Here is a 105,284-nt window from a genome sequence, read left to right on the forward strand (position 1 = left end):
GAGCCTCATGGTGGGCAGCTTCGTCATGCTGCTCACCATCTGGCTCTTGCTCCTGCTACTGGAGCAGCTGCTGCTACTACCACACGAGAACAAGGATTGGCAGAGACACGAGAGGCTAACATTATGTTGGCCCCCTCTGGGCCTTTCGCAGCTGCGGAGACACGAGAGGCTAATATTATGTTGGCTGTCTCTGGGCTTTTGAGGAGGAGGAGGAGGGAGAGGGGGGAGAGAGGAGAGAGGGAGTAGAGTATAACTTATTCTCGTTCTTAGCGTGGCACCGCTCAGTCCGTGCATCACAGCTCTCCTCAGACTTCAAGGACGGATATTAGCATCTCTATCGCGAGGCGCTAATAGCCATCTTCGGAGACTAAGGAGAGCTGTAGTGCATGGGGCGAGTGGCCAAATCAATGACTCTCCACAAACGTATGCTCTCGTGCCAAGCTCGTAGCCGTTTGGTCTCTGCTGTGTTGGTCGTCCCGTTGCCAATTTGCGGGCTGGGCCGCTGGTTATCGGGTGCTGACTGAGGACAAGTACTCGTAAATCAGGGCGGAAAGTCAACCTGGCGTACTGGTTATTCTGTCAAGACCCCCTTTAGTATAGCGTTGTATTACAAACCACTCGACTGTTAGGGTCGTCTGTCTGTAAGGGAGCACGGGCTCCACAGGATGCTGGGGTTGGTAATTATGAAGATAGAACAAAGGGCAAGTGTGACGGCGTTTAGCAACACCCACTACCGCTGCACCACACCTTCCAAAAGGATGCCAGAATTACAAGCCGTCAGGCTGCAATTCTATAGTGGGTTATAGTATGGTCACGCACCCGTAGGGCCTCAGCGCCTACCGCCGTGCCGTGACAGCAAGCTCCTATCGCGCGGGTAATACAGTCAAATCGGAATGCCACTCAAAAGTATATGAGTGCAGTGAATGTGTATTGCTTGCTTGAAGAATCAAGCAAGAACTATCTAAGACCGTGGCTACGGTCATCGTATGTCTAATTCATGTAACCAATCAGAGTTCTCTCTTTGCGCTCCGTGGGCCCCGGGTGCTCTGCTCACAGAGCACGGGAGCCCCACAGAGCGCCCGCTCCGCACAGAACACTACCTGATTGGCTGCACCGAGCCCCTGTGGGGTCCGGCCCGCCCACTTGTGCTGCCCAATTAGCAATTGGCTTCCGGCGCCTCCTGCAGACTTGAGCCAGGATCGTAACACGTTGTGCTTGTGCACACATGAGTTTTCACCCCATCCTCTCCCGTCCACAGAAAATGACGATAATGACCCAAAACACTACAACTGTGAATAACCGTAGCATGGTCAATTGTGAAGCTATTTACAAATAAAACATGGAAAAATGTAGCTGATTAGTCGCTCAATCCATATATTGTATAGGCACCCTGGTTGCACGCCCTGATCTAGTCATTCTTGCAGGTGGAATCTCGTCATCTGCAGCGTCATCCTTGTCGTCTTCTTCATCCACCTCTTCTTCTTGCGGCTCTGCTTGAGCTGCATTTTGAGCCTCGCCACCCAGTAGCATGGTAGCCAAAGTCATGAACCGTTTATTCGGGTTTGGAATTTTCCTCCTTTTCTTTGGCTTCAAGCGTTCCAATTCGGCCTCTAGGGTTTCGATTCGTGCCTGCTTCAAAACCAACTCGGCTTGAAGCCCTTCAACTGCTCGGGCGGCCTTTCTGAACTTCATTCTTGTGCCTGGACTAACCCCCTTGCTCATATCCATTATCTGGCGGCCTGACACGGGGGTATCAGGGACTTCAGGGAGGGCCGGTAGAAAGCAGAGATATATATTGTTGTGGAAGCAGGTAGTCATGAACTCGTCCTTTGTAATAATGTGAGACTGCAGGCTCAAAGAAAGCGTAGGCTTCATATCTTACCGTTATATAGCTATTGTGGCCATCAAGAATAAGGAGGCGAGTCTCGCTGTCGTAGCCTAGTAAGGCGTTGATTTGCGGAATGGTATAGACCAAACTCAAGCATGCTAGAGAAGAACGAACCCGAGGACCTCCAGTTTCCGGGAACCCATAGCCGAGCGCCGTGGACGATTGAACATGCTCGGGCCCTTTGCCGCGGCCTTGCTACCCGAGAGCAGCGCTGGCGTAGGATCTGGTGCGGATCCCGTGCCATGGGCTTGTGTAGGGTTGATAGCGAGCCGGGTGTTGGCTTTGCGGTGGAGCTGCCAAGCCTATGGAACCAGGTAGCCTGATATCGCAGCCCTGGCCTACATGTGTATCCTAGAAGAAGGATGGCTGGCGTGGGTTAAAATAGGCCGCCGCCAACTGCGCGACGACGCCGTTTCTTCGCGTGAAGCCTCCCTAGTAGGAGGAGGCATTATGTTAGTGCATGGCGGCCGTTATAGGATCGCCGCCATGAAAGAGGTAGCATCGCCGCCACGGAAGAGTAGCATCGCCGCCATGGAAGAGGTGGCATCGCCGCGTTGCTGTTGGACTTGTATGCCGCGCCGTTCGCACGCCTCAAAGTGATGTTCAACGTCGTGTTCCGCTTCTTGTAACCAGACTTCCCCCAAAAGAAACAACCCACCAGCCACTCCAAACTCTGCTAGCCAGAGCCTCGCACACACAAATCCACCATGACAGACACCACTACGCACATGCGCATCGCCTTCGTGAGCGGCTGGCTGGCCGGGGCCTGCCGACGAACTCGTCCCGCCTCATGCTCGCATGTGTTTCTTCATCTCTATCTGAGAGCCATGTGTTCCAACCCGCTGACTGAGGTGTGTATATGCAGAGCTCCGGGCCAGCATCAGGCATGGCGATCCCAGACCTAGGCAGCGCAGCTTGCTGGTGCCGTTCGCCAAGGCCTCGGCGGCGCTGGGAAGCCAGGATTTCGACGTCGATAGGCAGTATGGGTGGGTCGGGTCGGCGACGGCGCGTTCGTCGTGCATGACGTCCCTGAGGACAGGTCGCTCGTGCAGTGTGTTGTCTCGGCTGTTGAACACGATCCGCCGCGGGACCGCAAAAGGCTGCTCACGCGCGAGTTCTTGATGCAAACTCTGAATGATAGGCTTGACGGCCCGATTGCTCGGGGTGTGGTTGATGTAGGCTGCTGTTTTCTTCTTTGTTGATTAGCCTGGGCTGCGCCTAGTGGCGTGGTGATGGCCCACCGTGAGCTGACATGTTTGATTACCTGTCTAGCTGGTCCTCGACTAGCCGAACCCGCAGGGTTATTGTTGTGGCTAATACCATCCTGGAATGAGAGAAGAAAAGAAGATGATTTCTTTAAGAAGCTAGGGTGCCTTACGAGGCCTAAATGATTATGGTAGGGCCGTGCACTAATCACGTAACAGTTATTCGCAGTGGGAGCAGAAGTCGACGCTGACGCACGCGAGGGGTCGCGTGTACATTGTCGGCGACGTGGCACACGCCACAACATGGTGGCAGGGCGCGGGCGCAGGGCAGGCGTTTGAGGGCGCGGCGATTCTGGGGGCGCTCTTTGGCCGCGTGGCGCGCCCTGGGGATATTGACGCGGCTTTCAAGGCGTTTGACGCGGCGAGGCGGCCGAGGTACCAGCGCGTCATTGACTCGAGCCGAGGGGCGGACAGGATATCTGTGGGCAGGAGAAGGACGTCGACTTGGACCCCGATAGGCTGAAGGCGGCGTTTGCCCCGCGCTGGGCCTTCATCTCCAGCCTCGACCTCGACGAGTACAAGCGGGAGGCTCTGGTTTGTGCATGTTGTTGGATGGAGATTCTCGTACAGTGCTAGGATACAAGTTCAGACTCGCAGGAGGCGGTAAGTTCACGTGACTCCCGCGGGCAGCTTGGGAAGAATGGATGTTGCATTTGTTTTCAAACTCGACTTGAATTCACTCTTGTTACCTAGTAGTGATGAGGGCACGGAGCTGGCATCGGGCATCTTTGTCTCTGCTACCGTTCCGACTTCCTCTCCCGCTCCTTCCTGCTGACCCGGCCGGTTTCGTTGAAGAAGGCAGGAGCAGCAGCACCCAAAGAAAAAGCGATGTTTGCACAAACAGCAGCCTCGAGGGTGACCCACATGCGGTGGATCCCCCAATTTTTGCAGTCGTGCACGGACCAACTTGGATGTACATAAAAGAAAATTTCCCGCCCGCCTTCTTCCTCTTCTTTTTCTTTTCTTCTTCATACTTACCTTGGCTGAGTGTAGGGAGCTCAAGAATCCTCTACACTGCAGTAGGAGACCTGCACTGCACTCCGCGGTTGTCTCTTACAGTCATTCGTCCTTCGGGGCAGTGCGGCCTCAATTTTTGATTCCCACCTCTTCTTCTGAAGACTCTTCTACTTCTTTTTCACTGTGATCGCCGCTTCAGTGGCGACATGGGGAAGAATCATCTTTCTCTTGCCTTCTGTCCTCTTACTCTGCTGCCTTGAATCTCCGTAGCTGCCTGCGTACGCCACGGGTTATGGCTGTCGCTGCCCTCGCACAGAACATGACTGTGACGGGTTTTCTGTTGGAATCACCAGGTACCGGTACTGAAAACAACAGGGCGTGCTGCACGCCGAAAGCTGGTGGTTCAAGTGATGGTCATTGTTGTCTATGTCTATCTAGAAGAAAGAGGTGGCCGTAGGCTACTTATATGGAATCTAGGACCCCTACGCCTCCACCGCCGCCTGTGTGGCTGATGAATGCGTTGCTACAGCCACCTCTATGTGGCTGGAATGCGCGTTGTTCCAACATTTTCATTCGGCCCAGCTCCACGCAGCGTGATCCGATACGCGGCTTCTGTATTGTAGTTATCGATTTCCTCATCGAGTGTGAACCTCTAGCAGCATCTCTCGCACTCCGTGGTCCAGCCGTCTGCTAGGCTATCCTTCCGTAATGTTGGTGTGCCTCTAGTGTGCGAAATCACTGCGCGTTGGCCGATTAAATCCTAATCCGGCCATTTTGTGCGCGGCTGCAGCGCAAATTGGGCTGCCAGAGAACGAGGGCACGGGCTGGTGGTGTCGGCCCAAAACCGCCCAGTAGAATCTAAGGATTTAGTGGGAGCGGCAGCTCGAGAATCAGACATGCTATTATCTACGAAGCGAACGTCTCTGCTTTTGAAGAATCGCGTTGACTATGCGGTACACCAGAGTGCCTCGTCTTCTGGCGAGCCCCGGGATCACAGTTCGCCACGAGCGCGGCCTGCTGGCGGCTGGCTCGACATGTCAATCTCTTCACTCATTTTACCTCCCGTGTCTTCCTCCGTTCTTTCCATGCGTCGGGCTCACTGAACTGGCAGCGTACCTTATTGCCAAACTGGCACGACTGGGTCTCTGAGGCCTTGTTTCCCCACCCACCAGAATTCTCCTCCCGAGCCACCAAACCCGTCAGTGTCCAGCCTCTCTTCTTCGGTCGCCCAAATCTGCGTCTCTCGCCCAAATCTGCGTCTCTCGCCTAAATCTGCGTCTCTCGCCCAAATCTGCGTCTCCCAGTTGGCTGGCTCGTCTCACATCCGGCCCATCGGTGCCCTCTGCTACTGCTAATTGCCACAATCACAAATCACAGACCGTGTCTACTCGTTCCCTTCGTTCTGCCCAACACTGACTACCCGTATCTGCAGACAGAAATGGCAGAAGCAGGCCGAAGAAGGTATTTAGCTAACAGTCGAGTCCGCCTTTCGGAATGCCACACTCGCGAGCCAACCTTCCGCTTCGCGAAACCACAGCGCAGACATTTCCCACACCCTCGACTGCCTCTCTATCTCGAAATTACTGCATGGCTGCGCGACATGCCAGGTAGGTACACCTCTACAGACTCCCTACATGAGACCAATCAACGGCACTGGTTATGCTAACCAGAAAGCCCTGGTGTGATTACAGATTTTCACAGCTCGCTCCTCTGCCAACACTTGATCTCGCGACCGACATCCTCCGCGCCCACCTACCCAAGTCTACAGTCTACATGAACACCAAAAACATCCTCAGCTCCGCGGAGATGGGACCCTAAGCCCATGAAACCTGTCTACTCTACACCACAGTTCACCGCCGGCCTCGCCCGGGACCACATGCAATCGAACCAATCTAATGACCCTTCCTAGATCCCTAAACACGCAAACGGGCCTCCTTTCCAGCCGCGCAAGACCACCTGGTTTCCAGTCGTCGGCGGCTCACTGACAACCAAACACAAACAGCCAAACACAAACAGCCTGGACTCCGCCATTGCCATGATGGGCACGAAGACCCGCGGCTCCCTCTGTCGTCAGCTGAGACTTGACTACGGTACCGCTCGAGGATATTTTAGGCCGCTCTAACAACATGCAGAGGTGTTTTGACCTAGCTGCTGCTGTATCACAAGAGAAACCATTTGGGAGGGGGGGTTGACACACCTCCCGGCCAGTGCTGCGTGTTCAAGTGTGTTGTTTTGCTGGTCTGGACGATGATCTGGCAGGCCAGAGCGAGAGTGCACGGCGGCAGAGACTCATCTCGTGTTCAACAGTTGACAGTAATAACTTGAGGGAGATCTGGCCTTGAGCTAATTACTCGGCCGAGATTGCACAGACTAACAGACGCACGGCATTCAGTTGCGACATGTGCCAGGCCAAATAAAGCTATGTTTCCATTGGATGAGACCAAAATACATCCTTCTATAATGGCTTCGCTCTCAGCCGTCGCAGAAGTACTCGCTATTGCCCAATTCAGGATCCCGCTTCTCCCGCAGCCTAATTCAAGAATCACAGCTCGGCCTCGTCCATGTTCCGCAAAAACAGCATGAGCCACTTGACAGTATTGACGTGGCTCGCGACGCTGATCTTTTCGTTGACGGTGTGGATGTTCTCGAGGCCGGTGCCCTCGTCCGCATCGTAGCCAGGCCCGAAGCGGAAGATGTGCCTCGTCAGGGCCCAGTAGTACCTCGTATCTGTGTTGCCGGTCATGATGCCTGGGGCGACAACGACGCCGTCACCCCCATACAGGGCGCGCACGGTGCCGGCGAGCACGGCATACGGCCGGCCGTCGGCGGGCGTGACGGGCGACGGGGGGACCTCGATACGCGAGGCCTCGAGCGTGATCGACGCCGGGCCCTCGCCGCCGTCGAAGGCGTGCAGCGTCAGGTTGTGCCTGTGCGCGATGCCGGTCGCGATCCCGGCTAGCCGGTTGTACACCAGGTCGCGCGTGTCGCCGATGTTGATGCGGTGGTTGACAGTGGCGCTGGCGCGCTCGGGCAGCGCATTGATCTTGACGCCGCCGCCGACCACGTCGACGGCCTGCGACGTCTGCATCAGGTACCGGATCTCGGGGCCCTGCTTGGCGGCTTCCAGGGCGAGGTAGTCAGGCTTGGCTTTGCAGGTGCTGCGCGAGGGCGACGACAGGCGCTTCGAGAGCAGCTTCTTGAGCTTGCTGGGGAAGTCGGGCGAGTGGGCGGCGCCGCACTGCAGCTGGGTGTAGTAGGGGTTCTCGTCCTCGAGGTGGGTGCGGTACTGCCCGTCTTCGAGGCGCACGATCAGCTCGCTGAGCACACCGATGCTCGTGTGCTGGGGCGGGATGGACGAGTGCCCGCCGGGCATGCGCACGGTTATCTTGACGTCTGTGTAGCCCTTTTCTGCCGTGCCGGGCTTGGCGAAGAGCACGCCCCATGCCCGCTCAAAGGTGGCGCCCTCGTCGACGATGACGGCGACGCTGTCATCCCCGTACCGCTTCTGGATGGCGGACGACAGCGAGGACGCGCCCTGCTGGCCGCCGCACTCCTCGTCAAAGCCAAAAGAAAGAAGAAGGGTGCGCTTGGGCTCGAAGCCGGCCTGCAGCAGCAGCTCGACGGCCTCCATGGTGGCGATCAGCTGGTTCTTGCAATCGCTGGACCCGCGGCCCCAGATATACCTGCCGTCGTAGGCGCCGGAAAAGGGCGGATGGGTCCACGAGCCAACCGTCTCGGCCGGCACGGGCACCGTGTCCTGGTGCGCCATCAGCAGGGTGGGCTTGAGGGAGCCGTCGCTGCCCTTCCACGTGTAGAGAAGGCCGTGCGTGTTGATCTTGTCGACGGCGAGCTTGGCGTGGATGAGGGGGAACGTGTCCTTGAGGTAGGCGTGGAAGTCGTAGAAGACTTCCCACCTTGCATCCTCGCCGACGGGGCCCAGGTCGTCGAACGACTCGGTTTTGACCTTGACGGCGCCCGACAGCCGCTCAATCGTTTCGTTCCTGAAGCCGTCCGACGAGAGGTACTCGTAGATGCGGTCCAACTCGGTGTTTTTGGTAGGGAATATGGCGTCGGGCTGTTTGCAGCCATCTTCGACGCGATATCTTGGCCTGCCAAGCGGCAGCCTCTGGAGTCCAATCGGGGCGCTATCTGGGAACAGCAGAGAAAGGGCGAAAGACAGAGCGAATATGCCGCCAACGTACTTGGCAGTCTTGGGCCAACCCCGCTGTCCTTGCGGGGGCGGGGTTGCAACTGGGAGGGCCTTTTCCATGATGCGCAGTAGCATCAGCCGTTGTTCTTCTTTTCTTTCTGTTCAAGAAAAAGGTTCAATGTCGGAAAACGGTGTGGTTTTCGGGAGAAGTCTTGACTCCCCTCTTTTTATCGGTTATCCCAACCCCCGACCAATCACCAACCCCAATCACCAACGGGCCGCGAGCGTGCCGACGCTGCAGATCCCCGCCACGCCTCCTGCCACTTTGGGCGAGCGTGTGGCACGTTAACGTCCTTTCCGCTTGCCACGCCCCCACTGTTTCGGATTAATCTCGCACTCAAGCTCAGCCCATCTGTCGTCATTGCGCCTAGCGATAACGACTGGCGGCTAGAGAGTTAAGACAGAGAATGAGATGCTACATCACGTCGTTTTTTTTTTTTTTTTTTTTTTTTTTTGCAAGATACCTATTCACTAGATTTCCAGATTGACATGGACTTACACGCCGGTAATAACTGAACTGTACGTTCTGCAACAAAATTGAATGCCGAAAAAATAATTGTTCAACAACTCCATCTTCTTGGCCAGCCTCACCACGTGACCGCTCAGCCAACGTGATTTCTTCCGAGTTGCAGTAGAATTTTGTCAACGTCATAGCAGAATTGCTTTGTAAATCGACACCATACCTATGAGAAAACCTCCAAGTCAAATATTCCCAAACCGCTTCAACCAAACATGCCTCGTATCCTCCAAGTATAAACGTTGAATCCAACCAAATTGCGCCTCATATGCTCGATGCCACCCCTTACCAGCAAAATCGGTTTAGGAGTGGTAGCGGCACTCTTCATGTCCGCACAAGCCGGGGATGGCTGTCTTCCATCTCTGTCTTCCAACTCTAATTTGTGCACACTTTGCTTGCTTTACATCACGTGATCATCATTCCACAGCATGTAAATCGCCTCCTAATTACGTAGCAAGTATGACTGACATCCTGTGCTATATCGCAGTCAGACCTGTGTTCGCTTTCAATATGTGCGTGGCGATGTATATAAGCCATTTCAAGTTTGTGATAAATCCAACAGTGAAAGTCCCTCCTTGAGCGGAGCCTCGTTGAGCAGACAAAACAAATATGTTCTGTTTAATGCGCCCCCCCTGGCCTCTCTTCTGTCCGCCTGCGCCTGCGCCTCCGCCGTTTTTGCCGCGGAGCAGAGCCCACATGATGAGCAGCTCGGCGCCGGCCCCAACCCATGGGGGAGGAGCATTGTAAGGAAAGAGCCCCGACCCACACACAAAACCAGATTGCACACACAACCGGCTGGCCAAGACCTCACTCCTTTGTCATGACCTCTCACCCGCCGGCCCAAGCACTCCGCCATATATATAAGCAGTGACCCTCGTCCCCTTCCTTTGCGAGGGCCAGGTTGAAGTCTCACACCAATACCAGTCATTGCTCGCACCACTCATTGCCCACATCGTGACCACCTTAATCAAGCGTACCTGCCCTCACTTACAAGCATGATGCCGAGCCACCCAAACAGGATGAAAAGCTCGGCACCGGCCCCAGCCCATGGGACAGAAGCATAGTGCCGAGCCCGCCATACATGATGAGCAGCTCATGCCGGGGAGGAGGCTGCTCTGCCTGCTCGCGTCGCAACCCGGAACCGATGGCTGGGTAAGTCGAAGCCTAAGCGCCAAGCCATCCTTTACTTGGCCTGACAGGGGACCGAGGAGAGTCAAAGCCGAATCCCTGCCGGCGCCCTTGCTCTCCGATTGGAAGCTAACCCTGGACCGTTTTTTCCCTTTTCTTTTTTCTTCTTTTTTTTATTTAATTTTTTTTTTACGTATTTTGTGCGATGGTCGAGGCCAACAAGGCATAATCCTCCACAGTAGCCCGAATTTAAAGTCGCATGGTACCGGTTCGTTTGCCAGGTGTCGTCCCAATTACACCTTACGGATCCGTTCGAGCTTCGTTCGAGCTTGTCAGACCCCCTGTAATGATAGCCCTGAAAACTGGCGGCGCTCAAACGTCCCACCCATTTCCCGCCCTCAGAGTAGAAAGATGCGCTGAGGGGTAGGCAGCCGAGGTCCGTGACGAAGTCTGGGGCGTGGGCTCGATTGAACAGCCTCTGGTGCAGATTATGGTGGTAGTGGCAAGTGTTTAAATGAGAAGTTGAAGGAGCGAAGTGGGGAAAGGTTCCATATGAACAGCAGTTAGATGTGGCTTGTCGATCCAATGCCATAGGCAAGTTCCGTTTCCAAGAGGCCCTGACAGCCGTTATGTGAAAGATTGGCTTGTTGGTTAGGCAGCTGGCGACTTTAATCTGACACCTTTTAAGACGTGGCGTTCCGGTTTTGGCACTGGGGATAGTGGCCGTGTTTCCCGGTCTTCTGTGACGCGAGGCTGTGAGTGAACGGCGCGCCAAGCATGAAGTAGTGAGACACTTACTCTCGGCCTCGGCCTCGGCATCCTCTTTCTTGATCTTCTTGGAAGGAGTCTTCTTCTTGGATATTGTCGCCGTCATCCGACAACTTTTTGAACTTGTAAAAGGAGAATGTGTCGGCTTCATCCGTCGTTGAACTCTTCCGTTTCGTCTTGCGATCGCCGGTAGGCTGCCATTTTTGAGCGGTCGATGGTCATGTGAATTATGATCGCCCTCTGGTCGTGCTTTTCATTTTTCTTTCCTGCTTGTTTGGTGTGTGCGTGGGTGTGGGCGGTCGTGTGTGGTGAGGTAACAACGCTTCACACATCCTGCGGTTAAACTCTTCGCCAAGAATATGAAGCTGAAGTTGCGTAGTGTCTGCCAGCACAGTGGTTGGACAGGGTGACGACGCGCATCATCCTCACGCGTGGAGGGGACGTGGCCTTTTGAGTGCACGCAATCGTAAGATGATAGTGCTCTTATGCTAGCAATAAATTAGATGCCCAACTAGCACTTGTTTAACAGGAAGAAAGGAATGAGGGTGAAAACAGATGGCCAAAATGTAAGTAAAAATTGTGCAGCTGTGTGTGACTGCGTGTGACTGTGTGTGACTGTGTGTGACTGTGTGTGACTGTGACTGTGTGTGACTGTGTGTGACGGAACAGCACAAGGTGCTTATGGTTTTGCTTTTTATTAGGGTTAAGTCTGCTACAGGCGACATCAGGCTTAGCAGGCAAACACAATAAGACGGCGGATTCGGAGCCTCTAAGCTCGGACTATGGTACCTGGCCCGATGTGCCTCGTCCTTGTTATTGTCTGGCTACACTGTCCTAGATCTGGAGCGTGACATCTCCCTAGTTCCTAAACATTAATATGATCGAATCCTGGGTCATTTACGATCCATAACTCGGTCCCTTATAGTTTCTGCTTGTATCATAAGTTCTTCAAGCTTGTAACACCCCGGCGCCACCCAGGACCCCAGCATTGTCCAAGTTATACGATGAGAATGAGCCCCACAAGTGTTCCTAAGGCACCTAATTAATAAAACCATGATGAAAACCTAAAAGACGGATCAGAAAAGATTAGCAAGACAATAGTATCAAATTGACGTAAAAGGCACAAAGGATGAAGACCTGGTAGGACGACACTCACCAATGGGCTGCGCATGACCGACATAGGGCCACCTTGAACCAAGATATTTGAGACTCGTATCATCCGCCACAGCCTGACGGTCGAAGATGCTTTCCACGTGGGGGCACCATTAATAACTACCACTGTCTCGGCTTGGAATTTCGTCGTATTTTGGGGTGCCTGAACCGCCTTGTGCACATTAATCCGGCAGTCCCTATGTATCCAGTCGGCTGGTCAGTACCTTTTTCTTTTTCCTTCTCCGACCGCCACGGTAGTTCCCATTCCTTTCTACATGCATTGTAATTCATCATAGTGTGCGCAATGTAATTAGCAGACGCATGACTGGCCCCATTCACTCTCACAAATGAGAAGACGAGGAGGGTAATAACTGCGACAGCAGCACTTTCAACGCCTTTCTTTTTGCGGCGGTGTTGGTCCCTGAAGACGGCGAATTACCCAGCGGTGTCCCTGAATCATCGCAGCGCTCACACGAAACCTACCCCATTGTGGTGCGCGCAGGAAATCACGTCAACACTCGGACGGCTGACGCACCGACTGGAACAACGGTGCTGGAACAATATTGGGTGGCGATAGTGGCGATAGTGGCGAAAGGTGGGCCAAAAAACCAATCGAGGGCAAAAAGAAATCCCCAGAGAAAGACAGACGTATTGTTTCGGACTCGCCAAACCTGGATTTGACCAGAATCTACTTTTCCTTAAAATCCCCTGCTCAGAGAATTCATCCATGGCTAGATCCTTCTCATGAGCGTCTATCGGGTCCTATTATTTCCCGACCGAAGCGGGAATCGACCTGGGCAAGATACTTCGTCGTGATGTACAATTTTTTGCAGCTGCGTCTAGTACCATTACACCATTTAGGCCCCCAGGAAACCGTCTGTCCTTCTCCGGGCAACCGGAGTTGTTGGAAAACGTGCCCGGAAAAGCTCCTAATAGGCCCTTTGCAACCGCATTTTCTGAGCACTGACCAAGACACGCGGTCACGCGGCGCCCTACCCCCCTTTCTATCCGAACAGACCCAGGCCCAGGACTTGGCTCTGGCGGCCGGAAAATCTTGGGCTCCAGGCCATGCCACGTAAGCAGTACTTGTCAACAAGCAGTAGCGCGATGACCAGCCTGCTTACGAGGAGATAAAGCCAGTAGCCTTGTCAAGGCGGTCAAGCGCGCTGGCTGCCTGGATAAGGCGATTGGTGTCGACGCGGAGAAGATGGCACTTGTCAACTGCCTTGCGGCTCGCATCGCGCGACACAGTCCCTATGGTTTGTCAAAAACGCGCCAGCAAATGGAAGGGTGATATTTCAAGATATAAAGATGGATATGTGCAGAAAGGGGAGAGTGTAGAGAGGGAGACAGAAAGAGGGAGTGATGGGGAAAGGTAGGGAGGTTGAGTAGCAAAGAGGTAGAGAGTCAGGTAGGGTGTGTGGAAGAGGAAAATAAATGGAGAGGAGGGGAGGTGGGGAATCGGTCGAGCTTTTGATGCGAGAAGAAAACAGGAGGACGAGTTTCACAAGTGCCCCGCTAGAAAGGTGCCGAAGGCATCTTCGGGCCCGCTCTTAATATTGCGTGTGGACTATGCTTGAACACGGTGACTTGTTCTCTTCAGCAAACAACACGTGCGTTCCGTCTGCCTTGAAGATTGTGGGCCCAGAAAAAGACCATGGCCTAGAAACCCTGTGCAGTTACAATGCTTCCCATTAGGAAGGTCATATTTCAGGCATCTATACTAACGAGGGAATCATCCGCCTCTGTTTTTGCCATCTCGCTTTGACACTTGGACGGGGCCTCTACAGCCACGTGGGGCCTTGGCAAAGCCCATTGTTTCGTAGGAACAATAACAATAGGAGCAGTGGCTCCACTACTACGGATGATAAGAACTAAAGCATGCATATAACATACAACACAAGCATCATTTGTCATCTCATGAGTTCCGTTTTATGTCCATACTTGACAGATGTCAAAAAGGGGGGTGTGTGTGTGTGTGTGTTATGGTTGTTGGTAGTCCTTGGGGGGAGAAGTCACGTGAGGAGCACGTGACAGTAATGAAGGCCTGCCTGTAGGATAGAAAGATCCATCTTGGGCTCAGGGGCGCACAGGCTCGCGGCCTTCCATGACTTTCAAGTCAGCTGCTAACGGCGACCTCTGCGAGATTCTACCGTGGAGTTGTTCATGGTCGACCGTTCTGTCGATCCCGAACTAGACTGCAAGGCGAGATACGTAAATGCAAAGAAAGGTTAAATTTTAGGCAGGATCCGACCCAGGGTTTCATTTTCCAGGCAAGAATGCGAACCCGCTGGCCGAAGGAGGCGTTTCCGGGAGAGGGGTGACGTTGGCCGAGATCCCACTTTTCCAGGGGCAAACCATCCCACCCAACGCAGCGGCGTCGGACTCGAAGGCTTGCTTGCTTGTGATCTACCCTCGACTTAAACGAAGCTCTTTGGAAGCCACCAATGCAATTTCTCAGCCCGCATCCAGCGCATCGGCTTGGGTGCCATAAAACTCGGGAGAAATCACGGAAAAACACGCCGCCCGTGCGTGACGAAGTAATACCCGAAGATTTGCAGGGTTACACAGGCTTACCTGCAAAGGCATTGTGCGCTGTGGTTGGCTCTCGTTCTCACCTGTGTTTTGCCAAAGTACCTCACCCCCTCTGCGCCGTTGCCAATGGGTTTCAGGGGCAAGTGACATGGGCCACGACCGACCGACCGTGTGGTTTGGCCAAGACAGGTTGATGACGACACCATGCTAGGATATATTTCCCTTCTACACATTGGATGGGTCGGCCGCTAAGAACTTTCAATCACAGGACACTCCGCGTTTAACCGGGGTGGAGGCGAGATTGAGATAGAAATAGAAAATCACTGGTCGGCCGACTTCTGGAGGCGTGGTTTCGGGTCAACTTGGAAGAAACCCATCCCTGCAAAAGCACAATTCAAGCCCACACCTCGTGGCACATAATAAGCAGACACCACCGTTAGTTCGGCAGGTACCTAGATAATTACCCAAATAAGCACTCCGAAGTTCAAGGTTAATTATGTGTGGGTGAACGCTGGTTGGGTATCATTGGATTGTGTGTGTGGCTGACGTGAGAGCCTCACCACTCAGCTCCACCATCTCTCATCAGGGTGTGCACCTGTTGGTAAGAACAGCACGGCCCAGTTTGGATGAAGATGGATTTGAGTTTCGAGAAGGATTTGAGAAGGCTTGGCCATAAAGTCGGCAGAAGAACTGTCCAATTTCCCATTTCGAGCATCTTCTCAGCCGAATAAGAGGCACGGCTGGTCTGCTAAGAGACAGTCGAGATGGCTGCCGTGGTCACCCGACTGAAATTTATCAGCTCGTCTCAAGCCCGCGTGGATCAAATCTCAAGAAGGTTTTGGGGTGACTCGTTGGTCGCTGATCTTTCTTGGTGGAACTGCAAGCTCTATCTTGAATGAAAAGAAAGAACAATGGCCGAACATATACCAACGTAGGGGTTGCTGCCGAGAACAACGGAAGGTGGCCCGTGGAAGGGTCCCCATTGGCAGACACAACAATCGTTGTTGCTGGACTGGGCGGTTCATAAACTGGCTCTTCTCAGGGGCTGGGTTCAATCCGCAGAAACAGGACAGGTCTCGGATCCTGCGGTTGGTAGACAGTCACAGGAGCCAGAGCCAGTCCAAGCTTGACAGGCAACATGCCAACTCACACAATGACGAGTTGAATAAATGAAAGGTATTGGTGCTGCGTCTTCGAATATTGTTTTTTTTCAGACGGGCTGAGCAACCTAGCGTTAAGATCGCGTAACTAGGTTACTAAGGTAGTTAGGCGAAGAAGAGGCTCAGGTGATAGCTTGAATCCTGCCATTCTGTGATCACCCAAAATCCGCATCTCGAGTCCTTCGCCCATTCTGTTTTAACCCTCCAAGTCCAAACGTTGATGGAGTGCATCGAGACTAGAGGTCGAGCCCAAATCGACTGGCTAGTAATATGGCGCAACTGTCAAACGCTGTGACACCAGGATTCAAACCCGCTCGAAAATAATACTAAGGCCTCTGAGATAGTCTACACAGCATTCGAGCAGTGTGACTCTAAGGCTGGGCTGAGGCTCGAAGGGGACAGGCTCGTGGCAAGCAGCGAGGCCGTCAGGAGAGAACCTTGCAAGTCCTGCGGCAATTGCACCAATCAGTCAGCCCATCGTCGTGGAGGATCGTGCCGCACCACTGCAGCCCTGCCAGAAAGAAAAGGCTTCTGAAACGGTGCAGCAAGTCGGCACATGGCCCCCCACCGCCAATCCACCCCTGGCAAGCGTTCGAGTGCGCGACTAGTTTTGTGGTCACTGCCCGCAGCGATCGCAGGCACCTGGGAATTGAGAGGGGCACCGCCCACTTCACCCCTGACCTCACCCACAACACCTTGTTAGACGTTGTGGGTGGGACGGAAATGGGATGACCGTGAACTTTAATTATCGACTCCAGCATTCGAGTAATCGCTCTGTGGTGGTGTTGTTGCATTGGACTTGAGAACGCAATATCGGCTGATTTATCGTGGTCGGGTTTTCCACCCGCCAAGTCGAGAAGAGATGCGTACTTCAATTGTTAGTGAACAGCGTCCACGAGATGCTGCATCCATGGGCATTCCTCGAGCTTCTAGAAGAACCGGCCTGGGAATCACACGATACTACGGCTCATCCAGGAGGGGCACTTGGTGTGTTGACCGTTGAACTTGTTCCCTGGGCGAGGTGCTAATAATATCGATGGATCGGCCGGCTCTGGTGAGCAAGGCAGGCAAACCGCTACGTGGGTTCGTTTGTAGGGGGGTGTGCGGTTGCTTCCAGCGCCTGCACTGCGCCCGCGTTCCCGTCACTGCTGTTGTGTGACGGTTAGATTCTGAAACAGGTCAATCCACCGAATAACTGATGACGGAAGACCCCAAATGGCCACAGCGAAGCCAGCAGTGTGTTGTGCCCTTCTAAGCAGCGTATTACACTACCTAACATGGAATCCGATTGTCGCATCTGGATTGCCTGGGGTGGCTCCGCCTGGCATGCCACCCACTGATGACGGAAATCCGAGGCATTGGGTTAGCTTGCTGGCCGAACCAAACGCGTTGGAGATTCCTCGGGCAGGCAAGTCAATGCCAATTGCTAGGCAATGTCTTAATCCTGTTGAAACCGGACTCGCCTAACAATTTTATGGAAATGAAAAGCGCAAGCGTGGGATGAGGACGAGTGGGCAGAATCACATTTGAGCGAGCGACCTCCTTCGGCAACAGCACGAGCTCTTAGATCGCTGTCGTTGGGCAATTGGACCCTGAGAGCCGTGGCGGCCTGGGTTCGGAAAGATATCCCCGCATCGGGAAAGAGGTCGGGCCATGCCCTGCCCCTCGCGCACCCTGCTGTGGTCAAGTGGATCTGAGGTAATCCCTGTCAGTAATGCCTGTCGTATCCATTCTTGTTGGTAGGTCGGCAGGCGGGTTCAGCGGATCCCAAAGGGGTTAGACCGAACCTTGTGGGCAGTCACTGACTGGGCCCTGTAGGTACCTACGTACATGTACCATCACGCTGGCTTGCACATTCCTGACCACGACAAAGAAATTTGGTTCAAAAGATGCAGCCATCCCCTCGACGCGACGAAAGAGATTCCTCAAATCTCGACGTCTCATCTTCCAAGACTATTATTTGGAATCACCGCGTACTGCCCAAACCTCGGCATTGCCTCGTGCCTGCAACAACACCACCTGTATTAAGAGCTACATTGGCCTCGGCACACTCTCCGTGCCTGCCCACCCATTCACTCCTCGTTGTCCACCACCTCTCAGTTCAGAACCACATTGCCCACCATGGGTTGCCTTTCGGCATTAAAGTTGTGGAGGAAGAGCCCAACAGCAGCAGATGTCAACCAGAGAGACGCTTCCCAGGCCCCCTCCTACCAGAACAGCATCGTCTCGGATAACAGCCGTGCCTCCGACTTCGAGAAGCCGCTCTTACCAGCCGTCGGGCGCGGTGCTGGCGCACCACCGACACGAGAGGCCATATTAAGCATCCGGCCGACAGCCCATCACAGCTACTCGGCATACTCGGGGCCAGCCAACCCCTCCAGACAGCAGCCCAACTGGTCACCATACCGAAGCGACAGGCCCGCCGCCTCCCCGAAATGGACCGAGTCGCTTGCGTCAACAAAGGCGTCCGAACCCACATGGGCCGAGCCTAAGACTGACGGCATTGACGAGTCGGACGAAAAGGCCCAACAACGGAGGGCAGACGAGGCACGGCGGAAAGCCGAGAGGGAGGAGCAAGAGCGACTGGACTTTTTCCAGATGATGTAACGACACACCATCGCGCAAACAAACCACAACGCACAACAATACGGACGAGAGCAAACTCGCACCACCACCGCCGCCACGGCATCACCACTTGTACATACACCGACCATTTGCGGACTTTTACACTAGGAAAGCGGGGAAAACTAGGGACACCAAGGGCGTTTTTTTATTTACTACTCATCTGTTTCAGGGTCGGGGCACACTGTAGGTTCGCAGTGCACACATTTACGGGGAGGGGGTTCCGGCGTTCAACTAACACGGCTATTTGGCCTGCTGCTGCTGCTGCTGCCCACGGGCAACACACAACATCACGGCCACGGCCAACAGCCAATGGGCGACTGCATTTGTTCTGTATTTTCTTAATGTCTGTACCTGTACATACATTCCTGACCTCTCTTTTCCTCTGTCAAACTCCAGCCCCCGTTTCTATTTTTGAAGCGGTGGCCAGGCAGATCGCAAAGCAGCGATCCAACAATTCACCATGCGGGAAGCAATAGCTTCCCGAAAATGCTCATGTTGATCCGTGCACTTGCTTGCATCATGACCTAGTGCCTTTCCTGCTGTGCTTTGCGGCCTTTTTTTTGGCTTTCGCGTAAGTAAATGTGCACACATGCACGCCGCTGCAGTACTTCGGGGGCTGGCTTGCCATCACCGACGCCACCACTCATCGTCATAGGTCGGCCAGCACGACCGCATCCCGTATCGACGAACGCCTCTTTTTATTTCGCTGATACGAGAAACTGTTCGATAGTATTGGCATTTTTGGGGGGTTTCTTTTACGTCCGTCTTCTAGCTGGAGAGATTCAGCTGCTGTGGAATTACGTAACGTTGGGAAACACGGGATTCTTCGCGCAAACTGCATCGATAACAATGGGACAGCACACACACGGCAGCCGTCGTCAGTCAGTCGAGTTCATGCACTGACCCGTCCCCGTTCGGCCAAAAACAACGCCCGCCGCGTGTGGTCCAGTGCCCTGGCCTCTGGGGCAGCGCTGCCGATCACGGGGCGGGCTCTCGCTCCGGGTATTTTTGCGCCTGTGCAACCTGCAACCCACTGGGCCGGTCGGTCGGCTAGCGCGCGGCCGCCCTCTCACGCAAACTCAACCGGGAAATCTTGGACACTGGAAGCCCGGGCAGCCCACCAGCATTTATTTGCCTTTACGCTTCCAGTGTTCACTACAGCAGCTCTACAGATAGGTAGTGCAGGAAGTCGGTGCAGAGAGCATCGACTACGATATACGCCTACGGATTTTCCACATCAGCTCGTTGGACGCTGTTTCATAGGCGGGGGGACGGCCGAGGCGCGAAACAGGTGCTATCCGCGGGTTGTGACTTCCCCAGCTTTCACTCCTTCAGGGGGGTTCTTTAGGGGTTCCACTATTCGCAAAAAGCCCTGGGCCTCAAACCTTGGTCCTTTTTTTCCCACTTCCCAGGCCGTCAAATGGGGCAGGGCAGCTGGGCTGTCGTTCAGTTCCAGGCAGCGGGGAAAAGATGTTTCCCCAGAATCCAGATCGACCCGCGGGACAAGTTGGACGCTTGCAATTTCGCTAGGGCTAGGTCCGGGCACCCCACATTCCAAACGGACCCCGGAGGTCGGAAATCACCAATACACGTCTGGGCCAATGGACGCGCGTCCTGCGTGTCATCCATTCCCCGCAAAGTGGAATTTCCATTTTCTGCCCGTCCACGAGGTCGCGTCATCTGATTCCGGTAAGATGACGGGGCGGTCTGTCTTCAGCTGTCGAGCCCGCGAGTCCCGACAAAAAGCCGGGTCTTCTGATCGGGGCCTTGCCCTAGTTCTCATCCGCGGCAAACCGAGCCTGGCGGCACAAAAAGAGCACTGCGCAAACTCAAGCCTCGATTTTAACACGTGCGCCGGCAGGCAGCGATGGGAAAACAACGCTGGCTGCGCTTCGGGCCTTGGGGGCGCTGTGGCTGACGTCAAAATCCTGGCGGCTGGCATCAGACTGTGTGCGCTTATCGATCGCCGGACTGTCGCATGCAGTTGGTGCGAGGGAAAGTGACGTTGACAACAACGAAGTCCAGTGCCTTATAATTGATAGAACTTGGATTTTCTACAAGAAGCTCGATTTTCCTATCTAAGCCCCTCTTCGTTTTTTTTTTCGCGCGCTAGGTTAACCTAGTTTTTTTAGTAGTTTTTTTTTAACGACTTGTGATGCTCATTTCGGGAGAACGGACGGCATATAGAACCGTTTTGGCCATCGGCTGTTCTCGCTAGGAGTACGGTTGCACTCGCTAGTCCGCAAGGTAGGACCGTCTTCGGCTGCGGGTTGTAAATTAATTAACAACTCCCGGAAATGGCCCGAACAATCTTGGGACGTGCCTTGACGCCAAGCTGGCACGTTGCAAGTTTTTTGGGCAAGTTCCTGAACTGGTTTATTACGGTTCAGACCGCCGTCTTAGGGCTCTTCGATTCCCTGTCCTTTTGCTACCTACCCTCTATGGAAGAGCAGCAACGACGGGGGCAGTGCATTCAAGTAAACAATAGTCTCTTCACTAGTTGAGTGTTGGAAGAGAAAAACATTATGGTTATTTAAGATAGAGAACTTGGATGAGAGTTGTCCTCAACACTCCATCACTCTTGCCCTCGTCACCGCATCTCCTTCATTGCCCCTTCTCGTTCTCTGACAAGAACCCCGGGTCTTTCTGCTTGATCGCGAGATCGAAGAAGACCGTTACTGCTGTACCGGAGCCCGCTGTTTCCCCATTCTCATTCTTGGTCTCGTGCGCCTGGTACACATCAGGAACCGTTTGACTTCTTTCTGGCCCAGGCCAAGGATGTCATGAGACTTCCACTCCGTGCCATCGGGAGTATCACCAACCCCAAGATACTTCCACGATTCCTGTACACAAGCCTGTGTCTCGTCGTACCCAGCAGTGCCTGGTACTTCCAAGCTGGCGAGTGGAAGAGAATACCTAGTCGGCTCAGCACGAAGTGCGTGCCATGGCGCGTTCAGTGGTATCCTTAGGCTATTAGCAACGGTGGTGGCCGCCCCGGATATACGTGCGTTAGTATCTCGGGTCCGTAATCACTCTTGACGTTGAATAAGTGGCATCTGGCAGAGACAAAGTTGAGATGTAAATGCCGGGGGGGGGGGGGGGTAGCCTCTGTTGTTGCTGTCTTTATGATGTCCCGATCTGGCGCCTCTGATGGTCAACTTACGCATGCTCGCCAGCTGAGCTGTCGTCCCTCCCATAGGTACCTGGTTGACGATTTGAAACGGGTGGTAGAATTGGCGACACCATGGACACGGGAGTTCTGGAAGATATATTCCGTTCCTCTCGAGGAACTGAGCAGCCTATAGTTATCGCGTTCTGACCCTCTACATTGCAGAATGCAGTATGATGGCATGGAATGTTAACCACGTTTGGGACAAACTAAAGTAGTCAAGATTTTGTAAATAATTATTAGAGAGATTCTGCTGTTCTGCCAAATTTGTGTTGGCTGTGGTGCACGTTTTGCATCTAGCTCCCGCTCTAAGAGGAAGCGAACCTGGCATAATTCACTAGAAGATGTGTGTCACTGTGCGTTCAAACAAGTTTATGATACTGTAGCAGTTGCGGCTACGACCATGTGCCAGCATCTGCGTGAGGGCGTGTGGCAAATTTGTAACAAAGTATTGGCCAATAGATATTAGACTCAACTTTGACAAAGAAATATAAATAAAGAGACCGTCGATAAAGATCTAAGTGACGTCGGCCGCAATCGAGTTATTGACGGATGTTTTGAATGGTGGAATTGCGCATTTCGAAGAGGCCAGTCTGTTCAAATCGATGCCTTGACACCTGTCTGGGTGGGATTTACAACACATTTATTTCACTTTGCTGCACATCGTGTACAGTCCGACAGGCAAACTGGGTGGGACATCTAGTCAACAACTGACGCGAGCAGGGTGCGGAAGTTGACTGTGTTGACGCTTGTTCCCTGGCACCACTGGCTTGCTGATGCGCAGGTGAGAAAACGAGGCGGTCAACAAGCGGCAAGACGTGTTCAGTCGGTGGGAGGCGTACAAAAACCGCCCAATGAAATACAAGGTCTGGGGCAGTGGCCAATTTCTGTCCCAGGAACCGAAGTGAGAAGCCGATCTCCGATAAGGAGCGCAATGTTTTGCAGCTCGAGAGTGCGGCGGTTTCTACGTGGTGGAGATATGAATGGAGTCTCGGCCAGAAACGCAGCGACTCCATCCCAACAATCGAGACCGGGGACCGACGTGGCAGGCGAATTGGGAAATCAGTTTACGAGAGCAAATGCCAATCAGTGCAGCGCTCAATCGAGGGGGAAACTCGGGCTCCGACGAAGCATGGCTGCCCTTATCAATTGACGAAGGCGAGAGTGCCAGTTGGCCAAGGCGGGGCTCCTACTGCGTAATTAGACAATTATTGGGCACTGCGCTCTGGTGACCAAATTCTTGGCTCGAGGCACGGCCCGGGACATGGTTGGGCGACGAGGCGGCTAAAGACGGTAAGACCCAGCTTCCCGGGGCTGTTTGCAAGCACCTTGCACGCATCGAGCGCGCTGTGAAGAATCAGTTGTTGACGGAGACTGCCAGGGCATCTCCAATGCACGCCAAGCCACGAATTCCTCGGGCCACCTTCCGGTGCGGCGCTCCCGCTGCTTGGTGTGTCGGCAAAGGCAAAGGTGTGACGGAGCAGAAAGTAGGGCTTTGGGTTTGAGCGACAGTCTTTGGGCAGCCAATGGTGGTTCCATGCAAAATGGAAGCCTTTTCCAGGCGGGGCCCAGGCGGGTCCCGCGTCTTAGTGGCCTGGAAATGCGGGGCAGGTGGACGAAAAGGGCGGAAGCGGGGCCAATCAACAGCAGGCGCGACCCTGCCGCAAGGGCGTTGGCGATCGATGCTGCCACGTCAAAAGGGTCACGACCACCTGATTTTTGAGGGAGCCCCAGCAACCACAGCCAGCGCGCCCAACCCGCCAGCTCCCCATTCACGCCAGCGCAGCTAGGATTGGCGAGACAGGGCGGAGTGCTGAGCTCCAGTGACGACGACAGCAACACGATGGAGCTCGAGCCCTTCAGGCCGTCGGGTGTCCAGACACCGTCGGTCTCGGTGCAGCGTTGCGGCAGTCGTGGTTGGCCTTGCTCTTCTGGCTGCTGCACAATTGCTCCTTGTCCTTTTCCCGATTCGCGAGTCTCGCCCTATCATGGCCCAGCAGACCCGCAGGGCCCTTGACGAACCCCCCTTCCCGCGCAGCCCAGCCTGGACACTTTGCTCTTTCGCCGGTTGGAGAATTCCCGTCCAGACTGCTCTTCGAGCCCAATCCACCCCAATCATTAGACAGACCATGGAGAGCCCGCTTGGTTGGCACCACGCAGTCTGGCTATGGCTTGCATCATGACTCAACGCCAACCGCCAACCACCTCGCGCCCCCGCCAGCCCTCGAATCGTCATCGGTTGCCTGCATTCTCCGGCAGCGACAGAGCCCGCTCTGTTCTCAGTATATAGCTGGAGAAGGACAGAACGCTCCTCGGCCACATCGTACCCACTGCCCTTGAAGCACCGAGATTGGACGCCAGTTCATCGTGCCCCAAAATCAACGCCATCAAACGCCAGTGGCCAGCGCCATCCCCCATTCTCACTCCTTCCTTCTGTCAAGTTGCTCCTCGACAGCTCGCCCAACCTGGCGACCCTCGAAGTAGAGACGCCTCAGGCCTACATCAACAAGCCGTCTACGGCTCCTCCCAACACGAATCCATCCATCGACCCAAGCACGCCAAGCATGGGGTCAATCGGGAGTGTGGACCCGTCGCAAGCGGTCGACGGCTTGGTCCGTGCCATGCGGGATCTCACTGCTGACACCAACTACAAGATCGTTGCCGACGTCTTCAGCGAGTTCCTGTTCCTGAAAGAGCACAACAACCGCCTTTCCAACTCCCACGTCGTCGTGCTCGAGGAGTACCGCAAGTTCAGGAATGAGCTTGAGTCCCACGAGGCCCTGCTGATCAAGGAGAAGGGGGAGCTCGAGCAAACGATTAAAGAGAAGGTCCAAGAGTCACACCAACTCAGCGCCATCAAGATAAAGTTGGAGGGCGATCTTGAGGACACGATAAAAAGCCTCGAGCTGGAGAAGAGCAATGCTGCCGACGCCGCCAAAGCTGCTGCAAAGGAGCTGGCCGACCTCCAAGCAGCAAAGGTTGTTGTGGAGGATGCGAAAAAGGACGCAGAGGATGCCGCCGCCGCCGCCGCCGCCGCTGCGGCGCAGGAGATCGCAGCTCTGACAGAAGCCAAGACCGGCCTGGAAGAGGTGAAGGCGAGCAACGAGGCCGAGATTGCATCGCTGCAGGGGAATGTTGCCGGGCTCGAGGGCGCCAAAGCCGCGCTGGAAGAGGTCAAGGTTAATAAAGAGGCCGAGATTGAGAAGCTGAAGGAGAACATCGCCACCTTGGAGGAGGAGAAGAAGAAGGTGGAGGAAGCACTCGAGGCAGCCAATCAAAAGATTGCCTCCTTGAACGACACGGTCGCCCACAAGGACACGGAAATAGAGAGTCTGCACGAGTCACTACGGGCCGTGGAGGAGCAGATCGGCTCCCTGCAGCAGACCGTTGACGACAAGAACGGCGAGATCGATGATCTTCATGGTCGACTCAAGGCCGAGACTGAGCGGGCCGAAAATGCCATTGCCCACGGCAACGATCTCCAGACAAAGCTGGAAGAGACGGACCACGATCTGCAGGCCATGACTGGGAGGTTTGAGGATCTCGAACAGTACCGGATCGAACTCGAGCAGGACAGCGAAGACAGCTAGTAAGTCGCTTGGTGAACCACCCAGCAGTCGAGGATTCCAACCCGTGTCCCAGAGACCCTGTCCTTTCGGATTACTAACCGCCCATGCGCGATCAGTGTTACGGTTCTTGACAAGATCTGGACTACGCTTGTGCACCTGGTTGAAAACACGTTCCGGCCAGACATCGACGAGTCAATCTTGGCGGACCAGTCCTGCTGGACAAACCTGCGCAACTCGCAATACCTCAAGCATGCAACACAGCTGCAGGTACCATTGCCGCCATCCAACTCGCCGGCCGCCAAGGGCATGCGCATCAGCGCGGTTCTAGCTGTGCTCTCGCGGGCGCTGCACAAACACGTGTTCCGGCCAGTCTACATCCTCGAAGACGACGACGAAGGTTTAGTCAAGTTCCTCCGCACCCTCGAGGACGAAGATCCATCACGCGAGGCCCACATGCGAGCAACGCTACTGTCTATGATGCCCGAGAGGCAGCTCGACCAAGGGGCGCGCCGCGTCAAGACAGTTGTACGGGAGGTGTCGTGGCTCGTACAGCACTTGCTCAGTGCCCTGCAGTTCGAGGCATTCTGCTCCGGACTCGAATCTGCCTGCCGGGTGGCCTGTGAGCAATGGCGTCGCATCCAGATAGCCAACATCAAGATCGAGCCATACTTTGGGCCTCCGTATGACGACTTCGACTGGCAGGTGCTCGAGCTGCCAGAGTTTGCCGAGGCGGCTGAGGGCGAAGATGCGATGACGGTGACCATAGATGACCATGACGACGGCGCTACCGTGACCGATGGCCCGCTGGAGACGGTAGAGGCTAGTGAGGTGCAGTCGGACGGTGCTGCAGGCGATGCCAACGCCATGTTCGACGTCTCGTCCCAGCAGAATCTCGACGCCTCGTCCCAGCAGAATCTCGACGCCTCGTCCCAGCAGAATCTCGAGCACGGCGTCGAAGACATGGAAGAGGAGGATGGCGACTGCGACATCGATCCGGATGAGATCCTCCTCGTTGTCTGGCCAAGCATGTGCTTGGTCGAGAACGGCGAGCTCATGTCCATCACGCAAGGCCTGGTTATCTCCAAAGAGCAGGCCCGCCCGGCTCTCGAAGAGGTGCGGTCCCGCTCACGCCAACCACCACGCCCCGGGTCTCGCCGCGCCCGCACTATGTCGATGCCGGGCCAGAGCCGCGGCAACAGCCCGCGTGGCAAGTCGGCGCATTTTTTAGCAATAGCCCAGACAGCATCCGAACCGGCGGGAGGGATTGCCGTGGATGGTGGAGCCGACGATGGGTGAAGATGCGAAGCTGCTTTGAGCTCCATGGCCATCACAGCGACGGCTCCAGCACTAAACCCGGAGGCAGTGAACGTGGAGTCAACTCTCGGGAGGTGAAGCTGAGCAGATGGACCTTGTAATAACGAATGGTTCTTTTTCTCCTTTTGCTTGGGTCTTGGCTATGAATGACGACATGACTTTCCTTTTCCTTTTCTATAATACTCCCTTCATCCGCTCTCTTTTTTTTCTAACTCATTACCAACAACCATGGGCGGGGTCGGTTTTATTTTATGGTTGCAGCATGACGCAAGGATGTACGTGAATGGATCTGTGGCGCATTGATCAAAAAGAAACCGCAACGCAAAATCAACAGTTTGTACAGGTTGTGTTCCGACTAGACCTCTATAGACCTGTCTTTTCATTTCCTTTGATTTCGCTTCTCGCTATGTCTCTTTTGCTGTTATAGCAGTCGAGGAAGAGGAAAGAACGACATGTACCAATGAAGCACGGGGTCAACGTTGGAATATCACAGCCCGGGCGGGGTTTGGGAAGGAGGTGATGGAGTGAGCAATTAATAGCAATAATGAATGAATCGTGGCACTGTCCTTCCATTTCCATGCACCCTCATTTGGGAGCTATTGCACGTAGATACGTGCGAACGAAATGCTGAGTTGGGCTTGGCATCTGCTTCTTTCCCGGCTACTGGAAACTTACGGAAACAGAGCCAGTCGGGGGACACCATCAAGATGTTTCAATGCCCCAAAACCGACAAACTCCGTCCGCTTCCAAACCGTCCAGCCCCCCTATTTTGACCACGTGATCCCTCGCCGCTTTTGCTCAGCCCTGATCAGCCCTGGCTCAGCTTCGGCTGATAGCTGCTCAACTAGCCCGGCGCAGTTTCCCAAACACGCAACGTCTTACCGGAGCCCCCAAAAACGGCCCTCGTATAATTAAGAGCAGGGGTCCAGAACTGGGACAGTGGGATGCAGGCAGCAGATCTGGTTGTGGGGTCGCCGCGTCTAATAATAGCCGAGGCACTGAGGAAAAAGTGGCGCGTAATTAATTAAATAAGCGCGGCGTGACGGACGGGCTCAGTCGCAACAGCAAGTCCCAGAAGTGTCACGTAGAATGGGGTGGTGCTCAGGGCATCGCTTGAGAGAGCTCCCTGCGGCTATGAAGCTGAGGTTTAGCCAAACTGCCGGTTACACTGCCTGGGCACCCAGAGGCTCATCAATGCAATTGATCACTTTTTGACGCTGCACTGTACTACTGGACCGACTTCGCTGTATTGATACATGCGACCTTCTGCAGGTGCCACATTCGATGATAGTGACCCCGGTAGTCGCATCAGAGCATGTAACGTAAGACCCAATGACTTTTCCAGCCAGAGATTCGATCTCTGGCATTCCGTGTTTAGGGCCTGATCTTCTCGCGAAAAATGAACCAGTTTTCGCCGTTTTTCGCGAAAAGGGGTGACTTTGCAACCCCTGTTGCAAGCGCTTACGCCAAGATGTACTGCATGGGGCCCTGGTTAGTCCAACTAGCCGTAAATAGAGTAGATTGCCAAGCCCAAGGAGACTCACCGCCTTCGTTGTTCAACGCTGGATGGTGTGTTCGTTGTCGTGGCCATTCTCTCCAGTCTGGCCAGTCCAGCTACTAGAATGAATAAAGTCGCCATGGGAGGCTTGTTGGTTAGAAGGTCATTCTATTTGGGAGCTAATCTCTACACAAAACAGATCACCAGCCAGCTTCACGACGTCCTCGCGCGCTCACTCGCATTCTTGTTACTTTTTACAGGCGTGGAACAGGGCCCTGTCGCCAATTTTGGCCATTTTTCGCGAAAAGAGGCCCCCGAAAAGCGAGATTTGAGTATTCGCCAAAACTCAAAAAAACGGCAGTATTCGGTCATCACGGCCCAGTTTTCTGGCTTATTGCAGTTAGCCACGGCTTGCATTAGCTCGGTACATTGGCTTCATGGGGGGTTCAGGGGTGGCGGGCGGCTTCCCATTTTTCAGGCGAAAAGTGCTGCCAAAAACGGGAAAGCGTCCCGGAAAGTACTGTCTTGGCATGGCTGGGGTGCTCGCTTTTGGCGAAAAGCCATGAAAAATGGCCATTTTTCGCGAGAAGATCAGGGCCTTATCCATGTTGGCGATGTTCGCCGGGATGATGCTCTTTTAAGGGCCGTAGAACTCTTCGTATGCCTCTCTCGTTGATCCGCGCGTTCGGGAACTCGCCAACAAGGTAGTCTTCTTGCTCGGGGGAGAGCCGTTGCCTCGGTATTTTGCTGTATTTGTGGGTTGTTGTGCCGCGAAGTCCATCCGACAGTGTGGATCGAGGAATAACCCTACCGAGCCGCCGCATCTTTCTAGGGGGCACACCTCAATGAGCTTCATCAATTGCAGACTGAATATTCTGCTCCCTAGCAGTCTCCATTTCAAATTGAGACAGTCTATTCGTACGGTAGGGTACAACAAGTGGCATGCGCGATGGGGCCCCGCCTACCCAAAATCCACTTTTCGCACTAGAAATTCCTGGGACGGTGCCAACGCAACCAACTTCAGATCAATTAGCTATAACTGACATGCTCAAGAATGCAATAAAAACCTGCCCTACCTAGGCATCCTCAAGATCGCTGCCTTATTGCACTTCAAAGGCTGCAGCCAAAGCCCCCGTAGTACGGCGGGTTATTGCACCGCGCGTGGAAGCCTTTGTAATGCCTCCTCGCGCCCTGCGCGTCGTGGGCGTCGAAGCCTGCGCACTAGCTGAAGCCTGAGTGCGTGATGCCCCTGAAGATGCCCGTGGTGTTGATGTCTTTGCAACACGACCGCCCCGGCTGCTAGGGCCTCCCTTTGTTGCCCGGGCTCCCTGCACCTTACCGCCGCGGCCGCCGCGAGCGGGCGGGGGGACTATGAGGCCATTCACAGTTCTTTGTACCGCGCAGGTGATAGAATCGTGGTGTTGCTGTGCTGTGCGATTGATAGTATTGTGGTGGTTGTAGTTAGACGGCTTTGGTGGATTTGGTGGATTTGGCGATGGCCTCTATTGCAGGTAAAAATTGGCCCGCGCGCAGGGTCCGGGCGTAGGGTGCCGAGCAGGCCATCTGAAGAAGCGTTCAATCTATTGAACTAGCTTTTTTACGAGTAAAAATCCGATTCTGGCTGGGCTGGTGGCTTGGCGCCTTGGCGAGCATGTTAGTTTTTATATCCTACCGTACAAGTAGACGCTTCCTGCCGTACGAATAGGCTGTCTCTTTGAAGTTAAGTTTATTCGGACCGAATATCACGAAGCTGTGGCAAGTAGAAATTGGTGGTGCGGTGTGGGACGCCGATCCGGTTGTGGGGTCCAAGCTTCTAGACTACCACTTCGCACCTCCGCCAATCATGCAAGTGCTGGGACAGGAGGGAAGCAGGTCGAGGAAGCAGCTTTATTGATCGTGCGATCCCCGATACAGACAAATATATCGTGCGGCGCACGCTTCGAAATCAGCATCGTGTACATAGTTAGGAGTACCGCATGAAGATTTTGGGTTTCTCATCTTGCTTTTTTTCGAGGACAAGGCGGAAGGCAAGCTGACTGGTGGCTTGCAATACTAAAGTGGCCCGCGTCGGGAACTCTGAACGTGTAATGATCTGCACGTTGCTTTGTAAGGGTGAGATTGTGCGATGAGTAACAAGCGACTGCACATGAATTTGACCCGATATCAATCTAAATTGCCTCTGTAACCCTCTCTGCAACCTACTGTGCCACACTCACGGACTGCAGGTCAGACATGAAATCTCGAATTCATCAGGTACATCGATCTCACTGCATACAACTCGCGCTTGTCTCCATCCTAGTGACCTGACTCAGGATCCAGGGCAGCGCCAGCCGCATAATTTCAGGTAGACCGGCCTCGTATTCGAAAGCAGTAGAAACTTGCGAGCAGCCGTGTGCAGGGATACTTTATTAAAACTGGTACGTGTGAATGATAAAGAGCATTGGACAACCGGCAACTTGTCCTGCAATTGAAAACTATTTAAACGGTCCCAGAGCTTTGCTAGAACGGAAAGTTTCAAGCTTCCGAACATAGACCTCGAGCTAAGCGTCATCCTACATCTCGTTCCGCTGCATCTACTTCGCGTCGCCGCATAATACTTCCCGCCTCCTAGTTCAACCCGGGAACTCGTTCAAAATGCGTTTTTCAGCTGCCATCATCGCCATGAGCACATTCTTGCCTGGCATTCTGGCCTTCAAGTGCGCATCGGGCTGGTATGGGGAATGCTACTACGACCACACCAATAGCGATGGTACCGCCACTCGTTGCGCCCTCAAGTGCACTTCTGGTCCCGTCAATGTTGAGTGTCACTGCCCCGACACATATCCTGGTCAGCCCTGGCCCTACACCGGGAAGCACGAGTGCATCACCATCGGTAAATACAACGGTCGCCACCATTGTTATGCTTGAAGTGTGGGGTTGTGTCGAAGGTTAGTGCATACCGAGATCCTCCCATGAAGAGATCTTCTGGACTGGATAAGCACGTCACTAATTTATATGCAGCAATTGTATCCGTACATATAGCTTAGTGTCGCAAGGACCGCTGTTTTCCCTCCCTTCTTTCGGAGAACCACAGATCTATTCAGCCATCCCTTACTTCGGCCACAACAATGCCGGCCTCCCTTACATTCGTTGGAATAGTTTCATTTTCTCCCTGGATTCGGACCTCCGTTGAGGCTGCCTTGGCCGAAATTCCAAGGCCAGATTCTCAGGTATAATAGAAGTAACAGACCCTCCGCCTTGGGTCCTGTTCTCCTCGGGCAATTCAGACAATTCAAACCCTCCTGTATCAATACCCTACTTCTTCTGTTGCCTTGTGAATGCACGTGACGCTTAGGTATAGGAAGGCGGGCGAACCATAACATAGTAGAGCTAGACAGACACACTGAGCAAATAATTTATTATTCTTGGTAATCACGAACATTGCTTGGCTCCTGAAGATTTCTTAATGCAATGCTCGCACCGGACCCACGGCGGTATGCCCCCAGTGCCCTCCTTAAGCCCCCCAAGAAACCACAACGGCCTCGCCAATTGCCCCACCCCCCTCATCCTCGATGCATCACCTTGTCCCGCCTCCCGTCTATAGCTAGTAGTTCTAGATTGATCAGCTATGTAAGGAGCACGGTAATTAACCGCAGGATTCGATCAACTCGGAACAGATTGTCAAGTGGTGGTCATCAATTACATCACCGTAAGTCATAGCTCTGTAGCAGAGCAAGGAGAGCAACAATGTGATTAGTCGTTGCTGACGTGCATTCAGTGCTCTGTGAGAGAGCCCACAGAGCACCTTCCTGATTGACCCGGGTTGTCTGGCCCTGTGATTGGCCCTGTGATTGGCGGGTGACCCGCTTCAGTGCAGAATGAAATCGTGACATATATTAATATTTAAAGAGGCAGTCTATTCGTACGGTAGTAAGCGTCTCTTGAACGGTAGGAAGCGTCTTTTGAACTGTAGGATGCAAAAATTGACATGCGCGCCAAGGCGCCAGGCCACCAGCCCAGCTAAACTCGATTTTTACGCGCAAAAAAGCCTAGTCCAATAGGCTGAACGCTTCTTTAGATGGCCTGCCCGGCACCCTGCGTCCGGGCCCTACGCCTGGGCTAAATTTTTACCTGCAATTGAGGCTATCGCCAAATCCACCAAATCCACCAAAGCCGTCTAACTACAACCACCACAATACTATCAATCGCACAACACAACAACAACACGATTTTATCGTCGCGTTCCCAGGGGCCCGTCAGTCAGACATACGGGACCCCGGGACAAGGACAAGCTACCGCGGGCCCGGGGTCGGGACACCGGGACCAAGGGACAACGTTCATTGGCCCACCTACATAGATATATACAATGACCGTAGCCACGGTCTTAGCTAGAGCTTGCTTGGTTCCCTAAGCAAGCAATACACATTCCTTGTACTCGTATACTTCGAGTAGCAATCCAGTTTGACTGTATTACCCGTGCGATAGGAGCTTGCCCTCTGTTCAGTCTTCATTACACCAATCCCAGCAATCCTTTCTGTGGTGCCCTTGCACTCTTACCGAAAGACGACCCAAACAGTCGAGTGGTTTGTAGTAATAAGATAGCTACCTCAGGAGGTAGCCATAGCTCCCAAGATTCTACTTTGCCCATCGCGTCCAAGCACCTGTGCCCAGGCAGCCATAGCTCCGAGACTTCTTTTTGCACATGCCATTCAGGTATCTGCCTAGGCAGCCTTTGTACGCCCCATTAGATCCGCAGCCAATTATCATGCCCCCGGAAAGACAGCTGCTTTGGCACCTGTTCTGATCTCCAAGGAAGGATTCATGCTCGTATTTACGAGTTTGTAACGGTGGACGAGCGATAGTCAGTATATAGTTACAGCAGGCTTCTATAACCGTACCATCCTTTCCCTGACCCTTTTCTATTGCGGACTTCCAAGTTACAGCTGCTGAAGCCAGGTTAGCCCAAGCGGCCGGCTGCGCCTTACCGTCGTTATACTCAACAGTTTATCTATTAGTAGCTAAGCTAAGTGATCGTTTGCTCCGGTGGGAGGGAAACGAAATGGAGTGGCTGGATGGCGGGGCACCAGTGTCCCGAAATTGGGCTTAGAAGAGCATCCTCACAACTCCACTGCCCTTTTCAGACCACGGCAAGTATACCCGGGGTAACCCAAAAAAATAGCCTCTCGCTCATCAGCCTAGCTCAGCTTAAAGCAGCAACTGCTCAGCTCTATAGGAGGAAATAGAAATCCTCTTTGTCAGTTTCAGGGTCATGCAACGGCTGTTCCATCGTGCTCACGAGCCACGGCCCACGGGTCCCTGCAATACATGGTTGATGGCAGCTGCTGGTTTCGGAAGTGGTACGACTTGTCAGCTCCCACTCCCGCTCTCAATCTAGTCCGCCGCACCACCAGCTTCTGGAGGATATGGTAAGACCACGGTGACCCCCTTGGTCACCTCGTCGAGACAGGCATGTACCGCCAGCCCCTATATGATGGGCATCAGGCCGCTCTTGCACAACTGAACACCCCCCCCCCTTGCCATGCCGCAGAGTTGTGTAGCAAAGGCCAGGTGGGGTAACAGGGAAGCATGTGGCAGACCTGGAACTTCTGGTGTCAAGGCGGAGAAGGGGACAGCGTTAGAGAAACGGCAGAACACCAAACAGACCCCGCCCCTCCTCGAGAGTAGGGGCGACAAGCAGGGCCACCGCGGGCCAGATCGCGGTGCCCGGAAAGGGGGAGTGGGGAAGCGGCAGCGCCAACTATACGAAACGTCTCGGTCCCAGTGGCAGCGGCAGTGATAGCCAAGATCCCAGCCAGGGCATGGGGCCAAAGTTAGGATTCAGACATGCTAAATTGGGATTAAGATGAATCTAGTTTGGATTTAGACGTGTCTAGCTGGGTTTATTCCAGACGTGCCCAGTTGGAGTTGGGTTTAGATGTGCCAAGTTGGGATCGAGTAAAGATGCAGCGACCTTATCCAATACACGGCATCGAATTTCTCAGATCGCGGTTTCATTTCCAGCAGCTGAGCTGGCCAGCCGCGCATTCTTCTCGTGCGCAGTATCGGCCAGCTCCCCATCCGCTCGTCACAGACGCCGTCCATGTGATGGCTGGAGCCACTTGACGCTTCGTTTCATAGCTCAGCCTCGCGGCCATGTCGGAGCTACGAGGCCATGGCCCTGGGGCATAAATATCTGGCATCTCCCTCTCTCTTTTGGCGTGCTCCAATTCTCTCAGCCGCAAAGACTTCTCGACAAGTCGGCAGCTACCGCACTTGGCCGACCAAGTACCGTAACTCACCACTCCGCTTCGCGCTTCGCGCAACCAACAGCACCAACCAGCACAACCTGCCGGTTTTTACCGGTAAAGACGCGATAATGTGCAGAAAAATCCACGAAATGAATAAGGATTGCGGCGAGGAAGTGAAAGTAACAGTCGAGAACTGCGAGCGGAACTGCTCTGAAAAGGAAGATGTATTCAACCTCATGGACACTCTGTGTCTAAAGAGGGATAGATGTCGATGGACTCGAATACAGGGCAAGCAATGGCAGTGTTGCCGCTGCGGCCATCTAAACTCGGAAGCACTTTCAGAGTCAATTGCGGATCGATTTGTGTGCTCGAACACAAACTGCAATTATGAATTTTACCCTAATGGCAAAAGTTTTAACCCTGATTCAAAGAAAGAGCAAAAGGGACGCATGAAGGTATACATGATAATATTCGGCCTCACCACTTCCCCTGCGAAGCGACATATTATGTGCGGCAGACTTTGCGTTGTTATTTCGGGTAAGTCCGAAGCTATCCATCTATTGATTATTGATGTGTGGGAATCTGACCAAGATAAAGATGATCCCAAAGACATCCGCCGAGCGAGATTTCGCGGTTATGGCGAGGTGTTTAGGGAGAAAAGGAAAGCCAAAAAGGCGGCATTGGCGGCGGGAATCCCGCTAGAGATTCCGGATGAGTTCGGGTTCGATAAACAAAGACAAGCTGATTCCGCTCAAGGGGGATACGGGCAAGGCCAACCAGGTCCGCCAGCGTATTCGCCAAATCTCGACAAACAACGATGGGATGCAGGCATGCCTCCTTATCCTGTTCATGCTCGGCCAGCTTCGTCGGCGCAGCCGGGTTATCCGGCCTCGCAATATAGAACCCAAGGCGACACCCTACAGGGGGGACAGCGTCGTCTTGCCCCTGCCCCTGCTCCTGCTCCTGCTCCTGCTCAGGGGAGTTACTCGGGATATGGATCAGCTGTATCGGCGCAAGATAATTACACCGTCCCGCAATACGGAACTCGAGGTGATGCCCCACGGTGGGGCCCTCTTGCTCCTGCTCCTGCTCCTGCTCAATGGGGTTACTCGCGAGGTCAACCAGGTCTACCGGCGGGTCAGCAATTTTCCGGCCCGGGACGAGGGGGGTGGGCAGGTGTGCCTCCACCTACTCATGCTCAAGCAGCTCAATCGGCGCAATATGGTCATCCCGCCCAGCAAGAAGGAACTCAAGGCAACACCCAACTGAGGGAACGGCGTCGTCGTGATCCTGCCCCTAGTACTGCTCCTGCACCTCGTACTGCTCCTGCACCTCGTACTGCTCCTGCCCCTCGTACTGCTCCTGCCCCTCGTACTGCTCCTGCTCAAACGCATTACCCGGAACATCAATTAGTTCCGCCGGCGCAGGAGTATGACGATTCGCAACAACCGGCCAGCGAGGCTGCAGGGGTTATTTCGGGGGCACCCTCGGATCAACGAAGCCAGCAGTCGTAAAAAAGAGAATCGTACGTCCAGAGAAGAGGATACTTGATATCATTGCTGCCAAACGTGCCGCTGCCAGCGGCAGTGGAGCGACGCAGCCCGAACCCGGCGCCTCTAGTGATAAGGGCGCCTCTGGTGATAAGGGCGCCTCTAGTGATAGGGGCGCCTCCGGTGACCCGTTACGAAAACACGCCAAAAGTAGCAGCCCCAGCGACCCCAGCGACCCCAGCAACCCCAGCAACCCCAGCGGCCCTGGATGCCAAGAGGGCAACCCGAGCAGCCGTCGCCCTCCCGACGCCAGTGGAAGTGGCAGCAGCGGAGCCGCCAACAACCCCCCTGAAGGAGGTGGCGGCAGTCGAGCCGCCAATAAGTCTCACAAAGGAAGCAACAAAAAGTCGAGAACATGAGCATAAGATTGCTTGTAACGCCGGCGGTTCTATTCACAGCCAAATTCCTTACCTCGTTAGAAGCCGGCCATCAAGGCATCGGCAACCTACGAGGTATACCACTCTTCCCTTATTCTAGCACACAGCGTTGCCCTTTTTCTTTTCTTTTTCGTTTTTCATTTTGGTCCCAATGGCAACGGATGCCTCAGACGGGAACCCTATCATTCTTCTTTCTCGCAGCACAGCACAGACGGTCTTTTTTTTTTTTTGAACACTCGAGACATCAACAGCCAGCGAGGTACTAGTTACACCGTTTCCCCCATCTCATAGCACACACAGCAATCACGGCTTTTTCCCCTTGATGACCTTCCCTACTCACATGACCTGGTTATGGAGTTATACGGTTATGGAGTTATACGGTGCCTGGTTGAAGTCGGATTTAGCCGTCAGATAGAGCCGACCGGGGCCACTAATTTGGTGTTGTGTATCTGACTGAGAGTGGGCTGCTACACTAATAACTACTCAGGAAACTGATCTTCTAACTATTCCCTCCTCCAAGCGGACAAAGTGAAACTTCCAGCCGTGTTGCTGAAGCGAAAGCCGAACAGTTGGGGGTTACCTTTTGTCCTGCCTTGCTCTCGCGTGGCGGTGTGATCCTTAGCAACGTAGACAGATGTTGTGAGTCGACATTACTGAGAGAACAGCGTTGTAAGTGAGGTGGAGAAAGACAGCCTATCTCCCCTACCTACGCCACCTTCCGGTCGGTAAAGCTTGCCGACGGTGGCTCCGTTCAACTCCCTGTAAGGTGAGTAATTACCTTAAACTTGTAATTTTGGCGCTAGAAACAAGGGACAGCACAAACTCAGTCAGGCAATCCGGAGAAGCAAAAGCCAGGAGAAAACCATGACTCGCGCTGGTTGTCTAAAATCAGGCCTATGCGGCGTCGGGGCCCTGTGGACACCGCCCCAAATAATAGGACACCTTCCAAAGGCATCGAGGCCTCACCAGCCGCCGTATTTTAGCCCTCGGATCTCCTCGCCATCGATTGCCCCACGCACGGATTTTGACGTACGGGTACACACCAAGATAGCAAACTACACGGCGGGCACCCAGAGCAAGCACACTATATACTCCCATGCTAAGGACTTCTTGTTTGCTATCTTTAGAGTCGCCGTTCCTCACTGCTGCTGTCCCGTCAGCTTCGTGGGAGAAAGACCTTCATTTTCGTCGACGCCTTGGAGTGCGGCTCATATAAACTGGTACGGGCCGAGGCCTTTTTCTGGCGTTCTCTCACGAACAAGGCGTATCACACCGGAATCGAGCTGAATGTCGTTTTATCCAGCCGGGATGTCCCCGTTGTCACGTTAGGCCAATGCCCCTATCTTTCTGTTGACCGAGCAAACACCGCCGACATCAAGAGGTATATAGATGCAAGGTTTCACCTGAGCATCACCAACGTGGAGCCACAGTGGCACGAGCTGCGAAGTGCCATATTTGTTAAGGCGAGTAGCGTGTTTCTCTGGGTAGTTCTGGTAGTTGATGAGTTGCTAGAAAAGCGGGATAAGGGAATACATGCGCCAGATCTCCGGCGGTTAGTCAACAGGCTGCCAAACGAACTCGGCGATCTCTTTCGACGGTTGCTGGGAACCGTGTCCTCGGTTAAGAGGAATCGAACGCTAAAGATTTTCCAATAGGCCATTCTGTCCCCCCGACCCGTTTGCCTGCACGAATGGCATCACATCTTAGCCTTAATCGAACAACCCGGGGCCGAACAATTGACGCCCCCATCCATTGGGCGCACCGAACAGGATGACGAGAGGCTTGTGAGATACATCAGAAACATGTAGAAGGGTCTGTTGGAGGTGACGACCAGCACCATTGAACACCGAACCAATTCGAGCGAGTCGTCAATATCTATGTGTGCTGGCGCCGGTTCCCTGAGCCTCGAACACGGTGAAACCCGGGCAGTCCAGGTCATCCACGAATAGGTCCGCCAGTTCTTTTTAATGGGTGTAGGATTCGGCCTCTTCAACCAAACACCCTATTTCCAAACCATCGGCCACCATCACATCTCGATAATGGACAATGGTCCCGGCGCGTTGCCAGACTCGTTATCAACCTCGGCCTCGATAATAAAGCCCCAATTGCTAGAGACTCATCTAGCGCTTCTCTCGTACTTACTTGACGAGTTCAGCAATCATGCTCGGTCGGCCAGAGAGGCGGGCGCTGATCTGAAGCCCGTCTTCACGCGGCTGGGAGAAGGAGAAACCGAGGAGCGTTGGGCCTTGCTCAGAGACGAAGTTCCCGTGAAAACAACTCTCGACTCGTGTCTTTCCCACGAAGGATTCCCCGAATATATCGATGACCAGTTATCTGACACCAAGACAATGTAATTACGACCTTTATTAGCAGCGACACTGGCCGGGAGAACTATAGCTCATTTGACAGCCACAAGAGCAGCCCTAAATTGAGTCGAAATCCCAGCACGAGCAGCGCGCAGAGTGCGAAGACCGTCGTTAGCATTAGAAGCAAGACAAGAGTCCGGAGCATCTGTTCCGCTGGCAACTACTCCCATGGGAGCGGACGCATCTCACCGTCTCTATCGCTTGACCGTTCTACTAGGAGGAAAAAGGAGGGCAAAGCTTTCGAGATCAAAATCCCGGCCATGGGGCTTAAGCAGTCGAACTTGGAGAGGTATCTCGAGATGGAGGCGCCGGGTTACTTCATTGAACTTGAGAAGTTAGTCATTGCCTACACGCAAGCGACTGCAGGACGCAAGCGACTGCAATCCACACATGTGTTAGGAGACCGGACCCCTGGTCAGGGCTGCACTAGCTGACTGGGCATCTGCTGATATCGTCTTCTTGACTATAGTTAAGACCCACATGACCAATTTTATCTCTATCGGGGCACGAAGAAACTTACCCCTTCTCCAATTCTGGGAGAGGATTGTCGAATGGCGCGATCAATGTGAATGGACACGCGGCTTCAGCACAGCCAGAGAATTTAAGGGTCAGCAATTTCCAGTCATCACCTTAATCGCAAATTACAACTACCAGACACCGAGGCCCAGCTCAATATCTCTTGAAAGCTAGCCACTTGTTACAACACCATTCTTCCAGTGTTTGGCGGTCTGGGGATGAAGAAGGCCTTGCGGGACCAAACAAGCGTCCAGCGCTTGTGCAGTGGATCGCACGACCTTCCCGATTTGTGCCCTGTCTCTCCCGGGTAAATGCCATATCGGCACTATTATAGCCCATCCGGTGAGCGCCGGCTTGGCGGACGTTGCGAGAGTCAACAATCTTACCACGGAGGACAATGATCCTAGATACTTGGCATGTCGCCGGCGCGGCGTCGAAAGCGATATAAAGTTTTCCGCGTCGATCTCGCACATCCAGCGCCCGGCCCAGGTATCTGGTACGAGGCAGCCGGCACAATCGATCCTGCAGGAGTCGCACCTGAGGCAGGCAGTGGTGCAGTGGCCTTAGTAAGACAATGTAACGGTGCCCGTGAGTCAATCTAGCTCGCTCCGCCTTTTGCTATTCGAATATCCCTGGAATCGGGGTGTCGAACCCCGCGACCACGAACTACCACAACCGCGCATCGAACTCGGCAGTCGAGGCTGGAAGCTCAAATTGCCAACCCAGCCCAGCCCAGCCCAGCCCAGCCCAGCCCAGCTCAAGAGCTTCTCTGCTTCTCTCGAGTCCTCGCCCCAGCACCCAACCCATCGAACAACCCTCGCAGCCCCAAGCACTGTCCTAATCCTTCCAAAATGCCCACCATGATCACCGACGGGCTCGCCACGGCGTTCCAGTCCAAGCGCCTCACCTTCCGCGCGCTGGAAGACAACGAGGCCGACAGAGACTTCCTCTTCACGCAGATCGAGAACGACCCCGTCAGCACGGCCCTTGCGAACCCGGCCATGGTCGTGCCGCGGTCGTCCAAGAGCGCCCAGGCGCTCGTGTCCGAGCTGGCCAAGTCGACCCTCGCAGTCATCGTGTGCCTGACGCCCGAAGCCGCTGCGCCTGTTCCTGCCGCTGTACCTGCCACTTCCCCTGCCCCTGCCGCTGTACCTGCCACCCCCCCTCCCCCTGTCGACACGGGCGAGCAGCAGCACGCACCAGAGCAGCGCGACGTCCCGCCGCAAGGCACGGCACTACCCTCCATGCCGGCGCCGCCCACGCCCCCTCCATCGACACCGACACCGACCTCGGCGCTGACGCCCATCGGGTTCATGTTCCTAGGGTGGGGCGGCACGCCGCCGGACCGCGCACAGCACCGGTGCACGGAGCTGGGGCTGCAGCTGGTGGCGGCGTTCCAGGGTCAGGGGTACGGGGCGGAGGCGGTGGACTGGGGCGTCGACTGGGCGTTTAGGTTTGGCGGACTGCACCGCGTCACCATCAAGACGGTCGGGTACAACGCGCGCGCGCAGCACCTGTACGCGCGGCTGGGCTTTGTCGAGGAGGGCCGCAGCCGCGAGGCGCATTGGCATGATCGGAAGTGGTATGATGTTGTGAGCTATGGGATGCTAGAGGGGGAGTGGGCGAAGCTCAGGGGCTTGGAGGAGTGAGGGTTGATGCTGTTTTCCTTGTTTTGCTGTTTGTGTTATTGTTTGTGTTATTGTTTGTGTTGTTTCTTGGCTTTGTTGTTGGCTTTGTTGTTGGCTTTGTTGTTGGCTTTGTTGTTGGCTTTGTTGTTGGCTTTGTTGTTGGCTTCACTTGTTCGCCCTCCCTCCGTCTGTTCATGGTGCTCTGCGTGGACTCGTGGAGCTCTGTGTCTCGTCCTTCAGGCCACACACGGTGGCCGGCGAGTAACCAGTGTTTACCAGTGCTTGGTTCCACTGTTCTATTGTCTAGCAGCGTGGAGCGCACAAAACACGACGCCGAGTCATGTCATCGTAGTATCGTACAGTGTATATCCTTGTCCAAGAGGCTCTACCTCTCAGCCTCAGCTGTTGAACTTTTGATGCCCACACCTAGAAGCAAGAAGGCTCCCTACTCCCTACACTGGACGTCACACCCCCTTGCTCTCCTCTGTCCGTCCATCGCAAGTCATTTTACAGTGACACCCTACACCAAGACTATGCACACCTTCAACCGACTGCCGCCAGCGCACCGAGTTGCCACTCCACCACTAGAAGGGAAGGCCGGGCTCGGGGGCGGGAGCAAGGCGACGGACCAAGTCCTTGCGCAACTCGGGGAAGATGACGCCGGTGGTGACCGAGGCCATGAAGATGCCGATCTCATCCATGAGCGAGGCGACAAGGAAGGCGAGGACAAAGCAGACAATAAGGATCACAACAAAGACCTCGAGCTTGTGGCTGCACGGAGAACATGCATCAGATCGCGGGGCCAAGACGAAGGTGCCAAGACGAAGGTGCCAAGGACGATGAGAAAAGGAAAGTAAAAGGGGCAGGAAGAGAGAAGAGTAGAGGAGAGAAAGGGGAAAGGGGAAAGGGGAGGGGAAAGGGGAGGGGAAAGGGGAAAGGGGAAAGGGGAAAGGGGAAAGGACAGGAGCAAATTAAAAATTTGCCTACCGAGCAATGTAGAGGTGGTCGACGTACAACAGACCAACGCCGTCAAAGAGCCAGGCGAATACGAGACTTGGCTCCGTGTCAGGGGCAGACAGAGTCTAGTCTTGCTAAGGAAGGCTTGGCATAATTACCAGACACGGGCAACGCCAGCCCAGCGAAAGTCGCCCTTGTGCTCGATGGACGTGATGCAGATGTAGGCAGCCACGCAGCCGACGAAGAAGGCGACAGTAGACACCTTGGCGGCGTTGGGCACCTGGGCGGCCGCGACGGAGGCCGCATTTAGGTTGCGAGCATTGGCTGCATTACGAGCATTGGCTGCATTCCGAGCATTGGGATCACCGTTCGGCGCCATGGACGTGGCGTATTGTGGCGGCCAGCCACTGTTTTGGGTGGTGGGTGGTGGGTGGTGGCGGAGTGGCGACCAGGTTTGTGGAAGTGGAAGTGGAACTTTTGCGCAAAAGCGGGAAAAGAGGGTGAGAAGGAGTGGAAGAGTTGGGGCGGGTTTCCACAGGATTTATGCTTTTTCCAAGGACACGCGTCGAGGCGGCTCCTAAGATGGAAGTGAAATTTGCTGACATGCACCCGCTTTAAGCGAGCGCCAAGCTGGGCCCAATTGGATGCCGGCAATTTTTCTGGAGCTGGAATTTGTGGTTGCTGCTCGACCAGCTCTCAAATGCCAGTTCCTAGAATGGGACTAGCGTCGTGTCACAATGCGAAGCGGAATTTTTCCGCGGATTTGGCCAAGATTGTGGACACTGCACGTGATTGCGGCAGGGATTTTCCTCTGGATTTGCCACTTTCGTCAGGCTATAATGAGTCAGCCGGAAAGACCGATGGAACTGTCCAGGTATCCATTTTCCCCGCTTGGGGAATTGCATGTAATTTCCACTTGCGTTCGGCCTAATGCTTCCCCCAAAAGCCCGCCCACGTAGGCAAGCAACGCGCATAACTTTTTGGGGCTGTGAAGAAGAGAGCCTCGTGTCCCGTGGGTAGCTGTCGCTTGTTTTCCTCAACTGCGAACTACACACTGACGACGCGCAAACGTGTTGTGACATTTGAGCCGGCCATGGCCGAAAGCGGCGCAGCTGAAGGCAGTCCGCCATCAGCACACAATGTCCATCCCGCCGAAACGGCAGTATCGGCCACGGCCACGGCCACGGCGACTGGTCTGCCCGAGAATCACCAGGACGCCGCCGACACGCCGTCAGACCCACCGAGCGAGGAAAATGGCGCCGTGGCATCTGAGGCCGCCGCAGAGTTCAACGACGATCAGGGCGACCAGGGCGAAGTCGAACCGGGTGAAGTTGAACCGGGCGAAGACGGCGATGGCGATGGCGACGGCGATGGCGACAGCGACGGCGACGGCGCTCGTGACACTTCCCGCTTTATCGCCCACGGAGACTCCAAGTCCGTCGCTCCCCGCATCAAGGATTCCCACTGGGAAGCGCACAAGGATAAGATCCTAAAACACTACGTCGCCGAGAACAATACTCTGGACGCTCTTATGGAGATTATGGACAGAGAATACAGCTTCAAACCCTCGTAAGTCCTCTGCCCCAAGCTGCCACCTGCGTACCCCACGTTCTTAGCAAGAACCAGAAAACGACAGTACGTGCATCGCATAGGGACCATCTGGGGAGTAAAGAAATATAAACAGCAAACATTTGACAAAAGCCCCAAGAAGAGAGGGCCCGGGACGACGGGAGACGCAAAGTCTCCCGACCTAGGCGCTGATCAACCTCGCCAGATCATCGCAAGTCATTCAAAGTGGCAGACTAGACCTCGGCCCGTAGATTCGGCTGATTGCGATGCTGCAGAGAGGGACCGGGAGGGAAGGCAGTCGTCGCACCAGGCAATATTGCCAGGACTGGCTCGTCTCAATCCTGTAAAGGTTCCTGATCCTACCCCGCGAGTTGAGTCCTACCTCAGCAATTTATGGCGGCCAGGAGAAAGACAACCCTTAGCCCAAGCCAAGTATGCTATAGAGGCCAAGTTGGCCGACAGCGGAATCTACACTCTGACGACCTTGCCCCGGCCACCCAAGAGATCAAGTGTCGAGTCACCGCCGTCATATCCTTCTACCCTCGACGCGGAAGATCTAATGGTAGACACGCCTCAGATTAACCCTAAGCGAGCTAAAAGGAGCGAGAAGAGCGAGAAGACGGACGAGACGATCGACTGGCCATGTCCATATCGGAAGCGGAACCCGCTTCGCTTCAACCTGAACGACCACCCGTCGTGTGCTCTGCATCCCTTTCAGGATATCAAGTACGTCTTTTCTTTTGTATCCAGACATCCTTGGAGAATATTTGCTAATATGCCAACTTGGAAGAACACATATCCGGGATTTCCACCAGCTTGGAGATAGACACCGCTGTCCACGGTGCAAAAAGGTCCTCCTGGACTCCCGGCAGTACGACGCGCACTTGCAGCTCCCAATCGAGCAGATGTGTGCCCTCTCATCCGAGACTCCGCCACGCGACTTTGAAGACGGCATCACCGTTGACCTGGATACCCTGCTAGCCCGGGTTTCGAGCTACGAACCCTGGGCCACGCAGCTCCGGGGCGGTCGTTCTGCGGGCGTGGTTCATCAGTGGGCATTACTTTGGGCTGCGCTCTTTCCAGAGGACATTCGCGTCCCGTCACTGCGTAGGTTCCTCTTCTTCAAGTCCACCAAAGCAAAAAAGCGTGCTCTTTCATCTACTCTAGGAGCGACTTCCGACTTCCACAGTTAGATCTACCACCAAAGCCAAACGGCAAAGCAAACCGTGGAAACCAAAACTAACTTATCGCATCACAGAATTCGAGCCCGTGGTCGAGCACTTCGCCCTCGAGCAGTTCGTCACCGACCGCATCCCCGAGTTTGCCGACTGGCTCAAGACACGCGTGAGCGCCAGCGGCCTCGACGAGCGCGAGCTGCGCATGCACATCCGCAACTACTTCTACAGCCTCTTTGACGAGTTCAAGCTCAAGTGCTTCGGCTCCGTGCGCAAAGACACCACCGCCGCCATGGCGTCTGTTGCCGCCGCCATCGCCCCGGAGCAGCGCGCCTTGCGGGGGGGCACGTACCCCGGATCCAGAGCGTCGCCGAGCCCCGGGCCCGCCCCTCAGTTCGGCCCAGTACCACAATACGCGAGCTTCGTCACGCTCACGCCGCAGCACTGGGAGCAGCAGCGCGAACAACGCCCCGGCCACGGAACGCCCCGGCCGCCAGACGCTGCTAAGATCGCATCGAGACAAAAGGATGGCGATTTCATTCACTACGAACAAGAGCGCGGAGACGGCCGCCTGCTGGCTGGGACGCCGGGCCCTGTGGGTGCGCCCGGTGCCGTCTCTGGGCGGGTTAATTGAGGGCCAAAGAGTCTAGTGATGCCGGGGTTTTCTAGAAGCACACGAGTTACGACGACACATTCTTCTCGCTTCGTTTTTTATGTATACTTTCGGTGACGCAGACCTTGAAGTTGGATTTTCAAGCGCAACTTTATTGCTGTGTTTCTGCTTTTTTGTATATTCTATTGGTATGAATGCAGCTGGGGATAGGGGTGGTATAAATTGATACATTGCGTACTGAATTAATTATGGGCGGATCTTGCTACTGACGCCCTTAATTATGCGCCCAACCCAGCTTGGTGAGCGTGCCATGGGGAAGATCCTTGTTTAATCCTGGAGCGCCACTTTATCTACACTACCTACCTCATTACTGCTTAATCTCCTGAGGATATAACCCTCACACACGACACCAATGCTCTTGTGTTTCCGCCTCAAGCCTTACAGGGTAGGTAGTCTTAACGTATGTCGTATGTAGATGATGCTTTAGGGCCCCAAAACCAGCCCTAGTACATCCTATTAGGTTCTACGTGCCTAGAACCCAGTCACGCCGCATACTGAAGAGCAACGTCATCTAAAATTCACGCCGTTGTGACAGGTCTCAAAAACGGTAAAACACGGCCGAGCGATCTGGTGGGCCGATAAGGCCTGGTGTGTTACACTGGACATGGGCAACAGCACTATGCGCCTCCCGAATGTTGCCCTCAGTAATTACCATAGGCAGGCATAGCCCTGAGCTGCCGCTGCTTTACCCTAAGTTGTGGTGAGCCAGGTGTGTGTACTGCACAGCCCCCGTGCCGCGTTTCTGGCCACCCCGGCTAAAGTTGCCATTTACCAAAATAAAAAAAAACTTCCTGTTTCCTGTGGACCTAGATCTGGGTGCACGCCACCGGACCACCATTACAGAGACTGTTCGTTGAAAATCCATTTACCTAACAAGTACAACGAGTTTCAAAAGGCTCTAGTATCGGTATAGTGAATGTTTATAAAAAGGCATTACTATTGTTTATAGGGTTATATTCGTATTTTAAGGTTGGCGAAATAACTGGTTTAAATAGGCTAATAGAGTTCCAATGAAGATCTATGCCGTCGTATGGTAGTTGAATCTAGAACACAGCCTCTTTACCGACACTTCCAGAGCAAATGACAATTTTGTCACGGCCGGCTTGGAATGAGGGCGGAACTCCTCTATTGGGCGCTATAGACGAAGATTCTAAACTAAAGGGAAAAGGGAAAAGAAGCTCAAAAGCCTCCCGTCGCGAGATTCTTCTAGGGCGTCTCAAGGTGGGGCTCTGGCTGGTCGGGTGGATCCACCCAACTGGCGTCTGATTAGCCAGAGCGTCTGGGAGGCCTGGAGGACCAGGCCCTCACACTACCCCCCTCCAAGCCGCGACTGCCGTGACGGTGGTCGTGGCTTTGAAGAGCGGATTTAAGCGTGCCTTCTAGTATACTTCTTCTTTTGCCTTGCCTTGTACCCTTTGTGCTCTGCCTTGTTATCCTCTTCGTGGTCCTCCGGATATTCGTCTTCTGCTGCTGCCTTTATCCAATCACGCAGCCTCACTGGAGGTCCTGCGGCTTCGGGGTATTCTCGATGAAAACTATCCAGCGCCATAGCTGCATTCTTGAGATTCTCTGCCTTATACCAAGTATCGTCGGGGTCGTGCCCCTTCCAGGCAACTTGGTATTGTAGGGTCTCTCGTTGGCCAAACAGTCGAGAGGCATTAATCCTCTCAACTTCCCACTCTGGCTCCCCGTTGATCTCCTCAGGTGGTTCCGGTAAGCTGGTCTGTTGGGGTAGGGGACTGTCATCAGCCTTACGTAGCCGATCTGCATGGAAGAGGTTCGTGCCTTTGACATAGGGCGGAGTATCCAGCACAAAGCTATGTCCTCGTTCCTCCACGATCTTCCATGGTCCTGCCCACTGTGAATCCAACTTGGTACTCGGGGCCTCTGTCCTCATACCCTTCTTGCTCACGTATACCAAGTCTCCAATGGTGAAGTCGACGGGACGTCGCTTCTTGTTCGCTTGGACGGCTTGGGCCGCTTGAGCTTCTAAGGCATTCTTCCTTGCCAGGTCTTGTACCTCTTTGGTCTGGGTGACGAGCTGTAATGCTTTCTTTTGCGGGTCGGTCGAGGTATTGAGGTCTAGGATATCAATAGAGAGGGGGTTCCGTGGGGTGGCTCCCAACGCGACTTTTAACGGGGCCATGCCGATGCTCGAATGCCAGGACACATTATGGGCGAAGTCGAGTGCCGGTAGGTACTCGCTCCAGGTGTCTTGGTACTTGGTGAGGTAAGGCCTCATTCGTTGGTCTAGATCCGCGTTGGTGATCTCCACGGCGCCTTGCGTCTGTGGGTGGCGAGAGCTGCCGTGACGGTGTTTGGTCCCGGTCAGCTTATTAATTGTTTCCAGAAATTCCGAGATAAACGGTCCTGCATTATCGCTAATCCAGACAGCCGGGATACCAAAGAAACGGTATACCTTGTGGAAGTAGCGCTCTGCCAGATCCGGTGCGGTATCGTTCTTGTGTCCAGGGAGCGTAGCCATTATCTTGCTGAACTTGCAAATAAAGGCCCAAACGTAGTCGTAGCCGTGACGATCCTTCGGCATATCTTTTCCGTCGACGACTACCTGGCTCCAGACTTCATTCGGCACCTCCAGAGGGTGTAAGAGGCCCGGGGTCTTGTCATGACGGGTCTTGTTCCTCTGGCAGCTTCGGCAGTTCTTGATGTACCTCTTGACATCCTGTCGGAGGGTACTCCACCAAAAGTCTTTCTTGAGGAACGCGATAGTCTTGTTTTGGCCTGGGTGTGCGAAGATAGGCGGCTCGTGGGCTTCTCGGATTAGGGCCGTCCGTAGATATACCGCTCCGTCGGACGTGACTTCCGGTACCACGAGACGACCGTTATCTACGCCCAGACTCTGCTTCTCGTTTTCCTCTTGGATCAGGTCTACCAGGTCAGCGCCGCGAGGCATATCCGGATTCACTACCGCTCGGGAGATAGGCGCTAGGACTGGTTGGATACGTTCCACTGGTATCAAAGGGAACGTACGATCTTCCTCCTCTCGTGCCTTAACCGTAGGTGAGTCGACGGTCTTACGTGATAGAGCGTCGGCAACCACGTTTTCTTGTCCCGGGCGGTACTGGAAGGTGATATCAAACTGGCCTAGGAAATCGGACCATCGGACCTGACGGGTTGACAGCAACCGCTTAGTAGACCAGTAGATCAAGGCTTTATGATCCGTGACCACGAAGAACTCCTGGCCGAGAAGAGAAGGTTCGTTATCCTTGAGACAGTTGACCACGGCGAGCAACTCTTGATCCTGGATCGGATACGCACGTTCGGCCGGAGTCATGTTCTTCGACGAGTAGCCCACGGGTCTCCAGACTCCGTCGGGCTGTTGTTGCATGATCACGCCTCCAGTGGCGTTGCGTGAAGAATCCGTTTCCACTCGCGTCGGGCGGCCGGGGACGAAGAAGGCGAGGACTGGGGCCTCGGTGGCCAGCTTCTTCAGTTTCTCAAAGGCCGCTTGTTGCTCGGGTCCCATTACAAATTCACTACCTTTCCTCAATAGCTTGGACAGGGGCTCGGCGGCATCGCTAGAGTGGTGGCAGAAGACTCGGACATAGTTGCACAAGCCCAAAAAGGACTTGACGGCGCGTATCGAACGTAGGTCCTCAAACTTCCAACTCTGGATGGCCTTGATCTTCTCTGGGTCGATACGTACGCCTTTCCCAGCTTCGAGAACTAACCCTAGGTAGTCAATGACTTCCACGTCAAAGCTAGACTTCTTGATGTCTCCCTGTAGACCAGCCTTATACAAACGATAGATGGCCTCCTCCACGTGTGCGAAGTGTGGCTCGTTCTCCTGAGTATAGATGAGAACGTCGTCGGCGTAGGCGCTGGCAAAGTTGTCTAGGAGCTCGTTCAGCTGAGCGTTGATGAAGGCTTGCCACCAAGCAGGGCCGACCTTGAGTCCAAAGGGTAGGACTTTCCACTGGAAGGTTCCTTGACGGGTCTTGAAGGCCGTCAAGAATCTTGAGTCGGGGTGGACTAGTAGACGATTAAAAGCTCGGATAATATCGATCTTGGTCAGGCGGCGGGCGTTACGGCAGTTGGAAAGCGTTCCTTGGATATCGGGTGCGAGGAACTGGCGTCCTTTCAGGAACTGGTTGACCCATCGGTAATCCACACAGAAACGTTTCTCCTCGGTACCCTTCTTTGGTACAAATAGCGTCGAAGCGGCTGTCTCCTCCATACAGGGTTCCACGAATCCAATCCGTAGAAGCTCGTCTACCGTCTCTTTTTCCAGAGGGAGAAGGTGACCGGGTGTATAGAACCTCTTGGGCTTCCCTTCCAAAGGTCGCTCCAAGTCTAGGGTCACGTCGAACCCTTCACGGCTCGGCGGCAGCTCGGTCGAAGCTTTCTTGGAGAAGAAGCCTTCGAGATGGGCGAGCTCCTTTGGGAGTTTATCGCGAACTCTCTTGACGTGTTCGGGATCTTCGCCGGCAGGGAAAGGAATTGGCTGTCCGTCGTGGGTCTGCCAGTTTAGACGAGACGCAACGACGTTCAAAGAAATAGGTGTATCCGGCATGTTCTGTCGAGCCCATCTAGGTTGCCGGGGGTCATTTTCCACATGCCTACAGAGAGCTGCAATATTGACCACGAGGGGCTTGTCCTGGTCTCTGGGGCTAGAAAGGGCGATGGGCGCTAAAACTGGGTTTATCGTTCTCAAAGGGCGCTGGATAATCTTGGTGACCCTCGCTTGCCTTTCGTCCTCAGCTATCAGGCGGTCGCGACGCACCGCGTCTGCCTGAGCCTGTATGTCGAGCAAACCAGTCTGGCATGGAATAGTAATGGTGGGCGAATACTTGGCGAGCGCTGGTAGATCTTGAGGCCAGATCATGGTTCGCGTGGCGGGGAAAAGGCCAACGCGATACTTAATGAACCATTCTTGTCCGATAATAACATCGTCGGCAGTGGGGATAATGAGGAACTTCTGTCGTGGAAATCTCCGTCCGTCGAGTTCCAGGGAGAGGCGGATCTGGTGGGTGGCTTTGGCGGCGAGCACCCCATTAAAGTCATTAAGGCAGATAGGCTTAGATAGTTGTTCTCGAATGGCGCCTAGTAGCTTCACGGCCTTATTGGCCATCTTCGGGGTCATTGACAAATAGATATCTGCTCCGGTATCACAAAGAGCTTTGGTTTTGAGGCTAATTCCTTCCAATTGGAGTTGAATAGGGAATAGGAAGGTTTTTGATCCAGACGATCTGCTCACTTTAGCTAGTCGTGGTATACGGACTGTCGTGGAGACTTCCGACAGTCCTAGCAGTTTTCCGATTCGTTAGACGACGAGGATGACTGCTCCGGGGAGGTAGGAGGATCCTGGTCGAGGTCTAGCATCATCTTGGCCATAGCCTTCCGCTCGGGGCAGTCACGGGCGAAGTGACCTTCCTTACGGCAGATGAAACAAGTATCGTCTTTCCCTCCATCCTTCTTAGCCTCGGGAACTTTGGTTGCAGCTGGCTGGGAAGTTGGCTTCTCAAACCGAGACTCCCTAACATGGGTCCGTTCGCTGTGAGTGGTTGGCGAACGTGTCCGGCGATCCCTCTTCTCTTGTTTGCGCTCTCTGTTCTCCTCCCAAGCGCGCTGGTGGGCTAGAGCAGCATCCGCGACGCTGCCAGCAAAAGCTTCGTAGGAGATTGTCGGGTTCTTTGAGTCTCCCAAGAGTCGGGTGTCAAGCCGGGCGGGAATATGCTCATAGAGTAGGGTCTTGCGCTCCGACTTGGCAATATTAGCCTTATCAGCCAAGCTATTGACTAATCCAATGTATGAATGGATAGTCACGTCCTTATTCGCCGGATCATACTTGAGCTTGGCTAGCTCGGCCCTGGCTTTCGTGGCCTGGTTGTCATCATGGTAGACAGTCGACAACGTAGCCACCATCTCGGCGACGTTGCGGAAGGGCATCTCCTGAGAGCTGTACCGACTCTCCAGCAGGTTGTTCGGGGATCCCTCCGTAAGAGAGTTCAGAACCGCCATGCGGCTACGTTCTGTCTTGAAAGTGGCATCGTCTTCTACAAACTTGTCGGCCACCTTGATGATCCACTTATCGAAGGTTCCGTCAACACCCTTGAAAACTCCAGGGTCGACACCGGCCTTGCGAGCCTTCCGGTCGAAGGTTTGGTTGGCGGCGTGCTGGTCCTGACCGTAGGGCTTGAAAGCGGGAAGGGCGGCGAAGCCAATGGGTGTGAAGCTGTCCCCACTGAAAGCGCTCTCAGCGGGGGTGACAGTTCGGGCCCGGCGATTGACGCCGTCGGCGGTGCGGGCGGCTGCCTCCGCCCTGAGTTCTGCCACTTGGGCAAGTAGAACTCGGTAATCCTCGGCGCTCGGGGCGCCATCGTCACCCGGTACGCTACGGGTTTCGTTTCCCGGCATGTTGTCTATCGGGGCGTCGACTTCTATACTGGTGACTGGCTCGATTGGCTCTGTGTCGCGTTGCTGTGGAGCGGGCTTAGCAAGCTCTGTGCTCGAGGGGGTTGCTATGACTTCTTCGTCGGACTCTTCGGTCTTCAAGTTCGCTTCCTCCTGGGTCCGTTCGCTTAGCTCTTTTGGCTAGGAGAGGCGTTCGGATTGGCGCATCGGTGGTCCGTAATCTTTCTTCTTGGGCATCGACGCTGTGGTGTTTGGGGGTTTCTGTGGCCTGGTTTATCGTCGTGCACAGCCGACGTAGTGGGTTGTTTGTGGGGTTTGACGTATTTATTGATCGCTAGCCAGCGATGAGAATTGAGAGTTTAGAATTGTGTCACGGCCGGCTTGGAATGAGGGCGGAACTCCTCTATTGGGCGCTATAGACGAAGATTCTAAACTAAAGGGAAAAGGGAAAAGAAGCTCAAAAGCCTCCCGTCGCGAGATTCTTCCAGGGCGTCTCAAGGTGGGGCTCTGGCTGGTCGGGTGGATCCACCCAACTGGCGTCTGATTAGCCAGAGCGTCTGGGAGGCCTGGAGGACCAGGCCCTCACAACCACGTCGACATATCCGTTTCTTAAGGCCGAAGAAAGCGGTATTATTCCGTACTTATTTGGAATCGTAATATCGGCTCCCTTCTCGAGAAGAAGCTTGACTACGTCGATATATCCTTCGCTCGAGGCCAAAATAAGTGGCGTCCATCCGTCATTATCTGGAACTATAATATCGGGTCCCTTCTCGAGAAGAAGCCTAACTACGTCGATATATCCTTTGTTCGAGGCCCAAATAAGTGGCGTTAATCCGGTATTGTCTGGAACTGTAATATCGGCTCCCTTCTCGAGAAGAAGCCTGACTATATCGATATGTCCGTTTCTTGAGGCCGAAGTAAGCGGTATTACTCCGTACTTATTTGGAATCGTAATATCGGCTCCCTTCTCGAGAAGAAGCTTGACTACGTCGATATGTCCTTCGCTCGAGGCCAAATTGAGTGGCGTCCATCCGTTATTGTCTGGAACTGTAATATCGGCTCCCTTCTCGAGAAGAAGCTTGACTACGTCGATATATCCGCCGCTCGAGGCCGAATTGAATGGCGTCCATCCGTTATTATTTGGAACTGTAATATTGGCTCCCTTCTAGAGAAGAAGCTTAACTACGTCGATATGTCCGCCGCTCGAGGCCGAATTGAGTGGCGTCCATCCGATATTGTCTGGAACTGTAATATCGGCTCCCTTCTCGAGAAGAAGCTTGACCACGTTAATATATCTGTAAGGAAACCACCCTCGTAACCACCATGGCCACCGCCACCAGGGCCACCCTCGCCACCATCGCCACTATCGCCACCGCTAACAGGGCCACGCACTATCGCCACTACCACCCTGGCCACGCAAGGATGACTCGTAACCCCTTTCACGTGTATATAGACCATGGCCTTCGCACACCTCTTTAGCTCAGGCCAGGTTGAAGTCTTACGCCAATACCAGTCATTGCTCGCCCTGCTTGTTGCTCCTATTGTGACCACCTTGATCATCTCTGAAGTTGATTAGAAGAAGCCGCGATGGAAATAGACGAAGGAAATGAAGCCTACCGATGCATCGATTGATTGAAGTTGTTGGCGATGATTTTGGTGGTGGTTTGGTTGAAAAGGAAAGGAAGGTTGTAGTGGAATACGAAGGTTGCAGCGTAATTAGGGTGGGTTGTGGTAAAAAGTGGTAAAATTACGCTGCGGCAGAATTTTGGATGTACCGATTTTTAGGGTTAGGGTCATGTGTGGAGGAATACAGTGGATTGGCACGATTTGACAGTAGCCGGAGACGCCCCCATTATTTATCATGTTAAGTGCTTTCTGAGTTGAGAGTGAAAAAGCCAGCGATCATCTTGTACCTGGTATTACGTTGCGTCTACCACGTCTACAGGTTTCGAGTCTTATTAACAAGATATCAGGTTTACAGCGTATTGCAGAAGCCAACCGAAACATGCCTGCCTATTTCCCCTCATGGGAGCGAGTGACTTTGATTTCGGCGGCAACGGCCCTTGGACGTTCCCAAGCAGCAGCAGCAGCAGCGGCAGTAGCAGCAGCAGCAAGTGGAGCCCTATCTGATAGCGCCGCAGCGCAATCTGGTCCGCCACAGGGGAACATGTCTGTCGCCATATTATATGACCAAAAAGGGTGGAGTCGTTGCCTTCTAATGCCAAGTCTCCAGACGCGTAGCTAGCATGTCCTCGGCCCTCCTCCCTTCCCACAATGGAAAGCCTGGCACTGTACCAGAACCTGCCAGCCCGGCTTTAGGGCAAAGAAGCCCTATGGCCGACGCCGATGTCTTTTCCTCGGGAATAAAAATCAAACCACCCCACCTCTGTGCATTCTCATCCTTCTCCCGAACCACATTTTCTCCAGCCTTAGGGCCCTCAGCTAGATGCTCATCGCTTCCTTCGCCCTCCTCTGCACACGGCACACTGCATACTGCATACTGCCTCATGAGTCACGCCTATCTCCTCCTTGATGCGGCCTCTGCCTATATCGCAAAATAATGGAAGCACATCAACGGCTAGTCGGCGACCGGTGGTGGTCTGCCGGTTTGCAATCTTCCTTCCTCTTCACGAGCCTTGCCTCAACACCGCCACCGCAGATTCTGCAGCTGGTAGTTCCCCTCGGCTTCTTCATTCTTCTTCGCTCGTTGCTTTTCAGAGCTATCGCCGCTACCCTCTCATCCCTAGCTGCTCGCAGCCCTCGGGCCTCGGCTCTATTCATCATCACCCAGACTTTCGCCTTCAACGCACCTTCAACCCTCGAGATTTAGGCTGTTCAATTTCGCTCCTGCTCTCGGACAACCTTCCGAGGCACTTGGCTTGATTGAGACCGCCTATAGCGGTTCACAATCTTCTGCTCTCTTTCCTGCCCGTGCTGAAGACCACACATCTGGGGTCCTCCGCCGGTCTGGCCCAAGCCCTAGGACTCTTCACTCGTTCTTTTCTTTCCTGGCCCATATACCGCACATAACGGAACAACATTCAAGAAACCAAATATTCAAGAGGGCAGATTCCACCCGCCACCAACCACCGCAGGGCATCATTTGAGCACACCAGTCTACAGGATCTTTCGCTTATTATCGCCAGACATGAACTCGTTCTCCTTCTTTCTTGTAATCCGCCCCACTCGCGCCTATCTCTTGTCGCGGACTCTCGGAAATCAATCCATCACCGGTCGGCACACTAAAGAAGAAGTACCCTCTGAGTCCAAGCAGCATCTTCTACTGCGCTGCCTCATCCTCCTAAGATTGACGACAACCAGCAGGTAGGTCTTTTAATCCTCTTTAACGACTCTCATCAACACTACCCCTTAGTCAAACACGGACCTCGGCCTCGTCGCCGCCTTAGCCTTGTCCCTTAGCCTTGTCTCTTAGCCTTGCCCAGACACTCAATGATCCGTTGCCTAGTTTAACACCTTAACTAACTGCTTTGCCTTTAGGCTTTGGAACGAACTCTGGAGCAGCCGCCGTCTTGCCAATTACGCGGGCCATGGGTTACTAGGTGAAGATGAACATTCGGATATGATCACCACGTCGAAAACCACAAGCAAGGTTTGTGCACCCCATCCCTTGACCACTCCCAATGACAGAAACGTTTGAAAGCAATCATTAAGCATGTAATAGTCAGCAGAGACTAGCAAGGCGCGTTCAGAGCGGCGACACTTAGCAACGCCAAAACAAGATCATGGCTACTCTATTGATTGGAAAGGCTAGGCGTTAACTGCAGCAACAAACAACTTCAAACATGGACGATGCGTATCCATTCAGCATTCGTCAGCCGGAACAAACCATGTGCTCCAAGCCAAGAAAAAAGCAAGAGCGGGCGAGGAACGCAACATCTCCTTCAACATTTGCATTCTCATGAACAAAGCAAAGAGGAGGGCACAAGAAACCAGAATTCACGGAGTCTCTAACTTCACCAGCCAAGATCGCATCTCGCTACAAATGCTCGCTACAAATGAACAGCAATGTCGAGACTTGCTCTTAGTACTGAGATACCACCATCCGCGGAACATCAGGAGGAGACGACGTCCCACCAATGCCATCAATAAACGCCGGACACACATCCGGTCTGGAATCTTGCTAATAGAGCCAGTGCGACTCTATCAAAACACCAGCAGGGAGACTCTGAGCCTGATATTGATTGGGACGAGTCCGCTGCGGCAGACCAGGAGGCTGCTGTCGAGGCCGAAAGCCAGCGCCGATGGGTGGGGGCGACCCTTTCGCGTTTTATGATCGAGGACCGGGCGCTCAGTCCTGGCTGCGGAGGCCTGGTCCCCGATGATCCCAAGTTTGGGCAGGGGCCTGGTGGAGTGGTCGGGATTGGTAACCCCGGTCCTTGATCATAAAGCGGGGAATGGGTCGGCCCTATCCTCCGGCGCCGGATTTCGGCCTTGACAGCAGCCTCCTGGTCTATCATAGTAGACTCGTCCCAATCAATATCAGGCTCGGAGTCTTCCTGTGGGTATTGTGACGGCGGCGACAGCGGTGACGATATGGAGAAGAAAAGGGGAGGGGCCCGGTGCCGGGGCCGTGGGGGGAGCATGCGATGGGATTGGGGAAGAAAGAAAGAAGGAAAGAAAAAGAAAACCTAAAAAGAAAAAAAAAGAGGAGAAAGAGGAAGGAAAAGAAAAGGAGTGGGGGAGCTACGGCGCGGTTGATGCGGGGGCACTATCCGGGCTGGCCTCTCCCTCCCACGCCCAATATCCCGGCGGTCTGATCCCCGATGATCCCAACTCTGGGTAGGGGCCCGGTGCCGGGGCCTTGGCAGCAGGCGGGGAGAGGCCAGCCCAAGTGGGGGCTATGGCGTGGACGGCCGGAGAGGACCTGCAAGATGGGCGTTTGCGTTTCCGCCCCAGCTCAAAGGTGAAGCTCCGGGCACTGCCGGCCCCCTAATTGTCCCGGGCACGCAAGCGCCCGGCAGTTGGGCGAGCGGCTGGCGGCGCGGGGCGAGAACCGCTGGAGACCGTGGCGCCAGATAAGAGCGCGGCCGACGCAGCGGTTGACGCGCACCGCGGCTGCCCGGAGGAGGGCTGAGGACCATTCCCGCCTGCTGGTGCTCTCTCTCGACGGCGGGGCGGGTCGTCGGCGAGAAGAGTTTCTCGAGCCCGGGGCTGTCGGCGCTACTGGAGAGAGAGAACCGGCGGGCGGTGATGGTCTTCAGCCTCCTCGAGGCTGCTGTGAGCGTCGACCGCTTTGTTGACTACGCTCTTTTCAGGCGTAACTATTTTCGGCGGTTCTTGTTCCGCGCTGTCCCGCTTGCTTAGCTTGTTGGGTGTGGCGGCCTAGGACGGCGGGGGCGACAGTGTCTGGGCTTCGCTTTGGTGGTGGCCTGGGGGAAGGTGGTGGTCAGGTAGCAAATTCAAGATTTGTGCCTGATTTAGTCTTGTGTGTGTGTGCGCGTGCTTGTTTTGATATGTCTCCGGTGAGTGCCTAATTTATCTTTACGAGGCACTTACCTTGCGGGCCTAATGATATCGAAGACCGATGGAATTTGTGTGCCAAAGGCTTTGTGCTTTCATGGTGTTATACGACAGGCATGATCTACGTACATAGTATGGCGTTCTTCTTGCTTGCCTTGTGTTTAGCAACATAGGACACCAAAGACTGTTTTTGGATAGAGCAAATTCTCTTTGACACCCAACACCGGAGATTTGTTTCTCAAAAGGTAGAAGAGAATACGGTCATGAAAATAAGCTTGTCAGAACTTGATATAAGTCAGGTGGTCTGCTTATGGAACACCCCTGGATTTGGAACAAGGTTTGTCATCAAGGACTTGCCGCTCGCCACCCAACTCACCTATTTCAATCGCTTGCAACTCGACCAATTCTGCTTCAATACTTATCTTCTTTTCTCCATTCAATTGAGAAATGAAAGATGAAGCGATATACTCAGTTGGATTTGCAGAATGCGCTGGCAGAGTATGCAGAAACCGGCTTACTCCGTAGCTATGCTGAAAATCACGGCATCCCCCCTACTACTCTCTTTAATCGGGTTCGTGGTTCCGAGCCAGCCTCCAAGGCCCAAATTCTTAATCAAAAGCTTTCTCCGGCTATGGAAGAACGCTTAACCGAATGGACTCTATTCCAAGGGTCGCTCGGTCACCCTCCAACCCACGCCCAAATTCGGAAACTAGCTAGAAGAATGCTCGAAGATAACGAGACCCTCGGAAAACGCTGGACTAGCCGGTTTTTGGCTAGAAATCCATCTATTTCTACAATTAGGCCTCGGAGAATCCATGCAAACCGTGCTGATCGAGCCTGTGAGGCCGTTATCCGGCCTTGGTTTGACTATTTGAAGCCTCCAGGCGTGGAGGCTATTCCAGCCAAGCATAGGTATAATATGGATGAAACTGGCATTGCTTCTGGCATTGGAGATAGCGGCCTGGTTGTTGGATCTAAGAAAAGAAAGAAATTCCAGAAAAAGAAGAAAGGAGACCGAATTTGGACCTCGATTATCGAATGTATTTCCGCTGACGGCCGGTATTTGAACCCAGTCGTCATTTTCAAAGGTGGAAGCCTTCAACAACAATGGTATCCACGCGATTTACAGCCATTTAAGGGCTGGAAGTGGAAACCCACTGAAAACGGCTGGTCTGACGATGATACTGCCGTCGCATGGCTCCGCAATATCTTTCTTCCAGAGACTCGGCTAGCTACCCCCTCGGAGAAGCGCCTCCTTATTTTAGATGGCCACGGTAGTCATACCACCGAAGAATTCATGTGGCTAGCCTTTTCTAATAACGTAAAATTGTTATTTCTACCAGCCCACACCTCCCACGTTCTCCAGCCTCTGAATTTATTGGTTTTCGGCCCTCTAAAAGCCCGGTACAGAGCCAAGCATAACGAGGTTGTTTCCGGCTTCGACGAAGGCACTGTTGCTGAAAAGAGGGCCTTCCTAGAATGCTACCGGCAAGCCAGGGTCTATGGAATGACTGAATCTAATATCAAAGCCGGCTGGAAAGCTACAGGCCTCTGGCCGGTCAGCCTCAGGAAGCCCCTAAGCAACGGCCTTGTTATTAAGAATTCTAACGGCGACGTTGGTCAACTGACCTCTACGGTTTCTATAGATTTTCAAGAGGTCCATAACCCCATTCTAAATAAGAATTCGGAGGGCCGGCCTATATGGTTTACCCCTAAAAAGCCGAAGGATTTCCGTATTCAGGGGCAGGTTTTTCTAGCCGGCCAGAAACGGACTGCCAACGACCGACTTTTCATACGCAAGGCCGCAAAAGCCTTCGATTACGTGGTTTTCCAACTAGCCAATACGGCGCATTAATTGGAGGCTGCAGAAAAAAGCCTAGAACGCACAAGAGGCCGAAAGAGAAGGAAGGTCCAAGTCGACCCTAATACGCAGTTCGCTGGAATTGAGGAGGTTCGTGCCTCACAGAGAGAGGCCGGCAGAGAGGACCTTAATTATTCTGAAAGAGAAGAATCAGGAGAATCCGATACTGAAGACTTCATCATTGTAGCTAATTAATTGACAAAGTTGTTGGCAATTGAAGTTTGTGGTGTTGTGCGGGGTCCGATTCAGGGGCTGTTCCATAGGCAGGGGTGTTCCAAAAGTCCCCCACCTGACTTACTTATCACATATCAGTACTTAGAAGACTCATCACTCTAGGAGGACTAAACCTTCACCTGCTCCTGGATTCGGCGCCGTAGATTGGCTGGTAGATCACTTATGCAGACCACAAGGCCGAACCTTATACACCTCCACATTAACTTGAGAGCTTCTTGCGGTGCAAGAAAGCCGCTACGTTACTTCTTGTTACGTCCAACGAGGAAAAAATAGGCGTAGACTATGATGTATTGTGTTGGGGTGGACAATGAGTGCATTAGGAAGCTAAAACTAGAAGGAGGAAAAACTCCCTACAAAATGTGTGGGCGAGAACTCTTCGGCAGGGCCAGGGCCCACATGACTAAGGCATGTGTAAGGCACACCCGCCACAACAGGAGTTGCCCGTCAAAGGCGGCTACATGAACTTCGTTGCGTCGACATACCTGGATGTAGCCCTCAACACGTCGCTCGACACGCCGTTGGGAGTCACCATTGACCCGCTGGGGTTGAGCCTGTAATTACGAAACAACAACTAGCACGGACACGGAGTCGGCGTTCCTGACGCTACAGCTCCCAGAGCAACACATCAACCACCAAACAGACGTTCCAATTCCGGCCCAGCGAGCCAACGTGTCCAACAAAACGCAGATCACAGCTTGGTTCAACGAATAATTTGACCAGGAAACCACACAGCTGCGTCTCAAGGCCAACAACCTCCACATGCACCTAGGCAAGCTCGAGTACGACACCTCTCCGATGAGCGATGAATACTCGTTGACCCAGGACGGCAGGGTACCAGTGCAGGTACCAGACGTGAGCAGTGCCGTTCTCGCGAGCTCATCCTTTTCTCCACGAATTTCACCGCTGAGGCCATAGTATTACCTCTTTTACATTCCGCACGCGAGCTGCCTCTCAAGATACGCGCACAGGGGCACCACCCCTGGCCGCCGCTAACGCTATCCCAGATTCCTGTCACCAGAAGCGCAACCCCGCTGTCGATCGCGAGGAGACGAGGCTTGACAACGGCTCGCGTGTGGGACCTGCATCTCTGCGATTTGACGGCAACGGCATTATTCTCCTCGTCCGGTTAGCCTGGCGATTACTTGTGGGCAGTTGAGTTCACGAGATCAGAGGGTGTATGCAAATCAAAGGAACAGTTGCTGTGAATTTTCCGCCGGGAGAAAATCAAACCGTCAAAGAATGGGCAGGATGCGGGTCGTCGGATTTGGTTTCAATGGATACCTACCTGATTAATGCAAAGGGGCCTGAGAGCAAGTTCCACCAAAGAATCACAGATGTACTGCAATCAAAAGCCACAGCTTAAAATTAAAGACCATACACCAAAGCCTATGGGGCCGCCTTGTAGTCCACCTCGCCGGCGGGCCCGATAACTCCAACGCGGTGGTAATACGTCCTGGCACGAACATACGGGCCAAGCTTCCAGAAGCTTTCCCTCAGCTGACCAGCGAGCTCGTTGCGGCGTTCGGCAGCCACCTTGCGCCGAGCCGCTTCAACGTCGACATCAGCAGCGGCACGGGCGTTGACATCAGCCTCCGGCGGCACAACACAATCCTCGTGCGTGGCACTGGCACCGCCGGCCCACTCGGCCGACAGCTGCTCGAAGCGGCGGACGAGGGCGTCGCGCTCGGCGCGCACGGCGTGCTTCTTCTCGGAGCGCATGCGGTCGTTCTCGCTGGCGTCTGCCGCCGCCACATACGTAAACTCCCACGCGTCCTGCCCGCCGTAGCACAGCTGCAGGTTGTCGGGCGCGATGAAGCGGGCCAGCTCGCGGGGGCCGCTCGTGAAGTGGACCTTGGACGCGATCACCGGGTCCAGCCACGGCCGGATGATCTTCCAGATGCCTGTCGCCGCAGCGGGTTACCTAACGGTTAGACGTGTGTGTGTGCTGTGAGAAGGAATGGAATGGAGGGAGGGAGGGAGGGACGAACCCTAGAAGACGAACGGCGCGTTGTGCACGAGCACGACGCCGAGGTACTCGGGGTACCTAGCCTCAAACACCTAGACGAGGAACTTGACGACGTAGAAGTCCATGTTGCGCAGGGCGAAGCCGGTCAGGTCGAAGACGAGACACGCCTTCTCGCGGGGGTAGCGCAGCATGGCGCGCATGGTCTCGATGCTGTGCAGCACGAAGCGCTCCATGACCGCGGCCGGCTGCAGCTTCGGGTCGTGCAGGCGAACGCGGATCACGAAGACGGGGCGGCGCGCGCGGTCGGCCCCGCGCACGTACGCCTTGCCGGCCCGGTACTGCGCGACGAGGGCGGCCTTGTCGTCGGGCGCCAGCGCCGCGCTCTCGCCGCACCCCACGACCACCTCGTCGATCTGCTGCGCGTGCCGCCAGCTGAGCGCGGACGCGAGCATCGCCACCGCCCTCGCCACCTCCCACCTGCGCGCCCGCAGGAACCGCAGCACCAGCACGTCCGGGTGGTCCGCCAGCACGAAGTCCCACAGCCGCTGCCGGAACTCGGCCGGCGACAGGCTGCCCACGTGCTGCTGGAGCTCGTGGCTCCGGTCGGCTCGAGGCCCTCCTCGACGCCGCTGAGCCGGAGCAGGTGCACCCATGCCTCCTGCAGCTTGCGTTCTTCGTCGGCGGTCAAGTTGCCGAGGTGGCCAGGCTCGACCGGGATGAAGTCTGGAGACATGTCGATGTCGGGCATGGCCGGTTCCACGGTGAAGTGTTGATTCCAGATGCCCGGGGCCCAACAGCACCCGCCGTTTAAGACCTCGGTGAGGTCTGAGATATTATTCGCCTGATTAATTATCACGATAAGGTGCGTGCGCGGGTGAGGCACGGCTGGTGGTCTCCTGGGTGTATTGCGCTCTGGGCGTTATTATTACTGATCCTTGTTGTTCCCAAACTGGCGAGTTGGTCGTTTGGAAGCGGTTGAATCTCCCCAGATCTGTGGGGGGGGGGCTGACCACCTACTTCCAGGTTTGGCTAGTGCAGTCAGCCGACAGCGGCCAGCAGGAGCCGCTTTCACCGACTTTTGCGGTTGGGAATAGACGCCGAGCAAAGTATACGACGCAGCCTATAAACGGGGTCTGGTGGTGTTGAGGTCGGACGTGACATCAGCGCTTGATGTGCGGGAGAGTCCGATGTCGAGACCGACAGTCAGCTGGGTCTCAGCTGGTCTTCCCGAGTCGGAAGCCTCGGAAAGCAGCCCCAAATTCGGACAGTGGCGCTCCCCGGATCAACACGCGGGCGGGCCAGCTCCGGACCCCGCAGGCTTGGCGATGATCCACGCCGCCAAATCAGGTGGTGGCGGTGCTTGGGAGCAGGGTGGGTGTGTTCAGGGGTGTTCCCGAGTGACACGCTGTGAAGCATGACGACTTGCACCATTTGTTTTCATATCACTGCAACAACACTACGTTCGTGATATACGTGTCATTGAAAGGAGAACACCGTATTTCGATCATGTCTCAAATTCACAGTGATCCAGTTCAATTCAGATAGGTCATATCACGCCATCTCGTCAGGGGTCTGTATCTATAAACAGCAATTAAACACGCGCGACGCAATCTCGTCACATAAACTCCAAGTCCTTCGACACGCTCCCCCACCTCGCCGCCGCCATATCCCTAAAGCAATTCGCCTTCGGTCTCCAGACGCCGCTGCCGCCCTTGGGCAGCACCCGCGTGCCATCCCTGAGATACGTCGACGAGAGGCTCATCATGGGCCGACCAACCATGAAGTGCGGCGGCCGCAGGGACGCGCGGCACGACAACGGCAGCGCGGCGGCGGCGCATCTCGGCGAGCTCGATGGTCGTTGCGGTGATGAGTCTGATCGTGTCCGTTACCACGGCGGCCTTGCCGCGCCGCAGCGCCGCGAAGAAGTCGCCGTCGGCGCACGCGCACACGCGCTGGTCCCACAGGTTGTAGCGTGGCTTGAAGTGCGGGTCCTACGGGATGTCCGGCGGCAGCTGCGGGATGGTGTGCCGCTTGATGGCCAGCTTGGCGAGCACCGGCCAGGTCCGGCAGAGCTGCGTGGTCAGGTAGCTGCGGAGGAGCCACAGGAGCCGGTTGAGGTAGTGCGCCACGGCTGCGGGAAAGACGGCAAACAGCAGACTCGGGATGAGGCTGTTGGTCGGCATCGAGAACAGGTAGCTCGGGCTTCGCTGCAGTATTGTCACGCGCTTGGATCTCTCGGCTATGGCTGGAACGATGGTGACGGCGGTGGCGCCGCTGCCGATGACGACGATATGCCTGTTGGTGTAGTCGTAGTCCTGGGCCAGAACTCGGGGTGGATGATCTTGCCGGCGAAGTTCTCGATGCCCGGGATTGTCGTCTCGAGAGGCTTCTCGTAGTCGTAGTAGCCCGTGCTAAGCAGCACAAACTGCGAGCGGAAGACGGCGGTCTGGTCTTGTCAGGGCGGGGCAACCCGAAGCTCCCAGTTTCTTCTATGGGAATTCGAATTCGCAGAGAGGGCCCTGTGGCGGTGAAGGATGTGGTGATCGATACCGAGATTGGGCTGCCTCGTTCATGTAGCTCCTGGACTGGTCACCGGATACGAGAGATGTCCCGTGAATCTACGGACTCCAGGGAAAGCCAAAGGTCAAGATGTTCGAGTCAGACCAGATGCCGGGATATCGGACCAAGTCCTATGTACCCCCGAACGAGTCCCAGCCTTCGAGAATGGCGTAGCTCATGTCGGCAGGGCCTTCGGTCTGGATGCCCTAGCCGGCGTTAATTCCCGAGATGCCGGCACCAATGATGATGGCGTGGAAATACGTGAGGTCGACATTCTCCCCAGTTGGGAGACTTGTACCGTTTGCGGCGGTAGCCATGACAATGTGCGGAACGGCTCACAGAGTCGACGTTGTGAACTTTACCGGGTACGAGGATGTTTTGTCCAACTGAGACATCTAAGACTCGAAATCCCTGGCAGTATCAGTTGAGGCTGGAGATGACTATTATCGAAACCCGACAAGGAATGCCCGTAAACAAGCCCGAGAAAGGTCTCGGCAGTGGGACCCATCCTGGCTGTTTCCCTGTTAGATGCCGCTTGGAAGCTGGCCCTGCAATAGGTGATCGGCAGACGGTGATGATCGGAAGCCAAAGTCAAGGTTGCCTCAGACATAGGCACATACATACCTCCCCAGCGTCGCAAGCCCGGCACGTTTTGGGTGATAATTAATGAGTTGGCTAACATGGAGTCAACTGCCGCGTTTGTCAAGGCTTGCGAGGCAACGTCCCTTCCCGAGCTAAAGTCAATCGGTCACAAGCTTCTGACTACACGTTGCGAGGTGCATTGCAAAGTAGCCTTGGGACTAGCTGGTGCCAAATAAGGAGGTCAGTTGGCAGCTGACAGGTTGACACTGCACTATGTTGCAGACAGCATCGCGTCATGGAATCGCTCTTTGGGCTAAGAATATGCGGGAGTTCCATTTCGAGATCACGAACGACGGGATCGCGCGAGGTGCATCAGCACGCAACCACCACGCCGTTGCTTGTACCGACGAGTACCATCCAGTTCGTCGTGGACAGCACACTGTGCGTTCCTTGCGAGGTGCTTCTCTGCACTCCGCACGACCCCCACCTCGGCAGCGATGCTTGCACACAGTACGAGACAGTGTCTGCCGCGACGGGATGCAATTCATCTGTCAAACAGGATTTGCGATGTGATTGCACTTGCGCGTCAATAGCGTACCTGCGCAAGACCAAAAGCGGCATATGCTATGATGAGGGGCATCCAGCAACCCAGACCAACGAAGCTATCCGAATGCCGTGTCGCGTGCTGTATGTTGGACGGCTGGGTGCCTCGGCAAGACGCAGCTTGGCACAGTGCACGCACGCAGTTGGCATGTGACGCCAACGCGGAATGTTTGTTTACTTTCGCCATCGACAAACAGCCTTCGAGACCACGAGTTAATTATGCAAAAAAAGAAAAAAGTAAAGAAGAGTAGATACAGATTAACACACAGCTGCACTTCAAGTGACCCGTAGCTTCAAGTCCGTCGCAGCCGCGAAAAACGTCCTAGCATCGCGGGCCGCAGCCTCGGCGGCACGCGCGAACCCGATCCGGGGGCCCAGCAGAATGACATCATGCGGACAGCCCTTGGAGACGAGCAGGCGCACATTCCACCCGGCATCCCGGTAGCGCTCCGAAAAGAGCTTCATGTCGTGGTACAGCACCTCGCGCTCGCCGGCGTGCACAAACACGGGCACGTCGCCCGCGGGCGCGAACGGGTGCAGCAGCGGCGCGAGCCACGGGCCGCTAGCATCCACAGCCCCGTGCCCCGAGACAGCCGCCGCGCCCCAGCGCCCAAACTCGCGGTGCAGGTAGTCGGTCGCGTAGTTGGGCGACGCGCGCATGTCGAGCCGCAGCGCGCCGCCCACGTCGACCCACGGCGACCACAGCGCGACGGCCCCCGGCGCGCCCAGCCCCTCGCCGTGCTCGCGCAGGTACCGCAGCAGCGCCAGCGCGAGATTCGCGCCCGCCGAGTCCCCCGACAGGATGATCCGGCGCGGCGGGACGCCCTTATCACGCACCAAACACAAGTACGCCGTCAGGGCGTCCTACAGCGCCGCCGGGAACCGGCCGAGCCGCCCGCCGCTGGCCAGGCGGTACTGCGGCGTGCACACGTGCGAGCAGCCGAGGTAGCGCAGCAGCGTCCTGGCCAGGAACCCCGTGTCATCATCACGACCGGTGCCGGTGGCACACGCGCCGCCGTGGAAATGCAGCGCAACAACAACAACATCGGGCGCGACGAGCTGCAGCGGCGCGGGCGTCCAGGTCGCGCCCACGTCGGCGGGCTGCACCGCGCCGTCGCTGCACAGCACGCCCGTGTACTCGCCGCGCGGGCGGGCGCGCAGGACCTCGAAGCGGGCGCCCTCGCGGCCTGGCCGCAGCGTCAGCCGGTCGCCGGACCGCGTCAGCGACCAGCACAGCAGCAGCAGGCGCACCAGCCGGTTGCGCGCGGCCTGGTTGAACGTCCACTCGCGCGCCGGCCGCGTCCACGGCGGCACGCACAGCAGGATGTCGAAGGCGAAGTGCGCGAGCAGGAGCGGGCTGATCAGCAGCGCGTAGAAGTATGTCGAGAGCACGCCGAAGCGGGCCGCGAGGCTTGTTGTTGCGCGCCGCGTCTTTGGGGCGGGGGGGTTGGCCATGGTGGTGGTGTCTTGCGGTTGCGGTGAACGCCCGACCCGAGCGTGGTGGCCTTTGGGTGGATATATGTATCTGTTGGGCGGGTGTGGTGTGTTGACGGGGCGGGGTGACTGGTGTAATTAGTTTGTGTGAACGGCCCAACGGGTCCATGTACGGCCAAGAATCCTTCTAATACTTTGGGTCTAGCTCGGCCGTAGTGTTAGTGTAGTTGGTGGGGTTCAAGGCCGGGATCTCGGACTTTGGGTGCCGGGTGGACGCAGGATCGCGGACGGGCCAACAGCAACTGCTGGCAGTTTGACGTGCAGGGGTGATGCGTCACGCAGAGTTGAGAGTTGGCAGTTCCATGGGACGTGTTGGTAATATCCGGGCTGTTGGTCATGTTTAAGAGACGATCCTGCATTTACACTCGACATTTGCAAAAAAGTAAACTGTCCTGCTCCTGGGCGATAATGCGCAGTCGAAGAGGCTCGCACTAGCTCCAAGTTTTTTACTCCTTTCGCGAAACTCGGTATCTACGGAGTACCCAATATATTACACGCGTGGAACTACGCACCTAGGTAGTTTCTGGAGCACCGCGTCCGCGGATCCTGCCAGATGGAAAGTTTCCTTCTCCGCGTACTCCGAGGGAGGCGGTGCAAGCTTAATCCGACAACATGCGACATCCCGATGCCTCAACCCCAAAAAACTTCAAACACTTTTTGCCATCTTGACCCAACGAAGGCATGTCAACTACCTACCCAGAATAACGTTCCCAGCACACCCCCGCACCCGTGACGCACGAGTGGCTAGTCACGGCTGCACCTAACGGCGACGGGCCGTCCCCTTGCCCACAATGTCGCGCACAAACTCCTGCAGCCACGACGGCCAGGCCCGGAACCCAGCCAGGATCGACGCAGCGCTCTGGATGACGACCTGAGCGCCCCTGCGGCTCTTGACCTGGCTGATGATGACCTCGGCCACCTCGTCGCTGGTGAGCAGACGGACGCTGCCCCTCTCCAGGCGGGCGGTCAGGGCCTGGATGAGCGGCGTCCTGACGAAGTTGGGGTGGACGACGGTCGTTAGCACGTTGGGCGCCTTGTAGTGGTGCTTGAGCTCACAGGCGAGCGTCTCGTGGAAGGCGAGGGCGCCGGCCTTGGTCGCCGAGTAGTCGGCGGCCGTGGCCAGGGCGACGAAGGAGGCGATGCTGGCGACGGTCACTACGTAGCCCTTGTTCTGCTCGATCATGGCCGGCAGGAACTACTACGTGGTGAACCACATGGACATGAGGTTAACGCTGAAGATGGTGTGCAGGAACTTGGGGTCCGTCTTAAGGATAGGCCGAGGCTGGGCCACGCCGGCGTTGTTGATGAGGATAGACGGGTGGCCGAGGTCGCTGCGGATGGCGTCGGCCACGGCGGCCACGGCGGCCACGGCGGCCACGGCGTCCGCGGACGTCACGTCGCAGCGGTAGAAGCGGATGTTGGCGTTGCCCTGCATGTCCTTGGGCAGGTCCTGGATGTCTAGCACGGCGACGCGCACGCTAAGGGCCACGAGCTTCAGCGTGGTGTCCTTGCCGATGCCGCTGGCGCCGCCCGTGACCACGGCGATCTCCTTGGGCCAGTCCCAGCCCTTTGCCGGACCCAGGCGCCACGAGTTGTGGGCCATGGTGCTCAGCGTGCTGTTCGCCTTGCTGATGGCGCCCAGGGCCACGACGACCTTCAGCACGGTCATGGCTGTCGAGGAGTCATCGGGCGCCGCGCGCAACAGCAAAGCGCTGAGCTGCTCCGGGAGCTTCTTGAGGACCGAGGCCGTGGCATTGCGCAGAGTATCGGGGGCATACGTGGCGCCGACCAGGAGAGCTCCAGGCACAAAGGGCGAGAAGGCGATGCTGCCCAGGGCTCTGAGCGGGACCAACAAGTCGTAGATGACTGCGGTCGCCATGGTCAAGCGGTTTGGGTGCGAAGTGGAGTCGGAAAAGCCGGGGCGGCAAGTTCGTTTCTGGGTTGGAGAAGCAGGGAGGCAATTGGGGTCGCCGAGATGAAGGCGCCTACAAGAGTGGCAATTTGTGTGCCGACAGGCCCCTTAGACCGCGAGTTTTGTCGGATTCCGGCCTTCTTGTGAGTTGCCGCAGAGATGGAGTTGCCGTCAGCTTTGTTGTTGAGGTTTCGACCGCTACTTCGCCCTGCGAAAACAATCCGAGTTTTTTTCCGACAGCCTGAGGCTTGAGTCGGAGGATGCGCAAGCTAGACAGATTTTGGCCTGTCAGCAATCCCCAAATTAGCACGCATGGGTCATCCTTGGGGTGTCCGACGTCACAAGCTAGCCCCCAAGCTGCTCAGCCCAGCCGACAGCGGTTCCGAACCCCGCTTGAAGCAGCCCACCCAGGGCAGTGGAGACACAGCAGAATGGCCAGTTCTGCCCCGGATTCTCAACGGCGCTGGGCTCTGCTCGCTCTCCGCTTTTTACGCAGTGTCCTTGCAGCCCGCCTCGTAGCTCATGGCTGGCCCGGATCCGCCGCGACAGTGATCGAATTCGGAAAAGATGGTCTTTCCCGGTCGCTTCAGCACCGGCTGCCTGCGCTGCCGTCAGCGCAAAGTTAAGGTGAGACAGCACCGCCAACCCCCCCGAACAGACCTTGTATCGGAAGCCAATAAACAGTGTGGAGCAATGGCAACAACAAACCCCCCGGGACCCGGCCTGGCCTAGATGGCTGCTTACAACAAATTTGGCGGCGAAAAATTCCGCTTACAGTCGTACAAGAACTGCGGCCGAGCCATCCGCATGCTGCAGGATATTGTGGGGACTGAAGAGCAAGCTACCGACGACAAGGTCCTCGCCTCCATCTTGCTTCTGTGTACGCTCAAGGTACGTATCACCGCCGCCGCCGCCACCACCACCACCACCGCTGTGACATGATCTCGCCGCCGCCCGCACAGTCATTGACCATGCGCAAGTACCTTCGTGTACTGAGTCTCCCAGAAATACCGCCCCGCCCCTGGCTGACGGAATCGTATGATACCACCCTGACAAGCGTTGCGGGAGCGGTTGTGAATTGGCCTGCATCTCGGTGGACTCGCAGGCCAAGCCGAATAGGGACGCACCTTGCGACCTGCTTCCGGCGGTGGCGTTGTCGAGGTTGTCCGAATATGGAAGCTCGATTGCCGACCATACTCACCTGTACCATACTATTCCTGGCATACTATGTATGATATGCATGATTATGGCAACACAGACGCGCGGCCGATGAGTGGCTTGAGCTGCCGATGCTTAGAGAGGCTCGAAGGCAACCTCATCCTCCAATACAGGCCTCTCATGTTGAAAGCATCTTGAAGCCAAATACCGTGCGGAGCCGCTCATGTTTGACCACAAAGTACACATTGCAATCTTGCCCCAGTCACCGCATCACCAGTTGCCCTGCCCCACGCTTTGCTCACCATGACGATAGCGGCCCAGCTCTTCAACTTCCCAAGCCTCACCGTAGTAGAGGCTGTAGAGGCGCTGCTGGCTATCAAGCAGTTCCCCAACTACTAGTCTACAGCTCCGGGAGCCATCTGACCGCCGTGGTCGGCATAGTCCTCGCGAACTATGCGTTTGGCGTCGTTTTCTGGGCGTTTCTGTATTCGAGGTTTCTCAGTCCCCTCTGCTACATCCTTGGGCCAAAGGTAATCAAGTGAAAGACCTACTCTACGGCTCGCGGACGACTGCTTACCAAAGCTAACAGGCTTTCATTAGCGCTGCGTACCGAGCCATTGTCGTCAAGGAGGGGCCATCGGGAGACATCTTCCTCAAGCTGGCCAAGCAGTATTTTGACTAGGACCTGATTGCGCTTGACGTCTTTGGCCGTCAGATCTTCGTCGCGAAACCGGGCCTGCTGGCCGACCTGCTCGTCCACAACTGCTACGACTTCGCCAAGCCCAGGCGGATCAGCGCGTTCCTGCGGCGGATTCTCGGCGATGGCCTCATCATTGTCGAGGAAGACCAGCACAAGTTCCTCCGCAAGAACACCATGCCCGCGTTCCACGTCCGGCACATCAAGGACCTGTACCCCATGATCTGGAACAAGGCTGGCATCCTGGCCCGGGCGTTGGCGCGCGGGAAGACAACCACGCCCGCCTGGAGTGCGACATCTCTATCCACGAGCTGCACGCACCAGCGACGTCGCCATACACGGCCCTGGTGGTGGGGGCAACGGTGATGGTGATGGTGGGCGCAGGACAGGGAGACAGCAGCTTGCGCCGATCGTGATAGGCGACCGGGCGACGCTCGACAGCCTCGAGTACGCGGTCGGCTTTGAGCGGCAGTACCCGGACTGGGCGTGGAGCGCCGCGGGGTGGGTGATGCCGGTGTACGACCGGCCGGTGGAGGACGTGTACGCCGAGTTCGCGGCCAAGTGCGCGCTGGACGACGGCGACCTCGACATCCTCGGCGAGGGCGAGGACGCGGCGGCCAGGAAGCTCGCCGGGCTCCCGTCGTGGGTGCCCCACTTCAGCGCGCCGCTGCTGCTGCGCACGCCCCTGACGCGCTGGAAGGCCGGTGCCAACGAGGGCTTCTACGCCGCCGCGGGGCGAGTCCACGGCCAGGCCCGCGTGGAGCGTGTAGGACCGGCGCGTTCTGGGGGTGGAGGGGTTCCGCTGGGAGGGTGTAAGGCTTGTTTGAGGTTACGGCAGATGGGTACGGCAGCCAGTGCGGGCGTGGCACGGCTGGCCGGCCGCCTCGCCGTGCCCTTGGGTTTCCCCCCGGAGCGTCCGATGGCGCTGGGTGTTGGTCGGCGGGAGACTTCCGCGTGCTGCCGTGGGTGCCTTGTATGATGGCGGCACCGGTCAGGAGCGATTGATGAATCATGAGGCACGCCCGTATCGCCGACATTTCCATTGACATCGGCTGACTGCGCCCTTTGGGTTGTGGAGCCGCGGACCACACCCACAGTCCACTGTAACGTAATTATCTGCACGGCTTTACGTTATTAGAAGCATGGCTATGATGAACACCGGCTGAAGAAAATTCTAACAGCTGCTAATTTTGGTCACTTTCTCTCCGTGTCATTTCCGGTGGTTCTGATGCCCAGTGTCAGCCGGCGCAACAGGCGGCTCGAGCTGTGCCACTAGGTCTGACGAGACTCGGCATGCTCGGCTCCACAAGTTCGCTGCACCCCGTTTTTTCACGTCGGTGCCTTAGCTAGCGTCTTGATAAGACCCATCAGATACGAGCATCTCAGTTGACCAGCCGGTCTGTTGTCGGCTCTGCGGGTCACTTCTTTTGAGGACACGTCTTTGATAGTTGGACCCGGTGAATACCTCAGTCATGAAAGGATTGAACACACTGAAGCAGTCGTCAACCAAGCAACGGAAGGAAGGGCTTTGATGTTGAGAATGTTTGATGTGCTCTACTTACGGTAGTTTGATTCATGAAACTTTCGGCCTGGTAATCAAATCATGGCCTCACCAGGCTGATTCTTCCTAGAAAATCGGCGAGAAACAGGGAAATAACGGATCCATAGTGAGCTGAATGTATTGAAACAATAGGTTACCAGACCTATTTTATTCACCTCCTAATTATCCGATTTCGTCTATCATCCCCTTTCCCGTCGCTAACGGAGAAGCGAATGGACTGCCCCTTTTTTCTATCTACTGAGACCTGTCAGCACGACAACACCACTTCCGCCACCTGGCCACTCAAGGAATGCCATGTCAACACGGCGGTTGTTCCCCTACCCCCCCCCCCGGATGTGCAACCCATTGATCAACAAGACAGGCAGACATGGTGGACGGAATGTCTGACGCGGAGCTCTCAGCACCCCCCCTGCACTCCCTGGAACCAGTCTGGGGTGTCCGTGCATGGTACTGATAGCTGAAATTCCGCCAGGGATGTTTGCTGCGATCACACCCACGGGTTGTCCCACGGGTTGGCTTCGTAGTTGATGGCGAACTGGGACGGGACGGGCAGGGACGCACTGGGCGTCACCGGGGTGCCGGGCCTCGAGTGGATGCCGACAGTGGCAAACGCGCTCAGGTCGTACAAGTTCTTCTGCTGGACCGCGTTGATCTTCTGGACCTCGGCAGACGAGAGCTGGCTCGGTTGCAGGTTGTGGTTTTTCTCGTGCATGGCCTCCAGCCAGGACTGGAACTTGTCGTGGTGGCTCTGCACGGGGAGGCGGCCCATGGCGGCGACCAGCTCCGTGATGAACTGCTGGGCCGTCGGCTTGGTGGTGGTGGCGCCCTTGGCCGCCCAGTCCGTGGCCAGTATGCTGACGTGCATGCACAGGGCGAAGATGACCTGCTTGATGGCCTGCTCGTGAGAGCTCGCGCCGCCCTGTCTGCGCAGTTCGACGGTGCCGCAGCTTGCCTGGACGTTGCAGAAGTTGGTTGACATGTACTTGTTATAGTCGGACTTGGGCTTACCCTCTGGCTTGACGCGGTCCTTGTTACCGTACATCAGGTCGACGACGTGGAGCAGGGACCGCGACTTTGCCGAGAGGAACGGCCCGTAGACGTGGGACCAGGTCTTTGTAGAGCCCGCGGCATAGAACTCGTCGTAGCGAGCCTTGAGCTTGGGAATATGTTTCGTATTCGGCACGGCATAAGAGTTATCCTTGCGGTCCTTGGGCATGATGGTGAAGAGGGGGTGTTCCCAGTAGCACGTGCCACAGGCCACGCTGGCCAGCTGCTCCTTGGAGTAGAAAGGGTGCGTACCACTGGTGCCGGGCGTGACATGGACGTGCATGGAGCAGGAGTTGTTGACGAAGATGTTGAACCAGGACGCCAGCGTCTGGTAGACCAGCTCCATCTCATCCTCCCAGAACTCGTCGGCGCGTATGGGGCGAGACACGATTTCGACACGCCCTGTTGTTTCGGGAGATTAGCTCGGGGGTTGACGAAGGGCCGATCAATGTCTTTGTCACTCACAGAAAAACTTGGTCGGCGTCGCCTGCTGCTCATCCAGGGACTCATCATCCACGACAGACCAGCCACCTGTGCCATGTTAATAAGCTCCTTCCCGGTGGCCTCATTTTGATTTGGGACACGCACCATAAGCAGCTTGGCCATCATCCATCGGAACTCCGGCTTCTTCGAGGATGTGTCTGACAGCCCGGCGAAGGCGATTACGCTGGGTGACCTTGGCTTCCTTCTTGGTGGCATCGTCTGCGTCGCTTTTCAGAGTGAAATCCCAACCTTGAAACGGTGCGGGAAGCACATCATTGTGCGTGAAGGCCCATTCTCGTAGCTCTGTGGCGCGGTTCTCTTTGAGTTCAAGGAGAATCTCGTGCTCGCTGCCCCACACAGGAACAGGGTTTGCCATAGCTGATGCCTTGGGTTTTAAGGGGCGGGAAAAGGCGAAAGACGTCTGGAAAAGGCACGGCAGGTGGTTGTTGATACAGCAAGCAAAGATGTACGGAGATGTTCTGCCTGGTGCGGATTGCTTTGAAGACATGTTTTTGCTGCTGGTGGGCAGACACACTCCTATATACTCGCAACTCTTGACGAGTCGGTGGAAGCCTCTGCCATAGAGGCCACAACTGGCCGGGCTGTTGGTTGTCACACTCCATGACGGCCTGTGCCAGCGGGACGAGGCTTCCTGTCGACCGCAGATCGATGACGGTGGCTGCACTGACGGAAGCCGGTGAGATGAAACAGCCAGGCTGCAGAAGGTTGGCACGCCGCTGTTGGCACGCCGCTTCAGATACATCGGAGTTGGTCTCCATCCCAAGAAACGTGGTTGGGGCGGCCATATCGGGCGGCATCTCAGGTTGCGAACAAGCGAATCGATTTTCGAGTTGCCCTGGATGTGTGTCTCGCCTCGGATTTCCAATGGGCCGGGCGGCAGGCCACGAGTCAACATGGTTACACATTCGCGGCGAGGAGAGGCGGGATACGCTGAACGCTCGGCGACACGGGGCCGGCGAGGGTGTCAGCACATATGCGCCCAAAACGGCCGGCTTATTCCGTCGGGCGCCCATTGTTATTTTTGTCCGCTGACCTCCCCCAACACCTTTCCACGCCGCTGCAAAAGGCCGAAGAGTCAAATGATTCCAGGCTGCTATTTTCAGTCCAGCCCCCGACCCCGCCCTGGTGATCATTGCTCGCCGCCCTCGTGTTTCACGACCGCTTGTGCCCAAGCCACACTGACAAAACAAGCAACACCCCTTGACCAAGACAAATTGAATTGGGTGCAAAATTGACACCCGCTGCTTCCTTCTTTCCGTCGGAATTTCGGATTCGCCCTTCTCGTATCTGGCCACACTGCGGTGCCCGAATGCGCGTTCCAGGTCCGAAACAACGCCGCCTCCTTCTCGGTCCATATTCTGCTCCTCGCCGGCCGTCGTGTCAGACAGGGTGCCGATCGGCAACCGACATATGATGTCATAAGATGCTCTTGCCTTCGCTTGCCGTCGAGTAATATGGGTATATATACCTTCGCCGCCCTTCGTAGTAGCATCTCGCTGTCATCCGCAGGGATTCGCAACACGTCGCTCCCTGCACCACGCGCTTCCAATCGAGCCCTCGAGGACCCAAATTCACAGGAACCCGAATTCACAAGTTCTACTTACAACAACCCCCCCCAGTTACAGCAGACATCTCACCGCCATGTCTGCCGGAGAGTCATCAGCGCTTAGAAAGGCCGCCCTTACCAAGAGCAGCTCTGTCGACGACACCAACCGCCAAACCGGCCTAGCCCGGGGATGGGCGTTCGTCGCGAGCCAGAAGACGGCGCCGGCGCCCAAACGCTCCATCCCCGTCATCTACGACGCAAAGAAAGAGTCCCACACGAAGGCACTCGCTACGGTCCTACAGCGCAGCCTCGACAAGGCCAAGCACGCGAAACGCGTCGACACGTACGCGGAAAAGCCCGCAGACAACGCCGAGGATGTGACCGTGGAGTTTGTCACCATCTCGGAGCGGATGGCGCTGCAGAAGAAACTCGGAGGCGAGGTTAAGCGCGTCTTTGTCGACGGCGGCGTCAAGGCGGCCATTCAGCTGCCCTCCAACGTCCCGACCCCGGTCTCGTCGCGCCCGCAGACACCCGTGTCGGGGGACAAGCCCAAGGCCTGAGTCTGACTTTGTGCAAGACACACAGGGTGGCAGTGCAGCTGCGACACTCGGCACGGGACCACGGGTGGTAATTATGTTGAAACAATTCATTTCATTTTCACGTTTTCCTCGGGCATTATGGGAGCTCGGTCTTGTTTTGCCCACTGGCGAGAGAAAGCTCTGGTAGGGGGCCACCATCACAAGGCGCGTGCAGGGCACCAAGGGCGCATTGTGAAGGGGTTGTTACCGCAGTGTTGAGAAGCCCCTAAATTAATCGGCAGGACCGATGGCAATATGATTCCACTGCAGCCACTGTGGCACAATACAGTCCCATGTGATGCGTATTCTCTCCACAAGCTTCCAGGCATGAATGCACAGTCCTGCGTACCCAGTAGTCTTCGTTTCGCGTGAGCCTCCATATCAGATGGTCCAACTGTCATTGCGTCGTCTTGGTGCGTGAGGCAGCAAGACAACCACTTTTTCTCGTATTGAAAGCTTCCACCCGACGAGCCGTGGGGATTGGATTTGATGTAAGCAATGAAATACAGCCCTAATGCGCCCCAAAGGACCGGTGTTTGGGTTTACGAGGATATCGAAGCTCGCTGTCCCCTTGCGGCACATGGCACCGGCCCGACAGCCCGACGTTTTACCTTTATTGCTCCCCTGTCGTCCTCCTCTCCTAAAATACTCCATCTTCTCCCTTCCACAGTAGCTCGCCTGCGCGGCACTTACCAACTACCAAGAAAACTCCCAGACAACATCCTCCCAGCCCTTCCGCCGGCGCAGCACCACAGGCCCGCCAGCCATGCCCGGCACCGGCTTGGCCGTCTCGCCGCGCCTGGACTCGGCCATCTGCAGCCGCGCCGCGTCGAGGCCGTCAAGCTCAAACCCGAGCGCCAGGGCCGCCATAGTCGCCAGGTTCTCGACAAAGACAAAGTGCCGGCCGGGACACAGGTGCTTGCCGCCGCCAAAGGGCACGAACGCGGCCCGGCGCAGGCGCAGCACGTCGTCGGACGCGCCGCCGCCGTGCGCGCGCGCCAGGAACCGCCGCGCGTCGAACCGCTCGGCGTCGGCGCCCCACACCGCCCGGTCGCGGTGCACCTGCTTCGCCGGCAGGAACACGTCGGTGCCGGCCCTGAGCAGGTACGACGGCCCGCCGGCCCCGGCAGACACCACCGTGTCGCGCAGCACGCGCCGCGACGCCACGCTCTGGCTCGCCAGCCGGATCGCCTCGCGGTACGCGCTGGCCAGCAGCGGCACGCGCGCCTCGAGCCCGGCCGCTGGCACCGTGGCGCGCCGGCCCTCCCCCTGCACCGCAACAGCCCGCGCAACCTCGGCGCGCACGTCGCGCAGCAGGTCCGGCCGCGCAAACAGCTCCGCCAGGCACCAGAACAGCGTCGCCACGGCGTTGCTGGTCGCCACCAGCGTGATGGCGGTCTCGTTGCGCGCCAGCTCGCCGTCGTCGACGCCGTAGCTGCGCAGCAGCCGCGACCGCTCGCGCACGAACGCGCTCACCCCGGCGGCGCCGTCGTGGCGCGCGGAAAAGTACCGCTCGAGCGCGGCCGCGATGCGGGTGCGTGCCCGGTACGCCCTACGCGCGAGCACGCTGGGCAAGACGCCGAGCATCATGAGCGGGGTCACGTTGTCGTCGAATTCCCTGCAGGGTGGGTGGGCGTTAGTTTTTTTTTTAGTTTTTTTTTTTTTTCTTTGTCAGTGGGGAGGCGTAAAAGCAACGTACTACTACGCACTAATTAGACTCCTATCTTTGTACGGGTTGTGCTCGCCCCATAGGGCCTAGGAGGTGGTCTGGCTGACGAGAGTCTGCAGCCAGCGGTAGAGGTTGGGTACGGGGATGCCGCCGGCGTCGTTATCGACGCTATTCAGCGTGTCGGCGAGGGCGGCCAGGGCGGTGCACGCGAGGCGGTTCATGTTATCGCCCTACAGCGTGAGCTTGAAGACGTACTCCATGGGGGCCATGATACTGGGGTGCATGCCGTCGCGGCCGAGCAGCTTATCGACGGTAGTCTGGTGTACGCCGAAGATGAGCGCGATAGCGTCGACCATCAGGGTCTACGCGTCCATGTCCTTGGCCCGCAGCGCCGCCTGCTGCAGCGCGCCGTCGTAGGTAACGTACAGCTTCTAGTACGCCACCGTCACCGTAGCGATAGGCAGCTACGTGCGCTCGTACAGTCGCGTAAAGTAGGCCGCGTAGCCCCGGAACAGGCCCCAGAAGTGCCCGATCACCGGCATGCGCGGCTTGATCAGGGGGGGCTCGGCCGGGTCTTGGGCGGGCGAGATATTGAGGAGCAGCGAGACCAACAGCACCACGGTGCCGCCGACGAGGAACTGGATGGGCGTCGTCTTGCTCTACAGCCAGATCATGGGGATGAGCGCCTTGAGAGCGGCAATGCCTCGGTCGAGGAGCTATTCGGCAAACCCGAAGAAGTCTTCGGGAGGTTGGTTGTCTGCCATGTTGGCGACTTGGCTGCGCGTATCTCGGTGGCTACCTGAGGCAATTTCTGACTCGGGGATCTCTTGGCCGCAAATTGGGCACTTGAGAAGCTTGATCCTGTTGGTTTTCGGGGGAGCATTTCGAGAAACGGCTGAGGCAGGAAGCCGGACCACGGGGTGTGTTTCCGGGGAACAATGAAGCGGAATTTTCTCATGCTTAGTATTGTCGTCCTTGGTATTGTTCTCCATCTTGCCGAGCAACGCCAAAAGAAGATGCAGCGAGGAGTAGTCAGCCTAACAAAGACCTCGGCGAGGGACCAATAGGAGAGCAGATTACAAGACAGGGGTTGGTGCTAAACTACCAGGGTCCCTGCTTACTTGTTTTGATCTCCCACTTATTCGCGGAAGGATTCCGGGGATAGCGGCCCAGGCCGGTGCTCGCTGTTATGTCGGTTTTGGTATAGCACTCTTTACCCTCGAAGCTGAATAAAGGGTGCCCATTGGCTCCTGACACCGAGACCTCGGAGGTTGACGGGGATGACCGGGGTTTAGGGATGGGTGTGAGGCGACAAGACCACAACGCCGTGACAAATGTAGAATGGAATCACATTTAGATTTCCAGCCCTCTTGCCCTCTCATGTGTATTTAAAGCCAGCACGATCCGGCTCTTCCACCCCATCAACTCACAGCATCCTCTTACCCATCAATGATCAGTTCGCCACTTCCTAGACACCAACTACAACCACACCACCCACAGTACTCTATCAGACCAGCACATCTCAGCCATCTCAGCCACATCAGCCATCCTATAGGGGATTATATCGAAATATTCACCATGTCTTCTCCCAAGATTATCGTCTTCGGCGCCACAGGCACCATCAGCCCCTTCGCCGCCCGCACCGCCTAGTAATACGGCGCCAAAGTCTACCTCGCCCTGCGCGACACAGAAAAGCCCATCCCCGGGCTCAGCGCCGCCGACGAGCAAGCCGCCGGATTCGAGCGCGTGTACGCGGACCTCACGAAACCCGAGACGCTGCGGGCCGCCGTCGCGCAGACCGGCGCGACGCGCGCCTTCATATACATGACCTTCGGCACAGCCGACCACCAGCGGTCGGGGTTCGACGCGCTGCGGGCGGCGGGGATCGATTTCGTGGTCTACCTAAGCAACTTCGCCATCAGCGCGGCGGCGCAGGGCCCCGCGGCGCGCGACATCCCGGCGAGCCTGCCGCTGGCGTACGCGCACGCGCGCGTCGAGATGGCGCTCGAGGACGTGTTTGGGCCCGCCGGCTTCGTCGCGCTGCGCCCCACCTTCTTCGCGCGCAACGTGCTGCCGTGGTTCAAGAAGACCGCCGCCACCGACGCCGGCGGCGTGCATATCTACCTGCCCTACCCCGAGGCGGTCTGGGACTTCATCGCGCCCGAGGACATTGGCCGCGTCGGCGGGATTGTGCTGGCCAGCGGCCCCGCCGCGTACACCGGGCCGTCGGCCGTTACGCTGTCGGGGCCGCAGCTGCTCTCGCAGGAGGACGCCGTGGGGTTGTGGGTAGGGTGCTCGGCAGGGACATCACTATGACGGGGCTGCGCGGCGACGAGGCCCTCGCCAACCTTGTCGCCGCCGGCCGCCCGGCGTTCCTGGCCAAGGCGTACGTCGAGATGCTGAGCACGCTGTTTAACTATTCTGGACGTGAGGAGGCGGTTGCGAATGTGGAGAAGTACGGGGGCCGGGCTGCGACTACGTTTGAGCAGTGGGTTGGGCAGCACAGGGATGAGTTCGGTCTTTGAGGGAGAGAATATGTCAAGATAGAAATAAACTAGAGCGGGAGTGACTATACAGGAGATGAGGTATTATAAATAATTATAGATGAAACCCATTCGCGTGCCGTTGCCTACATTATGATTAAGTCGCCTGCTTTTTGATCCCTTTTGTATTGGAAATGACTGTGAGGCGTCTACACAACAAAGACGAAAATGCAAAGACGTAATAGCAGCCCCCCCCCCCAAAAAAAAAAAAGATGCTTTTGATTGGATAATACACAGGGTCGCACTGCAAAACGCAAGAAGAAGAGTATATGCGAAAAACGCCAAAGCCTAGGACAGCTCTGCCCGAGAAGGCAACAAAATCTAATTAATTATAGCTCGCTGAATCAAAAATTGCGACCCAGCACGCAACTGAAGTAGATGTAACACAAGGCAGAAAAGAACGGCAGTACCACGGCTATCGGCTGCAGCACACCAGCATGTACGTCACCGCCAGCGCCCAAGCCAGCTATTTGGCGGCGCGAATATGGAGAGTGGGCCTTGCCGTCCGGGTGGTGTGCGCAACGACGGGCCCGGGCCCGGTGGCGAGGCTGAATTCCGCCGTGCGCGTCACGGTCGAGAGCGTCGTCAGAACGGCAGGCGGGGTGGTAAGGCCCACCACCGCCCTGGAGGACACAGCGGGGGCGGCGGCGCCATCGAAGACCTTGGGGCCGGGGATGGCGTAGCTCGTGAAGGCGGCATAGATGTTGAAGGCGATGCCGGGGTCCGCGTACGTGTAGCCGGTATTGAAGTTGAAGTTCTCGCCCGGGACCACGCTGCCAGACCCGGCGACCTCGACCTGCACGCAGCTGGGGTAGAACTGGGCGCCGCGGGCCGGGTTGGCGGTGAAGATGGCGTCGGCCTCGTGTAGCGCGATGAGCTCCTGGCGGACTAGGTACTGGCCGGGCGCGATGCTGGCCGGGAGCACGAAGCTGACCTTGCCGCCGTTGGACCGCAGCTTGTCGATGGCCCACAGCTTGGTCGCGCCGTCGAAGCCGTCCTCGGCGATCTTGGTCCAGATGGGCGCGGCGCCGTTGCCGGTTATGAAGGGCGCGATGTAGGTGATGATGGGGCCCTTGTGGTTGGCGTCGATGATGTCGTCGCCCCGGGTGTTGTGGAACCACTCGAACGTCAGGGTCGCGCCCGCGGTCGCCTTGACGAAGGAACTGACGGCTGTGCCGCCGTTGACGTTGTACGCGAGGTCGGGGCTGGCAAGGTCTTTTACGGGGTTGTTGTTGGGGGGCGACCGGATGTAGACGTTCCTGCCGTCTCCTTGGTCTGCCCCGTCGACCTGGACGCTGAACATGGTGGTGTGGGCGGACACCTTGCTGCCGGCAAGCACCAGTGCTAGTGCCACAGCCGAGAGATGCATGGTGGTGCTTTTTGGTTTGGCTTGGGGGAGATGGTATAGGTAGGTATTTAATTGGAGTGAAAGTTCTGTTCAGGGTGGTCGTAACGAAGGGCAGTACGCGGAATAGGATCTGAGCAAGTAATGTAATTCACAGAGGAGAGAAAGTCAGGATAGCTATTACTGCCTCCAGCACAATCGAGGCTGAAGCTCAAGAGTGAGGAAAGGAGCGTGAAGCGAGGGATGGATGGTGCTGCCGCTGTCTTCGAGTTCATGGCAGCGACAACAAGCCAGAGCCGATTCTTATACAAGTGCAACACGCGCTGGATCCGACTCCAGGAGCTGGCTCCAATGCCCAACGCGCCTGCAATTTTGTTTGGTTATTAGATGCCGCCATTGATAATCAGACCAAAAACACGAACACGCTTGTCGCCAAGCCGAAGCACGCAGACGATGCCGTCTCGCCTGCCCCTTGGTACCTTCATGGGGCATGAATCAGACCAACGGGTGTAGGGCGCTTGGTGGCTTGCGAAATATAATCCGGGAATGCGGTCGGCTCTGTATGTGGAAGGTCTGGCACAACGTCGGCTCGAGATTTCACGAGGCGGGATCGGATTGCGAAGCCGATCGGCGGCGGGCCGCCCTGAGCGGTCTCCCGAACCCCTGACCGGCAGGCAGGCTTTGCTTTTCCCAGCAGCCAGCGACCTGATTCGCCAGGTGGGTCTCCGCCACAGGCCCGCCGTCCCACGCCGTTGGTGCACATGTGTAATAAAGGACAGCCGGTGAAACCGCCAAGCTTGTCCGTATCGCCAAACCGATGCCCCCCCAAAGCACCGTATCAATGCAAGGGGCGTACGTACAGGTATTCAGCGTTATGAGACGAAACTGGGGTTGGCCTGACCCACGCCCAAACCCAAGCGCTGCTTTGGCAGGTACTTCGTACTGTATGTACAATACCTAAAAGGTACAGGTACATACATAGGTACTGTACCTACCTACCTTTCTAGGTAAAGTGATACCGCCTACGATTGCACTAGACCGGGACAGCGCCGGCCAGATTTGTGGCCCATGAGAGCCCCGCGACTGATGTGCAGCCTGACATGCGTCGCAGGGAAGCCAAACATGAGGTAGTGTACATGTGGCGCCACTGTGTCCAACTTGGCATTCGACACCACCACGAGGCCCGGCACCCTCGGGCCATGCTCCACGATGGCGGTTCGGGTGGTGCAGGATTCGTTGGCTCGGCCAACAGCTGGTCTGTTGGTCCCCCACACGCTAACGGATTCGGCCTAGGCTCTTGATCTGGGCTAGTGGCAAAGCCGCCGATCCTTCAACCTCTTGCTTGGTACGGATATCCGTAACGGAAAAGCATTCCTCCATTTTCAATCTCGTCCTAGCCCTCGCGCTAGGTAGCTTGGGCTTGCCCAAGCGAACAGGGCAATGGGCATCTCTTTGAGCGTGGAATGGCCCGACCATTTCCAAGCTGCAACTGCCATTGCATCTGGTTTCTGCGCGCATCGTCAGTCGTTGCAATTGGAAAGAGGGTTCTTGTCATGCCTGCTGGAGCGAGAACGACATGCTTCCCCTGTCCGCGACTGTGCGCCAATGGAATCCCGGACCTGCCTCCAGGGGTTCGTCTTTCGGCAGGGCTTTGCTGACAACACCACCCACTTTGTGTGGCTTCCCCACCTTTTCGTCCCTTCAACCTCGCGCCGCCAGCCAAAACGCCGCCCAAGTCGCGGGCGAGACGTCGTCTTGCCGACCCGACGCGACGGGCATCGAGCGCTGGTCCAATTGGCGCCTCCCTGCACCACCCGCCTCGTCTTTTGACTCGGTCTAAGATGCGAAAAGCCTCGCCGCCCACGCCGCCGCTCCAGCAGCCAGCTCTGGGCCCTTCGCCGACCGACGTCTCCGAGCCCCAGCCGCCCCCATCCACCTCCGCCCCCACCAAATCTACGTCCAAGCCTCGACATCCACAACCAGCCCGCACCAAGAAGCCGACTACACCCGCGTCTTTGCCTTCTCCGACCCTCACTTCGTCGTCCTTGTCGTCGGTCCAGCCAGATCTGTCGCTGTCGGTCCAGCCAGATCTGTCGCTGTCGGTCCAGCGCACCGCCGTCAAGCAGGCCAGGAGACGGCCGCTCAACAAGTTCGCCTGCTTCGCCTACCAGAAGAAGAAAACAAGGGTTGCTATATCATATCAGTCCCTCACCCGACGCAGCACACGCCTGACAAGCCCGTTTGTACGCCCTAGTACGATGGCGTACGCCCCGTCTGCAGCGCCTGCGTCAAACGCAACGGCGACACCCAGTACGAGTATGCCGTGAGGGAGGGCGCCGTTTCGCGCTACGCCGACCTCAAGGTCACCTTCGAGCAGCTGGAGCGCGAAAACAGCGACTTCAAGGACCTACTCGCCTACCTCCGCTTCAGGCCCGAGAAGGAGGCTTTCGAGATCTACCGCCGCCTTCGCGCATCCGACAATCCGCTGGCGGTCCTGCAGTACTTCCGAGAGGCCGAGACCCTACTCATTGCGCCCTCGACTGCCGGCTCGGGCATGGCCGACCGCCATGCCGCCGACATAGATGCCGAAGCCCTGGCCCAGAGCGACCTCAAAGTCCCGGCACGCCCCTGGACCCCGGTTGCCGGCGATGGTCTCGTCTCGAGCCTCATTACGGCCTTCTTCAAGTAGGATGCTGGCTTCCCCTATTTCTTCGTCGACCAAACTTTGTTCATTAGCAATATGCGCCGCGGGGTTTTGGGCGCCCACTACTACACCCCGCTTCTGGTCAACGCCATTTGCGTACTTCGATCGGTTCGTCACCCGGGTGTGTGTCGCTGTAAGCCCGAATACTAATAACTCGACTGTTCAGTTACTCTCAGACAGGGCGAAGAACCTTAGTCGCGTGACGAATATAGACCTCGGGGCCCTCTTCTTTGCCGAGGCCAAAAAGCAAATGGGGTGGTCAAGCCAAATCTCGCCATAGCATACGGCCTATACCTCATTTATATCGTATCGTGCTGTCAGGGCACGAACCGGGTAGGGGCTATGTATCGATTCGCGGCGTTTAACGTAATACAGAGACTAAAGCTGGAGAAGCGGTTTGCCAGTCTAGACGCCCGAAAGCCCGAAAACTCGGAGCAACGCGTTACACTGTCAAAGACATGCTGGGGCCTGTTCTTCATTAAGAGGCGAGTCCCTGAGCCTGAGTGGTAGAGACCTTCCAAAGCGACCGATTGTTCTTACCTTCCTTCCTTAATAGTGAACTGGGCTGACTAAAATCCTTCCAGTAGTCTTATGTCTGGCGCGTATTTCAAGCCGCTGGCGCCTCCGCCCAACATACGGCATGTATTTGACCACATTGGCTCCGCGGGCGGCCCTGGAAAACAAGACGTCCTCGGGCTTCCCTTTGGGCCCACCTCGCCATAGCCGCCACTAGTTCCTACGGTTCTCGACGTCGCCTATAAGCTATCCACTCTCTAGCAGAAGATTATCACGTATAGTATAAAGTCAAAACATACTACTGGGGACGACGAAGATATGAAGGTAAGGAGGCGCTTCTTCGGAGAGCTCGCGGCGGTGGAACAATCAGTGCCGCCCCATCTACTCTACCAAAACAATCCTGCACCCTAGACGCTCTGTCTCAAGTAAGTTGCAGTCCAGGGGGACCTCTCCTATCCAAGTGTCGTGTCGTATCTAGCCGCTCACCGTCTCGCGAACGCCAGGGCGGTCTTCAACCTCACGGCGTACTATATCATCAGACCTCTACCCCTACACACCTAGATCCAGGATCGCTATACCGTCCGGCTGCTCATCCTATAGCTCTGCACCAACGACGTCGAGCTCGCCGAGTCGTACGCGCGCCGCTAGGGCTTCGCGGAGTACTCGCCTATGTTCTTCATCTGCATCTGGAACGTGGCGCCGACGCTGGTTCCCCTGCTGGGCGAGGCGTACGCGCAGAATCTGTTTACGCGCGGCTGTGCGCTGATGCACGTCGTCGAGCGCGACCTGCCCCTCGTCCGGCTGGCTATGTAGGGCGTGCTGGCCCTGGCTGCCGCGACTAACAGGCCCATCCCCCGCGACGCCCGGCCCTACCTCGAGGGGCTTACGCAGCACAAGCGCGACCCCAAGGACCTATCCGTCTCGTTCATCGTACCCACGCAGGACGAGCTGCTGGAGTCGTAGTCGGGCAGCGACGAGGATGGAGAGTCGCGGAAGCACGGCCGCGACCTGGGCGCGCTGTTGGAGAAGTGGGACAGCCTGTCTATGGATTCTGTGTGATGAGTGGCTGCCATGCGTGTAATTAGACGGCTGGATATGAAGTCATGATTGAAAGTTTAGATATCCTTTCATTGGGGGGGTTTATAAATGACTAGTACTTGTTGGATTGGCTACATCGTACCAGCTGAATGGAGCCTAAAAGGATGTGTAGGCATCAAGGCCTACATACGGGCCTATCATCATTGGTGGCCTAATGAGTGGCAAGTTTGATCGAAAGGGCATTATTATTTGCCATCTACTTCGCCACTATGTCCATCTATAATAATGGCTCTCTGGCGAAGCCAGAGAGCGGGGGGGGGACAATCAATTCAATCAATTCTCAATATAATCCATCTGTGTGTCGAAGCCAACAGTACTTTGGAAAATGGTAATACATATAGTCTAATGTCTGTTGCATAATATCAGTTGATGAAGGCATAGAATCGCCGAGTAGGTCTACAAATAAACATATGTGCTCAGTGAGAATTGATTTTGGCTTCTGGAGTAGGCATGATGGGTCGCCTTTCAGGCAAAGAATTACGAATCGGTCAAGGTTTCCTCAGAGCAGATGGGATGAGATTGTAAGGCATTTGACACGTTGCGTTCCTTGTCACCACGGACAAAAGATTTTGTCACAAGTGCTTATTCAAACTCATGTACCTAACCAATGCTGGCTGGCTATAATAGACACCCATGAAAGCCGCCAACCACCCACCCCTATGCCACAGCCACCGTCTGCTTGGCCACGTTCTTCCCCGCCAGCAACACCGCCGCGCCCGCCGCCGCGCCCCCAAGCGGCGTCGCCATCAGCGTCAGCTTCTCCCTCGGCCACAGCGTGACATAGCTGTCCGACTACGTCAGCGGCACGACGTCGCGGCCGGCCCTGTCGACGAGGTTGAGACTGACAAAGAACGCCGGTACGCTCGATAGGTTCTCGAGCGTCACCGCCACCGCGCCGCCGCCGCCGCCGCCGCCGTCCTTGGTCTGCGTGGCTGTGGCTGCCACGCTGGCGGCCGCCAGCTTGTTGAGCGCCGTGTAGTCGCTGTAGGTGGTCACCGGCGTTACGAACTAGTCCGAGTTGTCCTAGTCCAGCACGTCCGTCTTCCTCGCTAGCCAGTACACGTTGCGGCTGAGCACCGCCCCGCTCGCGCTGTCCGACAGCACCAGGCGTACGAACACCACGTCCTTGATGCCGCTGAGCGCGGACTTGAGCGAGGCGATGGTCTTGCTAGCGTTGGGCGTTGTCGATGCCGCTACGGTGCTATTTTAGGTGACCTTACCCGCCGTATCGATCACCTGGATATCGACGGTGCGCGGCCCCGCCTTGCCCAGCGACCGGTTGACTAGGTACACGGCCTGGCGCACGTAGTCGAACGTGACGTGCTCGGCGCGGCTGCCCGTCTTGGCGCCAAAGTACCCCCCGCCGGGTACATGTAGTAGTCCTAGATGTTCCAGTGCAGGCTGGGGTACGCGCCCGTTAGCATCCAGTAGATGACGCCCGTGGCGGGCCGCTTCGCGCTCCACAGCGACGCGTAGCCCTCGAACTACGCGCGGTTCGCCTCGTAGTCGTTGATCTACGCCTTCTACACGTAGTCCTCGAGCGAGGTTGGCGCGCCCCACCGCTTCCACAGGGCCGTGTTGTAGATGGCGCGGTTGTGGAACGAGGAGGTGGCGGTCGATATGTGGAACAGATTTTTATTGGGGTTCTTCCAGAGGTCGTCGAGGTCTGCGGCCGAGAGGAACTTCTTGAGGCTGGATAGGTCGGGGGTTCCGACGCTAGCGCTGAGCTCCGTGTTGAAGCCGTACGCCGCGCCTAGCCGCTTGCCGTACGGCTCCGTGTCGTACCAGTAGTTGGGCGGCACCTAGTCGTACGGGCCCTCCATCTTTATACCGGCCGGCCCGTACTTGGAGTCGTCGCCCCGGAACGACGCCGAGTTGATGACGGGCACCTGCCAGTCGCCGGCCCTAAACGCGTCGAGGTATATGGGCGCGGCCCGGTCGTCGGGGTAGTAGTCGCTGCCGATGAAGTACATGAGTAGGCTGGGGTGCGTCTACATTATGGCCACCTCGTGGACCATACTCGCGTTGGCGATGGCGTAGTCGGCGTCGTTCTATACGGACGTGGCGACGGCCAGGTCGTTGTTATAGCTCCACGCCTCCCACTTGTCGCAGCACTCCCACCCGGGCATGATCATGACGCCCATGCGGTCGGCCAGGTCGTACAGCTCCGGGTGCTCGTTCTTGCCCTCGAGCCGGATCGTGTTGAAGCCCAGGTCCAGCACGTACTTGAGCTCTGCCTCGAGCCGCGCGCTGTCCGACCGTAGGAAGATGTCCGGCGCGTACCCGCCGCCGATGACCTGGAAGGGCTGGCCGTTGACGATGAATATGGTGTGTTCTTGTACTGCGACGTGACGGTGCGGAACCCGAACTGGCTTCCTGCCGAGTCTGATACGTCGCCGTCGGCCGCGGAGACGGTCACTTTGGCCTGGTAGAGCGGCTGGTCGCCCCACTACTTGGGCCACCAGACGGCGGGCTTCTTGATGGTGGTGCTAAGGACAATGTCGACGGTCGATAGCGCCGGGATGGTCACCTTCTGGCTGAATGCGACCGAACCCCCCCCCGGACGCGGGCGTGATGGAGCCGGTGGCCGTGACGGTGACCGCCGTCTTTTCTAGGTTTTGCGCCTTGGACTTGAGAGTCACGTTTGCCGGCTAGGCGTCGAGCGACGCGTCGAGCTGGGTGACGATACGTAGCGGGCCGAGGGCCACGGACCCGGTCTGCTTGACCTCGACGTCGCGCCATACGCTAGTCCCGTTATCGTTGGGCCAGTAGTTCCAGTCGACCCAGCCAATGGCAAAGTCGTAGTAGTAGCTTGTCGGGTAGGCGCGGATGACGAGGACGTTCTTCTTATCGGCCAGGCTGGTGATGTCGTATGTGTGGCCCCCGTAGGCGCCGGCCTGGACGCTCTTGTCGGCGACCTGCTTCCCGTTGAGGAAGATGTCGGCGCGCGACGTGATGCCGTGGGTCTTGAGGAAGTAGTGCTTGCCGGGGGCGGCGCTGTCGAGGGCGAACTCGTTGCGGTAGAGCCACGGGACCAGGAACTGGTCGGCGTCGACCTTGCTGAGGTTGTCCGAGAAGAACAGCTGCGTGTCGTTGTACACCCCGCTCTGCACGAGGCAGCCCATCAGCGTGCACTTGGATGCGGCCACATGGTGCTACGAGGACGTGTCGACGCCCGGCTTGGACAGCGCGGCGAGGTCGCTGCCGGCCTTTGCGCTCGACTGCAGATCCCACGACGGGATCGCCGCGGTCTGGCCAGCGGCAGAGACAATGCGCTTGAGAGCTGCTGCTGTCTCAAAGCCCGCAGCGGCCAGGCAGAAGGCAAACGTCGTTTTCGGCTGCATGGCCGTGACTGTCAAGGGCCGGTTGTCTGTTCACGAGGGTTCCTCGGACTCAACTGCGTCCTGTGTCGTGGATCCAGCCCGGCATGTGAGTGTAGGGTGGGGAGACGGGCGCGCCATCGATGTCATTTTATTCTCCAGCGTCGAGCCTGGCCCTCCCACTTGCGTCGTGGCTGCGACTACCTTACTGGCCATGTCCATGTTTCTCGAGTCCAGCCTGTGCTGTTCCCCGCAACCGAGTTCAACGTTACATATTAACCCGACGGCTGCATACAGTGCGCCTCCACATATTCGGCCTGCGCTTCGCTGCGATTGACCATCTGCCACTGTATTCGGCCTCCGACCTTCCTAGACGGGTCTGCCAATTGCCATGCCACTATCTGACGCCACCAGACGCGACGCCCCAAAGCTTCGCGGATAAATAAAGCGTTCGTCTACATTCGCAGCCACTTCCTCACTGCGCTTGGCTCCCCGGCATTCGGGTAGCCTCAATAAAATCTTGCAGCACACAACATGCACTGGAGTGGCACCTGAGGTTCGATAATCTACCTGATAACTGCCAAGACAAGCAGCTGCCTTATTCAGAGGCCGTCTTGTTTATTCGTGTTCGTCTGTGTCCTAATGGTTGTCCTATCCTCACAGTTTCCTCCCTTGTTTCTCTGCCTCAGTCCCACACCTAGCAAATGCAATCCACGCCGCACATCACCTTTGCATGAGGAGCTAATGCAACTTGCCAGCGCCGTGCAGCACGGCGCTAGCCCTACATCATCGGTGCAGCGGCCAAAACGGGGCTGCGTAGGTGACAGAGCTTAATCTGAGGTCGCATTCGCCAAATTGGGACTGGCTGCCACCTCCCCAGCCAGGCAAGCGTGCGCAGATACGGCAATAAGATGCCATTTGGAAGCACGCCTTAACCAAAACAGCTGCCTTGTCGGCAGGGGCCCAGTGACATGCCACGGAATGATACCGACACCCTCACGTTTCCGTATTGGCAACGTCACAGTACGCGTATCAGTCTTGAAGGGTCCTGCAAGCGCCATGCGCTGGGCTGGGCCGTTTCCCGAGTCCTCCGTGTCATCTAGTCTCGCCCGTGGCACGGTCTTGGGTGCCGACAGTGTGGGCGGCCATGCTTGTGGTGTCTATGGGCTCTGGGGTGCTTGTCGTCTGATAACGTTGTTTTCTGCTTGCGGAATTATGGCCCCACGGGTGAGCAAGTTTGCGGTCAAGATCACCAGACGATGCCATCTTTGAAGTTTGTAGCAACTGTGCGACTGGAAACATGCGCAACTGCACCACCTTTGGACTGCAGCACGATTATATATAAGAAAAGTAAATATAAAAGTAGAACTACACCTAGCAATACTTTTTCCTAGGCACGTTGGGGTACTGGATGAGGTGATATTTATGGGATAGTAAAGACGGAGCACCTAACCGCCCAGCACCTACCTAAATAAAAGAGGCAATACTGGGGCTTCGCGTGCTCCTTTTGAGGCATTTTGCTGGCAATTTCACAGCGCTTCATCCTAGAAAATCTCGGGTTTACTTGGTGGATCCTACACGTACCTGCTTTGCAGGCCAAAAGGCCGTGGACGTCTCTTCACCGTCCGAACATTTCTTCACGGACCGATGTGCGCGGACTCTTCCATTCTCTTCTCCCATCTCTTCACGGAGGTAGGTTGACAGGTCAAGTCGGTATCGCCATTTTTCTACCCTTGAATGCTCGTCAAATTATTCCATCTGAACTAGGGCAAGAATTTGACTTGGCAAGCATGTGTTCACAGGATTCCCACCGATGCTCGATATCAGGCAAGTACTTAATCTCCCAATGCCAACCCATTCCCATCATGAAATTTCATGCTGGCCCATTAATTTATTCGCAGCATCAAAATGAACAGCCACTCTGGATCCTCCGTCCACTCTGAATCCTCCGTCCACCCTGGAGCTCCCGCTCAGCCCGGTAGGGAGCCCTCCCGCGGCCCCACGTCATTTTTCCCTCTGGACAATAGAGACATGCGCCGCCAATGCTGGAACCTCCCGTCCAAAGCCAGAATGACAGGGACAGAAAATGCCACAGACCGTGACTGAGTTTAAGCCAATGACACGTCGGGCGCAGCGTGCGCCATCATTGTGCTTCGGCACTTGCTTTCCATGCTGCACCCAGACGACCGCAGAGATCTCATGAAGGCCGAGTACCTGGCCCACAGCGGCCTCTTGTCAGGGGTGCTGCTGCTTTGTCCAGTGCGATCCGTCGCGGAGGTCGAGAGACGGTGCTCGCCGGGCTGCTCGTTTGAGCAGCTCATGGAAGGCAGGCAAATGCTGGAGACGATCTGGGCGGATACACGGCTCGCGCTGTCCTGGCCGCTTTTTCGGGAATCGGACACCAACCTCCCACGGCTGCTGGAGATATACTTGGCTGCCAGGGCCGACCGAGGTCTCCTGCGCTGGGACGGCTGGGAAGCGGGATCGCTCTCGCAGTGGATGGGCAGCCGCTTCGCCGAGAACTACTCGCCCGACTCGGCCACGCTCAGGACGGTACCTGGTCGTCCGTGGTTTGTGCGGCTGCGGCTTTCCAACACCAGACGGCTGCATTTCCATCAGAACCTGGCCCGCTTCAGGGTGCCAAGACACCAACTCGTCGATGAGGGCGGGGATGGGAACCCGCAGTATTTGGGGCGGGGCAGCGGCTGCTACGTGTGCGTCGCAGTCGTTAAACTTCGCGGCCGCGACACGTCGTATGATACATTACGACTGTACTCGGAACGGGGCACCCGCTTGACGTACAATTACGCCTTTCCCCGGTCCGACCAGTGGCTCGTCGAAGACGGCGGCGAATACATGCTTTACTATGTCCGTATCTGTGACGGCGCCAGCCTGCAGCACTCACTACCACTGCGCTAGAACCCCCAAAAGGATGCCAGAATTGCAAGTTAACAACTTGCAACCTGTAGTAAGCTATATAGTACTGCTACGGCCATTGCGCGCCGTGACATCCCCCGGGTTCGCTAGAGGTTCGTCCCGAGCCTCAACCTTTCGCCCCGCTCTCGGGAGGTTGAGCGAGCATACTCGCGAGCTCTAGATCCGGGTTCAATCGTACTATAGGGATCCCCAAAACTACCCACATTTAAACCCCCACTGTTTTCCCGATATTCCTTTCAAGGATCGGTCGTGCCGAGCATTTAAAGAGGTGGGACTCATTTTGCAACTGTAGGGCTCGAACCCACAGCCGTTTAACTTGCAATTGTGACGGCGCCAGCCTGCAGCACTCACTACCACTGCGCTAGAACCCCCAAAAGGATGCCAGAATTGCAAGTTAACAACTTGCAACCTGTAGTAAGCTATATAGTACTGCTACGGCCATTGCGCGCCGTGACAGTATCAGTAACTAAGGCCCAGGAAGGTGTTTGGACATGGAGGAATCGGTACCCGACGGATGCTGGGGGCTTGATAGTATGTGTATGGGCATATGTTACTCGGCAAAAGGGGTGGTCGCCTAGCCGGCTGGGGTGATAATAGGAGGCGAGGAGACGAGGAGACGGGTCCGTTTTAATCCAAATACACTATGCCACGGCTGCTGGATCCAGCTTGGAACCTGCTTTTTTGGCGTGGTAGCGGTGGGAGTTTGTTTCTCTGGCACGGGAGTGGCTTTGGCTCGCTTTGTGGCAATGTTGCATTCTACTCCAAATTTTCCTTCTTGGTCAACCGACCCTGTGTGCTAGTTGGCCCGCCCCTTTGGTCCTGGGGGCCGGGGCATTGTATCCTTTTCCTTTTTAGTCTTGTCACCAATTGCTGCTATGCCAGAGATTCGGGAGATCTGGCAGCAATGCACTGGTTGTTTTCTTGTGCATCTGCTCGGTAATGATTCAACACGGCAATCTGACTACGTCTCGAATACAGGACAAGTACGTCTAGGTCTACTGACACACACTCGGAGCGGAGTGTAGGGAATGCCGTATGGTTGGTCCAGGAGGTCTCCGTGGATGGGGTCGATTGTAATTTACGGCTAGGTCTCCTGAGAGTTGATGACTGTTTGAGGTGGCGTGAACAGATCCTGCGGGGGAATACCGCAGAATTACTTCTACCGGTTTTGATTCAAATGGCTGGTGAGCAGGTGGTGAGAATAGAGTCACCGGTGCCGCATAGAGTACTGAAGGGCAGGAAAATCTCTGATACGGAACGGCTTTGGCCCAAATTCAGCTCCCCCACTGCACTCATTTGCTTCTTTTGTGCGTTGCAGAGCCACTGTACTCAAATAGTGACTCATCTGAGGGAGCATTAGGCTGCGTGTTACGCAACAGTGGAAATTAGCTTGCATCGGCGTGAGCTACGCCCTGCACGTGGCCCAAGCGGAAGTCGTGAGCTGCAAGTGCTCGGTGTCCGCAAATGGTGCTGAAACGAGTCTTGGCTCGAGGCTTTTTCTGTGCTTCGTGCTTCCGCCGGGTACTGACTTTTTTTCGTGACCAACTTTAATCTATATATCGCATAGTACCTAGGAGAACGTCGACTAATCGGGCGCCAAGCTAGGCATCAACCTCATACCTTTGCTCTGAACGACCTCGAAATGTCATCGCCCAGACTGCTGGCTTGCTTTATCAATCGATGCCTTGCTTGAAGGATGCCTCGCATCAGACCTGGGTTGCGGGCGTTGGAGCTTGTACCGCCCTCGTCCTCGCAGCCACCAACACAGTCAGCCACCAACACAGTCAGCCACCAACACAGTCAACGCAATCATCGCATGACCCGCCAGGGCGTCTTTGTAACTCCATAGTTGTTATTCAGAACCAATAGAACAAAGAGCGGCTATCAGAATATGAATAGCTAGAATATGAATAGCTAGAATATAAATGCTAGAATATGAATGCTAGAATATGAATGCTGGAATATGAATGCTAGAATATGAATAGCTAGAATATAAATAGCTAGAATATGAGTAGCTTCAGTTTTGCTATCGGGGCCAGCATTTACACTGGCCCAGCGCTCAAGTCCAAGCCCAGTTCGCTCGTAGAACGCACTCGCTAGGGCGTTTCACGAGCGATTTGGCTCGGGTCGGATCATGGCATTTGATTAGCTGCATGTAGGGAAACATGGATTCTAGGACGCCATGCGATGTCGGAATTCGCTAGCCCCCCCGAACAAGCGCATATCGCGTGCGCTGGTCCCAAAGGCGAAGGCGGCTTTTCGGTAAGTGCTCTGTTTGACCCTCCAAAGCTTACCACATCGCTGAACCAAAAGCGGCCGTAGAGTTTCCTGTCACCGAAAACTCAATTCCGTGTCTTGACATACCAGTCCCTAGGCCATGATAGTCTAGAAGATGTAAAGCCTTCTCAGTTGGGGAATTGTCCCGAAGACGCATGCCCTGGCCGAATCAGGCTCCCGATTGGCGCCACAATTATGCAGCATCTCGTGACTGGGGCAAATTTTTCTGACGCTCTGGCCCGCTAGGGCCTGATTTCCTGGCATGTCGCGTACAGCCTTTCTCCTAGCCAATTCCACACGACTTCATCCATCATCTGCCCAATCATTGCCGTTCCAGTTTTGTGCGATAGCGGCCTTTCTCCATCACACCACGATATTTCCTTGGCAGAATGGAGCTTGCGGGACTTGCCATCGGCGCGGTTGCCTTGATTGGCGCCTTCAAGGATGCTCTCGACCTCTTTGACCTTTTCACGGCAGTGCGCGACTTCGGCCGCGAATATTCCATACTGCTCACCAAACTCGACATCGAAAAGTTCCTCTTGCTCCAGTGGGCTGAGCAGGTCAAGCTCCTGGACTTCGACCAGAAGCTCGGCTTCCTGGACTCACGGCTGAACGAGAGACATCTCCAGACCTCGGTAGCCCAGATTCTGTCGTGCATTTGCCTGCTCCTCCGCGACGCCTCCCAGTTGAAGGAGCGCTATGGCGTGGCGGATGCGTCGGCGGCCGATGTGGACAGCTTCTTCACCATAGACGATAGCCCGGCCATGAGCGGCCCCTGCATGAAGCGCTTTGAACAGCGCTTCCGCCAGCTTCAAGTGTCGGCTCGCGGCTTGAAGCATCAGCCGCCCTCGGCTTGGGCTAAGGCCCGCTGGGCCGTCCAGGACAAGCGCAAGTTTGGAGACCTAGTCTCGGAGCTGGCTCACTTCGTCACTAGGCTCAGGGAGGTGGTGCTGCCCATCGCAACCGACTCGTCACGCACGGCAGAGCTTGCCAACACCAAAGACCTGAAGCGCATCTACGAGCTTGACAAGCTGAAGATGGTGCTCGAGGCAGCGGCTGGCTATCGAGGAGCCGTTGCGGGGCCGGCTCAGGAGCTGATCGACCGTATTTGCTGCGAGCGGGTGCTCCGGCCTCTCTGGTTCAGAAAGATGGACGATCGGAGGGAGAGCATCAAATCTGCCCACAAGCGGACCTTCCAGTGGGCCCTCGAGGGACCGGACAAAGCACAGGAAGGGTTTAACAGCCTCAGAGAGTGGCTGCGACGTGGCTCTGGCATCTACTGGCTGTCGGGAAAGGCGGGTAGCGGCAAGTCGACGCTAATGAAGTTTGTCCACTCGGGCCCCCAGACTGCCCAGCTCCTGAACGAGTGGGCCAAAATGATTGGAGCGGCAGATTGCACTATTGCCGACTTCTTCTTCTACTACCTAGCCATGACGCCAGAACAAAACACCCAAGAGGGACTCTCCAAAGCTCTGCTGTTCAAGATCTTGACGCGTTACCCAGCCATCGTCCCCAAGGCGCTGCCAAACCTGTGGAGAGAAGCCAACGAAGGACGCGAAGACTTGACGGCCCCCTCCCAAGCCGAGATCAAGTACGCCTTCGAGGTCATTTCGAGCGACAGCAACCTGCCGGCCTTCTGCCTCTTCATCGACGGCTTTGACGAATACGTCGGCGACTATCGGAATGGCGTCACACTGATCAACCGTCTCGCCCTGAGCCCTCGCATCAAAGTCATTGTGTCGAGTCGGCCTGAGCCACATTGCGTCGCGGCTTTTGATGGACAGGCGCAGATGAAGTTGCAGGAGTTGACAGAGGGTGATATCGCCACCTATGTCCAAGACATAATTGGCAGAAACACACACATGGAGGCTCGTCTTAAAAAGCAACCAGGAGAGTCGGCAGAGATCATGCGAGAGATTGTTCTCAAGGCATCTGGCGTCTTTTTGTGGGTGGTTCTGGCGTGCCGCTCTCTCCAGGACGGGTTTCACGACTACGATACCATCGAGGAACTGCAACAGCGAATACGCGAGCTACCCGCCGAGCTCAAGGACATGTTTATCCACATGCTGGCCAGGGTCGACAAGCGCCACAGGGTGCAGGCTTCAATGCTCTTGAGACTCTGCTTCCTGCACAGGAAGGCCTGCGGCGAGGCCCGTGTGACCCACGAGCTGGACAGGCTGTACGCGCTCGAGTGTGCCTTCATTGCCGACTACTTTAGCTCAGGCCCGGGGACCCCTGTTTCATTTCTCCCCAAGTCGGAAAGATCAGAGGCGTGCAAGATACTTGATGGCCGGCTGAGAAGCCGGTGCGGTGGCCTCTTGGAGCTAACTCGGAGAGCTTCGGCTGAGACGAGGTCGCCATTCTGCTTTTGCGAGGCCGCGGATTGGGGGTCTGACCACTCCCGACACGACGAGTGGGCCGACGCGACCGTCACTTTCATGCACCGCTCTGTATTTGACTTTCTGGACGACCAAGACACTTGGGAGCTGGACTACCTAAAGACGGCGGCCATGGAGTTTGACCTCGCGACAGTCATGTCACTCGGCCGCCTGTACCTCGCGATGCAAAGCCAGAGCCTGCAATGCCCAGAGGAGGTTAAGCAAGCTCTGACATGCCTTTTGGCCGGCATCGCATGGGGCGCCGAGGGAGATAGGCTTCAGCCTTCCAGGAGAGAAAACATCTTTTGGAAAATGGGCCCGTGTCTCGACATGCTGTACGCGGCAAACGGTCCGGTCTTTGGCCTCTGGGACGGCCAGTTTGAAGGCCTTGCCGAGATCCACTCACACGAACCCAGCAATGCCTTCTCCCACGCTACCCTGCTCCTCGCCATCGAAGCTGGGGCAGTCAACTACGTCAAACACTACCCCTACCTCCGGGACATGACAGCCGCAAGCACTCCCCCGTGCGGCTGCCCTCCTCTCCTCTGCCAGGCCATCCAGCCCATGTCAATTATCGGAGGGCAATTTAAAGAAGACAGTTCGAAACGGCCGCCCGAGGCCATGCGGGCTTCAAACGGCATGGTAAAAATGCTACTGGCAGAAGGATGCGACCCGAATACATGCGTGCCATACTGTGCTGAGGAACCGGAAAGCGCCCCGCTAAGTGCCTGGACTGCTTGGCTGAATATCCAAGTTGCCTGGCTCGACCAAGCCCCGGATTGGGTACGAATGACGGACCCAGCCGCAATCCTAGACACTATGAGTGCATTCCTCCACGCCGGGGCCGATACCACCGCGGCACAGCCCAGGGTTAACACGATTCTGGACACTTTGTCGGCTACGATAGAGGTGAGGACAAGCTTCAGAAACCTCCTGATTTACGGTCCGAGACAGGAGGGAGGTGAAGCTCCCCACTTGTGCGAGGGGGGAGGTATAGGTATTAAGAGGCTTTATGAAGCGAGTGGTGATGTAAGGGTCACAAAGAGGCATAAAAAGCCGGATTAAAAGCTGGATTAAACTATTAATGTTTATTCCCTCGTATAACAAGATACGTGGCTTAAAAATCCTGTTCGTGACGACTAGATTTAGTACTTGGACAAGTCGCCAAATATCAAAGAAGCGTTTGTTTAAAGAAGCGTTTATTTTCTTTTCTTCCTGTAGAACTCGAGTCGCAACTTGGGTAATTATTCCTGGGCAAGTCGTAGCTTGACTACGCAAGCTGCTAAACACTTTTCTAAATATGCGCGGCAACTCCTCTCATCGCCGCCTTCGCTTACGGTCCCACGAAACACACCAAGCAACTTCTGCCAATCTTCATCTCTCAGTTCCGCCCGCTCTTTAGCCTTGCCTCTTGTATTTGCCTGCATTTACACTATAAACTTATCACCATCACCATCAACACACTAGAATAAATGAGCCTCGGTATTTTCGAAAGCCCTCCTAGTCTCCCACAAGCCCCAGGTCATTCCAGTGCGAGTTCCGCGTGAGCGAAGCTTCCAGCAGAACCGCTTTTACCACGGCTACAACCCCTTTTACCACGGCTACATACCCTACCCGCTCGATATTTTCTGTGTTCATAAGTTTTCTTTATTCATACGTGGGCTGTTTGTATTTGTAAGTGAGCCATCTATATACGTAATTGAACATCTCAGTATCTAGGTTGAGTTTTCACTTTATCAAGTATTTCCAGGGAGCCGTCGCCTTTTCGTCCCCGAGTCCACAACAGCTGCGTAGCCCTTATTCCTATTCCTACCGGCTCTCGAGCGGCCAAGCTCCCGGCATGGCCCGGGTGATCTGTTCCACTTCCCCGTCCCCCACACCACCGTTCCCACATTCACCCTCCTCCGGCCTCAAGCTCGCCAGTAGCTCCACCACAGCTTCTCGCTCCTCCTTCTCATCCCGCTGCCCAACAACGTTCAGCCCGCGCTGCTCGTCAAACAATTGCCAGTACCTCTCAACACTCTCCTCGTCCACCGGCAACCCGCGGATCTTAGCTTCCGCCAGGGCCCTAATCACCGGCACGCCCGCATACTTGACCGCGAGCACCACCACGGAGCACCCGCTCTGCTGCGACACGATGTCCAGCCGCGCACCGCGCTCAACCAGGAACCGCACGCACGGCAGGTTATCGCCCTGCACGGCCAGCATGACGGCCGTATACCCGTCGTCCACTCTATCCAGCTCCGCGCCGGCGCCCACGATCGCCCTGACGAAATCCAGCCCGCGCAGCCACGCGGCCCACACCAGCGGCGCGGCGCCGGGGTGGTTCGGGTCCGCGCCGGCGCGCAGCAGCGCCAGCGCCGCGTCGAGGTTGCCGTACATGATAGTGACAACAAGCGGCGACGGCGTTTCGGGCGTCGGCACGTCCCCGGGGATGGCGTTGACGTCGGCGCCGGCCGCGGCCAGCGCGTCGATGCACGGCACGAACGCGCTGCTGGGGCCGATGGTGTGCAGCGCGGCGCGGCCGCGGTGGCCGCGCGCGTTGGGGTCTGCGCCGTGCTGCAGGAGCAGAGACGTGCGCGCGACGTCGGTCGCGCGGAACGCCCAGTGCAGCGGGGTCTCGCCGCCAGAGTCGCGCGCGTTGACGAGTTCCGGGTGTAGCTGGAGTGCGAGCTCCAGGTCCACGGTGCTCAGTCCGGTGACGATCTTGTGCAGCAGGCTGAAGCCCATCGTGTTGAGGCTGTCCGAGTCTTCGAGGGCCTGCCGCAGGGGCGAGAAGTTGTCGCGGTCCGCGGGCGAGCCGAGGAGGAACGTCCAGACGACTTGGGCGGTGGTTCTGGGGCGCGTTAGGTTCTATGTGTGGTTGCTGGGGGGGATGTGGGAAGGTAGACACGATTACCGGCTCTCTTCGCTGTAGAACAAATCTGCCCCTCGCTTCAGGAGCATGACGCAGGTCGCGGGTTGTCTCGACCGCACAGCTCGCTAGCTCAGTCAGTAACCAAGCCTGCCGGCAACAGGGCAGGAGACTCGCCAGAAGCAGGGACAGCCTGGACCCGGGATCGATGGCGCGCGCCGAGATCCCGTTCGTGTCGAGATACCTGGCGACGCTCTGCGGGCTGGCGGCCTGGTGGATCATGTTGAAGACGGCCTGCATGGTGATGGGCACGTGGTCGGGGATGCGCAAGGTCCAGGAGCCGCCGAGACCGCCGAGATGGTTCCAGGTGCCGGTGACGCGCAGGATCAGCGGCAGGATGGAGGTGGGGAACAGGTACTCGAAGCGGAACGAGCCGCCGCGCGGCAGGCAGCGCGGCGAGTTGCACGGCCGCCGGTACAGCAGCGGCGTGCCCGTGAACTGGTAGAACAGCGCGCCGAACACGGCCTGCAGCCACCGCGGCGTCTGGCCCGCCAGCATGATGTGGCACTGGCACGCGCAGAACGGCTCGCACCGCCGGTTCGCGGGCGTCGCCTCGATCCGCACCGCCGTGGCGCTGCTGCTTTTGTATTCAGACTCGAATTCGAAGCCGGCCATCTTTTGCCGCCGCAGTATATCTTGGGAGTGGCTGGTGATCTTTTCAGTGGCCTGGCAGATGGCGCCTGACTCAAAATGGCCGAACTGTTGCTCGACGGGGCGTCCGTCTGCCGTCGAAGTCTCCTGTGCCTGTGGGCCGTCAACGAGTGTGATGGACTGGACAGCGAGATGGAACCGCGGCATGGAGTGCCGCAGCTGCAAGTAGTTGGCGGCGGTCAGAGCGGTTCCCAGATGTGTGCGAGCGTCGCGCAGAGACTCGCACATGCGCTGGATTCTCTGCTGCCGTAGGAAGCCTCGATGGCGGACATTGGGGATCCCATTGCTGGGTTCTGGCCTGGTCAACCTCGTCTCGATGAGGTCCTGCAGCTCGCGAACGACGCTGGCGCCGCGGTTGACGGCCGAGTTGATGACGGCTAGGTCAGCGCTCGGGCGTGCGTCGCGAAGGTCCTCGAGCGCGTCTCGGACAAAGGTGAGGATGGCACGGAAGTCGGTCACCTTGCAGAGCCAGAGTCAGTGGGGCCATCGTAGTTGGCCACAATCAAACAAAAGGCCCGTACCTCGTTTTGGAGTGCCTGGAGGTGGGTGGGGGCCTGTCGAAGCTCCCAGAGTCGGCCCAGTCCAGCCCCCGCAGACTCGGTGATGCCGATCAGGGCAGCCACGCTTGCGCAGATGGATAACGGATCCATGACGTGGCCAGTTCCAACATTGAAAATTCGAGACTCGCTGATTCGACGTCGGTCGAGGGCGCGCTAAGGTCAAGTAAAGGAGTGTCAAGTGTCATGGTGAGGTGTGGCCCAAGGAGACGGGAACCACGTTCCCGGACTCGGCGTCCCAAAGCCCCAGTTTGATCATGTCTGGCCCCTCTCCGGACTATCCTGTCCATATTGCCTAATTTATCCACTGGTTATTTGGTTGGTACCTTTGTGTCGCCCGCGGGCGGGAAAACAATGCATGTTACACGTATACAATTGTTTGGGGGCCAAGGACTGCCAGCTGTCAACAGTTGCAGACTGCCAAGGCCAGCCGTGTTGATTGTCACGGCAACTGCGGAGGAAAACGTGCAGAGTGAAACACGTGGAGGAAACCAAGTTTGTGCATGCTTGGTGCACTAGTGATTCACGGATTGCTCACTATCTAAACAATCATTTACGAGCATATAATGGCCATCGTGACTGCTCCTATTCTGTCTAATTTCAAGACAACATGTTCTCATCAGCTCGTGGACTGTATTTAGACAATCGACACAACTCCATTGTTCAAGGACAAAGATTTCATCGATTATAGACGGACAGACAATCCCTTTGCAGTTCTGTCCCAACTGTTACTTTCTTGGCGTCAAGAGATACGTGCAATTCAAAGAGCCAAGCGACAATGGCTGGCGCATGCGCTCCGTCATGAAGGCAATGTTGCGGGGATCTCGATACGCATTTAGAGAGTCTCCTACACCAGGGCCAGCCTGGGAGGGGCTGCGGAAGGTGACTCAGTTTGGGAAGTCTACTTTATCTTCTGCAGAGGCCGGCCAGGTGATCTTCTTCAGGCAGTCACCCTCGACATTCAGACGGCTCGGTTGTCTTACTATAATTACAGGTATGGGAGGGCTGCGTCACCTGCCAAAGCGCTTTCATTACGAAGTTCCCAGTTGGGGGAGCCATCGTCCAATGTTGACGCATCTTTCTAGCCTCTTCCTGACTAGTACGTGGCGGTCACATGAGTTCTAGGAGTGGGCTCACCTGCCCAGCAGGGACATGGACCGTGTTCAAATTCGAGGGGTTGCGGGGGGTGTGGGGGGGGGGGGGGGGGGGGGGGGGCGCGGTATTCAAATTTGACGAGTCCTCCTCCTCCCTCCCTTTCTTTCACTAACCTGCATTGTCTTTTCACAACTTGGATTTGCACACCACCTAGAAACTTCACCTTTTCCTGTTTCGGTTTGCTCAGTTGTCCATGACTGTTTGTTGCCGGTTCGTTATTGAGAAGCTCTCGACGTCTTCCCCAGAAGCACCAGACTGACCTGAAAAAGTTTGACGATTATATATTCCTGTTATATAAACCAGCAAAATTTTAATGAGATTCAGCTTCGGCGGAGGCGTATTCTGCTTCAATGAAGAATCTTCCGACGACTCGTCAGACGATGAATATGTCGTCCCCGGCGAGACCAACCCCGAGGACAGTGATGAGGAAACGATCTCAAACATCACCTCGCTTCTCCATGCCGAGGCTGATAACCGCTCGAAAAGAGCGGAACAGGTTCTTCACGCCGATCGCCCATCTCCCAGCACGAGCTCGAGACACCGACAGGGAGTCAGGCCGGCACCTCGCGGAGCTCAGTCTTACGAATCTGAAGATGAGGACTCTGATTCAGGCTCGGACGCGTCAACCGTCCGGTCCCCCAGCTCGCCGTCTCCTCGGGGTGGAGACAGAACCCCCGACGCTGGAAATGCTCGGAATATTCGGACGCGGATATTCCGCTTTCCCTCGAGCCGCAGCCGAAGGAGCGGTGCAGGCGGCGCTACCTGTGCTGCAGAAGGCTCCACCACGTCCTGGAAGACGACGAGGTTGAGATTGGATATGACTCGTCCCTTCCCCGACCCGAGCCCACCTTCAGAGACTGGACGCTGAACCGGTACCCTGACGGGCCATGCCTATACGTACAAACGTACGTGCCAGGCTCAGGTCCTCCCCTCACCCGGCCCACGCTGCTGTTGTTCAACGAGGTCAACAAGGCAGCCATCATTGACACCTTCGTCAGGATGCAGGGGCTGAGAAAGACGATATTTTACCAGCTCATGTACCCGGATGAGGGTGATGTCAAGGGTACGCGGGTCGAAGTTCCTTTTTCCGACCTCTTCAATCACGTCTCGCCGCGAGGATTCGAGTCATGGAACGAGGAAAAGAGAAGCGCAAGCGCCGACAGTCCAACTGATACGGGAATGGCCTCAATTGCGCGGGTCAATTGTTGACACGGCCCCGCACGTGCATTTGGCACGAGCACCACTGTATAATTACATAATCAGCACCATGGACTAGCGTAAGGCGGGCAAGGAAGCGGTGTGTATAGGTAGTACTATTCTGCCGCCTACGTGGGGCGTATCCCCGCGGCAGGGCACACAAGCTCCCTTTTCCACCTTCCAACCTTCTACACATACAAATTATACCATCTTTAGTCACCATTGCAGCTTTCGCTATCACCAACAACCCGGTGCTCAACAAATTTGACACCGTCTTCAACAAGCGGCGTCGCCTCGACCGAGTGCGCTAACGTGGCGGTCACCTTTTTCGTCATTCTCTTGTTTTATTCTTGTTTCAACGACGCGAAATACCACTAGTCGAGGACAAGAGCAGTCCCTAATAATCTACAGCAACACCCAGCCATTTGAAACCTAGAGCAACGGGAACTAATTAGTGGTTAGGGTTTGGCCGAGACTTAAAACTTTCTTGGTCGCCGGTATGGGCGTTTGAGATCTGAGCTTTTGATGGTGTTGTTCTTGGTGGTGGATGTTGGGGGTATTGTCTGAGATTACTGTACGGGTACGAGAGGAAGAGTCAAGGTTATCATTACTAGTTACCCCCAACCAATGATTTGGTTCCCAAGAAACCTACGACCACGGTACATCTGGTGATTCTTTGGATGGTGATGGAGCAGATCTCTCTTGGGTATCTCTAGTGCATTTCTGTGTGCTAAAATCGCGTTTGTAATTTTTTGAGTATTGGACTCAATATTCAGTGATTTGTCTGGACCGAGGGCGGTTCATATGACTTGGAATGCTCGGTACTCATCGTTTCATATTCTTGGATCGACGGGCGCTTGTCGTTTCGTTCTTTTGCAATCGCTCGAGTAATCGCTCAAACACAGTCGCCGGTATAATGGCGCGAAAACTATCGAGATACTAATAAGGACCGCGAAGGACTCTAACGTATACTTCCAAGGGACCTAGGTAAGTACCTAAATCAACGTAGAACTAATACAAGCCATAAGCGTAGAAGAGAAGAGCGTACGCCATGGCGACCGTCCCTACCCCGACAGGAAATGCAAATACGGCTTCACTACGTGGTCGAATGCCCTCCGCAATCGGATTTGGCATAGCTTCGTAGTTGAGTCTGTATTGAACGAGCAGATACGATAGTCTACTTTGCAATACAAACCCGCTATGGGGTGTGATAGTAGAGAAATATGTACTGAACAACTAATAACGAGTATAAAGATCAAAGGCGTGAACTGCTCTTTGTTGATTGCTCGACAATAATAGTGCACTCGGCCATTGTTGGCAGTGTGGAGGATCTCCACACTGCAATGCCTCATCTCGATCTTTGACCATCAAGAAGTCATACTGAATGCGTTGAGGGTCACCCCGTGAGCCCCTTGACTCCTTACGGAGGGTATGCTCGTCTGCTCGTCTGTTCGCCACGAGTTGGGAAGCTCGAGTAACTAGCGGCCCCAGGAACTAACCGGGTAATTGAGTTTCTCTAGCCTTCACAAGAGCCCACCTTCCCTACGAGCTTTGTTCACCAAAGTGACGCCTCGGATTGTGCTGTTTTCCAACCCCCGCCGTTACGAAAGACACCGATTTTCTCTCCCCCTCAAAAGGCATGCTTCCGAAAATGTAGCCGTTGACCCAGTCCCATCAATTTCGGCGCCTATTCGATACCCAGCTTTAGGCGCTGAGCCTCAACGCGACGGACCTGCGTTCGTGTCAGGATAATCCACTTGTGAGCCAAGAAACCGTCAATTTCCTTCAACGGCTCGGGCATTGGATCGCAATCATCGTGGCCCGGCAAGGCGGGGTTGGGCATCTTGATACTCTTAAGCTTCGCCATAAGCGTTGTGATGCTGGAAGAGTAAAGCTGGATGTCATCATCGAGGGTGAGCGAGGACAAGACCTGAAGCTCCGGCGCTCCTAATTTACCGATAACCGATGTAAGCACGAGGGCATGGCAGACCGGTTGAGGTCGGGTCCCATTCGTATCACTATTACTATAGGGATTGGCATGATGACAGTACCAGCTAGTGTTGCGGTAGTGTGGGACTAGGTCTCTAAGACCCTTGACAAGCCTTCGGAGATGCGTGAAGATCTCTCTCAGGGCGAGGCGTCGAGTGTCAGCTATTTTTTCTGGCAGAGGAAGATTTGTCAGCGGGCACCGAAGCTCACGGCAATTTCAACACAAATGCTTACTCAGGAGCATAGGTGGCATGAGAGGCATCTCTGGTGTCGGCTCAACAGGATATCCCGTCATGGGCATGGCCAGCCGGCCGGAGCAGTTCAAGTCGCAATGGAACTGCATGTGGGTTGCAATCGCGCGAAGCCCCTCCGGGGCGCCGAGCTCCCAGGCCACCCCGATGATGGCGCAAAACGGGTCTTTGACCGATCCGGTACTACTAATGGCCTTCGAAAGCACGGGAATCTACGCCGCTACCCACGGCCGAAGACTCTTTGTCATGTCGTATTTGTCAGAAAAGACGAGGATTTGGTGGAGGCGGTACAAATGTGGGAGGGCGGGGACGAGGTCGAGACGGGAATGGGCGACGGCCAGCAGCACCGTCGCAGCTTCGGCATCGTCGTCGGGCAAGTCCACTATCCAAGCCTTGGAAGGGTCGCTGGGGCGAGCCTCAGCCCAGCTGCCGTTCAGCATGCAACTGAAGACGGGGCTTGCGCGGGAGACGGCTCGGGAGCAAACAACGAATTCGCGCCCTAGAACGACCATGCGGAGATCGTCATTGCCGTCTAGGAGGAATTCCTCTCGTTTGGCCATCATGATTGTTTCCTTGCACGAGTTTCAATGCCGATGTAATCTGAGGTGATTTTAGTTTTTGGGGCCGCAACGATGTATGCATTGTCAAGTTGGATGCGAACTGAAGTGAGTGAGGGGCTACCTGACGTGTGGAATTTTCCCTAACAACCCGCCCTAGAAATGCAGTTACAAGTGAAGGGGCGAGCAGTAAAAGCCCCGCGATAATGTCTCAGCCCGAGTTAGGTCACCGGGCGAGCTGTGAATCAATTATCCTGGGTGCTAGGGCCTTCCAG

The 105,284-nt window shown here is 55.9% G+C and overlaps 36 protein-coding genes across 36 annotated transcripts; 22 read left to right on the plus strand and 14 right to left on the minus strand.

The window, feature by feature from the left end:
• Positions 1–2,595: 2,595 nt before the first annotated feature.
• B0T26DRAFT_803397 (uncharacterized protein) lies at positions 2,596–4,862 on the plus strand (the record flags this gene model as incomplete). Its single annotated transcript, XM_060447084.1, has 8 exons — positions 2,596–2,739; positions 2,825–2,939; positions 3,095–3,130; positions 3,161–3,188; positions 3,313–3,528; positions 3,612–3,687; positions 3,730–3,756; positions 4,486–4,862. 8 exons carry the CDS (start codon positions 2,596–2,598, stop codon positions 4,519–4,521), a joined length of 678 nt encoding a protein of 225 aa, XP_060297380.1. The 3' UTR covers positions 4,522–4,862.
• A 1,790-nt stretch (positions 4,863–6,652) lies between these two features.
• On the minus strand, positions 6,653–8,380 carry B0T26DRAFT_741486 (uncharacterized protein; the record flags this gene model as incomplete). The annotated part of the gene is made up of 2 exons (XM_060443973.1): positions 6,653–8,234; positions 8,313–8,380. 2 exons carry the CDS (start codon positions 8,378–8,380, stop codon positions 6,653–6,655), a joined length of 1,650 nt encoding a protein of 549 aa, XP_060297381.1.
• A 3,230-nt stretch (positions 8,381–11,610) lies between these two features.
• B0T26DRAFT_713668 (uncharacterized protein) lies at positions 11,611–12,248 on the minus strand (the record flags this gene model as incomplete). Its single annotated transcript, XM_060442135.1, has 2 exons — positions 11,890–12,248; positions 11,611–11,797 (listed from the first exon to the last, which is right to left on the minus strand). Coding segments are annotated over exons 1-2 (230 nt in total), but the record flags the coding sequence as incomplete, so codon positions are not given.
• Positions 12,249–15,602: 3,354 nt separating this feature from the next.
• Positions 15,603–16,822, minus strand: B0T26DRAFT_713671 (uncharacterized protein). The gene has a single exon (XM_060442136.1). The coding sequence runs from the start codon at positions 16,372–16,374 to the stop codon at positions 16,006–16,008; it is 369 nt and encodes a 122-aa protein (XP_060297383.1). The 5' UTR covers positions 16,375–16,822; the 3' UTR covers positions 15,603–16,005.
• Positions 16,823–17,701: 879 nt separating this feature from the next.
• B0T26DRAFT_752499 (uncharacterized protein) lies at positions 17,702–18,187 on the plus strand (the record flags this gene model as incomplete). Its single annotated transcript, XM_060445532.1, has 1 exon — positions 17,702–18,187. The coding sequence occupies one exon, from the start codon at positions 17,702–17,704 to the stop codon at positions 18,185–18,187; it is 486 nt and encodes a 161-aa protein (XP_060297384.1).
• A 5,751-nt stretch (positions 18,188–23,938) lies between these two features.
• B0T26DRAFT_647847 (uncharacterized protein) lies at positions 23,939–26,239 on the plus strand (the record flags this gene model as incomplete). The annotated part of the gene is made up of 3 exons (XM_060437943.1): positions 23,939–24,963; positions 25,060–25,816; positions 25,856–26,239. The coding sequence occupies 3 exons, from the start codon at positions 23,939–23,941 to the stop codon at positions 26,237–26,239; spliced, it is 2,166 nt and encodes a 721-aa protein (XP_060297385.1).
• Positions 26,240–30,209: 3,970 nt separating this feature from the next.
• B0T26DRAFT_713683 (uncharacterized protein) lies at positions 30,210–31,135 on the plus strand. Its single transcript, XM_060442137.1, has 2 exons — positions 30,210–30,682; positions 30,756–31,135. The coding sequence occupies exon 1, from the start codon at positions 30,390–30,392 to the stop codon at positions 30,660–30,662; it is 273 nt and encodes a 90-aa protein (XP_060297386.1). The 5' UTR covers positions 30,210–30,389; the 3' UTR covers positions 30,663–30,682; positions 30,756–31,135.
• A 2,771-nt stretch (positions 31,136–33,906) lies between these two features.
• Positions 33,907–35,435, plus strand: B0T26DRAFT_778929 (uncharacterized protein; the record flags this gene model as incomplete). The annotated part of the gene is made up of 4 exons (XM_060446662.1): positions 33,907–34,161; positions 34,414–34,519; positions 34,574–34,626; positions 34,739–35,435. 4 exons carry the CDS (start codon positions 33,907–33,909, stop codon positions 35,249–35,251), a joined length of 927 nt encoding a protein of 308 aa, XP_060297387.1. The 3' UTR covers positions 35,252–35,435.
• A 2,513-nt stretch (positions 35,436–37,948) lies between these two features.
• B0T26DRAFT_676742 (uncharacterized protein) lies at positions 37,949–38,709 on the plus strand (the record flags this gene model as incomplete). The annotated part of the gene is made up of 2 exons (XM_060440010.1): positions 37,949–38,259; positions 38,319–38,709. The coding sequence occupies 2 exons, from the start codon at positions 37,949–37,951 to the stop codon at positions 38,707–38,709; spliced, it is 702 nt and encodes a 233-aa protein (XP_060297388.1).
• Positions 38,710–39,651: 942 nt separating this feature from the next.
• On the plus strand, positions 39,652–40,440 carry B0T26DRAFT_647355 (acyl-CoA N-acyltransferase; the record flags this gene model as incomplete). The annotated part of the gene is made up of 2 exons (XM_060437888.1): positions 39,652–39,897; positions 40,000–40,440. 2 exons carry the CDS (start codon positions 39,652–39,654, stop codon positions 40,438–40,440), a joined length of 687 nt encoding a protein of 228 aa, XP_060297389.1.
• A 121-nt stretch (positions 40,441–40,561) lies between these two features.
• On the plus strand, positions 40,562–41,960 carry B0T26DRAFT_713689 (uncharacterized protein). Its single transcript, XM_060442138.1, has 3 exons — positions 40,562–41,190; positions 41,407–41,472; positions 41,535–41,960. The coding sequence occupies exons 1-3, from the start codon at positions 40,614–40,616 to the stop codon at positions 41,684–41,686; spliced, it is 795 nt and encodes a 264-aa protein (XP_060297390.1). The 5' UTR covers positions 40,562–40,613; the 3' UTR covers positions 41,687–41,960.
• A 268-nt stretch (positions 41,961–42,228) lies between these two features.
• B0T26DRAFT_333723 (uncharacterized protein) lies at positions 42,229–43,266 on the plus strand. Its single transcript, XM_060434431.1, has 3 exons — positions 42,229–42,388; positions 42,448–42,945; positions 43,013–43,266. Exons 2-3 carry the CDS (start codon positions 42,470–42,472, stop codon positions 43,026–43,028), a joined length of 492 nt encoding a protein of 163 aa, XP_060297391.1. The 5' UTR covers positions 42,229–42,388; positions 42,448–42,469; the 3' UTR covers positions 43,029–43,266.
• B0T26DRAFT_333724 (uncharacterized protein) lies at positions 43,267–44,232 on the plus strand. The gene is made up of 2 exons (XM_060434432.1): positions 43,267–43,671; positions 43,736–44,232. Exons 1-2 carry the CDS (start codon positions 43,505–43,507, stop codon positions 44,136–44,138), a joined length of 570 nt encoding a protein of 189 aa, XP_060297392.1. The 5' UTR covers positions 43,267–43,504; the 3' UTR covers positions 44,139–44,232.
• Positions 44,233–51,672: 7,440 nt separating this feature from the next.
• B0T26DRAFT_831166 (ankyrin repeat protein) lies at positions 51,673–52,258 on the minus strand (the record flags this gene model as incomplete). The annotated part of the gene is made up of 2 exons (XM_060447468.1): positions 51,673–51,835; positions 52,034–52,258. Coding segments are annotated over 2 exons (348 nt in total), but the record flags the coding sequence as incomplete, so codon positions are not given.
• Positions 52,259–54,184: 1,926 nt separating this feature from the next.
• On the plus strand, positions 54,185–54,957 carry B0T26DRAFT_333769 (uncharacterized protein). Its single transcript, XM_060434433.1, has 2 exons — positions 54,185–54,492; positions 54,667–54,957. The coding sequence occupies exons 1-2, from the start codon at positions 54,317–54,319 to the stop codon at positions 54,824–54,826; spliced, it is 336 nt and encodes a 111-aa protein (XP_060297394.1). The 5' UTR covers positions 54,185–54,316; the 3' UTR covers positions 54,827–54,957.
• Positions 54,958–59,151: 4,194 nt separating this feature from the next.
• Positions 59,152–59,455, plus strand: B0T26DRAFT_752508 (uncharacterized protein; the record flags this gene model as incomplete). Its single annotated transcript, XM_060445533.1, has 2 exons — positions 59,152–59,261; positions 59,320–59,455. 2 exons carry the CDS (start codon positions 59,152–59,154, stop codon positions 59,453–59,455), a joined length of 246 nt encoding a protein of 81 aa, XP_060297395.1.
• Positions 59,456–60,130: 675 nt separating this feature from the next.
• On the minus strand, positions 60,131–61,363 carry B0T26DRAFT_676746 (CRAL-TRIO domain-containing protein; the record flags this gene model as incomplete). Its single annotated transcript, XM_060440011.1, has 3 exons — positions 60,131–60,645; position 60,733; positions 60,809–61,363. The coding sequence occupies 3 exons, from the start codon at positions 61,361–61,363 to the stop codon at positions 60,131–60,133; spliced, it is 1,071 nt and encodes a 356-aa protein (XP_060297396.1).
• A 3,126-nt stretch (positions 61,364–64,489) lies between these two features.
• Positions 64,490–66,271, minus strand: B0T26DRAFT_812875 (Alpha/Beta hydrolase protein). Its single transcript, XM_060447319.1, has 2 exons — positions 65,385–66,271; positions 64,490–65,318 (listed from the first exon to the last, which is right to left on the minus strand). The coding sequence occupies exons 1-2, from the start codon at positions 65,907–65,909 to the stop codon at positions 64,731–64,733; spliced, it is 1,113 nt and encodes a 370-aa protein (XP_060297397.1). The 5' UTR covers positions 65,910–66,271; the 3' UTR covers positions 64,490–64,730.
• On the minus strand, positions 66,272–67,827 carry B0T26DRAFT_803406 (uncharacterized protein; the record flags this gene model as incomplete). The annotated part of the gene is made up of 2 exons (XM_060447085.1): positions 66,272–67,143; positions 67,180–67,827. 2 exons carry the CDS (start codon positions 67,825–67,827, stop codon positions 66,709–66,711), a joined length of 1,083 nt encoding a protein of 360 aa, XP_060297398.1. The 3' UTR covers positions 66,272–66,708.
• Positions 67,828–68,401: 574 nt separating this feature from the next.
• Positions 68,402–68,811, plus strand: B0T26DRAFT_713738 (uncharacterized protein). Its single transcript, XM_060442139.1, has one exon. It carries the CDS (start codon positions 68,593–68,595, stop codon positions 68,800–68,802), a length of 210 nt encoding a protein of 69 aa, XP_060297399.1. The 5' UTR covers positions 68,402–68,592; the 3' UTR covers positions 68,803–68,811.
• Positions 68,812–69,049: 238 nt separating this feature from the next.
• On the plus strand, positions 69,050–69,742 carry B0T26DRAFT_333970 (uncharacterized protein). Its single transcript, XM_060434435.1, has 2 exons — positions 69,050–69,548; positions 69,608–69,742. The coding sequence occupies exons 1-2, from the start codon at positions 69,150–69,152 to the stop codon at positions 69,698–69,700; spliced, it is 492 nt and encodes a 163-aa protein (XP_060297400.1). The 5' UTR covers positions 69,050–69,149; the 3' UTR covers positions 69,701–69,742.
• Positions 69,396–70,090, plus strand: B0T26DRAFT_333932 (uncharacterized protein). The gene is made up of 2 exons (XM_060434434.1): positions 69,396–69,502; positions 69,619–70,090. Exon 2 carries the CDS (start codon positions 69,893–69,895, stop codon positions 70,079–70,081), a length of 189 nt encoding a protein of 62 aa, XP_060297401.1. The 5' UTR covers positions 69,396–69,502; positions 69,619–69,892; the 3' UTR covers positions 70,082–70,090.
• Positions 69,713–69,865, plus strand: B0T26DRAFT_596778 (cytochrome P450; the record flags this gene model as incomplete). Its single annotated transcript, XM_060435626.1, has 1 exon — positions 69,713–69,865. A coding segment is annotated over one exon (153 nt), but the record flags the coding sequence as incomplete, so codon positions are not given.
• Positions 70,091–71,763: 1,673 nt separating the features above from the next.
• Positions 71,764–73,182, minus strand: B0T26DRAFT_676751 (uncharacterized protein; the record flags this gene model as incomplete). The annotated part of the gene is made up of 3 exons (XM_060440012.1): positions 71,764–72,725; positions 72,789–72,854; positions 72,912–73,182. 3 exons carry the CDS (start codon positions 73,180–73,182, stop codon positions 71,764–71,766), a joined length of 1,299 nt encoding a protein of 432 aa, XP_060297403.1.
• A 1,286-nt stretch (positions 73,183–74,468) lies between these two features.
• B0T26DRAFT_676752 (uncharacterized protein) lies at positions 74,469–74,933 on the plus strand (the record flags this gene model as incomplete). The annotated part of the gene is made up of 1 exon (XM_060440013.1): positions 74,469–74,933. One exon carries the CDS (start codon positions 74,469–74,471, stop codon positions 74,931–74,933), a length of 465 nt encoding a protein of 154 aa, XP_060297404.1.
• Positions 74,934–75,647: 714 nt separating this feature from the next.
• B0T26DRAFT_752516 (cytochrome P450) lies at positions 75,648–76,976 on the minus strand (the record flags this gene model as incomplete). The annotated part of the gene is made up of 4 exons (XM_060445534.1): positions 75,648–76,569; positions 76,684–76,706; positions 76,761–76,788; positions 76,855–76,976. The coding sequence occupies 4 exons, from the start codon at positions 76,974–76,976 to the stop codon at positions 75,648–75,650; spliced, it is 1,095 nt and encodes a 364-aa protein (XP_060297405.1).
• Positions 76,977–77,084: 108 nt separating this feature from the next.
• On the minus strand, positions 77,085–77,384 carry B0T26DRAFT_752517 (uncharacterized protein; the record flags this gene model as incomplete). The annotated part of the gene is made up of 2 exons (XM_060445535.1): positions 77,085–77,277; positions 77,350–77,384. The coding sequence occupies 2 exons, from the start codon at positions 77,382–77,384 to the stop codon at positions 77,085–77,087; spliced, it is 228 nt and encodes a 75-aa protein (XP_060297406.1).
• A 641-nt stretch (positions 77,385–78,025) lies between these two features.
• Positions 78,026–79,145, plus strand: B0T26DRAFT_872757 (uncharacterized protein; the record flags this gene model as incomplete). The annotated part of the gene is made up of 3 exons (XM_060447973.1): positions 78,026–78,269; positions 78,333–78,894; positions 78,957–79,145. Exons 1-3 carry the CDS (start codon positions 78,070–78,072, stop codon positions 79,143–79,145), a joined length of 951 nt encoding a protein of 316 aa, XP_060297407.1. The 5' UTR covers positions 78,026–78,069.
• Positions 79,146–79,629: 484 nt separating this feature from the next.
• On the minus strand, positions 79,630–80,532 carry B0T26DRAFT_646228 (glycosyl hydrolase family 61-domain-containing protein; the record flags this gene model as incomplete). The annotated part of the gene is made up of 1 exon (XM_060437791.1): positions 79,630–80,532. One exon carries the CDS (start codon positions 80,530–80,532, stop codon positions 79,630–79,632), a length of 903 nt encoding a protein of 300 aa, XP_060297408.1.
• Positions 80,533–82,349: 1,817 nt separating this feature from the next.
• On the plus strand, positions 82,350–84,691 carry B0T26DRAFT_676756 (uncharacterized protein; the record flags this gene model as incomplete). The annotated part of the gene is made up of 10 exons (XM_060440014.1): positions 82,350–82,751; positions 82,820–83,193; positions 83,245–83,320; positions 83,379–83,470; positions 83,617–83,718; positions 83,797–83,854; positions 84,010–84,052; positions 84,140–84,153; positions 84,377–84,537; positions 84,574–84,691. The coding sequence occupies 10 exons, from the start codon at positions 82,350–82,352 to the stop codon at positions 84,689–84,691; spliced, it is 1,440 nt and encodes a 479-aa protein (XP_060297409.1).
• Positions 84,692–85,405: 714 nt separating this feature from the next.
• On the minus strand, positions 85,406–88,357 carry B0T26DRAFT_803412 (glycoside hydrolase superfamily). The gene is made up of 9 exons (XM_060447086.1): positions 87,986–88,357; positions 87,516–87,931; positions 86,888–87,167; positions 86,716–86,806; positions 86,356–86,628; positions 86,042–86,227; positions 85,889–85,990; positions 85,673–85,834; positions 85,406–85,618 (listed from the first exon to the last, which is right to left on the minus strand). The coding sequence occupies exons 1-9, from the start codon at positions 88,168–88,170 to the stop codon at positions 85,484–85,486; spliced, it is 1,830 nt and encodes a 609-aa protein (XP_060297410.1). The 5' UTR covers positions 88,171–88,357; the 3' UTR covers positions 85,406–85,483.
• A 1,958-nt stretch (positions 88,358–90,315) lies between these two features.
• Positions 90,316–91,065, plus strand: B0T26DRAFT_752523 (uncharacterized protein; the record flags this gene model as incomplete). Its single annotated transcript, XM_060445536.1, has 1 exon — positions 90,316–91,065. One exon carries the CDS (start codon positions 90,316–90,318, stop codon positions 91,063–91,065), a length of 750 nt encoding a protein of 249 aa, XP_060297411.1.
• Positions 91,066–93,749: 2,684 nt separating this feature from the next.
• Positions 93,750–96,531, plus strand: B0T26DRAFT_752524 (prion-inhibition and propagation-domain-containing protein; the record flags this gene model as incomplete). The annotated part of the gene is made up of 2 exons (XM_060445537.1): positions 93,750–96,380; positions 96,493–96,531. 2 exons carry the CDS (start codon positions 93,750–93,752, stop codon positions 96,529–96,531), a joined length of 2,670 nt encoding a protein of 889 aa, XP_060297412.1.
• A 1,016-nt stretch (positions 96,532–97,547) lies between these two features.
• On the minus strand, positions 97,548–100,119 carry B0T26DRAFT_752525 (ankyrin repeat-containing domain protein; the record flags this gene model as incomplete). The annotated part of the gene is made up of 4 exons (XM_060445538.1): positions 97,548–98,574; positions 98,792–99,762; positions 99,825–100,016; positions 100,078–100,119. The coding sequence occupies 4 exons, from the start codon at positions 100,117–100,119 to the stop codon at positions 97,548–97,550; spliced, it is 2,232 nt and encodes a 743-aa protein (XP_060297413.1).
• A 1,354-nt stretch (positions 100,120–101,473) lies between these two features.
• On the plus strand, positions 101,474–102,753 carry B0T26DRAFT_803415 (uncharacterized protein; the record flags this gene model as incomplete). Its single annotated transcript, XM_060447087.1, has 3 exons — positions 101,474–101,565; positions 101,627–102,078; positions 102,429–102,753. The coding sequence occupies 3 exons, from the start codon at positions 101,474–101,476 to the stop codon at positions 102,521–102,523; spliced, it is 639 nt and encodes a 212-aa protein (XP_060297414.1). The 3' UTR covers positions 102,524–102,753.
• Positions 102,754–104,418: 1,665 nt separating this feature from the next.
• B0T26DRAFT_648042 (uncharacterized protein) lies at positions 104,419–105,012 on the minus strand (the record flags this gene model as incomplete). The annotated part of the gene is made up of 2 exons (XM_060437971.1): positions 104,419–104,646; positions 104,677–105,012. 2 exons carry the CDS (start codon positions 105,010–105,012, stop codon positions 104,419–104,421), a joined length of 564 nt encoding a protein of 187 aa, XP_060297415.1.
• Between the last annotated feature and the right edge of the window lie 272 nt (positions 105,013–105,284).

The sequence above is a fragment of the Lasiosphaeria miniovina genome (genome assembly GCF_030549165.1).
Source record: "Lasiosphaeria miniovina strain SMH2392-1A chromosome Unknown B0T26scaffold_4, whole genome shotgun sequence".
NCBI lineage: Eukaryota > Fungi > Ascomycota > Sordariomycetes > Sordariales > Lasiosphaeriaceae > Lasiosphaeria > Lasiosphaeria miniovina.

What these genes read in the sequence shown, in the direction of transcription:
- B0T26DRAFT_803412 (XM_060447086.1), bottom strand. Translation starts at nt 88,170, where the DNA reads ATGCAGCCGAAAACGACGTTTGCCTTCTGCCTGGCCGCTGCGGGCTTT. An exon ending in CGTGGCCCTCGGCCCGCTAC is followed by an intron (nt 87,168 to 87,515) that starts GTATCGTCACCC and finishes GTCACGTCGCAG; the next exon opens with TACAAGAACACACCATATTC. An exon ending in GGGCGGTGCTCAGCCGCAAC is followed by an intron (nt 85,835 to 85,888) that starts GTGTACTGGCTA and finishes AACTCGGACTAG; the next exon opens with TTCGTAACGCCGGTGACCAC.
- B0T26DRAFT_713671 (XM_060442136.1), bottom strand. Translation starts at nt 16,374, where the DNA reads ATGCAACAACACCACCACAGAGCGATTACTCGAATGCTGGAGTCGATA.
- B0T26DRAFT_713738 (XM_060442139.1), top strand. Translation starts at nt 68,593, where the DNA reads ATGGCTGCTTACAACAAATTTGGCGGCGAAAAATTCCGCTTACAGTCG.
- B0T26DRAFT_333970 (XM_060434435.1), top strand. Translation starts at nt 69,150, where the DNA reads ATGCTTAGAGAGGCTCGAAGGCAACCTCATCCTCCAATACAGGCCTCT. An exon ending in GCTACATCCTTGGGCCAAAG is followed by an intron (nt 69,549 to 69,607) that starts GTAATCAAGTGA and finishes CAAAGCTAACAG; the next exon opens with GCTTTCATTAGCGCTGCGTA.
- B0T26DRAFT_333769 (XM_060434433.1), top strand. Translation starts at nt 54,317, where the DNA reads ATGAACTCGTTCTCCTTCTTTCTTGTAATCCGCCCCACTCGCGCCTAT. An exon ending in AGATTGACGACAACCAGCAG is followed by an intron (nt 54,493 to 54,666) that starts GTAGGTCTTTTA and finishes CTTTGCCTTTAG; the next exon opens with GCTTTGGAACGAACTCTGGA.
- B0T26DRAFT_713683 (XM_060442137.1), top strand. Translation starts at nt 30,390, where the DNA reads ATGCGTTTTTCAGCTGCCATCATCGCCATGAGCACATTCTTGCCTGGC.
- B0T26DRAFT_333723 (XM_060434431.1), top strand. Translation starts at nt 42,470, where the DNA reads ATGGCCGAAAGCGGCGCAGCTGAAGGCAGTCCGCCATCAGCACACAAT.
- B0T26DRAFT_333932 (XM_060434434.1), top strand. Translation starts at nt 69,893, where the DNA reads ATGCCCGCGTTCCACGTCCGGCACATCAAGGACCTGTACCCCATGATC.
- B0T26DRAFT_333724 (XM_060434432.1), top strand. Translation starts at nt 43,505, where the DNA reads ATGGTAGACACGCCTCAGATTAACCCTAAGCGAGCTAAAAGGAGCGAG. An exon ending in CATCCCTTTCAGGATATCAA is followed by an intron (nt 43,672 to 43,735) that starts GTACGTCTTTTC and finishes CCAACTTGGAAG; the next exon opens with AACACATATCCGGGATTTCC.
- B0T26DRAFT_713689 (XM_060442138.1), top strand. Translation starts at nt 40,614, where the DNA reads ATGGTGCTCTGCGTGGACTCGTGGAGCTCTGTGTCTCGTCCTTCAGGC. An exon ending in CAAAGACCTCGAGCTTGTGG is followed by an intron (nt 41,191 to 41,406) that starts CTGCACGGAGAA and finishes AAATTTGCCTAC; the next exon opens with CGAGCAATGTAGAGGTGGTC. An exon ending in AGAGCCAGGCGAATACGAGA is followed by an intron (nt 41,473 to 41,534) that starts CTTGGCTCCGTG and finishes TGGCATAATTAC; the next exon opens with CAGACACGGGCAACGCCAGC.
- B0T26DRAFT_812875 (XM_060447319.1), bottom strand. Translation starts at nt 65,909, where the DNA reads ATGGCCAACCCCCCCGCCCCAAAGACGCGGCGCGCAACAACAAGCCTC. An exon ending in GCTACCTCGGCTGCTCGCAC is followed by an intron (nt 65,319 to 65,384) that starts GTGTGCACGCCG and finishes GCGGCGCTGTAG; the next exon opens with GACGCCCTGACGGCGTACTT.